Source organism: Leuciscus leuciscus (genome assembly GCF_965113295.1).
Source record: "Leuciscus leuciscus genome assembly, chromosome: 5".
In the NCBI taxonomy this organism is placed as follows: domain Eukaryota; kingdom Metazoa; phylum Chordata; class Actinopteri; order Cypriniformes; family Leuciscidae; genus Leuciscus; species Leuciscus leuciscus.
The window spans coordinates 24,764,763-24,908,098 of NC_138729.1; the positions used below are offsets into that span (position 1 = coordinate 24,764,763).

The window sequence follows — 143,336 nt, forward strand, 5'->3', positions numbered from 1 at the left end:
CGTGTTAATTACATTTTCCATTAATGTACATCACACCAATTGAGGCCAAAGCAGGATGTTTTCCCCCTTCTTTTTTGACAGGAGACGTTAGTTGATATATGTAAATTGCTCACTGCAGGTGAGGTGACTGTGTGGATGAGTAAGGCCAGAAAACATATTCTACACACATATACAGTATGACCACAGGCGCAAGCTATATGTGCGGTCAGACATAGTGTATTGGACGCAAATACGCGAACAATGCCAAGATGACCTCTTGTAACATTATCTAATAATAACAGCAGTATAACATAAACTTGATTACATAATACATTACCAACTCACACTGTAAAAATTGTTGTTTCAACTTAAAAAAGTAAGTGGTGCCTTAAAATTTTAAGTTTAGTCAACTTGAAATGTGAAGTTGTACTATGTAACAACTTGGATATTTGAGTTGACTAAACCTAAAATTTGAAGGCAGCATGAACACTTACTTTTTTAAGTTGAAACAACATATTGTTTTTTTCAGTGCAGAAGGCGACAGAGGCATAAATATTAAAATAAGATTTGTAGAATCCCTACAAAGGCACATTGTTCATATTTTGACAATATTAATGGTCTGCGAAACAGTTTTAAAAAGTTGCAGCTCAATGGGCTACAGTACATACATATAATACATATATTATTTACCTTTATTACAACTGATTGTCTCACTGGTTTGATTTACACTGTGCAGTCCAGTAACTTCCTATTAAACAGTTCATTTATCTGTAACAGATAGCTGAATAATTGCATGCAAAGAAAGACTAAACGTACCCAGATATTACGTTTTTTGCTTTCAGAACCATTGCCATTCACCCTGTATTAAGACACAAGGACATCAGTTATATAGAGGAATTTGTTATAAGATGAGGGGGTGAGTGAGTTTAGACGTTTAGACATGCAGGTCCAGTCAGGAATGTCTGTGACTTTGCTTTGTTGATTTCATGTTTTGGATTAACACATTAATTAAATTATAATTTTGAGGAATTCCATTCTGGACAATAAAATCTAAAGAACAATGAGATGTAAACCATACAATCTATGATTGCATTACCTCTGAGACATTACATCAAACAAAACAGGACTTTAAAGGAAAGTTTAATGGAGAAAATTGAGCATACTGTGGTACCAGCCATCGGACATTGTTTGTGAGATGTTTGCTAGCCGCAAAAGATGAAAACATGTTTCAATGCCACTGGCCTTTTCAGACATTTACTCATGTTTTACAAGTTTTATAGGAATTTTTTTCTTCTTGATGGTATGAAGGGAAAAATGTTCAGCCCCCTGCTTAAAGTGGGATAAGACTATGCTGTAATGGAAGAGGAATGCAATGGCAAGGTCATGTATTTAGCTTATTATAACAATAATGTTTTTGCTATTGTATAAAAGCATAGAACTTTAAAAAAGGGGATAGACAAAAGCATTTTATTTAGTTCAGAAAGAACAAGCTTTCTAGATGTCCACCATGGCACTGAGTTTTTTGAGAATGTTACCACACTCTCGTACAGTGTTTCTGGCCGTCATGAATCAAACCGTGGCACCACCGAACACATTAGTCACAGATCTGATGACACAAGCACCAGGGCTGTAATCAGTGTTTCAAAAACACACACCAAGGAGACTTTCTGGTCTGTAAGCCACCCGTCTACACAGACACCCTCTCTTTTGGGGCTACAGCATATGTGTTGGCTTTGCCCCTTCAAAGTGTTACTGGAAATGTTGTAATGAGTGTGAGTGTGCGTGTGTGTTTGGAGATGACTTACTTCCTGTGATGTGTATTCCTTCAAACAATGCAGCACCATAGCCGCCAATAGAAATTATAGAAATCATTGTAACACTTTACAAAAAGGTCTCATTTGTTAACATTAGATAATGTTTTAACTAACTAACAATGATACAAATATTTGTACAGCATTAATGAACTTTTGTTAATGTTAGTTAATCCAAATATCAATCTTCATGTTAGTTCACAGTGCATTTTCAAATACAACTTTAGCCTCCGGTTTAGACAAGGTTTAAGCTAGTTCCAGACTAAAATGTACGTTTGAGCTGTTTTAACTGAAAGCAACTTGCACTGAAATATCTTAAAATATGTCAGTGCCATTGTTCTGTCACAAGATGCTTTAGTCACGTTTATAAAAGCTATGTCCTAACTGAACTAAAGCCTGGTTTAAAGGGTTAGTTCACTCAAAAATGAAAATTCTGTCATTAATTACTTACCCTCATGTCATTCCAAACCCGTAAGACATTCGTTCATATTCGGAACACAAAAGAAGATTATTTTTTGATGGAATTTGAGAGTTCTGGGATCTGAGACGCTGTTCACGTGAGCACTACGACACATATGCGTGTGACGCTGACGCAGGAGGCCTATAGCCTACTGGTTTGGCACAAAAAATATTATCATCGCGTCGTAACATTAAGGTTGATCTGTAGTCACATGGACTATTTTAACGATGTCTTTACTAGCTTTCTGGACCTTGAAAGTGGTTATGACGTTCCTGCCTGTGGCTGGTTCAGAAACCTCTCGGATTACATCAAAAAATATCTTAGTTTGTATTACGAAGATGAACGAAGGTCTTACGGGTTTGGAACGACATGAGGGTGAGGAATTAATGACAGAAATGTCATTTTTGGGTAAATTAACCCTTTAATCTAAACTCTGTCTGTGGAACCGAGCCTTGTTGTAGGCTATCTTGAAAATATAAGTAAATGTTCAGATTGACATTAACTAAGATGATTAAATCCTGTAGAATAATTGTTAAATGTCAATAACATAGTTAACTAATGTTAACAAATGAAACCTTATTTGTAAATGTTACTGAAATCATAAACATGACTGTTTGTATGACAACCAAAAACCTCATACTACAACGGTTTTATTAAATCTCCTCTAGAGACAGAGATTTTGATCTGATTCGGTCTAGGCATTTGAGGGACTTTGGGAAGGAAGGCAGTAACTTTTTGATGTCTCAGCTATTTAGTCAGCTACATTGTGAAGTAGTCAACTCAACCGTCAGATAGCCTAGCCTACTACTGTAACAAACCTGAGCAACTTGAAATATAAAAAGATTGTGAACGTGCGAATTACAATATAATTTATATTATTTAAAGGCTATATTTTATGCTAAAATATATTTAATATAGCGTTTAACAAGAGAAAGTGCTTCAAAACAGTTGTATGAAACCGTGTATGTCTCCCTCTGCAGGACATTTAACAGTAGTGACTTTCCACATAAGAAGCTTTAGATACAAATCTCACATAAAATTGCGTATACGTTTCCCATTTATATGCAAGCCAGAGAAGAGTAAATGTAAATATGATAATTATTTTTATATTAAAAAGATGCTAAAATGTTAATAAAACAAATTAATTAAGGCCAATAATTACAGTCAATGTACTAAAACATAAAAAACACACAAAGAAATAATGAGTTCAAAGAGTTCAGTTAAGTTTTATTAAAAGCCAAGCAAACATTATAATACTGAAACAGATAACCCTGTTTTCTCCATTTTGTACAAATCACAGTTGTTCAAAAATATTACAAACGATTCAGTAAAACGTTTTCTTTTTTCTTTTCTTTTTTTTTTTTTTGCAACAGCAGCAAAAACATTCTGATTTTGTATATTAAAAGCCCTTAGTAGTGTTTATGGTGTATGTGTGTGTGTGTGTGCTTTTCTGGTTCAGAACAAGGACAATAATTACAGAATCAGAAACTTTTTCGGTTTAGGACAGGAACAATAATTAATCAAACCAAGAAGTTAAAAATAAAACCACAAAGTGCAAAACAGCTTTAAATAGTCACAGATTTGAAAGAGGAAGAGAGGTCAAGGGAAGGGTCAGCCGAACACCTACACCTCACCTCAAGAAGACAGTTCACCTCACCACACAATTGGAAAGAGAGACAGCGTCTGCCAAAGGGAATGCAAGAGCTCCACTATAACTGACAGACGTTGTTCAGAGAAGTAATACGGCCCTTTTGTTGAAACCAAACACAGAAACTAACAAGGGCTTGAAGTGGTCTCTGCCTTTGACCTGAGGTCAGATTATTAATTTTACAAGCATTAAGATGTGGTTAACTGTTCCAGTTTAATACAAAATGTGAGAGTTTTCAGTAAAAAACAAAAACAAAAATCCGAGACAATCACTGCAGTTACTGCTGTCTGGTATTAGTATGTTACAAAAATACACTCAAACCAAAATCATATTCCAAAGAGCATATTGTGTAACATATCACATATCCCCCTGCCCTACATTAATTTATATTGTAAAAAACAAAAACAAAACCAAAACTTCTGCTGACTGTAGAGGGCGCAAGTGTGCCTCTGACTTTGTTAATGTGCAAGTGTTTACGTTCACTCTCATCCAAACCAGTATGATCACTGCTCACAAGCACGATTTCCATTCAGCTCAGCACAACCAAAGAGGGATAAAAAACACCCAAAATGTGTGTGTGTGGGGGGGGTATCAATATTGTATCAATATTTGATACAAATATTTCACAGCACTAGAAGAACAGAGGGTATTGCTACATGCTGGCCACAGGCATGCAGAAGGAGCAATACAGTGGTCTGCTGGCTGTCAGCTGAAATGTGTGTGTGTGTGTGTGTGTGTGTGTGTGTGTGTGTGTGTGTGTGTGTGTGTGTGTGTGTGTGTGTGTGTGTGTGTGTGTGTGTGTGTGTGTGTGTGTGTGTGTGTGTGTGTGTGTGTGTGTGTGTGTGTACTACAATTACCTTATTCAAAACTAAAGGCAGTGAACTCTCTTCAGAAAGATGTTTTTTTTTTCTTTTTTTTCAATTAAAGGCACAGTAACACAAGAATAGACCACAATTATCAAGCGCGCAAATTTTTCTTATAAACTACTGGGTTTCTTTGCTGTACTGCTAATAAATAAACAGAACTACTGTATAATGTGTTGTTAATAATGAACATGATAAACATTTAGTCTAAATGATCTGTGAGAGTTCTGGATAGACTTTTGCAATCAGGGCTAGTTTCTCTTTCATCAAGACAAAAGTGCATGATAATTCCTTAATAATGAAAGCTACAGTTATTTATAATTACATACAAGTTAGCGCTTAGACCATTCCCATGCACATCTTACCTGTAAACGTGCACCGATAAATACTGTACAGTGTCACTCAGTCAAGACTATTGTTAAATTGAAAGTAAATCGACAAAGAACATTGTCTGTATCAAATTTGAAGCTAAAGTGCATATTTAACAAGCAGTTTTACTGTTAGCAGGGATCTTTCATTTTGTTAGCCACTGTATAGGGCCTGAACCAGTCTCTCACTTTAAAGGCACAGTTCACCCAAAAAGCAACATTCTGTCATGTCGGTCCAAACTTTTTTCTTCTGTGGAACAGAAAATATGTTTAGTTTTGTCAATACAATGAAGTTGAGCTGTTCTGGATGTCACTGACTTTCATTATACAGACAAAACAACTGAAACAGGAGGGGTGAGTAAATGACAGAATTTGCATTTGGGCTGAACAATCCCTTAACAGGCAAATTGACCTTTTCTAATACTATTTATATGACATCAACTAAACCTCTTAATTATAAAAAAAAAAAACATATATCACATGTCCTCGAAGTCAAAGTTAACGAAGGCATATTTGATTAAAGCACAAGGTACAAAGACTTTGAGCAACCGACATAAAAATCTTATAGCAAGTATGAGGGATCAAAAAAGAACACAATAAGGAGCACCGTTTAATGGAAGAAACCGTTCTATGCTACAAAATGTTTTAAAAAGCAATAGTTTAGAAACAGTCAATGCCATGCACATCAAAGGCAGACCAAATAAAAAAATAAAAAGGTGCAAAAGCAAATAGTCAAAAGAACAAAAAAAGTGCTAAAAAGCCCGAAATCACCACCGCAACAATGCTTTCAATCCCACCAAACATGCCGATGTTTGTAGTGTTCTCGAAGCGCTCATCTGGGGTGATGTTTTTTAACTTCAAGGGGCAGACAGAAAAGCTGTGATCATAATTCATTGCAGAGCCAGTCTGCAAATACACAGTAAGGTCATACATTCATTGTTTTACTAATTATAAAGCCTTTAGGCATAGTGGAATCTCTAAACATTCATTTATTTGTCTGCCCCAATAAATACTGCACAAGTGGCGTTACTAGAAGGTAAAGGTAAAGTTTCTCGGGGTAACGCAAACATTTTGCGAGCGAACGCAATGTTTCCCAGGGGAACGCAAAACATTTGCGAGAGAACGCAAAAGCATTGCCATATTTTTTTTTTCTTCACCATGTCCCTTTAGGGGCTCTAGTAACGCCACTGGAACAACCTTCCAATCAACCAATCAGATTTGAGGGACAAGTTTACAGTTCACATCAGATTTAGACTTACAACCAGGGTTATGGGTAGACTTATGGGTAGGGTTAGGGATAGCGTTAGGACTATTTTTTTGGACAGGAATGTTGTTCCAGGATCAACAATAGATGTTGATCCAGGAACATGTCTGTCTTGGCAAAATCACGGTGACCTTACTGGGATGAACCTATAATAGTTCCCTTACAGGTGAATGTCAAAACGATAGCATATATATGGTAAGCGACTGCTCTCTGTTTTCCCCTCTTCTTTTGTAATTTATTTATTATTTGTGTGCAGATCGGCTGTCTGAGCGCATTGGCTCTGCATGTCTATTTTTGTAGCTGTTGATGATTTCAGCTCGTCTGGTGTGAAAAGCAGGGTGCAGCCTTGAGGAAGCAAACCCAGAAAGCCAGAAATAGAAAAAGGGTGGCATGGAAAACTTAAAATGTCTCTGATTTCTCATTCACTCCCAAAGTAGCTAATAACACTTTTGTTAAAAAGGCACGAAACAGGCAAAACAAACATGCTTCACCGAGAAATACTTGAATGTAGAAGGGAAAGTGTAACATGGTCATAGGCACTCATGTTTTCAGATGGAAGGGAGTCGAGAAAGATTCTAGCAAACGGATGCTAATGACGCTTCACGTTGCACATCCGAAAGCAGGAACCAAACTGGCAGTTTAACCACAAAACCGGTTTCCATGAAGAAAAAGCTTGACATTTCAAAAGCTTTTCGATCAAAAAAGGATGATACACTTTTGATTTACAGCTTATGTTGGGATATTTTGTTAAGATTGTCAAAACAGGTAAACTTGTGTAAAGGGACGGTCACACTACAATTTCCGTTCCGTTCACTTCCATTCATGCTGATGTGAATGCTGGAGACCAGAAATGCAAGGGAAAGCAAAGAAGTTTTGCGTTTCAATGCTTCCCAAAATTCAAATTTGGTGAACTCTGACCTGCCAAGTTGTATTGCGTGAATGCCTGTGAACAACAACGAATTAAAAGAACAAAAACTTTAAATCAGCAGGTTTGCTGAGTTGCTTGAAAGTGGAGTAGATTGTATATTTTTACATTTTAGATTTTCGATATAGAGATATACGTTGGTGACGTATCAAAACGGTTGTAGTGACAGAAGAAATGGTGCGTGCTCAAACTCAAGTATGACCGTCCCTTAAAGAGATAATGTGTTAGTGGTTGAAAGCTGTGACATTTAGCAGGATAATCCTAAGCACCGATTTTATCTGCATGTGTAAAGTGCAAAGTGAAGCGTCACATTGCAACGCATCAAACACTACAGGAAGTGGATCGATAGTTTCTCCCTCAGTTTGGCTAACTGCAGAGGTAGAGGAGCAGAGGAATAACAGAGGGGAGCGGCGAAGGAATAAGAAACAGCGCAACTTAAATAAAGGCTTTTTATACATTTTTTCTACATTCTCGAGTGCCTTGGCCTCATGTTTTTTGCAGCGCAACGTACTTTTTGGTTCGCCAATAGCCAAGAATGAATAAGTGCTACAAAAACTAGTGTATTTCACAAGGATGTGAAGATCTGACCCAGAATTGACAAACAAATGAGAAGCTAATACTTTCTAAAGCAGGGTAAACTTAGAAGGCATGGGCGCCCCCCAGTGGTGGAGGTGAAAGGCAAGCAAGTTGAAGAGCTTGCTAGTGGTCATATCACAAAACTCAATCGAACAGAATGTCATCTAACAGCTGTGACTGTTAATACTCTCCTGGCAGTGGTAAAAATAGCCCTAATTTCTTAGTTTACTTGCTGTCAAGTTTTCATTTCAGCAGATTTTGGTAAGGCGTTTGTGTTTGAATGACTTGCCTGTCTGTCTTTGGTGCTGTCCTAGAGCCTTTTTGTGAGCGACAGACCTGAACTACCCACACTTTCTGTTCTATTACATGAACAAAGTAAGTGACAGGACAAGTTATCTGAAAAATAGTTCTTCAGTAGGCAACACAATTGGTATTCAGAGCCAAAATGGGGCTATGGAAGATCCAAAATGATGAATTTTTTACTGATAATGTAGGCGGGGGCAATAACCACCCCTTTCTTTTAACAACCACAACAACAACAACAACAACAACAAAAATGTATATATCCCTGCCGCCATTTTAGTTGCTAGTTGTATTCAAAGCTAAGCTATGTTTCAGCTTGTAGGCATTGGACATGACGGTTTTCCCAGAAATAGGTCTCACAGAGAAAAGCTCAACACAGCAGCACCATGCAGCATCCGTGTGCCCAGGCGCCAGCGCTCAGACGGTGTGCTGGTGTGTGTGAGTGTGTGCGTGTGTGTGTGTGGTCTTGTATAATAATAACAGTCTTAAGAGGCGAAAGCAGGTCACTGCAATGATGCCGTTCCCTATGTGATGCTCCGACAAGACCTGTTGCATTCGCACAGCAGAACACGTAACATTGAGAGTGAGAAAGATTTAAGACTTTCTTCAAGCCTTCTCCCGTTTAATGAAACACGCTCTGAGCTCTTGTGGCCGGCATCCCGCTAAGGCCCAGCAGGGGGAGGGAAGACAAAAGCTCAGAGGCAAAGAGGCCCCCCAGCTTCCAGCAGTCGGGACGGACGCACTGAAGCAAAAACAGGGCTCCCCAGGCTTGGCTACATGCGTCTGGACTGAAATGAGGGTGAGGGGTATTGGGGTTTTGAATGGATGGATGGAGGCAGACCCTCAGGAAATGTGGGGTGCTGAAGAGGATGGATGTCTCCAGAAGCACCAGCCCCGTTTGGTGTGCTGCTTGCGTAGAATCTCTTCCTCGCGCTCTCGCTCTTTTTGAGAACGGAGATAGCGGTCTTCCTCCTTCAGGAACCAAACAGGGGGCCAGCGATGCTTCTCAAAGTGTTTCTGATTTTCTGGAAGAACAAATGAGAAGATGAAAATTATTTTCTTGTCCAGAATTTGTGTCTTGTTTTTGTTTTCAGTAAAAATATCTAAATATCCTTGCAACAAGATACATTTACTTGAGAAGCAACATAGCTAGATACTATGTGTTGTATAGCTAAGACATAATTTAGCTAGGTTTATGGTTTTTGGTTTATGGCCATACATTTTTTTTTTTTTTGTATAAATGTATTGTTTATTTGTAAGTTTCTTTTTCTTATCCCAGTGACAAATAGTTTTGTATTCATATACATCTTATGTAATAAATATTCTGATATTTTATTTTTGTTAACTCTGATACTGATAAATAAAATAATGTAGAATATAGTGCAGAGTACAGGACAAAAACTGACAGAATTATTTTTTGTATTTTTAAATACATACATGATACACTACAATACACTATACATAAAAACCATATATATTTGGGCAAAAGTGTGGGTTGGTATATTTTTTTAATGTTTCTAAAAAATAGTCTCTTATGCTTACCAATATATTTATAATATAACTTTATATATATATATATATATATATATATCTTAAAATAGAATAATCATTTACTGTAGTGATGGCAAAGCTGAATTTTCAGCATCATTACTATAGTCTTCACTGTCATTTTAATATACTGATCTGGTGCTCAAGAAACATTTCTTATTATTATCAACGTAGAAAACGGCAGTGCTGCTTAATAGTTTTGTAGAAACTTTTCAGGATTCTTTGATGAACAGAAGAATTTTTTCATTTTTTTTGCATTGCCATTATAAATGGCTTTATTGTCATTTTTGATCAATTTAATGTGTCCTTGCTGACTTTTTTTATTTATTTATACATAATATAAATCAAATAAAAAAATGTTAAAAAAAATTGCCGCTTACCAGGAGACATAACCTTCATGTCTTTAGGGAACTTGCGACAAACACTATTGTAGTTGGTGCAGATGTGATGCAGACACCAGGCAGAGAGCTGTTTGGCATTGTGGAACTACAGCAGACAGAAAACAGAGTTGGCAATTTGGCACAGTGGGATTTCTCTCATTGAAGCTCATTTGAAAAGCAAAGTGTGTTCATCCTTTGAACTAGAATAAAGTAGGCTGCTATGAATGAATGGTAATTCTGTAATGTGCTCCAATGGTTATATTGCCACTTCATTACTCAGTGTTCTTTACATTCTATTAAAGGCTTTGTTTGTTCATCTTTATTAATGTTACCTGAGCCATCTCCAGATAGGCCAGCACATGTCCATCAATGTCCACCCCTTTAACGGACAACAGCAACAGATCCTCAATGGCATGTTGCTCTGTAGACCATGGCAAAACACCACACAACAAGTGTTAATATGTCAGCCGTGAGGCTTAATGGTTAATAGTTTGACGGGGGGAAAAATACTCCATAACAACAAAATCGTCAACAGTGAAAAATGTTTCACCTTCACCTTGAACAAATAATACATGCTATCCCTAGTGAAAAATAAATATACCAAAATATATTTAAAATACATATACTAAGTATACTACAAATACATTTACATATTTATGTACTGAATATAAATACCCTGCAATTGTACTTTTAGTATACTAAATTGATATACTTAAAGGTGGGATCAGTAGTTTTTGAAATATGCTGTTTGGATGTTAGTCAGTCCGACACAACACAAACGTGTCAGCCAATCAGCATTAGAAGGCGTATGACGGTGGAGGAGAGGGAACAATCAAGAGGGAGATTTGAACTGAATACAAAAGAGAAAAGCTCAGAAGAAATCACTGGAAAATAAAGGGTTATGATCAGGAAAGAGCTTTAGGACCCACATTAATATTAGAAAAGCTTTCCAAGCACTGGAGAGAGCTAAATGGGAAGGCCTGGAAACAGACGCAGACGTTGCTTTGATTCGCTTCACACGTGAGTAACACTGGTTTTGAGTGTCATTGTGTGTCTGGAGCTGCTGTGCTGTTGGCAACTAACAACCAACTCTTGTTTGTAATTACTATTGTGTACTGTACGTACATTTTTTGTGCTTCCTTGTCATTCGTTCATTATATGCTCTATTTTTTATGAAGCATTATTCTGTTGCGCTTCTGTATAAACAGACATCCTCTCTTGGATTGCGTGCGTAACGGAGGACAGTTATGCTGGGTACACACCAAAAGATAATCGGGCTGATTTTGGGCCGATTTCCCCCCTTCCGACAATGTCCCGATTATCTTGATGGATCAACAGATTATCTTATCAGATTTTGGGACAAAGATTTTGAAACAAAACAATATCCAATCAGAAAGCGAGATGATGGAAGACATGGCCATTCTCACACACACACTTGCAGGAAGCTGAGTGTTAAGGGTTCAGTGAGGTTCTATAGAGGGATTAAATAACTTTTTCTAAAGAGACAATAAATCTAATAAAGAATGAATATACTTCTGTTTTGATTTTTTATCTGTTAATATTTAATAGAATCCACGATGCCATGTATCTGAACAAGATGTCCAGGACCTCCAGCAGAAAAATATGCCCACAACATTAAAGAGCCAACGATATATTAAATTGTACACATGGGGTACCCATCTAGCGTGTTTGCTGCCAAGAAGCTCTTTTTTTGGTTTCATCTGACCACAGAACCATGTGCCGTTTGAAGTTCCAGTCGTGTCTGACAACTGAATTTGCTGGAGTTTGTTTTTGGACGAGCGAGGAGGATTTTTCTTGAAACCCTCCCAAACAACATGTGGGGATGTAGGTTTTTTTTTTTTTTTTTTGTAGGCTTCTGACCCAAAGACACAACTAATCTCTGCAATTCTCCATCTGTGGTCCTTGGAGAGTCTTTGGCCACTTTCCTCCTCGCCGTGCATTAAGACAATATAGACACACGTCCTCTTCCTGGCACATTCGTAACATATTTAGTTGATTGGAACTTCTTAATTATTGCCCTGAAGGTCAAAATGGGGATTTTCAATTCTTTAGCTATTTTCTTACAGCCACTTTCTATTTTGTGATGCTCAACAATCTTTTGATGCACATCAGAACTATATTCTTTGGTTTTACTCATTGTGATGGATGATTAAGGGAATTTGGCCTTTGTGTTTCCTCATATTTAAACTCCTGTGAAACAAGAAGTTTAGTCACCCTGTTCATGTTCCTAGTCACACTGGTGTGCTAAAAAAATGTAAATATTAATGGGAATATACTTCAGAGATATTTTACTCATAAAAAATTATAGGGGTGCCAATAATTGTGGCCAATGTGTTTTGTAGAAAACCATTTATTTCATAATGTGATTTCCCCCTCACTTTCAATTATTTTACTTCAATGAAAGGCTCGATTTTTGCAAGTTTTTTTTGAAAGATCAAAAGGATAAACAATGCAGATTTATTTTTTACAGCCATTTTTGATCATATTTACCAAGAGGTGCCATTAATTCAGACCACAACTGTACCTAATATGAATTAAAAAAAATGTTAAATACATTTTGGTATAGGTTTTTTTCACTAGATATTGTTAAGCTGTAGATAATATTTATTCTATTTATTTATTCACTTTTTCAAGTTTAAATGCTATCATTTTTTATATTAACCAGCATTTTAGTGTTTGGCACATCCAAACATCAGAATCATGTCTTTGCAAATTCATGCTCAAAGAGTTGTGTGAAAGAAAAATCAAGATATCAGATTTTTTTTCCTCCCCAGGCCCATTAACCACAGCCATATACAGTGTTTTTTCAAGGTACACTGTCTGCCTTCAGGTAAACAGAGCCATTTCCAAACCTACCTGTTAGAGCTACAAGGCGGGGAAGACAGAGGCGGTTAGCTAGTATTATGAGGTCCATTGGCTCCAGTTCAGGGCATGGTGTCAATACACCACAGTAGAGAAACTCCAGAACAGCTCTCATGCAGGCACAACTGGTGTTGGGGATTGACACCTGAAAATAGAAACAAAGAAAGAAAAAGACGTGTGGGTTAGCAAAAAAAACACCCTAAATATTTCAAGTTCACGGTTATTAACAAAAGCCCACGTTGAGAAAAGTTTGTGGAAACAGATTTCATAACCCACGCTGAGGGATGTTTATTCATAGCTCATCTCCAGGACATGGAAACTCGGGAAGCAGATTGATCCAGGGATGAAACAATCTGCTCCACACCTCTCCCCTATTGAGACCTGCATGGTCCTGGCTGCTGACCATTAGAAGAGGCCTTCTTGTTGACATGGCAGGACCCGGAGTGGCCAAAAAAGCGGTTAGAAAGGGATGTATTTGTCCAGGAAGGCTAGTGGAGGAAAGGGCCTGGGAGAGCGATAGAAGGGCGAGGGCAGCGGCCTCCCTAAGGGGTCTTTCATCCTTCAGGAGATTAAAGCACTGTGTGAAACCGTTGACAGTCTCAGCTTAAAGCTGTGGAAAAATAACTCTGTGGGCTTGTCGCTACGGGAAACCTGGCCTCTGCATAAATGATAGCCAACAAACCAGCCTACAGGAGAGACTGTCATCATATACGTAAACTGTGAACACAGGATATGCTTCATAGAAATAATATGCAACATTCAGTAAGTTTCAGCTCCTGTATACTGATATGGCAAATTTTGTCATCATATTTAAAATAGCCACTTGGTGCACCAATTTAAATTTAATTTATGGTGTTTCATTACCTCTTAACTTTTTTTTATTACTGTATTATTCTGCTTTTAGTGAATGGATGTACATCATGTTAGTACAAGCCCACAATACCTTTCAAAAGTTTGGGGTTAGTGAGATTTTTCTTTGAACTTTTATTCAACAAAGACACATTAAATTGATCAAAAGTTTTCATTATATATATATATATATATATATATTTTTTTTTTTAATGCTGTTCTTTTTAACTTTCGATTTATAAAAGAACCCTGAAAAAAGTTTCACAAAAATATTAAGCAGCACAGCTGTCTTCAACAACTATTTTAATAATGATAAATGTTTCTTGAGCAGCAAATCAGCAAATTAGAATGATTTCTGAAGGATCATGTGACACTGAAGACTGGAGTAATGATGCTGAATATTCAGCTTTGTCCTCACAGGAATAAATAATATTTTAAAACATATTAAAATAGAAAACAGTTATTTTAAATGATAATTATATTTAATTATATTATTATAATATAACATTTCACAATATTACTGTTTTTACTGTATTGTTGTTAAAATTAAAGAGACTTCTTTCAAAAATTTCCTAAAAAAAATCTTACTGACCCAAACTTTTGAACAGCACTGCATTTAAAAAATGAATCTCTATTGTGGGACCACTTTGCTCATCCTTCATAGAAAGTTGTAATTTTGGCGCCATTGTACTATTATGGTAGATTTAGGCACATACATAACACTGGTGAGTTCCCTGGAGGCAACATGACATAATTTCCCACATCCAACACCATTCATAACCAAAATCACATACACTAAAAAGAGTAGAGAGCAAACAAAGCCATGCTTATTCTTTCAGCTCCAAGGAACAGGCAAGGAATTAAGGGAGAGCTTTCAGCAGGGACACAAAGAGAAAAGTCTGTGAATCAATCCATGGCAACCTTCTCCTAATGCTGTCGTCATGCTCAGACTAAGCAGTTGTTCCTCTGTGAATTAAGACAGGATGGAGTGGATTTAATTGCCTCTGCAGTTACCCTGTTTGAGAACTGAACACTTATATGGCGCAGATGTTTTTAGCAACCTGGAAACCACTGGCACTTGTGTAGGGTTTGTCGTCTAAAAATAGTGCTCAACATGAGTAACATCTTAATGCTTCAAATAACATGTACATCCAATTAAGAAATGACAAGATGTGTCCACCACTTACTCCACACTGCACTGAGTTGTGAATTAAACAAGAACAAGTGCAAGACTCAAAATGCATCAAACCACAACTGTCAAAAGAATATCTGTGCTGCTTCCGCCACATGAGTAGGAGTTGGAACGGCGGCTGTAACCTGACACAGATTCTATAGGTCAGAGATGGTACATTGGGGGGTAACAAGATGACACTCAGCGGTACTTCAGAAGCCTAGGGGTGCCCTTCACCTGTCTGTCTCAAAGCCAATTAACAGAATGTCAGTGTGAATATGACCTCATTATGGCTAAAGGGCAGACTTAAAAGACGCAGAGGAGACACAGTAAAACAACTTCCTGTTAAAACCCAAAGATAACAATGGTGCTATGAGTGAATGGAAACTTTGTTTGCCTCAATCCTCCAAGTACAATCAAACACAGGTGTAGGGGGGCACAGTATATAAATACCAATATTGGTTATCATATTATACGATTTTAACACTAGTATTATAATAAGACATTCAGTAGTTATTATATACCTACTTGATGTGCATTCAGTAGTTTGGGGCCAATTTAAAAGGTTTGACACATTAAGAAATAAATTGTGTTGTGTAATTGTGTACAAATAAATTGTGTACACTACACTCACATGAGACTATTCTCATAATAGTGTTCTATAAATGTGTTTTAATTATACATGGTGCGGGTCCCCCTCTTTATGTATTTCGCCATGTTAAAATGCCGTGATCTGCGATGTTTCACTAAACGGACACTCACTGGCTCATTGGCTGCCACCTCTGTAGACACGCTAGTAGCATAGCATAGTTTGGTGATGCGAAGAGTGAAAATTAGACAATGAAACACGCGCATGCTTTCTTTACCAGCGGAGACAATGGGAGAATCAGTACCTGTATGGCCAAAGATGCAGAAAAGGTCCAGATGATAGAAAGACAGACAAAGATTTTATGATGCTGAAAATGCCCAAGGAGTTGCTTCTTTTTTGTTGGACAGATAAGGGAATGAAAAATTCTGGACCTCTCTAAAACTCAGTGTAATTTACACAAAACATTGATGATCCATGTGGCAGTGCAGCATCTAACAGTGTGGTATCGGTACTTTAAGTAGAAGAACAGCAATGTTAATGTTTGCTAAAGAACTACTGAATGCACCCTTAAATGTAATGTTTAACAAATTGCTAAATGAACATCCATTTTTTCATACTGTACTTTATAATGTGATGCCTAAATTCACTCGTTTTTAGCGTTTTAATATTTTCAACTGATTTTAGCATGTAATTTAAATGAAATGGTGATATTAAAATGAATAGTCTGTGTTAAATTTGTTCTTTGGAAGAATAATAATAATTTTAAAAAATAATAACCTACATAGAAACTACCTTGAGAAGAAAAAGAGGTCAAGACCCAGGCAATGTGCGTTACAGAGGAAGTGGTCACCTATCAAAAACCACCAGACTCCTTCACATCAACAAACAAAGCAGTGCCCCAAACCACAGTCTCCGCCTTCATTGTCTATATTTTCACTTCGTCTTTTTCTCACGGGGACAGCTTCTCACATTTGAGCTTCCGCTCGGGCTTGTGCTAATCACACTCAGAAGTATGATATTGCTGAAAGGAATTCTGACACCTGAGCGTCTCCCATATGTTCAGACACTTCCTGCCTTAAAAAGCAGAGAAACAAAACAACAGAGAACAGTTCCTGAGACTCACATTGAGTTTCATGGGATGTAAACGTACAACAAAAAATACCTATAAATAACATTCAGATGCAGAAGCAGTGCAGAAATTGTATGGATTGTTAAAGTTGTCTTCAGTAATACGTATTCGCTGCCTAACCTCAAAAACCTTGAGACATATTTCTGAGCAGGGACTAGAATAGTGTCACCGTCATGTTCAGTTTGTTTTGGTTTTCACTCGCCACTCATCAGTCACCATGGTCAATGGTGCATTCAACACTCATCTTCACAGCTGTTCGTCTTTAAGTTAATCATCTCTGTGTATTTAAGTTCCTGCTTGTGTTCAGTTCTTTGGTCGTGTTATGCTTGCACGCTGTTTCGCAAGTTGGCTATTATCTTTGTATGTATCTAATAAACCTTGTATTACCTCCATCATCGTCTTTCTTGAACTCAGGGTTACAAATAGTAAAGCTTACATGTGGTAGATCATTCAAGGACAACTCTTGACTCCGTGCGTCACAAACTGAGGTGCAACAATAATGTGCAACTATACACAAGAAACATTTGAGCACAGACTCTTGAAAAATCCACTTACGGGTGAACGATCAGGCTTTACTCAACTGAATGACACTTTCTAAATATTTGCCACCCTGAGGTCTTGCAAGGGCTTTAAATTTGGTTATACAACATCTTCTGTACCGGCTGCCGTGCAGACAGTGACAACGGCTCGCTCTATTCAAAACCTCATTCTAAAAATAGTACAGTGTTCACTACAGCCAATGTGCCAGACCAGAGGAGATGAGGAACAAGCCATTTGGTTGCTCTTTGCCTCACATCATTACTGTAATGTAAGGAACAGGCTTAATTTTCTTTAACATTTTGGAGCATTTCCAAAGCCCTGTGAACATTTCCAAAGCAATTGTTGCTTAAAGCCAAGAAAGAGGCACCAGAGGAGGGACACTTTCAAGTGGAATGGTATGTATACAAAGAATTTTAAGGAAACTTGGAAACTTGGTTGCTTAAGTCGACGACCAAACAACCCATCTCCTTGTGAACTCCAGGTAAAATTTGCTCCTAATGAGATCTCTAATCAAAACACATCAAAACTGCTTTAATTAAATGTGCACTGTGCACAAATAAGAGACAAAATAGAAATAACACTACCTCGAAGTTAGTTACTGTACTAACTAATGGAACATATAGATGCTATTTCAGTGTCAACCAAAATAGACATAAAAGAGATACATTAATCATTCATTCACCCTTGTGCCGTCCCAGATGTCACATCTCTGTGAGTCCATATAATGCAAGCGAATGAAACCCTCAAAGTTGACACTTCAAAAACCACGCAAAACGAACACAAAGGTAAACTACTGTATACAGCTCCAGTTAATGAATCAATGTCTTCTGAATCGAAACGTGCTTGAGAAAAACGTATTAAACTATAAACTATCGCTTTCGACCAACTATCATACATGCTTGATGTAAGCGCTTTGTGAAACTCGCGTGAGAAGTGGTGTTTCTCTGTGCTTTCATATCACTTAGTATTTATTAGTATTTTGCTCAAACAAACCTATCGTTTTGCTAAAGAAGACATTGATTCACCAACTCGAGTTGTTTGGATTACCATTGTGTTCGTTTTGCATGTTTTTGAAGTGTCAAGGAATCTACCCACTTGCATGGACTCACAGAGATGGATTATTTTTCAAAAAATCTTTTTGCGTTCATCTGAAGAAAGAAAATCATAAACATCTGGGACGTCATGAGGATGAGTAAATGATGAGATAATTTTCATTTTTGGGGGAAGTAACTCTATTATATTCCTTAAAATGCAACGATTGACCAATGAGCATGTCGAGCTTGTCAAAGCAGAACCAAGTTTACTTGTCTCTGGCCACCTTGTGTTGCTCTCTATGTGACATACTCTCAGCCAATGCTGTCAGAATAGAAAAGCAGACAGCATCCTATTTCCCACATCAGTTTGTACTTGTGCTGTAAATCTAGCTCCCTGTAATGCTTGTAATGTTATACAGGGCGATCCTGTTCACCGGCAGGCCTGGACAATTATAACCCAGCCTGTTGTCTCTCTACCTCAGGTGTTGGTCAGCTTGGTTCTGAGTTCCTGCCCTCAGAGAGCTTGTCTTTCTAGAACTTGAGCTGACAGACGGTAGCCCAAAGAAATCAGAGAGCGTGCACGGGATAGACCTGGAAAGAGTGTGCGGGTGAGATCGGCCTCAGAAAGGAATACAGCGAAACCTTACCTTTGACACCCGACTTAATAGTTTTGGATGAAAAATACATGAGCTAAATTTATGCCAAGCAGAAACTGTGTCAGATTAATTCCATAGAAAACAAGTGTAACTTTATCAAAAACTGTGTGGAATGGTTATCATGTGCTAATTTAACATGAAATGAATTTAAACATTGCTGACAAATACACCTTAGAGTCCAATTAACTATGAAACATAGCCTAAAACTTCCTTTACATGATGGTGCTGAGGAAGTGACTCTGCCTTTATTTCAGGAAGTGCCCAGTTTAACAGAGTTCCTGTTACTGCAAACTATGCAATACACCGAAACACACACAAAGATATGAGCTTGTTTTGGCAAGAGATTTTGCATAATCTAAAGAGACAGTATCTCATGGATCATATCTTGATGGAGCCCCGCACGTAACGTGGACAAAAATATATATTGTGACGACAAATTAAGAATTGTTCTCTAATTTTAGTAAATCATGGCCATGAATTAAGAATTTGTTCCCTCTTTTAGTAAATCATGGCCACATTGAACTAATTAGTTCCTTCGTTTTGATTTAACTAAAACAAAGGAACGACTTATTACAGCGTGGCCATGATTTAGTAAAACGAGGGAACGAATTAGTATATTGTGCACAAGATTTACTTAAAGCTACACTGTGTAATATTTTAAGTTGATTTTTAGCAAAAAACACTTTGTTCTTTCAAAATTATACGTTCTCATTAATGTGTAATCACTTCAACCAACTAATTAAGTATTCTCGTAAGTGTATAATCTGCTATTTAGAATACATACGAGCGAGTCGTTCGAATAGAGGAAGCCATGTTGCGCATCCATCTTGAAAATATATTAGGCAAAGAGGGACATACCTGGCAATTCAAGCTTTGCCTTTCGCGTTTTTACACTCAGTGGCACTGTGACGAATGCGAGGGGGAGTTTACTCGCGACTGCCAGCAGATTTGAAATAATACGGCCACCGTAGGAGTTAAAACACCCTCGGAATGGGAGGGGCTAGAAAGAAATATTCAGTTGGTATTCATATACAATTTCACCGCTAGATGGGAGTAAATCCTACACAGTATAGCTTTAAAATGAGGAAACGAATTAATAAAACTGTAATTCGTGGGAATTAATTGTCAATTCGTGGCCATGATATACTTATTTTTTTCAACATATCATGTGCAGGGCTCCGTACATAACACATGGAAATGAAATAAGCAAAATACAGATGGAAAAAAAAGTACCTGATCTACCTTGTCTAGGGAAACATGTCTACCATTTACTCTCTAAACCTTTTGATTTGGAAACTTATCTTCACTACCGATCAATAGCAATATTTTTTTTTTATTTTTTTTTTTAAGGAATTAATACTTTTATAGCAAGGACACATTAAATTGGAGAGTAAAGACATTTAATGTTACAAAAGATTTCTATGTCATATAAATTCTGTTCTTTTCAACTTTCGATTCATCAAAGAATCCAGAAAAAAAAGAATCACGTTTCCACAAAAATATAAAGCAGTTATATAAGTTCAAGATATGTTTCTTGAGCACCAAATCAGCATATTACAATGATTTCTGACACTGCAGACTGGTGAAATGGCTGCTGAAAATTCAGCTTTGCCATCAGAGAAGTAAATTACATTTTAAAATATATTAAAATAGAAAGAAGCTATTTTAAATGGCAAAAATATTCCATAATATTACTGTTTTTACTCTATTTTTTTTTTTTTTTTTCATTCTTTCTCAAAAGGAAACTCATATAGCGACTTAATTTTTATTTTATTTTTTAAGTAAAACAATTACACCTGATTCCAACCTATAATAATATGACTCTACTATAATGTCAAAACTATACCAACTCCTAAAGTTGGTCTACAACCTCAATCACAGCAAATAAATCTTTCTAGACCCCTTCTAGTGTCCCTCTTTTGAATACAAGAGAGCAGACAGAAAGCAGATATATCTCAGCGTGTGTTCCCGCTGGCACAGGACCTCCTCTCAGTCTCGGCATCAGTCTGCCTGAAGCACTTTCCTCAGAGGCCTGTTTAGTTCTGCGGGGCTATTAATTCCTCCACATGGATGAGACGGTCTCCAGTCGCAGCTGCATCAATGTGGGTCAGGCTGTCATAGAAGTGGCCTAGTTTTAACTACCTGTGCCACTTTTTTAGTGGGATCTGTCAGAGCTCCAGGGTACGAAAAGGATCAATGTGTGAGTCTAATCATTACTTTGTGGGTCCATAAATAAATTTAGGTGAAACTCTAAAAATGTGAAATAGTTGTAGCCAATTTTCTGTTGAAAATCAAATCAAACCCATATGGCAGACTACTGATGTCAAAAATACCGGTAACTACCACAGTGTCTACACTGGACATGACAGTTGTCACAGACAAAGCGACCGTCGCAAATCTATTTGTTCTTCGTATCAGAAGTATCACGAGCATTTGGAGTAAGTCAGAAATAGGGACATCAGTTTCGGGGATTTGTTGTGTCGTGTTGCATCCAGTGTAGACAGCATCACTAATTATAATGGGTTCTATTTGCTTTTGTCGTATCGCGTCGCTCGCATCTGGTGTAGACACGGTGTGAGAGTAACATTTAACAATACCTACCACAAGTGTATTTGTCTTACTGCACTGGTAGATTTAATTTGAACCCAAGTATAAAAGTCAAAAACAAGTGAAAAATCTGTCAGTGCCAGTGTCACAAAAAGTGAAAGACAAAATACACTTCTTACAGCCCAATCACATTTTAGCACGAAATTTCAGCAAAATTTTGTTTAAAAAAACAAACAATTATTCAATAGTGAAGCAATGCAGAAAAAAATGGTCAATAGTGTAGAGATGCATAAAGGTCACTTTCAAAACAAGCAGCTTCCTATTGGTCACGTGCCAAAGTTCAATAAAATTTGTGTGGGGAAATTTCCACCAGAAGTCCATCAGGCAAAATAATAATTCCCCACAAAATTTCACCAAGCAACAGTAAATGAGACCATATCTTTAATACTTATGCAGTTTTGCTTCTCAGATAAATCTTCTTTTAAGCATATCAGTATTTGTCTATGACCTTAGCATAGACAGCGCCATCCTTTAATGAAATATGAATCACTAAAATCTCTGCTCACCTCCTCAATATAGCTCTCCATGAAGGATCCACGAAACATGGCTGCCATCCAATCACAGCTTGAGATGAGCAGTGGCTTGTGGGCTGGCAGATATCCGTCATCTAATCGAAACACCACATCTAAAACCAGGAGGAAAAGAGCACACATCTCGGCGTGTGTCACAGAGTCGAGGCTACAGAGGGGGAGACAGGTGGACGGACGAACACAAAGAGACAGACGAGAAGACAAATAGACACACAGACCGATAATAAATAGACAGATTGACAAGGCTAAGGATAAGAAGACAGAAAAAAGTGAAGGGAGGGCCAGACCATATAGGGGGCAAATTTATTTTAGCAGCGAATCTTTTAGAGACTGTCATGGATGACTCCACATGTTCACTGTTGCTCACTAAATACGTTAAACAACAGATGATGTTGGAAGGTTGCTTAGCATTATGCTTCGGGTATCAGGAGGGCATGATGGGAAAACTGCACCTAATTAAATTAAATCCTGATTTTGACTCTGACGGGGAAAGCAAATAAATCTCTAATGATTTGGTTTCTAATCTTCAGCATACCCTTATGCTGTGGACACACTTAAAGACTAGCTGAAACATTCTAAGACTGAACTGAACACACTTACAGACTGTTTCCACCGACTGTAGCACATTTTAAACCGCGACTGTGAACACAGACTGAACGCAACTGTCTCTGACTCTGCGCGTTTGGGTATGATCAGTCATAAGTATCAAATTACATTCAGAATCGGCCTTACAGTCGTTAAGTGTGTCCCCGGCTTTAGGAAATGTACAAGTAGTCCTCTGGCCAAAATGGAGATGAAAAACATTCAGGTTTTCAAACATGAGAGAAGCACCTTCATGGTTGAGTAATTAGATTGTGACAATTGCAGAGGATGCAATGAAATAAACAGGTGTAAGTGGAGAGTACAGGAGTGTTGAGGTTAATTATTAAAAGGTTAAATATGACAAACATGCACACAACACACAAGACATGACAATAACAGAGATTAAGCGACACAGAACACCACAAAGCAGAAATGCAAACATGTTCACAATATGCTAATATTAATTGACAGCAAATGAAAGGATATTTTAAAGCACTCCACTGGGTATTTACTCAAAACAACAACAACAACAACAAAAAACAGAGACTGAATGAAGGAAAGGAAAGACAAATTGTGCAAATTGACTGCTCTAGAGTATAAACTATTCTATTCCAATTCCACAGGATTCTGGATTTGAAAATAGAACTCATGAGGCTCGAGTCAATGGTGTCACTACGAAAACCTTTTGAATGCGAGATTAGATATAGTCAATAACACTAGAACCTCCAGAAGAATCAGAATTATCCAAATTAGGACAGTTAATTAGTCAAAAAAATCAATTAGAACTCCATTAATCCCTCAGCAACATCAAAAGTTGTCAAAAGTCATTAAAGTTGAAGATTGAAAACTCGAGAAAAGACTTGATTCAGTTTCTCAGTGTAAAACGATAAAACAGATAGATAGATAGATAGATAGCAGGGTATTTTCACAATACTATAGTTAAAATTTGTCAGGATGTCACAAAATGATATGACCTGATTTTCCTTATGAGTTTAATCTAACATCGACAATATAGACCTTATTCAGAACAGCGCCATGACAGGTATGAAAGTGGGGCTGTAAGTGATAGACTTACTGTGTTTTCAATGGCATCTGCTCCCAAAACACATAAAATAACAGTACAACCCACTGAAGAGTTGCATGTCTATCCCTCACAGCCTCGCTTTCATTCCCATTGAAAATCAAAGATGGCGCTGCTTTGAATAAGATAGATAGATCGATAGATACTATATTAATGCGTCCTCAGAGAAATACGTAATGCATGTTTGACCCTGATTTCAGATTGCCTACCAGCAAAGGCACCCTTGCTCAGGCACTCTTTGATGCGGTTGGCACGACGCACATGGAAGGCTTTGGTGATCTCCTGGTTCATGAAGCTCTCACGGTTCAGCACGTTGGCCACCATCATACGCAGGTCGAAGACCTCTAGAAGCTCGGCGATGGTGGCAACCTGCATCAGATCCCCACGTTTCTCATCCAGGTGACCCGTGTAAAGGTACTGCAGCACTGCCTAAAAGAGCCGAGACAAGGGAAAACAGATAATGTGACACCGCCGCAGAGATTTCATAGAGATTCTTAAAAAACATGCAATGGCATCATGGTCATCGCTATAATACTGTATGTCATCTAAAGGCCAATTCACACTGCACCAACAAACGCAGACCAATGGCGACAGTCACCTGATTACAGTACGTCACTTCTCAGACATTCACAGACGAGACAAACAGCGATTTAATGTTTAATTGGCCTAAACAAGAGCCGACTGACGCCGACTCTGATCCGACAAAACCCGAAAAAGTATCTGTTGCTGTCTGTCGGCATCTGTTGGTGCAGTGTGAATTGGCCTTAAGTTTGTTCTTACCTGGAAAGGCCCTTTTTGAATGAGTTCATCCATGGACACTACTGTCATAAGTCTCGGCCGACCTGTCACAGGGTCATCCACCATCTCCAGATACACCCCCAGGAAACCACGCCCCCATCCCAAAAGAGCACGGCCTGTTCCCAGGGGTCCCAAAGAGCACTGGCCCCTGGCAGGCAGAGCGTTATCGCTCTGTGAAGTCCTCAGTGAGCCCTGCTGCAACATGAGCAGCCTATTTGAACCCCTAGTGCCACCTTCACCCTCCTTATCAATGTCCAGGCTCTTGGTACGCCCAGCCTGTTCTTTGGCTCCTCTTCGGCTCTGCTCCTCTTCCTCACTCCCCTCTGAGCTCTCCTCATCCTCCTTCTCCAGCCCTGCCGCTCCAAGGTCCATAGTGAAAAGGTCATAGAACTTTGAGCAGGAAGTGGCCAGGTACATCTTGTGGGCAAAGACACGAGTGGCCCCGGCCTGGAGGAGGAACAGGACGTCTGCACACAACAGCTGGCAGAAAAGAGAGTCCGGACCTTCTCCATCCATGGGAGGAGGATCGGGGATGCCCACCACAGGTCGTGGTGGTCTGGGGGGGAGGAAGGGGGCCTGGAGGAGGGGACGCTGAACCTTCTTTAAATGGGACTTCCAGAACTGAAGGTGGCGTCGAGAGATGAGCGCAGCACGGATAGCATTGTCAAACACATCCTTTACACCGAACTGAGCAACAATGCTTGTTTCATAGTATGGAATGCCAAGTTCCTTAGCGACCTCATGGCCTCGTTCTGGGGGCAGGATATCTGTAGGTTTGATGGGTCTAGGAAAAAACAGTTAAAGAAAAAACAGAAGCATTATTAAAGCCAGACAGTATGATTGTAATGTTATCAAAAGACTCAAAAAACAGTAAAACCGTAATATTGTTGAATAATATTACAATTTTAAAGAACTGTGTTCTATTTGAATATTTGAATAAAATGTAATTTATTCCTGTAATGGCAAAGCTGAATTTTCAGCATCATTACTCCAGTCTTCAGTGTCACATGATCCTTCAGAAATCGTGGTCAAAACTTTTTTTCTTGTTATCACTAAAATATTATATAATTTTGATGTTGACAAAAGTTATTTGGCTTAATATTTTTGTGGAAACCATGATACATTTTTTTTCAGGATTTTTGGATGAACAGAAAGTTTTTCATTTGAAATAGAAATCTTTTGAAACACTATCAATGTCTTTACAGTCTTTTTTTTATTTTTATCAATTGAATGTGTCCTTACTGAATTTATTTTTTTCTTAAATCGTACCAACCATTTTTAAAATTGTATTTACAATATATGGGGGTATATTACCCATCTTACCCTACAAGGCATCAAAGGCAAGTGATGCAAATGCATAACTGACCACAAACATTCAAAAAAGCACAAGAATCCTCTCAAAACGGAAGCTCAAAAAAATTATGAAAAACTCTTCATACTGAAGTTTAACAACATAATATGTGCTACGAGTGGGTGTAGGATGTGGTCATACTTGGCCAGAGGCCGGCGAGCCCGGTTAACAGCGTCCAGATCAGCATAGCGCAGGTCCAGCTGGCAGCCCACCAGGATGATCGGGGTGCGGGGACAGAAGTGCTTAATCTCAGGGAACCACATCGTGCGGACATGGCGCAGGGAGTTCGGATTGGCCAAAGAGAAGCACAGCACTACCACATCTGATCTAAACACACACAGAGAAAGAAAGATATTTATTTAAAGAGAATACATCCGAAGGAATCATGTAATAGGCAGGAAATTGGCAAACCCTGGACACTAATCATCCTACACAGAGGCTTTAAAATGGACAGTGAATCACTGTTATTGGAATAAAAACTGTGAAATGCAACAAACAAAACTACTGTGAGCTACAAAGAGATTTCCTTGGTTTCCAAATGTCATAAGTCCAGACTTATTATATATTTTTATATTATATTATAGAGAATGATTTGACAAGTGTATTGTTGTGGCACAATTATATGCAAAGTGATATTTATTTACCATTATATTAGTTATGGCTTTAACATTCATTCATAAATGAGATTTTTGCATAAATGCAAATCCAAAGATCACCAGCTCACTAATCATAATCAGTCTTTTATATAATGCAAGTCACGGTATGACCATTTCCCCTGCGGCATAAATGAACTTCATAAAGAAACAGTGAGAGAGTGAGCAGCCAAATAGAGTAATGATTGTGTGATTGCGTGTGTATTAATGCAGGTGTGCTCTTCCAGTGAATGTGTCTGCATGCAAGGTGTTGCGCACGTCATTAAAGCATCTCATCTGACTCAATAAGCAGCGCTGGTCTAATAATAGCGAGTCGTCCGACCATGTCATATTTCACAGCTGCACTCACAAGCTCATCATGTGAGACCAGCATACACAAGAATGACTAATGGAGCACTGCATTGCTGGTGTAATGTAAACAAACTTGGTCTAGCGGATCTCATCACAGTTATGCATTTACACTGGAAAGTGCTCATGTGCATGTTTATAGATATAATATGACAGAGAGTGTTTCTCAGACAACATTTCTAAGAGATTTTCTTTCTTTCATTGATGTAATCTTTCTGGGAAATACTTATTGACAACAAAGTGAAAATCTAGAACTATTACTTTTTTGAAACAATATGGCTTCTCCAAAATTTTGCTTTATTATTGGCGAACACCTCATGTGTGATGATTAAACAATGGAATTTCCCTGAAAACATACAATTAGCAAAGTGGACAATTATAACATGTTGACTTCCTTTAGAAAATATATGGTAATGTTGACATTGCAACGGGATTGCCCATATACAGTCTGAACAAGATCAGCTAAGCCTCATTACTAAACTCACCAAATGCGGGTAAAAATCTACTGTTGTGGGTAACGCTGTCAAATCACTAGCCAATTTGGCGGGTTACTTATAATGTTTACTAACTTCTGCTGGGGAAGTTCGTATAAGCCAAATCTGCGAATTTAGCGCGAATAATCAACTCGTGAGTCATCATGGTATATTAAATACAGCGTATTGTACAGAATCTGCACATATCTGGCTTACTTGAACATGCACATCACTACACAACATATAACGATTGCATTTAATCAATAGCCAAGATTAAAATGCATTTGGTTAACAGAAAAGTTATTGTTATTTTCCAACATCCAACTTTTTATTGATGTTCTTTGTACTGTATTGATCTGTCCACGTCACATTTTTGGTGAAAAGGATGAGGACGAAAGAAGAAGGGAGGAGATGGCTGGATGACAGGATTTTTGTTAAATAAGAAATCAATGTATGAAATAAAAAAATTATTATATATAGGCCTATGTGTCTCATTCAGAACTTTTACTATAAATTACAAGATATAATTTTATATTTATATACTGCATATATATGTATATACTGCATATATATATATATATATATATATATATATATATATATATATATATATAAGCTGTGACGTAGTTAATCTGGTTCATTTATTTATTTTTTCGACTAGTAGAAGTTCTGAATGGCTGGTAACTTAAAATTTTAGTTGCCAAATTAGCCGGTGAGTGAAAAAGTTAATTTCAAACCCTGCATACAAGATATATGTGCAAATAGACTTACAGCCTCCAGGGGTCAAAGTCGATGATTGTCTGTGTCTCTGTCAGTGTATGTTCATGAACATGGGAACGTTTGCAAGAATATGTGGAAATGGGTCAGTGAAAAGACAAATAAAAAACAGACTGACACACCACAACCACAGATGTGTCCACAATCATTCACCATTTCTCAGTGAATAATAACTGCTGTAAAAACGAGTGCTGAGGGTCATACAGGACTGTGTTATGTAATCAGTGTGTGTGGTGTTCTCTAGCGCTATGTAGAGCATGTCTAAGTTCAAACTCCTGACTACAGGTCTGCTTGACTACACTGTAAACAGAGTCTCGATCACAGAGACACATCTAAACATACAATATGTCTAAATATTCTAAGAAAAACAAACAAACAAACAAACAAAAATCAACATTAAAAAGCAAAGAATATAACTTGTGGCAGTACCATAGCACGAGGATGGTATCAGTTTGTGTGTGTGTGTGGCCTGGTAAACTCTACATTATTGGGAAAAAATGTCCCCACTATGATGGCAATATCCCAAATCCTTGTAGGAAAATGTTTTGGTCCCCATGAGGAAAACTTACAAAGCTTATAAATCAAATTAAGTGGTTTTTTGAAAATGTAAAAATGCAGAAAGTCGAGTGTGTTGGGTTTAGGGGTAGAGTTAGTGTAAGGGGATAGAATATACAGTTTGTACAGTATAAAATTATTATGTCTATGGAAAGTCTCCATTAAACATGAAAACACAACGCGTGTGTAATGATATGCACGTATAAATATGTCAGCTCGTGAAAGAGAACTTACCCACTGAGTCACGGTTCCTCCAGAGGTTATTTCCTTATCTACCTAAACATCTAAATAAGTTAGGATCGTTTCACTTGCGTTTCACAATGTGTTTTGTCAGTTTATGTTCACAAATAATTAATGGACTCAGCTAGGCTTTGATAAACATTTTCAAGAAATGTTAAATGTGTCTGTGTGGGTGTGTATTTAGCTTGAGTAACAGACACTGGGGGTGAAGGTCACCTGATTCTGTTTCCATAACAGGGCACCAGCATTAATAATGTTTTATCAGCTGACTGCATCTGCCTCAGTACTCTGCACACACATAGGACGTGTCTGATCTCACAGACACACATCCTGTTGATTCATTCACACAGATCTCTCTCTCTCTCTCTCTCTCACACACACACACACACACACACACACACACACACACACACACACACACACACACAAGTAATACTAAAACACATTTACAATGCTATAGCATTATTGATGAATAACATAACATAATCAAAACCTCACTTGCCATGACCTCTTAGGCCCAATCCCAATTCTATTTTATACCCCTTCGCCTACCCCTAACCCTTGCCCCTTGAAACAGAGTGTCAAGGCGTAGGGGTGAAAATATTCCCCTAAGAAATGGGACACCACTACTACACCGTTACATGTCATTATACATCGTCGCTAGCGCCTACGTCACAGGAGATGCGCCAATGTTTATCACAAACTTCCAAGATGCCGTCGTCAGCTGTAGTCTTGCGTGAGTTACAGCTATTTTTTGTATTTTTGATGACGATATCTTCAACGGCTAAAAGCTGCGTTCACACCAAACGCGAATAGAGCGTCTGGCGCGAGTGATTTCAATGTTAAGACGCGTTTACGCGCGTCTGGAGGTCTTGCGGCGCGAATGAGGCGTTTAGTGCGGCGCGGTGGACGCGAATTCGTCTCATTTCGCGCGGCCACTTCGCTTCAAACTTTTGCTTTTTACACGCGTCATATTGTTAACGAACTTTAACGATTTTTTTGCAACCGTTTCTTTGAAGAACATGACCGTAAATATGAACACAAGATTGAATGTGACAAAGAAAATGATTATTGGCAGTCATGTTGCCTCTGTAGTCGGTGTATGCAGGTACATTTCTCATAGCCCTTCGTTTGAAGTGTGGTCCCGAAAAATCTTCGTTTCAAGGGCTATCTGGACCTTCCCCCTACCCCTACCCCTCCCCCACGGTTGTGCGTATGGTTAAAGATCTGGGCTGGAAAAGGTTCAGTCCTAGTTTTTTTTTCTCAGGAAATGAGTATTTACTAAAAAACATAGGCCTAAATATTAAGAAAAAATTATATGTGGGCAAAATGCATCCACTAAATATATGTATTGATTGATAGTTTGTATTTAATGCAGTGAAATTGTTTTATGGCAGGTTTGGTTTGAATGAAACAAATTGCCTGTGATTGCCTGATTGCCAAATTGCCAAATGAATGCAGTTGTAGTGTGAACATTGCCATCAGAACCTTGTAGGGGTGTAACGATATTCGAACCGACCCGAAAAACCGCGATACACCACCCACGATACGAATCGCGATACTCTCATGGCGTACCGAACACGCCCGCCCCGCCCCCTGCTGCCCCGCCCCCTGCTGTCCCGGCTCATTGGACCTCATGTCTTATGTGTACACAACGAATACAGCGTTGCCTAACCACCATTAACCACATTTAATCGCAATAAGCTCAGTGTTTTGTTACATTCGATAATAAGCAAGGTGTAATCTTTCAAATTCTGTCTATTTGATGACGAAATTCAAACATTAAATGTCGTTTTGGCGCTCTTTGATGTGGCGTGACAGGTCACCGTAGGCTACTAGGCTCCTCATTTCAAGCGGCAGCGCGGAGCGCGAGTAAACGCGATTCTCTTCCTCAGTTACAGAATAAACATGAATGGACACCTGAAGGTATGTTGAAAGATACAGTATACTTACTGAAAGGCATCATAACTCGTGTAATCGCTCAGTCAGTGTTTCAACAGCGGAAATATGTCAATAAAACGCTTCTTTTTTCACATAGCTTTATTTACCTCAGGCAAGTCATTCAGTGTCCACAGCTTGTTGGTTTGCTAAGGAAATGAACTCTTTCACTAAATAAATGCACTATATTAGCCTATATATTATATTTTACTTAACCTGTTAATGACATCTTGATTATTTTATGTATGTTTAAAATATCTGTCATGAAAATGACAGCAACTGTGTAAATGATTATATTTCAATAATAAATTAGAGTAAAAACATATGTTAATGTAAAAACTGCCTTATGTGCAGTTTACATGTTTTCATACAATTTGTTACTTGAGTGTTGATTATTATTATATCTAAAAATAAATAGCAACTGAATTTAGGCTAAAAGTCTTGGCTCTGTTGTTAAGCTTTAATGTTATAGTAATGTGCAAGTAAGGGCTCCTATATAGTTTACAGCATTAGCAGATAATTAGTTTTATCCTTGCGAAACGTTTACTTGTAATTGAATTAATTTAAAGACAAGGACACAATTTGTTAATTAAATTATCTGTTTAAAAACAAAAACAATTTTAGCTTTCTAAACCCCCCACTCCACCTAAATGAACCGAACCGAACCGAGACGTCAAAACCGTGGGACGTACCGAACCGTCAGTTTTGTGTATCGTTACACCCCTAGAACCTTGGTGCTCATCAAACAAGCGGATTCAAACCGCTGAAAAGTTGGGTCTCTCGATCTGTTCCTGGCGCTGTTTTGACTCTTTTATAATTCATTTCATTTTATGAGCTCTTCATGAGTTCTCAGCTGGTAATAATGCTATCATATGGATGTGTTTAGCCCAGCACACAGCATTGTTTTGGATGTTCGATAAGTTCTGTCACAAAATGTACGTCATAAAAGCCGTTTATTTTGTTTTTGTATCTTTAAGTTTGGTCTTAAAAATGACAGTGTGCATGTTAAGCGAACCAGGACTAAATGCATCATTTAAATTTTTGGTCCAGACCAAAACAAGGGAACCGAACTACAAGTGTGAACACACCCTTAGATGTAAACACTGTAAGCATTTAGGAACAGTGTCAATCTCCCTCATTCTCTGACCCATCTCTCTGCTTGGTTTAGCAGCTACTGTGATCTGCTGCACTGCCCTGAGCCAAAGCACCACTGCTGATCCATTGATCCTCCGCTGCCCTGCACTGCGCTGAGAATAAGAGCCTCCACGCAGTGCTCTTTGGCTAGGCTTACAGCACATTACCTTCCCAGCTGGGAGGATTAGGGCAATAACCAAAGCTTGGCAGGGCAACACATGCCACAGCCAAGAGTGGAGAGATATCAGAAAAAACAACAATTGGAAGATTGATCTGAGCAACAGTATTGTGAGACATGAATTGTGTGTGTGTATCAAGGCAAGGGTTCAGTGACATGGTTTATTGGTAACTCATAGTGCAATGACAACACACTGAGCACTATGAGTTCATATCCAGTTCCATGTTGTGTAACTGACCTGCCATAAGCAAAGCGTCTGTCTTTGTGATGATCTCCAAATGTGTCCCACAGCCTGAGAGAGACACTGACCTCGTCCACCACGTCTCGTGACCTCTCCAGCACCTAGTTAAGTAAGGTTTAATTATACCAGCACACCAATGCAAGCACATTATATTTATTATATTGAGCTTTATTAAACTGGCAAGTTTATACATATATTTATATATATTTGAAATTGCCTGGCTAGGATTATGACAGTTAACAAAAAGTAAAAAGTAAAACTAAATGAGCGTAATATAAATATTACAAATAAATGAACAAATATTACAAGTAAACATATCGGATATATATGTATACCATTTATAACTAATTTATATAAACTAAAGAATATATTGATATACTAAAGTGTATACAGTAAATACACTGGTTAAACAGGTTGTACTCAATTGCCATGTATGTACAGTTATAGTACACTATTTATGTCAACACTTAATGCTCTTCAACGTGTACACAATATGCCAAAGGTCTGCCCACCTCCTGGCACACACGGTATTGGTCGATGGCCCAGACAGTTGGCACGTGGGTGGCAAGCAGCTGGTACTGAGTAAGGGTGGCATTGCAAGCACGGGCACAGATCAGCCGAGTCTTGCCCACCGCGTTATCACCCACCACCACACACTTTATGGTCTCCACATTGGGTCGCTCATAATCTGTGTCTATATCCATGGAGAGGGCCCTGAAAGACAGCAAAATAGATATAATTAGTTTAAGTACTGCTAATTATTATTATATTGAATAATATTCTAATTTGGACAAAAAGTCCAAACAAAACATAAGTTATAACAAACAAATGATGGTAGGAAAACGATAATAATTCACTCCAATTATTGTGGTTACTCAAAACAACACCTACATCAATACTGACTACTCATTCACCAAATGTTCAAAGTTTAAACAAAAATCTGGGTCAGGTGCTATTTCTGTCTGAGGAAGGAACAACAAAGACAGCCAACACAGTTCTGCACTTGGCTGTACAGCGTCACTCGACGTGAACAAGTGCATCTAGCACTTTTTCCTTCTTTCGGAAGAATCCACCTGAAGCTAACTAAGGTCAAAGCCCAGTGGTAATGCTGATTTGTATGAGAGAACACAGCTAAACCAGACACGCTTTGCCCGGGTTCCTGAACATAAACATTGACTTAAACCTCCTAAGTATCAAGACTGCAGAGAAAAGGAAAAAAAAAAAAACCTGCTGAGGGATGCATCTGAAACAAATCATTAGGAGAACTGCGTGCCAACACATACGACTGTAACTTAAAGGGATAGTTCAGGATTTTAGACATGAATCTCTATAGCTTCCCCATAAGCAGTGTGGTGCATTGACCATGACTTACCCCCGACAGCGTCCTGTGAGCCGAGCTCCGGTCCAGTTTTGGTCAAGATGAAATTAGTCCGGCAAGTTTGCTGGGGTCACGGCAATAAAGTTTTTTTCTTCTCAAATCAATATGTGTTCAAAAGAGTGATATATTTGCAGCACAAAACCGCTGTCTATGGAGAGGTCAGACCTCGTAATGGCTTGGCACTATTTTCTTCCCCGTCATATCACTGCGCGCTGCCGCTACCTACAGCCAGCTGGGAGCCGCGCACGTGTCACTTTGTTTACAGCTCGTAAAGAGAACGATAACATGTCTGATTACAGCAGCGACGATGACAACATTGACTTCGACACACAGCCAAAAGGATATCTTCTTTATCTTCGCCAGTTTGGTGTTCACATTGAAGCCCAGAGCAATGAGCCAAAGTCGCCTCAGAGCAACATCTGCCACAGGAAATCTTTGAAATGTGTGAGGAGAAAGCGCCACATCTTTGTTTGTACAGTCCGGATAGTCACAAGTCCGCACCATTTTCTACAAAGCTTGTACAAACTGATCGCTCTTGGTGAGTAGCTATGTTAGCTCGTTCGTGTAGCTGTTCTGAGCACGTAAACACTGCTGTAAACACTGCCGAACAACTGAAAAAGTGGTGTGCGCCTGCGCAGCTCGCAGCTGGCTGTAGGTAGCGGCAGCGCGCAGTGATATGACAGGGGAGAAAATAGTGCCAAGCCATTACGAGGTCTGACCTCTCCATAGACAACGTTTTAGTGACGCAAATATATCACTCTTTTGAACACATATTGATTTGAGAAGAAAAAAGTTTTATTGCCGTGACCCCAGCAATCTTGCCGGACTAATTTCATCTTGACCAAAACTGGACCGGAGCTCGGCTCACAGGACGCTGTCGGGGGTAAGTCATGGTCAATGCACCACACTGCTTATGGGGAAGCTATAGAGATTCATGTCTAAAATCCTGAACTATCCCTTTAATATCCATGACAACTAGCAAGTTCTCATTTAGGTTCAAACAAAACCAAGCAACGTGAGATGTGCTTTTTTTCCCTAAAACGATGAGAGATTTTTGTTTTGAAATGAATGCAGACATTTGTTCAATAAGCTGTAAAATGAGCTGTAAATTAAAAAAAATCTATATTAATACACCACTATGATAAAAGAAGCTGTATAAAAATAAGTACAAATGATTTTGGGAACCATAACTCCTCTGTGGCTTTAAAAGTGCACCCGCTATGGCTTGAATTACCCTTGATAAATGCACTAAAAGTGTCCTGAGCTGCACAAATCAATTAACTTTCCGGGAAACAATAAAGCATTTCCATGAATAAACACACAGGCAACACTCTTGGCCGACTAAAGCCGCTTGTCCACCAGCATCCGATCAATTTTTGTTCCGACGCGACGCCTGTGACGTTTTCGCTGCTTTTCGCGCCGGGAAAAATGTACTTTAAATATGAAACCATAGCAACGCCCATACACAAATTCTCGCCGCCGAGTTTCCATTGGCTGCTGCCCCGCGTTTTGATGCTCTCATTTGCATAAAGTATCCACCGAGATACTTTTTTGCAGCGCCGCTGTTGACCAAATCGACGCGACGCGACCCATCATGCTTTGCGGGGGCGTTTTTGCTGCCTGACGTAGTTCCATAGGAAATGAATGGGCTTTGAAAATCGAGACGCTGGTGGACAAGCGGCTTAAGAGCCAGGCATTCTTTTGATACCGCTAAAGTGATACAGCCATATACATTACAACCCGTTCTGAGCTCCGCTGTCCAAGACAGCTAACATTCCATAAAAAGAACTCATGAAAGATTAATACGCCACTGTTTATTGTTCCACTGACAAAGACGTCACAGTTCTGGCCTCCGGTGACATACTGGGGACTAAAAATGATTCTCATTCACTCAATTCATTCTCAGTAGCAAGGTGGCAATCAGACAAAGATTAGTAATGTGTCAAAATAGCCTACAATAGGTCAAGAGACGTTTTAACTAGAGCAGCAGTGCTCAGTTAATTCCTCATGAGGGGAATGTTACAGCCAGTTTTGAGGTTTTGGATCAGCAAAGAAGGTTTCAGAGACATCTCTGTGAAATGTTGTCAGTGTTAAGGGTGCTCTGGAGGAAGCTTCTTTAACAGGTTACATAACGGTGGCACTACGGGCTGATGAAGCTGAGCTGTAAATGTGACTAGATCTTTCTGTTATCTAACAGCAATCTTTATAGCTGTTGAGTGAGAGTCACCAACATTTATAGAGGATGCTATTAAGGTGAAGATTATCATGACTGCATATTTAAAAATGTAATAATTGGGAGATCTTTACCAAATTTTCAAAGAAACAGACTTGAGTATGTTTTCTCGGCGTGCAAAACGTGGGGCGGTGGTACAGAGGTATGAGTGCAAGCTTATGCACTTTGAACAATCAACCACAATGTTTCCACTATTTAACTCTCTACACATTGTCAATTCCTATAGGCCTACATGTTTGAAATTACATTCAGGGATATGACATTCTGTCATCATTTACTCACCCTTGTGTCTTTCCAAACCTGGATGACTTTCCATCTTCTTTGGAATATAAAAGGTGATTTTTTTATAATACACTACTGTTCGAAAGTTTAGGGTCAGTAAGATTTTTTGTTCCCACAAAAATACACAGCAGCACAAATGTTTTCAACAAATGATAATAATTGTTTCTTGAGCAGCAGAACACTGACGGCTGGAGTCATTTTAAATTGTAAAAGTATTTCTCAGTTATATTGTTTTGACCATATTTTTGATTAAATAAACGCATCCTTGTTGATCATAAGAAAATGGAAATGGAAACTTTATGATAGCTTTCTATGAGAAACACCTCAAATTTAAGTCACTATTCAATGAAAATCTTCACTTCCTTTGAAAAATGGCACTGAGAAACATTATTGGTGAATAATACCTTAAATTTCAGCCTGTTTCTCACACCCTACACTGGGTTACTGTACAGCCTCAGAAGATTTGAGATATCCTGCACAACTTATTTGGATTAATAAAACATTGTGTGTGTGTCATTTTAAAGCTTGACAGCCTAATTCATTTTCATTAAATAGTTCCATAGAAGAAAGACATTTTTACAGAATTGAATCAACATGTGGGTGATTAAAGGGTTAGATGGGTTTTTTTGCACACAACAAGTATTCTCGTCACTTGATAAACTTAAGGTTGAACCACAGTAGTCACTTGGACTATTTTTAACGATGTCTTTACTAACTTTTCTGGGCCGGCAGTTGTAATTACCTAGCAGCCTATGAAGCAGTGATCCAGCTCTCAGATTTCATAAAAAATATCTTAATTTGTGTTCCGAAGATGAACGAAAGTCTTACGGGGTTGGAACAACATGAGGGTGAGTAATTACTGACAGAATTTTCATTTTTGGGTGAACTAACCCTTTAAATGATGACAATTTATAGTGTTGTGTTTTTGTCACTTGGTCAGAATATCTACGAACTGAGTATAGTTTCCGTTTGTGACACACAAACACAACAAACAAATGTGTATAATAAAAGCAATGATACCAGAGACATGGATGTCTCATGAAGCTTTTAGCAGAGTCAGTTGAGTGAGTCAGTGTTTTGTCATGGGGAATGAGACGAGCAGTGTGCCACACTAGCGCTTGTTTTAGTGACAGGCAGTGATAGAAACAGTGGGAGGTGAGGTCTAAGAATGAGCGAGAGATAGAGAAAGAGAGAGATGAGACGCGTGGCAGACGCCCACTCCATTCACAAACACTGTACGGCCCACACAACACTTCGTCTGCTTGTATTCAGTCCTGCCAGCCTCAGTGTGTGTGTGTGTGTGTGTGTGTGTGTGTGTATGTGTGTTTGTGTATCTAAATATGTAGGTAGGTAGAAAGAAGAATATCACAGTATTGTGGACCAACTACAACCCACAAGCAAATATGGCAGTTAATGGACAATAAACTCTTTTGGTAGGCTATAATAACTTAGTAGAGCGCCCTCCACATATTTCTAGTGGCAACCACTAAAATTAAATTACGGATTCAAATGGAACATTTTCAGGATCTCCTCATGAGATAAATCTCAAACAAGAGTATTCTTCTGTAAGTTTGACTGTCCTTTCCCTCTCTGTACAGCTGTCTTTCTAGACAGCTGGGCAGCAGAGACTTGCTTACCCCTCCTGCACTGTGTGTGTGTTACATAACAACTCCAGTGGCAAAGGCTGCTCTCTCTGCCGTCACATAACCAGAATCCACGATTAAGCCTCGCTCTTAGAGAGCACCTGCAAGCCCCAGTCCTTTACACGGAAACCAGACTTCCCTTTTTTATAAAAAGAAAATCCAACAAACTAAATCAACCCAAATCATATTAACACATACACTGGCTTAACCCCTGCCTATCATAATGAACTAGCCTAATTTCTGTATTTTCCATCAATGCATCATGCCAAGTGTTTCGCCCTGAGTGTGTCCGCATTGGTGTTTATATACGCATATTTTAAGTGTGTATAGAGGGGACATGTGAAGACAGGGTATGCCATGAGCAAAGACAACTTATGTAACGTGGTGGTCTCCTGCTTGCCAGTAAACAGGTTAAAGTGGAGCAGCGTTTTGCTGCACACCAGATTTGACATTGTTTCCAAATACTAGACTGCTTCAAAATAGCAAGCATTGAGCAAACTGTACCACTGCAGCATAGAACCTTGGAGTGTCTTACACCACATGCCTTTGTACTGCGAGGAGTCAATGTCTCTTAGTGGATCAATTACATTTTATAGCCAGGCCACAAAGTCGTTCAGAGTGCTGAGTCCTTCAGATCAGAGAATGAGTTAGATATTTCCCCTTAATGCCATCAGTCACAGGGGGGTAATGGAGGAATTAACCACTGAATCACTGAGATCTACTGTCAGTGTGATAGCAACAGGGACATGTTATTTACTTCACATGCAGTAGCCACAAAAAGTGTCTGGATGCTTAAGTCCCATTTCATGTATTAATGTCTTTGCACTTTATAAAAAATCTAAAATAAATGATTTTTAATAAACGATAACTGGTTTTAAAAGAACTATAGCACATAGATACAACATTTTCAAGTAAAACATTGGACAAAATGAATCTGTTAGGTTGCACCTGGGAAATTCATACCTCCGATTTTGGCCTTTTTTATGACATGTGTGGAGTACTTGTATTTAACGTTACTGTCGTAAATACCAAACACACAGAGCCGTCGTTTTCTTTTCCTTGACTCTTCCGAGTCCGACCGCGCTTTCTTCGTCGACTCTGCCATGATTCACGTCTGAAATGCGTGCTAAGTGTCTTCCATAGAGGCTGCTTCATATGTTGTTGATGTATGTGACGTCGTGCCATCATCAGAAAATACTAGCAAATATATGTAGGCTATATACATATATTTGCTAGTATTTTCTGATGATCCTTAAACTGATCGCAACTGCAGCCAACTGACACTCATGTCCTCCATGCTATACTCAAACAAGTTCACATCAGCAAGAACAAAGTAGTAATTACAGCAAGATGTGCACAAGTTAAGCTGATACATAACAGTGAACCACCAATTAAGTCTTCAAAAAGAGTTTAACTATTTAGCACAGTGGCCCACATGGACTACAAGCGTCATGAGTCCTATGGACCTAAGCTGTCATGTGCACTATAAATACAACTGTACCTTTACCCTTGAGAGCAAACTCAGCAATGAGAGACTCATTAAAGTCAGCCCATGAAAAAAAAAAAGGAAAGGTAGAGTCCCCAGACTTCAGCTCTCAATGGACCAGCTAAAGCGAATGTATTCAAATAGCGCTGATAGGATTGGCTTATCTGAGAGCATTTTTGGTATGGATGATCGCACAACAATTTGCATTTGTTTTATGATTATCAGCACTTGTCATTCTGATAAAATATTGTCAGATAAGGTGAGCATACAAAAAGCGAAAGAACACACTTGTGCTATCAATTTCTGAACAGCATGACAGAGCATGATGTTAACTGCAGTTTGTAATGAGTGTGAAGCAGCAGTTTATTGCTGACAAGCATTGCTTGAATAATATAGCCTAACAATCACATCATAAAATAATGATTGCTGAATCAGCAAAGGACTAAAACACTTCACTTTGTCCCTGGATTATAATGGACAAAGAGTCAGTAAGATCTCACAATAGCATTAGCGGGAGAACTTGGCTCATGCATGCAAAGCCACAAAAAAAAAAACAAAAAAAAAAACATCATGGTGGATTTTCAGAGAATTCAAATGCTCAACATATTTTCTTGTGATTAGATCAGGTGTAAAAGTATAGTGTAAAAGTATGTAGGGGCGGCCATTGACAAACCCCCATTCATAATTGTATGAAGCCCTAATTCAGCACCCCATTCAGAATGTGCTTCATTGAGAAATATAAACCAGTAGTGAATTCTCTCAGTAAGAGGATTTCTCGCTTCAAGATGAAACAGAATTCTAGTGAATTAAATGTGATTTCATTTAAGACAGAGAAAGAAAAAGATAGGTGAGAAAAGGTGAGCCAAGCCCATGCTCGCCACCGAATCAGAGTGTGCTGTGGAAAATGAATACATACACACATAAAACACGGTACTATGAAGACTGAGAAGATGCATAGCAACTGGCCAAAGTGAAAAAGGTGGAGAGTGTTTCAGCTGCCGCAACGCGATACAAAGACACACTTCCTATGGCAAGCCATTTATTCTTTAAGACTAGCCTAACTATTGTTATGCTACTGGTACTTAATCGAGCAGAAAGAAAAAAAATTACATTTTATTAGTAACTGTTTATTATATAGTTGTACTTATTCACTATATACTAATAATTATACCAACAAGCATATATTTAATTAGTACGTATTCCTTTGCTACTAGTCACTGCCAATATTGACAAATGATGACAAATCCAAAGCAGTAAACTGATGCCCCATTCTATTTCATTCCGATTGATGAATCTGAACGTAGTGTTTAAACGAACGATAAATAAAGTGATCGGGTTGATGTGCGCGTTTCTATGTCACAAGCTTCCAATCAGAATATATTATTTGACATGCGCACACTGCATGAAACAGTTTTCCACTGTTTATTTTTCAATTTCAGGTCCTGATTTGGAGACCAGTAGTACATGAACCGGTCTGCCATGCTGCTTATAGTTATCAAACAGTTAAAAACACCCTTCCTGAGCCCAAAATAAAGTGTCTGTGGATGAGAGTATGTAGTGAGGATTGATGGGATGTTGTTCTACTCCACTTAACGGAAGATGAGTGGTAGGAGAATTTTAGAATAACACAAGTAATTTATGACATTTTATTTCACAACAACTGCAGCTAGTTTCGTGCGTCACATGTCATTGCACATGCGCAATACTTTCCAGTTTCAGTTTTCAATCCAATCAAGTGTTTACGTTCTCTCGGATCTGATTAGAAAAGGAAAAAACCGACCCTTTCAATCCGATCGAAATTTCATTCAGATTGAGCTCAATCGGGTCGATTAAGTTGTTTACATGATGGCTTTTCAGTCCGAATCCGATTACTATTGGATCATTTAAGGACAAATGGATTTACATTGGTCACGCGGCACGTCATGTGGTCACGGTGTAAGAATTTTCATTGAACTATAAAGTAGCAATTCTATTAATTATAAAACAGCAACTGTATCTAGTGATATAGAGAATGTTACTGATAAAAATGGGATATCTATCATAAACCTGGTGAATACATAATAAAATGGTAACTAGTAAACAGTGAACAGCTGATGTGAACCACAGAGTGGAAATGGTAATGTAAGAGTGACAAACTAAATAGATCCTAGTCAGTAATAAAATACGCAGGTTGAATGAATGAATGAATGAATGACTTATTTGTTAAAACAGCTTGCCATAAGTTTCCAACATCAAGCGTTAAGGATGGGCGGTGGTGTTTTTACTAGTCAGTTTTGATGCATCGTTCAGTGCAAAAATGTAACAGTAACTAAGAATCCGCAAATGCTGCATGATTGTCGCGAGGTGTAACAAAGTTGAATTTCTTCACCTTACCTTCCGACGCTTCCAGAATTGACCCACATGCCAGTCCTCGCGTGGTTCCCCCCTAGCTCCCGTTAAACCGGGTGCAGGAGATCAAATCAAACCTTTAAATGACTGAGACGTCTCTGAAAAACTCTCGACTGTCTGTGTTCAACTCGCTGGCGTGTCACGGCTGACACAAAGGCAGCATCTTCACACTCGCTTTCTCTGCTGAACTGAAAGAGATCCCTTGAAACAAGTTTGCAGAATGCAGTGGAAAACCTCAACCATGAAGTGCGCTACATCTACCCCCACTCTCTCAAAGATGCCTCTTTCTCCTGAAATTACTGACATTTATAGATAAGCTCTCATTTTGGGGCGTCGTTGGTGTGTTATTGTTTCTACAGCTGATTTCGCCAATGACACGCCCCTACTCGAGCGTCACGTAAACTGAACTCACCCCGAATCCATGGCACTGTGACTGGCAGCCAATCAAATCCATCGTGGCCGATGGCCCCGCCCCGTCTGGAACTCTCGGCCCGTTAACCCACAATCTACCAGTCATTTGTTTAGACTCAAACACGCCCTGACAGGCGGAGCGGTTTATGTTTTTACATAGCAAGTCCCGGAACACATTGTAGTTGCGTTTGAAAACTAGTGTCATACATACATTACTTAATCATTGGACTTAAGAGGCGCATATTCAATCGATACAGACGTTATTTTATTGCGATACCACGCGTAGAGTAACTTCAGGTTTCAGTCATACTGACAGATGAAGGAAGGACAGTCAGGAACACTGCAGTGTTTATACACTCTTCTTTTTCGTAAATGATAACTGTTTACGTGGTAAAACAAGATTACGATCTGTATTCAGATGTGTATTAATTATTAAAATAGTCATTTCCACATAAGTGTGACAGCTGCACTGTAAATAAATGACTATTTATTCTGTGCAGGAAATAATCCTGCACAGGCCCCTGTTGTCTGGAAAGCTTCTGCTGTGTATCTGATGAATGTCTTTAAAAGGTCAGTTTTAGCCTACATAGAGTATAAGCATCTTAAAGACATTTTCTAAAAGTCTATTTAACATTTACATGAAACATCTCATAGACGTTGCAGGTGAGCAGTAAGCCTACGTCTTTCAGATGAAAACACGCACATCAAATCTCTGCTATGTACGTTTGATATCTGGGATAGTGTAGGGGGTCTCAGCAAATGTAAAATATTTTTTATTAATCTGCAGTAACGATTCATCATAGGCTATTCATCAATTCACTTTTGATTCCTTAAAAAAGACAGAAGTACAACAACATGAACTATTGTTGGGGGAGGGGGCATTAAAAAAATAAAAATTTCTTGAAAATAACATTTTAATATGGTGACAGGGAAACTCGTTGATATTTGTTCCTGTGATACTTAAACAGACACAGCAAGTAATACTGACCTCTAGTGATAAATACTGGTATAAAACACAACACAGACCTCTAGTAAGTGCTGAGAAAGACCCATCACCCAGAAAATATCACCCATCACCATGGTGTTCCCATTTTTATAGTATTTAAATTTTGAAACAATGAGCACTTAAAAAACTCTTTTCTCAAACATCTAGACTGCGGATGGGGTCTGACCATGATGTCATTGCACAAAGCCTGCCAGAGTGATGTCAGTCACAGATTTTAGTGAAGCACATACAGCCCCTGTTCCCACACTTCAGTCAATACAGCCTTTTCTGCCATCCATCTTAGACCCAGCTGGACTCTAGCAGGCATGCCAGTGCCAGTGCCTCAGTGGGCCCTGAGAAAATGATGCCCCTGTGGCCTCTCTGGAGCACCCAGAATGAGAGTGAGAGACTGAGAGATGTGCAGCTCGGAGCTATATGAACATGTGGGAATTGTGGGATTTGTCTATGAAAGGGTTTACATGGAATGATGTATAATGAGGTGAGGTTAGTGAAAGTGTCTGAGCCTATAATGTACAGTCAGGCTTCTTATACTGACATTATGACAGTGCAAAGCAAAGGAAATGGAGGGCAGAAACCTAAATTAGGCTGGGTGGATGAAGGGTGAGCCTGGGAAACATTATGAAGTGTCTCCTGCAGAGTCGAGCTAGGTTTGTTATTGTGGATTTTGGATGTGAACCGCAGGTCATGAGCACGCACATTTAGACTCACTGTACATGCACATTAAAAAAAACATCTTTCACATTCATATCAGACAAACTCACATGTACTCTCACTTGGCATAAAGTTGCTAACATGATGCATCCTCGGATCATGCAAGTGGCAAACTTACAAACTGTGTTTTACACAGCTATCATAATTTTACTGCAAAGTGCAAACATATTCATCTTCAGACTAGGCAAAGTAGGTCAGACCTGTTATACAATGGGGAATCTTTTTAAGAAGCATAAATGCAATGAAGTTGAGCTACACACACACAAAAAAAAAGCATAAACAGGAAGTCATAGGACTACATCAGTACATCAATTGCAGCGGACAAACTGTTAACTTGACTAGGAACAGTGAACTGAATGAGGCACACCCCGTCATGGGTACTAATAGTTTGTGTTAAAGAAGGGATACGATTTAGCGCCATGGACACAAAGTCACCAAACAAGTCCTTAAGTGCATAACGTGAAGGAAAAAGATGAGATTTACATTCTGAGAACAGAGGGAGGTTTTCTGGTATCAGTACACAAACAGTGGCATGGTGTTGCCCATGTGAGAAGCTTGTGAGGCTGTGTGCAGAACATCCAAACAAAGATAACCCTTAGGAAAACAATGAAGATAAAATGAAAGAAAATGGCAATTAGTGTAGATACACAGAAAATAAAATAATTTCTGGGTTTCTATATTGATCTTTTCTAATAGCCATTAATAGCCATTAATTATAAAATTGTGAGTCTGTAGCTACAAACATGATCATCATGATCTTATGCACATAAGGAGGGGAGTCACATTTATATTCAAATTAATTATAATATACACATAACCAAAACCCCAAAGTGTATAAATGACTGAAATCAATCAGAAATTGATCCAGTAAGATTTAGAAAATGTTTGTGCCAACGTATTTTCTGCTGAGTTCATCATTCAAACTTTACTTTCACTGCTGATTCATGACTATATCATCCGGTGAAAATGACAGGCTTCTCTCTGGTGACATATACAGGACTTCTCCACCCACCGCAGGCTCATGTTTATCTGCATCCATGTTTGTATCTGTGTGTGTATGTTTGTGAACTATTTATTAATTCTTTGGCAACATCCACTCTTGTTTATCATGTCAAAAAGCTGCATGGAATCTCTCCATAGACAAAAGACAGGCAAGGGACAAGGGTATGACTGAGGGGGGTAAAGAGGGGAGAATGTGAGACAGACTTTATCTCCACAACATTGAGACAGGCCACACTGTCTTATCAACCCACAATTTTAAGCTCTCCAAGTATGTTAACACTGTGAGTTCAGGCCAGCTGTCAGTGTGCTACATGTGACCTACTTACTGTTCTGATTTATGTACAGCACACTAGGTGTCAACTTTCTTCCAAAGTATTTAAAAAATGCATTCTCATACATAATGGGGGGGGGACAAAATGTATATTAATATTTGCTTGTAACATGGGCACATTGTTTGTTAATAAAGTAGTGTTTGTTAATAAAGCAATATCCAGTGATATTCAGTCTGTGTTACAGATATTTGAGTGATTCAGTTATAGGTTTCAAGTATATTGTGTTTATTTCAGAAACCTTGCACAGGTCCACTAATGTGATGTGTACTGCAAAATAACTGCACAAAATATCTACTGAGCTTGCTGCAAAAACGTAGTCTGATTGACAAATTACTCTTATGAGCTGGTTGTTTTTAGTAAATCAAAAACATACAGGGTGACCAATGTGACCCGATTCATTACCAAACGTCTCTCACTAGCTAGTTCTTTTTAGTGAATCAAAAACATAAAGGGTGACCAGTGTGGCCCGATACATTAACAAACAACTCTTATGAGCTGGTTCTTTTAGTGAATCAAAAACATACAGCGTGACCCAATCAACTCTCATGAACTAGTTGTCAATGAACAGTTCAACATACAAATTGCCACTTAAATCATTCTGAAACACTGTAAAATGTTCAGCTTTATCAAAGAGAGAATTTATTTCATATGTAAGCAGAATGAAATTATAAATCAAATGTACCCTAATGAATTGAATTGAGACATCTGTATGGATACCCAGCCATATTACAAACACAATCCCCAAGTCAGCGAGTCTCAAGTGGAGGCAGACACTCATCTGACACGTCCAATGGCAAAACCACCTGCCAAACACAACTCTTCCACCCAGCGCTCAAGAGAATGCAGTGCTGTTGTTTGCGTGACGTCAGCTAAACTCCTCCATCCTATTCCAATCAACAGGCTTGAAGAGATGACAGTGGAGAGAGTAAGATAGCTTTAAGGTGGTTCCCCTGCATTGTTCGGTGACATGAAGATGAAGTGAGCTTAGCCATGCTCTAGACTTCAGTCAAGACTAACTCTCCAGGCCTCATTAGGAAGGGTATTTCAGACGCTTCAAGCCATTGACAGACACTTCTGCTCTCCTGCAATCAATTAATATCTACCCACATGATAAATGCTTTAACAAGCACTCTGAGCAACTATAGGCCTTATCTGCTTATAGGCCCATAATGGGTGAGACATCTTGAGTCAGATGTGATTCTGATTCCCCCACCCCTGCTGCGTATAGTTCATATCTTTACTATTAGCAAGACATCTAATCTTATAGTAGAATAGGAAACAGAAGCGTTGCCACTCTTAGCAGGATGTGCCATGTATTAAATGTGAACATCTTTAAGCAGAACCGGCTCAAATGAAGAGGCTAACCAAATTAAGCCTTTACTCAGCTGTTTAATCACAGAGCTACATCGGGGCCAAGTGCAGTACGGCACAAGTTCCTTTCAAGATTACCAAACTTCGGCTTAAATTAACTGAGTAATATAATTTTGCATATATAGCTTGGAATTTGGGACTATAATGACCGTTATGACTCAGATATGACCCAGACGTCCCATTTTTGAAAAATGACACTTAACCTGTCACAAAAGATAATGAAAGGAATATCAAGTCTAGTTTTCAGGACCTTTTTTCCCTTTAGCCTCATATCATGTCTGTCAATGACATCATTACCAGTTGAACTCAAAGAACTGTGTGATTAGCCTGAAGTCAAAGTACTGCTTCTCTGGAATTACATTCATTTGAAGACAAAAGCAGCATTCATAGACAGACAAACCATTTTATTTAGTTTCTACCCACAGGGTTAAGGGGATGAACACTTGCTGTATAGGAAAAGACATTAAAATGAACTTTTTTGTGTGTGCAAATAATCAACCACATGAATTATTCGTTTAGCCCATCAATCTTTGTTCTGATCTGCGGAATGAAGTTACTCAGTGCTGCTATTTTATCTATTATGCTGCAATGTTCTTATCCTCTGGACGAGACTATACTGACCATCACACCTGGGTGTGGATACACTCCAGGGCTGTGTTTGCCAAGAATATTTATTTTACTACTTTAAATGAATAGAGACAGAGGAACATCTAATGGTAAAACTTTCCTTTGAATCCTTTGGAGTAAATATCTAGCTTAAAGGTACAATATGTATTTTTCCGCCGTTAGGGGTAGCTAACCTCTTCAAAACAATAACAAAGGCTTAGATTGATGAGCGTGAAATCATGGAACTTGTCGTCATGCCGATTGATCTAATAATGTTTATGGGGAAATAATATTTATGGATAAGTGAAAACATTCATGTTTTTTTAACATGACTTTGGAATGAAGCAGGGCGCGATTGCTAATGACAGACAGATATCAGCGCCACACATGAATCCCGGGGGATATAAAGGAATGAGGACATTTCATTCTACCGAACTACCCACAAGAGCGGAATTACTACTGTATGAATTGAAATGGGAAGGTATAAATAAAGTTAGATTTTACGCAAGATATCACGAGCGTAAGGGAAAACGGGAAGGGGGAGAGACAAAGAGAGATGGGGAGAAGGAAATGCACGATGTAATTGGGTGGAACGAGGAAGAGTCACAGTTAAAGGAATGTCGAAATAAACACTGAGTTCTGAGCACAGAAGTCTTGGTCTGACTCCTCTATCCAGTGGCCACAACAGATACAGAAAATATCCAGGAACCCACGCGTAATACTCGGCAAGCACGGATTCCTCAAGACCCACAAATCCGAGTATTACACTGATGGCAGCGCTGGTTGGCTATTTATCTTTATGTTTTCTGTATGGACATTTTCTGCTTGACTCTGAACAACGTAAAATAGCCACATCAACCTGCAGGCACGTTTATATTGTCCATAATATTTTACGTGCTATAGTTTTGCAAGTTCGGATTACGTGCCAGTCAGTTTGACAAATTAAAATTGTGAGGTAACACAGCACTGTTTCACTTGGTCTACACTAAACTGCATTGTTTTGAAAGTTATAATGTTATTCTATGTGTTAGTTTGTTGGCTGTATGAGACTAGCAGTAAGCTAGATCAATATTAGAATATCATACTGTTGATATTCTAATATTTCATCATGTTGAACTATATAACATTGATTCATTATGTACATTGGCTCACCTGTCTAATAGCACATGCAAGAGCGGCGTCTCGAAAATGCCACGCTGATATTGATCCTCATTTTATTTCTCCTTTTGTCCCAAAGTCTGCTTGCCATGGTCCATAATGTTTGAACGAAACAACAACAGCGTGTCGCTAGACGTTACACATTTGTCCACGTCTGTTGCCATGGTTACTATGGCAGTACAAGTGGAAACGCAGATATTACGTCATTGACAGGCGACAAGAGACAGGCACTATTTAAAATTGTGAATTTCTCTGAATTTACAAATTCTTGGAAACATTTAGGATAATGTAAGTACACAATTAGGCCTACACTAAATATATAACCCTGTGAAAGTGGGTTTTGGATATTTTAATTAAAAAATCTTACATATTGTTCCTTTAACCAGCAAGTCAACCTTGGGTAACCAGTTTCCATTACAGATTTGAGCTAAACTTTTGCGATATTTTCTAAATGTCGATAAAAAAAACGATTGCGAAATGACGGCATTTCCATTAACCGATGTTATGAGACTAAAACGTCATTTTTTTCTCTTGCGATAAGTCATTCCAAAAATGTTGCCAATGGATGTTGGTAGGTTTACGTATATCTCAGCCACCGCACCAGCCATTATTTTTAATCGAAGGGAGACATAGGCGTATTATCCAAGCATTAATGGCAAGGAAAGACCCTTATATTTGGGAGCAGCACATATGAGGTGTTTCTCCCTCTCCATCTGCTTCAAGTGATTGATATATTGTGGCATTTCTTTGTTGTTTAGAATCCAGTATTCCCATACTACTTTTGAGTTTAATGAAGAACTCTGTCTTGTCTTCTGTCCAAACATACTGCGCCATCTACGTCAGGTGACCTGTAAATGCGCAAAAACCATTGCAGGTTTGGTAAATATACCTTTTTCGAATTGCCTGAAAAACCACCCTATGCGAGTGTAAAACCTTTTTTTTTGCGATATATATGGGAGTTTTCGCGAAATTGACGTGTTTCCATTGGGTGTATTTTCAATTCGCATTTTCAGTTTGCGCAATTTGAAGGGTAATGGAAACGCTGCTACTCATCAGCTGTGTCAGTCCACCAGCTAGATCAGTTCGAAACCAGCAATAACCAGCATGGAAATTCATGCAGTTAAGAAATAAAATTAAAAATTAAAAATAATAATAATTAAATTGGCACATGGTGTTTACAGGTGCATGCCAGTGTACATAAAATATGAATTCACAAAAAGTAATTATAAAGCACACCTAGTGGAAAGTATCTTGTATTCCAAGCAAATGGAAAAATAGTAGCTATAACGTGACATTAAAAAATGTCACAGGGTCCAGGAGAAAAAAAGCAGGCTAATTTAATGTTAACATGCCAAAACAAACATCTCTGAAGCACCACAGGCCAAATCGGAACCTGCTGTCCACCGCCGGGGGAATGAGGAAGTACACTGCACTGCTGTTCTGCTATAGGAGCTGAACCTGCTGGAAACAAACCGAAGGCCAATATGCTGCTGTGATTTTGTTTCATAGTCTCACATTTTCTCAGTCACTCCTCATTTCTCTCTCTCTCTGTTTTGGGCGAAGGGTTTTCAGAGAAAACAGGTCAATGTAATCACTTTGGAATGTATTTCCATAGACTGTTTAGAACTGGGATTGGAAGGGTAAAAAGTTCAAATTAGGCCCACAAATAGAATTTTTTTTACCAAATAAAGAGGAACTGCTATGCACACAGAACACAATCAAAGACAAACACTCATTGAATATGGACACAAACACATGCACACACAACAAATTGACTGTCTGGCACCCTGCTGAACACTTAAAACAACGTCTCCAAAAAGCACTGGAAAAATATATATTGGTGTTATTTCTGTGCCTGTCACATCAGCACTTGCCAGGGGTCAAAAGAGTGCAGACAAACTGTACCTGCTTTATTGGTACTGTGTAAAAATGTTTAATTCATAATGTATTATGAGTGTTCAAAAGTATCCACATTTATTAAGTATTAAAAATACATATTAAGGTTTGTCTTTAGAAATTTACTCATGCGTTCAAGGAACAGAGGAGACTGTCTCATTAAAGTAACTTTGATGCACATTGTATTTAACCTTGAATAGACTTTTTAGTCATAAAAAAAACCCTGGCAGAATATGTCTAAAAAAATAAAATTTCAAGGAGTAAAGGGTATATTTTCACCCCCCTGGAAATGCAATTGAGTAAAAGTTCAAATATGTAATGTCTGTGCCACTAGAAACATGGAATTGCACACAAAAAAAACTGTTGATAGTAAACAGGATTCCTGAACACTCCCTATTACAATTACAGAACAATTACTCAAGTACTGTCCACTCTTGCAAATATACAGTGGCCTCAAAACACTATTTGGAACCTAAAGTCAAGTCACACTTAAAAAAATATATTGTTTTATCATTTAAAACAGCCTTCTTTTTGTTAAATGTATTGCATGAAAAGCTTGTGCATTATGCCACAAGGTTTGATATTGTTAGATCATGCAATGACTTTCATACATTTGTACATGTGAGATACAGAAAACTTCATTTGAAACAAATAAAGCAATCTATTATGTGTTGGATGACGGTCATACAGTGAGCTGCATTGTCAGCCCTTATGTTTTGTGCTTCTAGAGAGGAACTACAGCAGAAGCTGTTGTGGGTGTTCAGCATAGAATGCCACACCAGCCACTCCCTGCTCAACAGGGTTTTCCTCATGATTCATTGTGTGTGTTGGCTTACTACTACTGTATATGTGCTTTTTATGGGATCACAGATCAAGTTGGGTGTGCTATTTTGGAATGTGGTTTTCAGGCACTGCCGGGACATCGGGTCAGGTTGCTTTGCATCTACTCTACAAAGAGCAAATGATTTTAAAGTTAATGTGTTTCTATATTTTACACTGTGTGCATGTGTGTGTCTTCCTGCACTCTGTAAATCAGAAACTGCATTGTAATCTCATCACAAAATGAGGTATGTCCGCTGTAAAATAAAGAATGTCAAACAAGATGGAGATGTCATGATAACTGGGTTTTTAGATTTCAGATTTGCACTCTCACACACAAACATACACGTCGATATAGTACAGTACACACACAGCGCACAGTGCAAAAAGGGTGGCTTCATTCTCATTTAATTAATCCCACCCCTATTCAAGAGAGCCTTATGAAAACTTTTTTAAATGAGTAACAACATTTTTGCACTGCTGTAACTTTTGGGCTCAGGTAGTTATGCGAGATATGTAAACTCAAACAGTCAAGGAAACATGGTCATTTACTGAAGCCACAGTGTCTTGATCCAAAAGCAAATGTTATGTGATTTGATGAATATAAAACTATGGTGCACTGACTGGATCAGACTGGTGTTTACTCTGGGTCTGGAAAGTCAAAAATGTTTAAAACTGTGTGTCTGTTAACATGCAAGCAGTCTGTAACAAACACACACACGTTGTGTTTTCCTGTTTTTTGGGGGACTTTCTATAGACATAATGAATTTTTTACTGTACGAACTGTACTAACCCTACCCCTAAACCTACCCATCACACAAAACTTTCTGCATAAAAAAAAAAAAAAAAGAAACATTACTTAGTATGATTTATAAACTGTTTTCCTCATGGGGACCAAACAATTTTCCCACAAGGACAAGGATTTCGGATACTGCCATCTTTGTGCAATGTAGGGTTTACCAGGCCACACACATACACACATACACACAATTACCACATGCAGAGGGCCTCATTTAAATATGGGTGCATCAAATCTATGCTCACATGTTACTTTTGTGCAATTATTCTTGCAAAACACATGGATTACACTCAGAATTTGTGCATACAATCTGTCAGATTGCATGTAAATCAGAGCACAAAGGTCCAAAACCACATATAGAACACAGGCTGCACTAAAAGGATCATACTGATTGTGCAAAACTATGACAAAAATTTAGCTGACAGGGTTTTTAAATTTTATACATTTCTGGAAATACAACACTGTCATTAGCAACTGTTACAACAACTACATGGAAGTACTTCTGTGGAAGAGCAAGACGTGGCCTATCTACCCATCAAACAAAACAAAACTTAATTGAATGTACTATATTATATAAAATGTACTCCACTGTTAATATACAATTTTTTTAAAATCATTCATTTGATCAAGAATTAAACTTCAAAATAATATTTTTATTGTATAATTCAATTAATCTATGGTTTGTCGATAACAAATAATGGTTATATATCTGAACAGTTATATACACCAATAGGTGGCGACAAGTGACTTTTTTTATGAGTGAGTCACTGAGTCATTCATTTAACCAATTCAATCAAAAGTACTGATTCATTCAGAAACTAAACATGCGTAAGACACTGCTGCTAGTATGTGTTTCTCAGAGACAATATATAATATAATCACCTGGATACTCTCAATGCCAGGATCTGCACTGTGGATATGTTGCTTTTATTTTGACAGCAGAACATTTTGATGATTAGGTTTTTAAATGTTAAACTAGCATTCTTTCAAGTATTCATTGACATTTGAAATGTCTGGAGCTTCGGAAAAAAAATTAAAACAAAACATGACATATAATCAACAGCTATCAAATGTTTTGTCAGAGCAGCAAAACCTGAAGTACATTACCCAGAGATTACATAAACCGGTAAATTAACTGGAGAAAATATTTAACATCATTTGACTTAAAAATAAAACATACTGCAAACAAAACAGACCTTGATATCTAGTATTAAAAAAGAAAAGAGGTGGAGGAATTATGCACCCAAAGGTTTTTCTTTTACATACCATCACAAGAAAGAAGTTTATTCAAGTGTGCTATTAGTATACTTCTTTTAAATTAAAAATAAGAAAGTATACTTTCAGTCTACTTTTTAAGTACTTCTCAGAAATATACTTAAATTACATTCAAGTATACTTCTACTGACAGAAAAGTCTATGTATATATTTGTCTTATATTTGGCCTATACTTGTAGGCAACTCAATCTTTTGATCAAGATATAACTAAAAGTATAATCAAGTATTCTATACTTGGCTTTTAGTTGTGTTTACTCTTTTTGATTGAGTAGCCTAATAAATACTTTTTCACATATAGGGCCCTATCTTGCACCTAGCGCAATTGACTTTGTACTCCGACGCATGTATCATTCCTATTTTGCACCCGACGCACATTGGACTTTTCCCTCCACAGACGCACGTCTGTAAATTAGAGAATGAACTTGCGCTCCCGGGGGGAGGTTCAGGGAAAAGAGGAGGCGTGTTCCGGCGCAAACGTTCCCTGGTGCTATTTTGCAGTTTCAGAAAACAATTCCGCCACAGACCAGGAAAAACCTAGTCTAAAGTCAGTGGCGCGTTATTCAGATGCTATTTTAAGGGCGCATGCTTGGCCATAATGTAGCGTGTGCACAACGCGCATACACTTTGCTTCTCTCATCTACACAAATGCAGCAGTTCCACACAAACTATACATAATTACAAGGAACAATATTACCACACAAGGGAAATCATTGTGGTGTCCATGAAGATGTGAAAAAATAGGCATAAATCTAGCTTACCCATTTACCCAAATTATTATACGCCTTAATTATTATTATATAACCGAAGCTAATACTTACTACATGAAGTATACATAAATATACTTGACCTTTACTTAAGTATACAGTACTTAGTAAAATGAACTTGAAGTTTACTTTTTATATGTGAAAGGGTAAAAAAATACAAACTTAGTCAAATTTAAACTAATGCTGTCGTGAATAACTTATAACTTCAGGAGGCAATGACTCCTGTAGAGACAAGCAGTCTTGGGTGACTGAGTTCATGCTCCCCGAAAGTGTGTCAATAGTTGTGCAATGTGCAACCCTATCTGCAGTCTCCATTGAACTCGAAGCATACACACATGAACAAACTGACGGAGAGTAGGAGAGGGAATCTGGACTAGGACAGGGAGGAGACCGGGTGAGGACCTTATCACTGAGCAATTCCTGCATAACACCTGCCTGTCCTCACGTCTCTCAGCACTGTCACATGGACTGCGTGTGTCTGTGTGCACAAAACATGCTTACGCCACTGAAGGTTTCACAAACAAAGCAGAGAGATATCTGAGCCGAGTTTTTGGCCAAAGCAGAGAGAAATGGTTCTGGAGATAAATAAATATTTTTTTTATTTTTTTATTTATATTTAAAATCATTATAATTATACTTTTTTAAATAAATATATAAACTGTCAGGAGTGCATCTCTTATTAGGAGTGCTTCCAGGATTGTAATGAATGGATAATAGGCTTCTGTATCAATCCATTTGAAACAAAAGTAAAAAGAAGTTTTAAAAAAGACTAAGACACTGCCTAAAATAACATGTCACAATGGCTGGCACTACCTTCATCAAGTATCAGTTGTACACATCAAGTACACAGCATGTATCAGTTAAGTTTTACTTAACACTTGCCCTCATCCACATGCATCAAAAATGCATGTTTGGGCTGTTTTGACTGAAAGCAACTTGCACTGACATATCTTAAAATATGTCACTGCCACTTCAGTAATGTTTTTCTTTCTAAGGCACGTTTATAAAGCTACTAAAATGCTCTAATTGAACTTAAGGCCTAACCCTGCTCTGTCTGTGAAACCGGGACTTAGGCCCCGTCCACACTACTGCGTTTTAGTTTAGAAACGGAGAATTAAAACGAATACGTTCTCCGTCCACACCAGCGTTTTAGCTGCGTATTAGAATTGATCTCCGTCCACAAAACGACTGAAAACGCGGATCACGTGACCATTCACCAACACTGGGCATGCGCGTGCCGGTGTAAACACAACTTCATTGATAAAATTATCCCACCATGCGCTGGTTCTTCCCGGGTTAACCCAAAACCGACGCTCCATGTACGGTCGATACCGCCGCTGCACACGGGAATTGTCACAGATCGCTCGAATAATAACTTGCCTCCGGCGCATGTAGGCAGTTATAGCAGTGTAAAATGCAGAATTTACTTGCACAACAGCTGCTAGCAAAGATATACGCCATGACTGATGACACCCAATCATAGAGCCGAGCGAGAGCCTCTTCTACGTCATCGTTTCTAAAGTCCTCCGTTTGGTGACCCGTCCACACTAAAGACGCCCTCCGGAGATTCAAAACGAAAAACGGGTCGGCAGCGTTTCTAAACTTCTCCGTTTTGGGTCTCCGTTTTTGCCGTTTTAGTGTGGACGGGAGGTGCAAACGTAGCAAAAGGTCTCCGTTTTTAAACGAAAACGCAGTAGTGTGGACGGGGCCTTAGTAACAAGTAAACTTGATACATGAGCAAAGCTAATATTTGTCTATGACATAATCAGTACTTCACGAGTAAACACTTACATCAATTAAACAGAGTAAAGATTATGCGTATTTGGCGTGCTGTCCGGGGGAGGGCTCCGAGCTCTGAATTTTTGCCCGAACCCAGAGTACTCCCCCGTTGTTGTAAGAGTATTTAGGACTAGAAGTGAGGCGCTGGGGTGGTGGAGGGATGCTGTTAAACTGTCAACGAACGCAGGCAAGTTTGCTGTATACACCTCTTAACTCGTTGATTGTGTTGGTTAACAGAGTGTGCTCCACTCGTGTCTGATTAGGTTTGATTCTCTGAATGTGCTCCACATGTGTTTAATTAGGTTTAATTATCTAAACGTGCTCCTCCCGAACTTTGTTAATAAAACATAATTTAGTTTAGATGTGGAAAAAAAAAACTTTGATAGAACAATTTTGATGACAGTGTCTGTCTATACTCATATTTCTGCTATTCTGCTATATACAGTATTTTCTGTGTAAGTTGTAAGTTGCTTTGGATAAAATTGTCAGCCAAATGCATAAATATAGATAACCCTGCACATAAAATGTAAATATTGGTCAGATGGTCTCTTCCTGTCTAAAGCCCTTTTCAAACAACGCGTTGATCCCGGGAAATTGCCGTAAAATTGCTAGAGAGCCTTCTGTGTGAACGCAAACACGTCCCGGGATTGATGCCGGGATGGGGACCTAGTAACATTGCCGGGATCAGTCCCGGAACGCACCCTGTGTGAACAAAAGCCAGGACCAATGCCGTAAGGGGTGTGTCGTAGTGATGCATGCGCGTGCCTTTCTACAACCTATGTTACAGCATATGGGGAACGAGCCACTCGGCAAAGCCAGTGGCGCTACTGGGGAGTATGGACTCGTCTTCGCCTTGAAATGAGGAAGAGGAGTTATCAGCAGAACTGACATCTGACAGGAGTTATCACATCCTGACGTCACGATTCTTTACAGGATCTTTACGGGATGTGTGTGAACGCACTCACAGATTCCTGAAAATCACTGGCAGGGTGAATGAACCAAAATCAAACGATCCCGGGACAAATCCCGGGACACATTATCCCTGTATTTTCCGGAATCTCTGTGTGAAAGGGGCTTAAGTGTGTTCTTGGCCAGAATAGGGTGCAATAAGGACCAGACTACCGCAAGTCAAAAGTCTATTCGAAACTATTCAAAAAGTCCACTTACTCTCCACTCATTCTCACTGCATTACTAAAGCTTACAGTTTGTTTTTCTAATATTCCTCCTCTTCCTACCTCCCATACTGTCTCGTAATTGCTGTTATAAGACATAAAAGGAGCTGTTTTGCTGTAACTATCTTTCATTCTCGCTCTCCTTTTCAAATGTTCTTTTTGTCTTTTAGTATGCAGCTGTGCCTTATTCAGTCACGATCCTTTCCCCCGCAACCCCTTGCAAAGTCTTTCCAAGGATCTACTCTCTTCTTTCTCCTCCAGTTCCCTCTCCCACTCTTTTCTCTTGCTATCGGCCCGCTGTCCTGGCCTCAACTTTCTTTGCACACGGACTCTCCCCTTTCAAAAAACAACTGCGAGAGCAGCCAAAAACGCAGAGGGAGACAGAACACTGTATTGACCGTCTCTCTAAACTGCATTGGTCCAGCACAGACGGACATCATGTGCTTTGGGGAAATGATGCATGTTTGTTTACCCCCATGTTTGTATATGCATGTGTGCAGAGTTCAGGAATGAACAGCACTTGTCTGTGTAATGTCATTTGTGCATTCAGCATTCAGAATCCCATGTATGCCGTGTGCATGCTTTACTCATCCTGTGAAGTGTTGTGACATATCCATCTATCTGCACACTGGAATTTATACCTTTCTATGTATTCCTGGGATCTGGATGGTGCTTTGCCCCAGTACAGAAAGTGGAATGTGGAACGCCCCCCTCCCCCTTCTTGTATCAGGCCATAGGGAGTGCAAGACCAAGTTAAAGATGTTGCTCAATACACTGGCCCCGGGTCTTATATAGTTCCCAGCTGTGTGGAGCTGGCCAGCTCCTCGGTGCTCGAGAGGCCTGGAATGTTTGGAGTGCAAGCTTGCTGGAAAGCTCAAGTCACCAACAACAATCTCTTGGAGATGAAGTAGATAAAGAAAGAAAGAAAGAAAGAAAGAAAGAAAGAAAGAAAGAAAGAAAGAAAGAAAGAAAGAAAGAAAGAAAGAAAGAAAGAAAGAAAGAAAGAAAGAAAGAAAGAAAGAAAGAAAGAAAGAAAGGGCGGTAACATATTCCACAATCTGCCTCACCCAAAAAACAATGGTTTTAGTTCCATGACAGATAACAAACGGTTGGGAAAATATGCAATTGTACCCTTAACGGTCTTTAACTGCCAGTAATCATGTAGTTACTGTTTTCAATGTGTGTCAAGTTTGTATTGTCCAAACAACATGATCAGCCTCAAACCTACAGATATGAATCTGAGCTTAAACATTTGCCATGGCAAGTTAACTTTAAATATTTACATTAACTCAATCTTAGATATGCATAGTAGCATAACAAGTTATTAATTCACAAATCAAAGTGCAATGACATAGAATTTCCTTCTGTAGCTGGTCTTGTATCATTTGAAATGTAAATATATTTAATGAATGTTTCCCACAATAAATATCATTATTAGTTATTATCATGCATTCATTATTAATACAGAAGTGAGGATGCGGTGTGGTTTATGACCGGACAGTCAGTGTTTACTCAGCTGTGCGAAATCTTCAAAATCTATGTGGAGAAATGTGGAAGTAATATAAATATAAAAGTGCCACGTACATCCATTCGGAAGAGAAGGACTGAGATTTCTGTAATTGTAAATGTCCATTACGTGTTCCTCTAGCTGAGGAGTTTTCAACCTTTACAGTGCCAATGGCTTCTATAGCCGGACTCTTATCTAACTCATGGACTTTTTACATTAACTGTGATTTAAAAAACATTAACTACTTTATAATGTTCAACAGATTGTTAAACAATCTAAATTAGATATAGTTGGGCTGTCACTATATGTCACGACCCACTTACCCCCTTGAATATTAGGGACCCCTACTTGAATCCTGAACCCATATTACAGGAGTGACTCACAGACCTGGTGTCTGTTTACAAAGCACTGGCTGTATCTCAAAACTTATTGAGCTGCCTATTTAGCAGCATTCATTGCAATGCTTTTTGACCAGAACGCGCCTAGGGAAAATGGTCAGTCATCTGAGCAGTTTTAAGACACAGCCCTAGTATCACAACCTCAGATTAACAACCTCACACTCACAGTAAACTCGCGAAGAAATCACACATAAAATATATATATATATATATATATATATATATATATATATATATATATATAAAACACAAATGTAGGTCTACTTCACTTATGGTCGTGCTTTTAAAACTGTAAAAGGGATTTCATCGTTATATGTACAGCTTCTTTGCTTCCGATCATTAACTTGTCATAATTTGTCAATAACATTTTTCTGTGTTTTTTGGAATTCAACTCAATTTTCTTTATCGTTGTTTCAAGTGGTTGAAAAAGTGCTATGAACACCACTGCAGGTTGTCACTTGTTGGCACCACTTTGATTTTTCATTTGAAAATTGAAGGCAACAATTTAAGTTAATTTTAGAACAATTGTAATAGGTTGCAATGTTTCAAAGCGAACTAATGTGAGTCTTGTCAGTTGTCATCTTCATATTGGCATCAATCACGACAAGATGAAATTACATTTTAAAACCTGAGGAAAAAAATAAAAAATCTGTCCTGCAAAATAATGCACATATGGGCTAAAAATGTGGATCACACTAAACAGTACAGGCGACAAAACACTAGGCTAAATGTCATATTAATCAAAAAAGTTTTGTGTTTGTAACAAAATTAAAAACCAACTTACCTTTAATGTGATTTCGCCTCGTGAATCTTTCGGGTACGCGCGTCAGTAAAGTGCTCACTGCCTTCTACTAAACCATACAGTTTTGTGTCCTTCTTCCAAGATAAAAGAAAAGGGAGTTAGTCATTGAGCTGGAACAGCCCAAAAACTCTTGGGAGGGACAGTAAATGCAGACCAACAGTTCTGAGATCCTGTAACGAAGGTTCTTCGGTTCGGAGTCTCTCCCAGACAGACAGGCGAAGTGTGCTCGCGTGGTGCTGATGCGAGTTTTTTCTGTCTCGCCCTTTTTATTATGTCACGCCTTTGAAAAGAGATTCGTACAATTATATCTCTACTTTGCCACAACTCTGTAGGAATGCATTTCGGGATATCCAGTCATACCAAAGTATACCATAAACACACACACACAAACACAAAAAATGACGGAAAAAAGCAGCACTCTCAGGTGGTTTTGGAGTAAAAAATGGATCCCGCGAATCAAGAAGTCGAAGTGAATCGTGTGAGAGGCAATCAGCGTGATAACAAAGAATGAAACTTTTTATTATTCAGTCCGTAAACGTGTCCAAGTAGCCTAGTCTACGAGCGGCCAATTAAACTACGTGCCTGCTATTCCTTTGTCTACCCTATCCCATCCTCCCACCCTGTAGCATGTGTGAACTGCCCCTCTGTCACAGTCGCGCGCTCACCGTTTCGCCTCCAGTCGCCTTTTGCCCCTAATGCCCCTAATGTCTCGCTCTGGCTGCTGTCATATGTTGTCCACTTGCTGTCCTGTGAAGTCCACTGACGAACGCCAGCGCCTATTAACAGCGTGACGACACTGACACTGACACTACAGCGCCACTCCCATCCATTCATAAAGTGGAGCGCGAGAGCTTCTGCTTACAGCTCGCGCTAGAGCGCGTGGACAGTCTACGGCGCGTGTTGTGTCGCCACTCAAAGGCTGAAATTGTGCAAGTGATGGAATGGGACGTGTGCTAAACATAGATGTCAATTGTTATATTTAGCTAAAAGCTAATTTGGGCTCACGTTATAGTGATTAAGTAAATGCTCTTAATAATACTACGGTAAACATTACTGTCAATGAATTTGTTTTCATATAATCATTGACTTCCTCTCAAGGAATGCATGAAGGTAAATATTTTCAGTACAAGATCAAAATAAATCAATGGAATGTCAATATTTAAAATATAAATATAATTGTTATGATCAAAATATGAAAAAGAGGGTAAACAAAACATTGCAAAGGATTTTATTTCACTCGAACTCTAAATTTATTTCATTTTAGTGGTGGGTTTCTTCTTGAATATTGATGGTTTAACTTAATGTCATACACAGAAAGTATTACAGTGGATTGCCACACTTCCCAATTTAGTCTGCTGACTAGTCACAATGCCTCCTATCCATCAGCAAAGGAGATGCCGATGTTCTATTAGTATAAGGAAATCATTGTGCAACAAATCAGATTTTTACAGAAAATAGAGACTACACTACCTGCTTTTGTGCGAAATGACAGGGATATTTATGAGCAATACTTTTTGTTTCCTTGTTATCTTTTACAAAAAGTTGCATTTTACAAAACAGTACTGACATAGCACAGACCCACAGGGTGAGCACTGAGCATTAAAGCATGTTAAACTGTGCCGTATTAAGTAAGTCTGTGTGGATGGCTCTGCTGGACCTGCATGTCAGGACGCTTCACATATGGCCTACATCAGTGACACGCATGCAGCTCCATCTCATTACAAACACACCTGCGGCACATTCAGGGTTTGTTATTCTAGAACATTACAGCAACTTTCAGCGAACACATGACATTTTACTCCCACATGAGCCTGAGACTGATCCATTCTTAAGCAAAAACTAAACTTCAATGAACACTATCAAAATAATACAAAATGTTAAACTGCGGAATAAATGAAATAAAAAGGTGAACCTAAAATTTAAATTGGGAAATACAGACACAAAGTATTCTCATCAAAAATATAAAAAAGCAATAATTCCATAATCTGTACTTAAAGATGCTTTAAAGATGTTAAAATGAAATAAAATCATGCTAATCATGCTAATAACATGCTAAAGTCACAAAATATTTCCAAACTTTGCAAGCAGTTTTTTTTTCTATGTCATGGCACTGACAAAGCAAGATTTTCCCTTCTGTTTGCAAAACAGTAGCCTACACTGTTCTAATGAATGAGAATCATTAGGTGATGCTGTTTACTGTTCATTGATCTTAGAACTTTCTGAGAAGTGACCTGATAGTCCTTCTTCTTCTTAAGTAACATCCTTTGAGTTTTTCTGAATAATTATGTCACACACTGGTTTTGCTGAGCCCGAATGACAGATGAACAGGGTGGCAGAAACATATCAATTCAACAGTAAGATTTGTGTATTATCAGTTAGGATAGTTATTTGCCATTTGCAAACTGCAGTTATGGATTCTAGATGAACTTCCCTTAAAGGGACAGTTCACCCAAAAATGTAAATTCCACCATCATCAAAATTACCCTCATGTCTTTCCAGATCTGTATGACTTTATTTCTTCTGCACACAAAAGAAGGTGTTCTGAAGAATTCCGTTGATGACCAAACCGCTTTAATTTCCATTGACTTCCATTGTATGGTGAATGTTCTAAATATTTTCTTTTATGATCCAGAATAAAGAAAGACAGAGGAACAACATGAGGGTGAGTAAATTATGACAGAATTTTCATTTTTGGGTAAACTATGCCTTTAATGTTTTTAACCCTAATTTTTAAAACAGGTCTATGTTACAGCTTTTTTGTATACCACAAAAATGTTGTACCAAATATTTTTGATAATGCAAGTATTTTTGATGTATGATCTGTTATGTCTCAGATTGTTATGATATCATATAGGGCTGTATATTGGTTTTAATTTAATTATTTAAAAACAGTAGCTTAGCTCTAAAATACTGTCTACTTCAGCTGTTTGGAATACATATATGCTCGATGACACCATTAAATAATATTTATGTAAAGTTTGGTAATCAGTATACATTTTCCAAATGTGAAATTAAGGATATTTTCACCCACTATACACTTTTAAAAATAAAGGCTCTTTAATGCTAGAAGAAACACTGGCGTCCATGGAACTTTCCATTCCACAAAAGTTTTTTTTGTGGGGGGATTTTTATCATGTTTTTTTTTAAGCACTGTTCTTTAGGGAACCAAAAATGGTTCCCTTTCAAGGGAACTCCCGTTGCGTCGAAAAGCTGACGCTATGGGAACGCTTTGCGTGATGACGTCTTGAAGCACATGTAAAATCAGTCCAATGGTGTGGCGGAACGTCAGAGGCGGGTGACGTCACGTACCAGGAAGCTATAAAAGCCGGCCCGAAACAGAAAACGAAAGCTTTCTGAGTCTTCAGTTGCGCTCTGTGTTGAATCTGTCCTTGTTATTTGGTGTTGTCTGTCTATATTATATATATATATTCAGTATGGCGAGCAAGCAGCAGTTTAGAGTGTGTGTCCATCCCTGCCCGCGTTATTTAACGGGAGGTGATACTCACACTCTTTGTGTTGTTTGTTTGGGTGAGGAGCATGCCCAGTCAGCACTCGAGGGTGGTGACTGTGTGCATTGCGACGCGCTTCCATTGCGCACGCTCCGATCCCGCTTGGCTCGGTTCAATCCCGATCGCGTTCCCGAGGGCTCGGGTCCCGCCGCGGCTGAGGCTCGGCGGCGATCTCAGACCTGGGGTTCGCAAATGGATCTGTCAGTGGATGTTGAGACGGGCTCTGCCTTATCTCAGCATCAATCTGACAGATCCAGTGCCTCTCATCAGGGTGTGGAAGCACGCATTGCGGTTTCTTCCCCCCCGATAGAGGCACCAATACTGCAACTGTCCAGCTCTGAGGAGTTGGATGTTGTGAGTATTGAAGCTGAGTCTGAGGATTCGCCACCTCAGTCTCATGCGTTTGAGGAACTGCTCGATGTTATTACTAGAGCAGTTGACAGACTATCTATTGAGTGGCCAGAGGATAGGCAGGACGTTCGTTCGAAAAGTAAGCTCGACGAACGCTTCCTGCCATCTCGTACACAGCCTCAGCGAAGAAGCCTTCCGTTTTTCCCCGATCTCCACACCGAGGTGTCGAAATCGTGGGGAAAACCGGTTTCATACAGAGTGTATGCACCACAAACATCCCACTATTCTTCCATTCACAAATATAAAGAATATGGTTATGGGGAGATGCCGAAGGTGGAGGAGACGCTTGCGAGCTATCTCTCTCCAGCAACGGCATCTTCCCTGAAAGCTCCTTCACTTCCCTCTAAGCCAGTAAAATTCACATCATCTCTGGTTCATAAATCGTATGCAGCCGCTGGTCAAGCTGCAGCGTGTCTGCATACGATGTCTATTATGCAAGCCTATCAGGCAGAATTATTGGGGGATTTAGAGGAGGGCGGGGGAATTGGTCCTGACACAGTGGCTGAACTACGCAGAGCCACAGATCTGTCTCTCAGGGCCACCAAGGAGACCGCTAAATCAATCGGGCGGTCTATGGCAGCCCTGGTGGCCACTGAGAGGCATCTGTGGCTCAATTTGAGCGATATAAAAGAGAAAGAAAAGCACGTTCTCTTAGATGCTCCGGTTTCCACTGTTGGTTTATTTGGTGATGCAGTAAACAGTGCGGTAGCTAAATCTCAGGAAGCTGCTAAACAGGCAGCTGCATTACAAAAACTTCTCCCCCGCCGTTCTTTCATTGAGGCTGCTGAGCGGGAGCAGCCTCACTCCTCTAAAAAGAGCGCTGAACATCGTGCCACTCAAAAACAGAGTGTGTCCTCTCGTGCTCCCCCACAAAAATCTCGGGGACACGGAGGGCGCTCTCAAACCCAGCAGTCTTCGAGGGGTAAAACGGATCTGCGGACCGTTATTACCGCCAAGAAGGCTGCTGGGAAAAAGTCCTGATGTCTGAGGGCTCAGGACAAATGAGGGTAGTCCCCCCGAAGCAGAGCGGTTAACACCTCTTTTCACGGTGCCCGTCTCTCTTCGGTGCCCTCAGGGGACCGTTCTGCCAACCCTGCCACCTCTGGTGTTACAGGGCGCAGCGGTCTCCGGCGAGCACATATCTCAAGGTCCACCCGGAAACGTAGTGGCCTCGGGATGCCCGCCCCCTCTGAGGAGGGTGCTAGAGCAGTCTGTTTGGTCGTTCCCTGCCGGTGCGCCGTTACAGGGCGACGAACCGACTACTCAACAGCAGGAGAAAAATACGGTGCCGTCTCTCTTCGGTGCCCTCAGGGGACCGTTCTGCCAACCCTGCCGCCTCCGGTGTTACAGGGCGCAGCGGTCTCCGGCGAGCACATATCTCAAGGTCCACCCGGAAACGTAGTGGCCTCGGGATGCCCGCCCCCTCTGAGGAGGGTGCTGGAGCAGTCTGTTTGGTCGTTCCCTGCCGGTGCGCCGTTACAGGGCGACGAACCGACTACTCAACAGCAACAAAATCCAGAAACCAGTCTCGAGAGACTGGTACCTCTAGTAGAATCTTTGACAGCGTGGAAGCTACTGTCAAATGTTTCTCGTTGGGTCCTGCAGACCGTGGAAAAAGGGTATTAGATACAATTCTATTAACGCCCACCGCGGTTTATGGGGGTCCTGCCCACAGTGGTGGGCCCCGAGCAGGTTCTGGTTATGGAACAGGAAGTAAACACTCTGTTAGAGAAAGGGGCCATAGAATATGTACCCCCCTCCAACAGGGAAACCGGGTTTTACAACCGGTACTTCATAGTTCCAAAAAAGGACGGGGGATTGCGTCCCATTTTAGATCTTCGAGTTCTGTACGAGTACATGCAGCTCAAGTTCAAAATGTTAACCTTGAGACAAATCGTGCCACAGATCAGGTCCGAGGACTGGTTTGTCACGATAGACCTCAAGGACGCATATTTCCATCCGTCCGTGTCATTGGAAGTTCCTGAGGTTTGCTTTCGGGGGCAAAGCATACCAATATCGAGTTCTTCCATTCGGCCTAGCTTTATCACCCCGCACTTTCACCAAATGCGTGGATGCAGCTCTGGCGCCTCTGCGCCTCCGGGGTATTCGCATCACGAACTACATCGACGATTGGTTGATTTTAGCTCAGTCGCATTAGATGGCGGTTCAACATCGAGATGTTGTTCTCGCCCATATGAAAGAGTTGGGGTTACGGCTGAACGCCAAGAAGAGTGTGCTTTCTCCATTTTAGAGGACCACTTTTTTAGGCGTGGTTTGGGATTCAGTGTCGATGCAGGCGCGCCTGTCATCGCCACGCTTCGATTCCATCCTGGCAGCTGTGAGAAGTGTAAAGCTAGGCCAGCTACTCACTGTCAAACAGTTCCAGAGACTGTTGGGTCTCATGGCAGCAGCTTCCAACGGGATACCTTTTTGGACTGCTGCACATGAGGCCCCTGCAGTGGTGGCTCAGGACCAGAGGGTTTTTCCCCGAGGGGCAACCCATTTCGCACAATCAAGGTCACGCGGTGATGCCTACGTGCCTTGGTTATGTGGAAGAAACCTTGGTTCCTGTCCCAGGGCCCAGTGCTGGGAGCTCCTTGTCGTCGCAAACTGCTAACGACGGATGCTTCCCTCACGGGTTGGGGAGCGATCCTGAGGGTCGCTCATCTCAAGGTCTGTGGGAAGAACATCATCGTTCCTGGCATTCTATAGCCTAGAGATGTTAGCTGTCTTCCGGGCTCTGAGGAGCTTTATCACAGGTCTCAGGGGACACCATGTGTAGTACATACGGACAACACGTCGGTAGTCGCCTATATCAAGGGGGTTTGCGCTGGCATGCCATATCCTCTTGTGGTCCCAGGGGAAGTTGCTGTCACTCAAGGCAGCCTACATCCCCGGGGTCCAGAATATAGGAGCAGACACTCTGTCGAGACAGGGGCCGAGGCCCAGGGAATGGTGGCTCCACCCCCGAGGTGGTGGAGCTGATATGGAAATTATAAGTGGATCTGTTTGCGTCTCGAGAGACGTCTCACTGTCCACTTTGGTTCTCCTTCACGCATCCAGCTCCTCTGGGACTGGATGCTATGGTACAGACGTGGCCGAGGCTACGTCTGTACGCCTTTCCCCCAGTTGCTCTGCTCCCGGGAGTTCTGGAAAGAGTTCGCAGGGACCGGGTTTGCCTGCTTTTTATAGCCCCGCGCTGGCCGGGCAGAGTATGGTTTCCCGATCTTGTGTCCCTCCTCGACGGGCATCCTCTGGAGTTACCCGTCAGGAGGGACCTTCTGTCCCAGGCAGAGGGCTCGATATTTCACCCTCGGCCAGAACTGTGGAACCTGTGGGCTTGGCCTCTGAGGGGGCCCAGCTCATAGAGTCAGGTCTCTCAACCGAGGTTGTTGAGACCATTCTACAGTCCAGAGCTCCCTCCACGAGGAAACTTTATGCCCTGAAGTGGAGAGTATTCACTTCTTGGTGTAGTGACCGTCGGTTGGACCCAGTCCACTGCCCAATTGGTACAGTGCTGGAGTTCCTGCAGGAACGGTTCACTGCAGGTCTGACCCCGTCCACTTTAAAGGTCTATGTGGCGGCCATAGGTGCTTACCACAGTCCTTTGGGTGGAATGTCTGTGGGGAAAGACCCCTTGGTATCTCGTTTCCTTCGTGGCACTTGGAGGTCCTCCTCCCTTTCGAAATCGGACCAGGAGGTGAATAATTTGCTTTGCCCTGTTCGGGCGTTAGACGCGTATGTCCACAGAGCTGCCCTGTGGCGTAAAAGTGACTTTGCTCCCCTAACAAGGGAGGTCCAGTGTCTAAGCAAAGGATGAGCAAGTGGGTGGTTGAGACTATCTCACTGGCTTATGAGGCGGCTGGACAGCCTTCTCCTTTGGCTGTCCGGTCGCTCTCTACTAGGAGTATGGCGGCCTCTAAGGCCCTTATATCAGGAGTATCGTTACAGGACGTCTGTGATGCGGCAGGCTGGTCCTCACCGCACACCTTCGTCAGGTTCTACTCTCTGGATTTAGACTCTACTCTAGGGTCTCATGTTTTGTCTTCTTAGTGCTGCTCACATGATTACACACAGGACAGACATTTGTAGCTATGGAGGCGTTGGTATAGACGTTCCCATAGCGTCAGCTTTTCGACGCAACGGGAGTTCCCTTGAAAGGGAACGCCTCGGTTACGACTGTAACCTCGGTTCCCTGAAGAGGGAACGAGCGTTGCGTCGCCTTGCCATATCTCCTTCATGCCTGTCAGCGCGACTTCAGACTTTACGAAGCTTTCGTTTTCTGTTTCGGGCCGGCTTTTATAGCTTCCTGGTACGTGACGTCACCCGCCTCTGACGTTCCGCCACACCATTGGACTGATTTTACATGTGCTTCAAGACGTCATCACGCAAAGCGTTCCCATAGCGTCAGCTTTTCGACGCAACGCTCGTTCCCTCTTCAGGGAACCGAGGTTACAGTCGTAACCGAGGCGTTTTTCTATGGCATCGCTGTGAAAACCCCCAGTTGAAACCGTTGTTTTTAAGAGCGTAGTTTGAGTTAGGACAAACGTATATAGATCAGGAGGTATTTTCAGGTGGGGTTATTTAAAATACCACTCGCTGTACAAACTAAATGACCCAGTTTATTTAACCTTGTGGCAATTGGCGATTTCACTAGGGTTTTCAGACATCCTGGGATCTGTTCCCAGAAAAAAAGCTCCCTCATACTTGCCACTGTGTTCCACAAAGTGCCGTCTGAAGTAGGCCATAGTAGGATGTGTCCAGACTCGTCCCTCTCAGTTAAAATATGAAGTGTCCCTGGAGCATTGGAGAAATCTGTCTTCATCTTATTATCTAGAAATAATTAAGTATTGCACCGACTCATGGGTTCCACAAAATCAAATGACACTTTTAGTGCTTTCTAAATCAATATATCATAAATAACAATGGAAACACTGTTCAATCTACTCATTAAACTGGTAAAATAGTTTTTATTGGGTGTTGTCTATGTATAGGCAGCCTACAACAACAAGCTGTTGTTGATTCCCCTGGGTTTTTATTCCAAAGTGTCTTTCCCAGCAGTTTTTTTTTTTTTTTCTCAGGCTTCTACCCAACACTATTGATGTACCCGTGCATGGGCACAATGGGGAATAAAGGTGGCTTCAGTGCAGTCCACTGCCTCTCTCCCTTCTCCCAGGGGGGTAAAGTGCTGATCATTGGGTCGGAAAGACCTTGCGTAGGCTGATTCTAACAAAGCCAATTCTGGCCAAAGCCATAGACACATGAAAGACTAGGGGTTAAGCCCGGCCAGATCAATTTCTCTCAGCAACTCTCTGTGTCCCTGGCACTGAACAGGCAGAGCCCACAATGGCTTGTTTTCTGTGGCATAGAGCCGTGCCATTCTCCTCACTGATCCACTTTACAAAAGCCCATTACAGAGGTGCCAATTGAGCTTGAACAATCACCCACAAAAGCTGTTATTTACATAGATTCTGTCCCCAGGCCCATCCACTCTGCTAAAAAAAAACACATATCCAGTGACAGATCTAGTAGAGCTCCCCTCACTGACTTTTGGTTCCAGTCGCATGACAGAGTCGAGATCACTGAGCCGTGAATGCATGAAAGCTTTTGAAGGATATGACAGCTAATAAATAATTGTAGGAATAATTATATTTTCTACATTTCATGGTAGCTATACATAATTCAAATATTTTTTTTTTATTAAAAATAATACACATTTTTGGTATTATTACAATAATAATACAAAATCAGGGCACACTGAAAAATAATGGTGTAGGATTTACATCGAAACAATTTTCATTCATAAAAGACAAGTAACACATTGATTAAACGTGAATCTTTGAAGACTGATCTATTTTTTCATGAGCAAAATTAATGTTCCTATTCCAAAATGATCCTACAAATTTTTATGTGCATGGGGAAATCTGTGTCACTAAAGCCCATCACTGTTAGATAGCAGGTGTTACTTAGACTTGAACAGAACTACTGAGAATTGAGGTTTTGCAGGCAGTCCATTCACACACCTGCGCTCTGCCAACCCCCCTCGCGTTCTACCCTTCGTTTCTCTAAAATCAGCATGGTACGGTCTGATCTGGGCTGGGCTGCATAGCCCAACTGTACCCACCACATGCCCATCCTCAGCATGGCTCACCATTGAGCACTATGAATAGAAACTTAGCGAACGAGAGATAAGCAGTAGGCTTTGGCACATGCCACACTTCGAGCAGCGTCACACCTCCAAGCAGCACTTTGGGGTTGCCATGGAAACAGGGACAAAATACAGCTAACACTGCCCTGACACCATCATATCATGCCCAATCAAGATTAGCATTGCACGTTTATTTCCAAATCTCCCTCACAGGCGAGAGTCTTCCTCTGGAATTTGAGGGTCAAAGGAGTTTACCTATACTTTTTGTAGTCCAACCCAGAAGTTAGCATCACCCTGGTTTGCACAAAACCCAATAGGATTTTTCCATTGGCTTTTGGATTATTGCAAAACGTTAGTTCACTGATAGAATCTACGGCTTGTAGTGCCAGCAGCATATGCCAGAGATATATGATATAAGACAAATGTTTATCATTAAAGTCCTACACTTTTTAATTTAAGGCTAAATTGTGATATTTGCACTTCATTTGACCACTTTCATTTAGTGTCCATCCTCATTAACTGTCTGGAAAGACTAAATGAACAGACTGGCGTGTTTGTCTTTCTGCTCCATTTAGATTTCTGCTTTTGTTCACCTCTGATCACGCTGTCCAGGCCTGAGTGCCCATCTGGAGGCCACACGGTCCATCAACCCAGTCTCCTATATAAACCCAGTCAAGAGGAGAATTCCCTGTATATGTGTTCTATTTACAGGGCATGCCGATGTCACGGCCTCTAGGATCTTGTGACAGTGATGTCTGGAATAGAGAGCACTGACTGGTAATGTGCCTCAAATTTAAATCTGACTTCATGTGTATCAATTCTGACATTGTGTTTTGTATTTTATATTGGATGGAAAAACAGACTAAAGAGTTCAAGCAGTCTTTAGGGGGGCTGAGAGGATTGGGGTTCAGGTTAATGTTTTAGTTTGCATGTAATTATGACTAGGTTAAATTTCTGCTGAGCACAGCAAATTTAGATCCTCTCGGAGGGCAAAGGCGAGTGTGTGTTACAAGTGTAGTGGGTTTCCTTGAGTGACAGCACAGCTGGAGCACACATACACACACACACATTTAGAAGAAAATAACCCACAGTACTCCCATGTTTGCTCATGGTAATATAAATTATGTAATTGATATGTCTTTGTTGTGGCCTGCAGCCAGTTCACTGGGGCCGTCATTGTTTTTTTAATTTTTTATGTTAAAACATTGGCCAAATCTACATCCTTTGAGGCAATATCTCTTCAACGTTCTATTATTTTTAGCCAATGAGTGAATGTTTGCACAAGCACACTGATAAGAAAAAATAACAAACATCTTTGCACGCAATATTGAGACAGGAAAATATTGCTTACACTGCTATGTCAAAGTCCTGTTCCTGATTCAATAAGTACTAGCGCTGCTTTTTGGATAATTCAGAAATTTTACTTGTCACAAGTCTGTTATGGATGATTACATGTAACTGCTCCATGAAGTCACCGGTTCCCCATGTGATGCAGATCAAAATATATTGACTTTAAAACTTGACACATGAAACCAGATCTCACCACTCTGTGAAAAACATACCAGGAACTCCCTGGAAAGACCTTGCTGCTCTGCAAACATTATTAGTTGACATAATCATGAAGTGGCTATCTAACTAAATATCTAACTAAAACATTAAGTTCAAAAGGGTGGAGTGCATTCAAGCCTGAGAACATACTTTGTCTTTGTTGTTTGAACTGAAATTGTGAATAGGTATGGGAATAATAAATAATTTATTGATTCCAAATCTGGTTCAAATTCCTCTCGATTCCATTTTCTTAACAGTTGCATGAATGACTCTTTTTGTAATACTTAAGTATTTTGGGGGGTGAAATACAATTCCATTGCCAAATGATGAGGTAATTTCAATAAGAATTATATTTAAAACAAGTCTCGCAAAAGGTGTTGTAAGGCCCGCTATATTGGCCCAATCTGCCGGTTCGCCAATACACGGGGAAGGTTGTCACGCGTTCTGTCCTCACTCATGCAAAGTATTTGGTTGGTTAAATTTGCAATACATTAATCATATGTATTTACTCGTTAATTCATCTGACTCCATAAATGAAAGGTTTTTATAATATCTGTGCCTCACTAAAAGTGAGCGAATGTTTGACTATTCCTTTTAACCATTAAATAAACAATGTCAAACCCAGTTGGAATAATCACATTGTAGCAATTTAATATTTCAGATATCAGAGATCAATTCCACAATCTAGAACATGGTTATACATTGGTTACACCAAAGAATCTTACCCAGCTTGTACCTGAGATAGAGAGAGAGAAAGGGAAAGAGAGAGAGAGAGAGACAGAGAGAGGGAGAGAGACAGAGAGAAACCACCTATCCAATTCCACGTCCAGCCAAGAAGAAGAGACAGAGAGAGCCAGAACACCTTCCTTTATCCTCTGGCCAGGTGAGAAGGGGGATGGGGTGAGATCACCCTCAAATGGCTTCTATCCCACAGAAGGGGGGTTGCCTTATCTGGCATTATCTCTAAACCAGTTTCCTATGAACTTCTATAAACCTTATTTCCTTTTATTTTATCTATCTGGATATGAGATATCTGTACCACTCACTTTGAGACATTTCAAATGACACCAAAAGCATAACAGTCAATGATAAACATTCACATTAAACCATGCTCTTGTGTGGGTTCTTTGTTGTTAGTTCATGTGCTTCTGAGAGTTCCAATGTTAATTAGCCAGCCGGGCCCTTTTGTCCCATAAATCAGGCCTCAACCAGTATTTTCAGTCTTACAGTTTCCCTCCTTGATCCCGTGGGTCACATTCCGATGAACACTTACGGGGTCACAGTAAGACGTTTGTTATAGTCCTTGAAGATGTAGCACAAAAATTGTCTTTGCAATGTTGGCATCTGTAGAAGCTCAGTGGGCGGTGTTCACCTGCAGAACACCTGTTCCCACCAGGTGTATAGCTTGAGTCCAGCGTGTGGATGAATGCGTTCAGGTTCTCTTCCTGTAATCCTGTGACGTGAGCAAAGTTCATAGAGTCAATCTGGACCTTTTGTGACTTGTTCAGTTGACGTGTCATTCCTTCATGGAGAAACTTCCGCTTCCCTGGCACCTTCTCCACGATGATGATCTGACCCTTCTTGACCAACCCTGTCACCTCCAGCGGTAACGTGGTCTGGGCAGACCTCAGTGGATGAAGGGCTTCTCCTTTGGTCCTCACGGCTTTGTGTGAGACACCTGAAAAGCATCTTAAATGTCCGCTTCACGATTGAGCACATATGAACTTACAGTCGTAAGGAAATGCATAGGAACGCATAATGCAATAAGGAAAAATCATGTCATGTTCAATGTAAAATACCATGTTCATGTCAGCAATTGTGAGTGGTACGTTTGGTCTCATTAATTACCTGATTTTTAATTACCACGCCAATAGTACTCCTATAGAGGGTCAAGGAAGGACAAAGGAAGATCTTACAAGCTCTTACCCTGTTTCTAGAAACATTTAAATAAATGGCATTCTAACAAAACAACCAGTGCTATTTTGGTGTAACCAAACATAGAGATTCAATTGAATTGATGTCCAAATACATTGTTGCAAGTAAAATGGACAATATACAAATATGCAGATAAGTTTCAGAAATGTTTTTCTGAATTACTCAAAGGAAATCAAAATAAGTTTCAGAAATTAAAATCAAAATAAGTTTCAGAAATGTTTTTCTGAATTACTCAAAGGAAAAAATGCAGAAATCAAAATAATTTTCAGAAATGCAGCAAGAGGTCGGTGTAAACCAATCAATGGTTTTGTGTGTTTGTGTGAGAATTTTTTAGAATGTCAGAGTGTGTTTTTGTCTGTGAGTGTGTTTTTGTGTGTGTGTGTGTGTGTGTGTGTGTGTGTGTGTGTGTGTGTGTGTGTGTGTGTGTGTGTGTGTGTGTGTGTTGGTGTGTGTTGGTGTGTGTGTGTGTCTGTGAGAGAGTGTGTTTGAGAGTGTGTGTATTGATCTGGCTAAGTCACAGTCGATGACAGAGTTGAATTGTAAATTTTTGTACTTGATTGAATTGGTCTCACTTCAGATTTATCTATTTTAATTATGTTTCTGTTATTACTGGTAAGTTGAGAAATCAGGGGCCCTCTGATCTTCCAACTCCCACCAACAATCATAGAGTTTGAAATTTAATGGCAGGTCTGCCTTAGAATTTGTCTTGATTTGTGACTGTAGCCATTCAGTTGTTCATGTGTGTTACATTAGTTAGCAGTTTGTTGTGAATAGCGTATGCTATTCTCTGTGTCTCTGTTAGACCATGATCATGAGATCAGCTCCACCCTGTGTGTGTGAAGCTATCTGGATCTGTTAGTGTGAAGATGACACATCTTCGTCTGATGTGCAGTGTTCAGCCTGGATAGACCATCTAACCCAGGTGATGTTGCTGTGAGGGTATAGTGATGGAGGGGTGTGTTCAGTGTTCATGTCTAGGAGATGGGTGGAATCTAATCTATAACAATTGTGTTGCAAATTTCGATCCAGTTCTAAACTGGGAGGCCATATTTATGCAGTAATGTGATAGTGTGACGTGTGAAAAGGCCTTTTATAATGTCTTTTCACCCATCTCCCGAGTCTCAGGTTATGTTCGAACAATTCCGCTGTCCTGGATTTGCTCCAGGTGGGCTCCACCATTTTGCAGAAGTAGCCTAAGCCTGAGACAGAAAACACAGAAGAGCGAACCACAGATAATTCCAATATTTCAAAAGCATTAAATTCAGACGTGTAGAATTCTTTTACTTGTTAGCAATTTTAATTCCAGATGTCACATGAAACCGAGTTTCATTGACCACGTCTGAATTGTTGCTGTTGTCTCAGTGTGTTGTGACACCTGAAGCTGCTTTTTCAGTTCAGCCTTCAGTCTGCTGCATGTGCAATGCATTCACACATTTTAATTTGTGCAGATATTTTTTGACCTGCAAAAAACTGTGGTACTTCTGTCTGCTGTTTAGCATTTCACACCCTCCTCGTAAATTTACTTATCTTATCAGATTCAATTCAGTTGGTGCACCCCAGTCAAGGATTATTTAGCGTGCTATTACCTGTGCCACACTCCTAGCCGTGTTTTCTAACGGTGAAAAATAAAGGCATACTCCGGCCCTTTTTGGCACTGGGTAGCACACAAATGAAATTCTGTTTCAGAAATTCAATTTTAATGACGAAAGTCACACTTCTCCAATTATTGTCCTGCTCGGCGAGTGTAATATAATGTTTATTATAATTCAAGTTATAATATAATTATATTCTTTAACAATACAAGTCAAATTATATTGTTTTCGGTCTCTGGACCAACTTAACGCATGGTCAAATCTCTACTTGTTCTCATGTCAATACATTTGAATATTAAAAGGCCTTTTGGCTCAGGGCTGATAAGATGTACATTCGCTGTTTTTCTTTTTCCCTTTGCTAGGTTTCAAATACCTTTTCTTCTCATTTAGTCTTTTTAAATGGCCATTATAACGTTTGATTCTTCTATTTACTCTTACTTTATATTTTTCCGTTTATAGATAAGGAAACTATATCGCTTTGCAGTCCTTCTCCTAAAGATGCACGACACAAGTGGTCAGTCCCGAAGATCAGAAGCTGAGGCAATGGCTAAATATCTAGGACGTTGCCGTAATCCCAACGCGCAACAATCAAAGATATATTCAGTAGCCCTCTTGGATGCCCTTCAGGAACTCAATTCAACCGTTTTTCAAAACTATTAAATTAGAACAGAAGTCATCGGAAGCGTCCAAGCTAGGTTAATCAACCAGCGTAAAGCTGATCCTAGTCGGACTAACCCATCCTCTCATCCAAGTCCCCCGCACACTTCCTGATATCAGCTATTAGCCGTCCCGTCGCCAATCTCTGACACAATCTTGTGGAAACATACGAATCCGTTAATCTATTTTGGAAAAAACAAACCTCAGAGTAATTCAGAATGCATTCAAACATAAAAAATATTTAGTTCTCTGAAGCCTTAAATATGAGATGTGTTCGCTGTTTCTGATTTTCAAATTCATTGTGAATCACATTATAGCCATCAAATTCAGCACAGACACACGCGTTCACTTCAGTTAACACAGGACACATGGCCTAGAATACAACATCTACAACCCTTTTACCTAAGTGTTCCAAATACACCCACAGCAAAACAATAGAATACAACATCTATATCACCTTTGCCTAAGTGTTTCAACTACACTTACAGTAAAGTAATCCTGTGTTTAAAGAATAAACTTTAAATTAGCCTATGTGCATGTTGTAGCACAAACAACCAAATTGTGTTCTATGTGCACAATGTGTTAAGCACAATTTCAAATTTGAAAATGCAGAATTTAGATGTTAAACTATTAAGCTATTTGCTATTGGGCTGCTACCCGACTAGCAAATGACGCTAATAGCTGAAGGCCTTGAGCATCCAAAGTTGTTAGGTCAGTAAGAGTTTTAGATGCATTTGAGCTTTGGTTACTTGCAGAGTGCTGGTTTTTGTCATTAGATTGTGATTGTCTGCGTTTTATGAAATAGGGTGGAGGTCTGCCTCTGCCCAGTGACCAACACTTTTCCTCTGTATGGCCTGTTTTGTGACAGGAATTACAGAATCTGTTCAGTTTGCCACAGTGTGGCTTTCTGAATTCTCCTGCAGATGGAGGATCTTCATGACATTCTAACACAGCTACCTCATCATGCATTTGTTTCCGTGACTCAATTCTTGTTGCCCAGCTAACTATACCTTCGAATGTGTTTTGTGCTGGAGAAGCACCACACATGAGTGATTGCTGTACACGCGGCCCTGCATTTGTAAGCAGGAATTCAAGGAGAATTACATTGTTGTGGTTAATACCTTCAATTCCAGAATACTCCTCAAAAAGTTCAAACATATTTTCTGCATATGTCTCAAACGATTCTTCAGTACTCTGTTTCCGATTGAAAATCAATTCCCATCCAACAGGACTACAACCACGCAGCTCGCGAAGGCATTGTTTTAGTCTATTCAAGATTTCGCTCTCAGGCTCATTTTGATGCATTGACTGCACAATGGTGCCTGTCATCAAAACCTGTGGTATCTTATAGTTCAGAACATCTGGAATTGAGCTGATAACAATTTGCCAAATATCTTTTGGTTCGAGCTGAAATGCATGTTTTAGACTAACAATGTGTCTCCACCATGGTTCGAATGGCCCTTTCAAAGGGAACGGTCCGATCTCTGCTTTAAACAAGCTACATTCAGTTACTGTTAAAGGACGCCGAATGGTTGATTCTGTGCCGTTTGGGTGCCGTATCACCTTAAGGGCAGAAACAGGCACTCTTTTCATAACTTTATCACATGCTTCATCTGCCTGTAAAGATACAAGATTATTAGAGCAGGCTGCCTCATCTAAGAAGTGTACATTTTTAGCCCAATCACTGTTAAGCTTGTTGGGAGACTTGCTTTTAGCATTTAGCTTAGCCTTAAGATCTGCAATGGTGTCTTTGTGATTTTTACACTTTTTAGTCAGGGCTAACAGCTCAGCTAGTAATTTATCTAGCTGTGTTTGAAGATCTTGAATCTTTTCCTCAGACTTTTGTGCCTCTGCATTTTTAGAATGCACTTCTTCACATTTAGCATCCATAAGCGAAGATAGAAATTTTGTTAACTCATTTAGCCGTTTATAACTTATGAAGTTTAGAGCCTCAATTATTTCACCATGTTTTGATTTCTTCTGTTTACTACCCACTGTTTTCCACCAAGTGAAAATTTCATTGTCAATAGCATCCATGTTAAGACCTTTTCTACTGAGTTTGTACAGTGTAGGCTGAACCTTTTCGGCCCATAATGTAAACAAGACATGATCAGTACACATGATTTCACAATAATGGGCTTACAGTTAATTTTCCCAGATTTTTGACTAGATAGTCTTCTTTCTAAAAAAGATCTATCTCCATCCCAGCATATCAAATACTTTAGGGGTTTACTTCTCAGAGGAACTTAAATAAGCCAAATTAAATTGAATTACTTAATTTAATTCCATCTGTGTCAAAGTTTAAGATTTTAATGGAATATAGAGTTTGTCAAGATTAGTTTAGGTTTAGTATAGGATATTAATGTTTTCAATGTGGCTTTTGGGCCTACCAGTCAGTCAGTGAGACAAAACATGGTTTAAGCGTTTGGACGCAGCATGGCTTTAGCCTTTAGCATTAGCCTTGGGCACAGCATGGCTTAGCATTGACAATAGCACTTAGCATTAGCCTTGATATTTGAGTTTTAGCTTGTAAATCATATCATCCTGTTTTCCCCAAATTTTCTTTTCATAAACAATGCATCGATCTGCCTTTTTATTTATAAAATCATGTGTTTTCCGATCTTTTACAAACTTAGATTTTTCTTTCTCTGTTTTCTGTTAGTTTGCTCATTCTTTTCACGTGTTGCTGGTTTCAACAATGGCCGGAAAACATGCGCCTGATTTTAAAACTTTTAGGCTTTACTTTTTTAGCTCTTCATCGATTATTCATTATTTGGAAGATGCTATTCTCACTTTAGGTTTCGTTTCTTGTTGCTTAGGGAAAACAAGGAGATCTTTAAAATCTAATGTACAAGGGTTTTCATTCTTCATCTGGCTACCGCATCACGTTCTAAACAAAGGGCTTTAATTCCGACCCGTAAACAATGCAAACATTTCTTCAACACTTCTATAAAGGGCAGAAAAAGTTTACTTACCATCGCGGCGGAAGAAAGAGAAGATGTTCAAACCTCTTGCTGATTTTAAAATCCCAAATACTTGCTGAAAAGGACATTTCTCGTGAAACTGTTTTGATCTGTTTTGAGATCACGTCGAGGTCACCATTTTGTAAGGCCCGCTATATTGGCCCAATCTGCCGGTTCGCCAATACACGGGGAAGGTTGTCACGCGTTCTGTCCTCACTCATGCAAAGTATTTGGTTGGTTAAATTTGCAATACATTAATCATATGTATTTACTCGTTAATTCATCTGACTCCATAAATGAAAGGTTTTTATAATATCTGTGCCTCACTAAAAGTGAGCGAATGTTTGACTATTCCTTTTAACCATTAAATAAACAATGTCAAACCCAGTTGGAATAATCACATTGTAGCAATTTAATATTTCAGATATCAGAGATCAATTCCACAATCTAGAACATGGTTATACATTGGTTACACCAAAGAATCTTACCCAGCTTGTACCTGAGATAGAGAGAGAGAAAGGGAAAGAGAGAGAGAGAGAGACAGAGAGAGGGAGAGAGACAGAGAGAAACCACCTATCCAATTCCACGTCCAGCCAAGAAGAAGAGACAGAGAGAGCCAGAACACCTTCCTTTATCCTCTGGCCAGGTGAGAAGGGGGATGGGGTGAGATCACCCTCAAATGGCTTCTATCCCACAGAAGGGGGGTTGCCTTATCTGGCATTATCTCTAAACCAGTTTCCTATGAACTTCTATAAACCTTATTTCCTTTTATTTTATCTATCTGGATATGAGATATCTGTACCACTCACTTTGAGACATTTCAAATGACACCAAAAGCATAACAGTCAATGATAAACATTCACATTAAACCATGCTCTTGTGTGGGTTCTTTGTTGTTAGTTCATGTGCTTCTGAGAGTTCCAATGTTAATTAGCCAGCCGGGCCCTTTTGTCCCATAAATCAGGCCTCAACCAGTATTTTCAGTCTTACAGTGTGTTTACAGAGACATTTAATGACTTTTTACAGTAGCATATATAGAGATGTCAAATTCAATCCAATAATTAACCTTAACCAACAGTATTAAACAAACAATGTGGTAACATCTTTCATTCAGTAATGTGTATAAAATACTTAAGACAACATACATAATGTGTATCTTTACCCAGCAGGGAATTTTGCGTTTAAAAGACGTCTAATAGCCATCCAAACACAGGCCAGAAGGCAAAATTTGGGCTGTCATTGAACATTTAAGACATCTAGACCATAGCCCAAGAATAGACTAGTCATCAATTAGATAACAAAGAAATGAAATGAGTGAATAAATGAAACCGAACACCTTGTAATCACTGTTTGTACACTGACATGTAACCAAATTCAAGGTAATTTTGGCTAGAAGTGGGAACAACCAGTCAGTACCTAGTTGTCAACAGTTTGATTAATTAAAGAACCGACTCATTCGAATGATTCCTTTGGAAATCAGACTAGTTGAACTGCATGTTTTCGATTGACACAAGAGTAATTTGTTCAGGAATCGGACTGCTATGTCCCGCTGTACATTTCTGGCTCACTGAAAAGAGTCGGCTTGTTGGTTTAGTAATTGGATTATTGCACAATCAGTAGGTATAATTAGCAGTCTCGTGGCATCACCAAATAGTAGTACATGGGTGTTTCTCAAACGGAAGGTTTCCTCCTAGTGAGGTTGCGTCCTTCCTAGTCCAGTCCTTAGGAGGCTTGTAGGCTAGAGTCCTCCTCAGCATTAACACTACAGTGAGTCTATTATAAGTGCGCATGGTTACGTCATAAATGTTTCTGGTGTGAAAATACTATTAAAATGAAAATTTTTAATGACTTTGTATGAAACATCTTTTTCTATTAATGCAGTACAGGTAATCACAACCGTCTGTGGTTTCCCAGTGGTTTACATTATATGGTTTAGCATTATATGATTAATTAAAAAAATTTCATCTCCAAAATAATTGTTTTGTATAGCATTATTAAGTAGTGACATTTTGTGAATTGGAATGTGTACAAAAGATTGTGGGTGACTGAAGGATGCATCCTTCAAAACAAGCTGAATGAAGGATACAAAATTGCTGTCATTATAAAGGTTAATGTCTACAGAAAGTCTTTTGAAAAGGTGTTTCATCAACCGACTGAGCATGGGAACTGATTATTCACCATTTTTTTAGAACCAGTTTCCAAACTTTATTGTGAAACATTTTGAATGAAATTTCACACAAACATATACATGTCTATAGTCTAGATCATATTTGAACTCTCTCTCACACACACACAAACACACTTACGCATGCCACTGGAGTGTTATCTCACATTTCAGGGCCAAAGCGTGAGGTCACGGTCGAGTCCCACCAACACAACCCCAGCACTCAAACACACAGCACTGCACCGTCAAGTGCTCTGCCCCTGCTAACGTGTTGATCTCTGATGCCGGCCTGCTAGTGACAAGCCTTCAGGCTGTCTGTTCACTTCTCTGTGCCAAACTCACGCCCTTGTGCCCTATCCTGCTGTGCTTGATTACACCTGCCTCAGGATGTCCGTGTCTGATAATTGAGGTGCAAATTCAGCCCGATGACAATGAACACTTTGATCTTTATACACAATTACCACTTTAATGAAGCTTTGAGAAACCGGCAGGCATTGTTCCATGCTTTTCTCTAGCTACGCTTAAGGATGACCAGATTAAACATAGACATTGGAATATTTTTATATTTATATTTTAATATCTAATATGCCTGGCAATGCTACCATTTCACTACACCTTGCATGTTGATTTAACAGTAAAACACTTGGATGTTTCTTGAGCCAGCCAATTAATATTAGCAACAATGGGAAAGAGGTGAGGTTTATAATTGTAGAGTATTCACTGTGTGCACTGACTTCTCAGGTAAGATACTGACTGTGTGTTTGTATTTAATTCAATTATAATGAAAGGCAAAATGAGGAGTTATTCTACTATAATCTTTCTTTATATTTCTCTTTCCAGGGATCTCCACTGAGATTTGTAATCCCCCTCTTAAGTCTGGTTCTTAACCTTTTTTACTCCCATTGTCCAACAAAGTTAGATTATGACTAAGAAATTTCCTCTGGCATTTCTCCTGTAATTATGACAATGTTACTTGTTTTCAAACCTTTTTAATTAACAGAAACTGTGAGTGTTAATGTATTAAATTAATTAAGTGAAGTTCACTACATAATTTCGGGAGGAGTGAACCCATCTAATCTTTCAATCAACTGCCGGAGCACATAAGCAGCCGCTCATCTTGATCTGGCATCAGCTTTTTTGGCATCCCTCCACCTCCCCAAATCCACCAACATGATTTAGACATCTTGCTACCATATACTCATCATCCAAGCATTAGCAGTCACTGGTCAGTATATCTAAGCTTGACTTGAAGCTACTTCATCGAGCCCATCCACTGCGGACAGCAAGCCAAATAAACTTGACCTTATTAGCTTAAAGATTATATGGGCAAAGGTACTCATGAATCATGATTCATTTTGTGATTCCAGAATACATACAGATTTTAATTCTGTATGCTCTTTGATGAAAACCACTGCTACAAGTGGTTTACGGTTACTCTAATATACCTGTGCAAAAATCACATTGGCTAAAGATAAATCAATAAATAAAAATAGCAGATGCTACTTGGTTTGACATTTTGTATAATGGAATTAAATTCATAAAAAGGGAATTACCAAAGGTGTTCGAATACTTTTTGAGGTCACTGCCTGGACGGCTCATTTTGGAACAAGAAGTTCTTTTGAATTTCCTGACATTACATCCACAGGTAATGACAGTTACTGACTAATTCATGAGGAATTCACATGACATGTTTCTGATCATTTATTTCTTGCTACGTGTCTTGGTTGATGTTTGTGACAATGCTGAGAACAATATAAAGAAAAGAAAAAGGATATTTTCCAGTCCTATTTCGTTGATTTGATTGTTTTATTTCAAGTACAGGTTTTAAGACCTGACTGATCAGTGATCATAACCAGCTTCGGCACTGTCTGTCTGATTCATAAATGAAATAGGCCTACTTGATAAATGAAAGTCAGATTCGAGGTGTGACCATGAAACTGCATGACTAAGATGCTTTTTGTTTTTGTGCAGTGCTCCAAAGGTAGGACATATCTTTAAAACAGCTCACTCTCTCTGTTTTCTTTTCTCACACACAGCACCCAGCAGAAGAGACGGAGGCAGCTGTTGGAGCGGGTGGAGTGTGCAAACATCTCAATCTCCAGATGACCAGATGAATCATAACCTCTTTCTCACTCCACTTTCTATCCAGTCATTCTGTCTCATCCGGCATTTGTCTGTGTGTCTGATCCCCCTTCTCCCTCCTGCTGATTCCAGTCTATTTATATGAACTATTTTCAGGAGACACTTTTCCCCAATTTCCTCCTTGCGTCTGTTTTCTCCTCAGCTCCAGACTGGTGAGGAATTACTTTGTCAATCCCTGTGAGGCAATGCTTTCCCAGCAGGCTTTGCGCTAAGGCCGATAGGTTTTGTAAAGTTTTGGAAGGGAGAGCGGGTGCTGCGTGTTCCACCCAGACATCTCCAAATTAATCATTCACGTTAATGGGATTCGTCCAGCGGCTTTTGTTTGCTGAACATTAAAGCCTGGTCACTGGGTTCAGCTACTGCTAAAAATATGATGACAAACAGGCAGGACAGAAAGTGAATAAACTGTCATGTTTTATATGGACAGATTATTCTCCACAATACAAAGCCAGTTCAATCTCCTCTTCATGAATAAAAAGACATGCGTCTGCAGAGTATTATGATTGTAGTCACTTGCGTCTGTACTGTCCTCGAAACCCTCTCTCCATCTCATTTACATGAATAAACATGTACCATCTTGTATTAAAACATATTCCATTCAGACTAATGAGCCTCTCGTTTGGCTAATATCAAGTACGGAAGCCAGCAAACAACTAATGCATGTTTATTTAAATCCCAAGGGCTAATTAAAGATAAAACGATGTGTCCATGTGTAGCTGTCAAGTTGAAAAAGAGTGCAACAGGCCCTCATTTATGTGTTTCTTCAACTAATGCATGGGCACTTCTTACCCTGTGGGATTTTAGAAAATATAAAACACATTTTAAGTCAAGATGAAACTGAAGTAGCAACAGATATTTTATTCTGTATTGTTAGGCACATCCAAGTGAAACGGATTAAAGAAAAGAAAAAAGTAAGGACTTGCTTCCATCAATTGGTTGATGATTGAATGGAGGCAGATCTGAAAGTGAGCTTGCTGTCGGTTGTAAGAAAGGACAGGGTTTAAGCAGACTAAATGATTGGAGAAGTCCAGCATACGTCACAGAAGATCAAGGTATGACATTTTGATTAAAAATGAAAAGGTCCTAAAAACCATTAAAAAAAAATTGTTACTTGAAATGAATTAAAAGCTAACTGAAATCAAATCAAAATTAAAATATTAATCAATATAAATATTATATATTATATACATTTTATTTCAGCTAGTTGCCTATAGGCAAAATTTTCATTTCCATTTAGTTTAACTTGAAACTTAAATCAAATTAATCCTGTAAAAAATAAGTTATGACAACTTTTTTACATTTCTTGAACTCGTCAAAATAAGCAATTTTCAAGTTTTTTTATAAGTTATACAAGATTCAACTCACTTTTTAAGTCAGTTTTACGTCATTTAAGATTTCAACATCCAAGTAAGACTTAAAGGGGTGGTTGATTATGATTTCACTTTTCTAACTTTAGTTAGTGTGTAATGTTGCTATTCGAGCATAAACAACATCTGCAAAGTTACAACACTCAAAGTTCAAAGCAAAGGAAGATATTTGCTTTTAAAGAAATAGTTTTTTAAGGACTACAGCAAACGGCTGGTAGGGACTACACGAGCTTCCTCCCGGGTTAGTGACATCACTAACCCTATAATTTACATAAACCCCGCCCCCGGAAACAAGATTTATAGATTATCATTACAGAATATGCTAATCAATGACTAGAAGATAACTACACATAAGCTACATAAATTCATCAACTAACCATTCAGAAACGTCCTGTTGCATTCTACATGTCGTCACTTCTTCTTGAGTCACTCCATCATTGTCTGACTCTAGTTTGAACATAAACATTGACATTTCCAGTGCATGTCTGTGTGAGGTAAAAGGACAGAGCTCTTGAAGCTCCGCCCCCTGTGCTGAGAGCAGCAGCTCATTTGCATTTAAAGGGACACACACATGCTATATAACAATATCTGTAGGGAATTTTGAGCTAAAACTTAACATACACACTCTGGGGACATCAGATACTTATTTTACATCTTGTGAAAAGGGCATTATACCACCCCTTTAAACATCCATGTTAAAAAATTTAAATTAAAATAAAATCATTCAAAATATTAATAAAACTATAATAGTATCTAAATTATACTAAAATAACACTGACAATCGTTCACAATAAGATCAATAATATGCATTTAGAAAATAGATACATTTTCATCTCCATACTGACTTTACATTTTTTTTACGTTTTTAACATTTTATTTTCCTAACTGTACATTTGCATTTATTACAGTAGGATTCTGTCATTTCCAGCACATTGATGTATTGTGTCATATAAATGATATTTAAACATTTTGTTGATAAACTAGCTGACTCCTAAATCTAAAGCTAAAAGTCATAGTTTTTATGTGTCAGTATCACAATATAATACTGTACACAATATAACTGCCATGTTTTGCTGGTCAGTAAACACTATGACAGAGAATTCAATATACTGTATATTCTGTAATTAACTGACACTCAGGAGAATAAAGGAACAGGAATAATAATCACTAAACAAACATGACAAACAAGTCATTAACGCAAGACAAAACACTGTGGAGAACTAAGGGCTTAAATACACAAGTAGTGGTAGTCAGCTGAACAGAAACAGGTGCGTGGAACTAATTAACAACCATGGAAACTTGACAAGCAAAGTGAACAATGAACACAGGCAAACAAGAACAGAAATAGTGAAAACCAAAACAGAACATACATGTTACAATAACATACTTTTGACAATATTACCGCTTGAGTGGAAATGACGCACAGCAAAATTCTTGTGATGATTTTTCTGGGTCTGGATCAAGTGTACAATGTAAATCTATACATAAATACATCTGAAAAGTCAAAAAGAAAACTTTAAATTTTATAATTAAAAATCAATTTCTTGGACATAAAAGTACCCATAGTTGAAGACTTGTTGAATGCATAGAAAGCACAGAATATAATATTTCTTACTTCCACTTAAAGGGATTGTTCACTTTGAAATTAATTTTTGGTATGTTTTAGCTTACCTCAAAGGCATCCAAGATGTAGGTGTCTTTTTTTTCACAGTAGTTTCAATTTTGATATTTTTAGGTCAAACCGTTCTTGTCTGTCAGTCATATAATGCAGGTCTATGGTCACTGTCTCAAAGAGCAAGCACAGAGTCCAAATTAAAACAATTCCCAGTCGTCCAAATTAAACAATTCCCCATCGTAAGTACACATTGATGGCCTAAGACACGAAACAAGCGGTTTGTGTGAGAAAACGAACAGTATTTATATCGTTTTTACCTCTTATACGCAGACATGTCCGAGTGATCTGATCTGACGTGTGCGCAGACTGGTGCATAGATATATACACACTAGATATCGCCTTGTCTACGGCAGTTCATTGGAACGAATGTCTTTAAGGCGACATCTAGTGTATATATCTATGCACCAGTCTGCGCACACGTCAGATCAGATCACTCGGACATGGCTGTGTATAAGAGGTAAAAACGATATAAATACTGTTCGTTTTCTCACACAAACCGCTTGTTTCGTGTCTTAGGCCATCAATGTGTACTTACGATGGGGAATTGTTTAATTTGGACTCTGTGCTTGCTCTTTGAGGTGATGACCATAGACCTGCATTATATGACTGACAGACAAGAACGGTTTGACCTAAAAATATCAAAATTGAAACTACTGTGGAAAAAAAGACACCTACATCTTGGATGCCCTTGAGGTAAGCTAAAACATACCAAAAATTCATTTCAAAGTGAACTATCCCTTTAAGTGCAATAAATCCACCTAAGTGTAAAAAATGAGCATCTAAGTTTTTTCCACTGGAATTGCATTGTGCCATGCAGACTGGCAGTTCCCATATGAAAACACTGCGACCCCCTGGAGGCCACAGATCTGATGTGTCTGGAAAGCACTATTGAATTTCACACAGCCTGTAAACCAGCCATAGTGTTTATAACCACAGATCCCACTAAACACAATGACCTTAAACACATCTCACTGTGCTCCAATGCCACACGGCAGCGTTACATAATTCCATTAAACCCACAGCTAATGGAGGTCTCATCGACACTCTCTGGACTCTCTTCTTCTCCGTCCACCATCAAATATGATGGTCAGCGCTCTTTTCTCAGTCTATTAGGTCTGTCCCTATATGTGTCATTGATATTCACTCTCTCTTAATAACAGATATAGGGCACACACAGTGTCATCCATAGGACAAAGTTAAAAGTCTTACATAAGAGAGCATGGGGTGTTTTATCAATAACAAGCTGGCAAGGGAGGTCATGTGTGGATAATACATGAGGGAACAACAGACTAACAGTACGGGCACAAATATTATGGTGGAAATAAAGTCAAATGAGCATAAAATATTTCAACAGATTACTGATAAAATAGCTTGGCGTGATAATGCGCATTCCTCTGGTGTTCTGCTTTTACCTAAAAAAGAGAAACCTACACAAATGACTGATGTAATGACAACAAAACATTACAGTGTGATAACGGTGTAAATCAAGAACAAGGACTCATCAGGGCCTCATGGATTGAATTTAACAGTGATGAATATATTAGTCAAGGATTTAAAAAAATGCTGCTTAAATAAAAAAATGATCTTGTTAGAAAACTACAAAACATCAAATGTGTTGAAGTTGATCAAAAATGTACGAGTTCACAGAGATGACACTGAAGACAATTAAACCATTGCACACAGGACTCTTACCCTAATTTATGCTGGATATGTTCTATGATACGTCTTTATATATGTTTTAATAATGATCTCAAATGTTGCAAATGTTCACAAAACATTAAAGATATAAGATCTATTGCCATCTACTGGTACACATTTCTAATTGCAATAAAGGCCACAGTCAATGAGTGAAACCTATTTCTTTATTTTTTTAAAGTTTGCTGAACTGTCACTGACAAATGCTTACAATGAAACAGAGAATAACAAAAACTAAGACAACGACACAAAATATAAAATATTTGCTTTTACGTCAAGTTGAAATAATTATCTAGATACAATGTGATTATTTCAAAGGCTATCAGACAAATATAAAGAACATTATAATTCCCTTTGGAAAAAAATAGCCTCTGCAATTTTTATAATATTACACATTAAATAAAATATATTTTGATCATTTCTGTGTTCAGAATCACAAATATGATTACATTCCATTTGATTCAATTGCAGACCTAAAATGTTTCATTGAGGTAAAATACATTTTTCAGTAACACTTTAGTAAATATATTTACTAAACAAATTATATAAGGAGCAAAAAAAAAAACAGAACTACCTCTTCTAACATTTGTTTACATTGATACTTCTCTACCCAGATTATAAGGCAATCTATATGTTCTCTTGTTATGCATTTTACCTCAATATCAGAGCACAAAAGTGTATTTTTGTATGCATTACAACTGTCAGTCATGTAGACAAACTTAGCACAGCCTCCTAGTGTTCAAGTGGGCCTTTTTAGGCAATTTCAGGTAGTGTCTTTCGGTTTTAAGAAAACATTCTCTGCCCCCTGACACTGCCTATCATGCACACCAATTTATTCACAAATATTTAGTCAAGACATGACCTTGCATGATGTAATGCTGATTAGGCTTGCGTGTAGCGAATGATCTCACTCAAGTCATAGCCGGTCACTGCAAATGCGTAGCCGTCCCCATCACAGAACTTGGCTCCACAGATCTGTGTGTCAGTCACACACTCATTGTACATGTGCTCGATCTAGAAAGGGCAGAGAAATGCAGAGTCTATCTGAAATCAGCTGAACACACATAAAGTGCTTTGCAACACTGAATACTCCAGAACAAAATATCAAGTCTAATGTTTTTATTTAATGTAACTACTAATGCAGTTCTAGTGCATGTACACTACCGTTCAAAAGCTTGGGGTTGGTTACGATTTTTTTTTTCATGTTTTTTAAATTCTCTTTGCTCACCAAGGCTGCATTTATTTAATCAAAAATACAGTAAAACAGTAATATTGTGAAGTATAATTACAATTTAAAATAACTGTGTTCTATTTGAATATATTTTAAAATGTACTTCATTCTTGTGATGGCAAAGCTGAATTTTTAAGTCATTACTCCAGTCTTCAGTGTCACATGATCCTTCAGAAATCATTCGAATATGCTGATTTACTGCTCAAGAAACACTTATTATTATTATTATCAATGTTAAAAACAGTTGTGCTGCTTAATATTTTTGTGGAAACCATTATTCTTTTCAAGATTCTTTGAAGAACAGAAAGATCAAAAGAACAGCATTTATTTGAAATAGAAATAATATTAACATTATAAATGTATTTACTGTAACTTTTGATCAATTAAATGCATCTTGCTGAAGAAGAAAAAAATAACCCAAACTGACCCCAAAATCTGAAATGCAGTGTATGTCTGTGAAGGGTTTTACCTCTACACTGTTAGTCTCTGGGGTCAAGCTCAGATGCCACACTCTAACCCAAGAGTCTTCTGCAGCAGAGAGCAGCTTTTTCATTAAACAAAGGAAAACAATATCAGTATATGAGAGTTTACCATTTTAAGAATACATCTGAATATGAAAAACTTCATTTAATTAAGCCTATTTGTGCTCAAAATGTATTTAAATAATACGATTACTAGACTCAAAGTGCACATATGTACTGATCCATACATTAATTGTAAGACACACAGACTGTACTGTATACATCTTTTCTCACCAGGCCAGTGAATGGAGCGATGTCCAGTGTGTAGATCCAGCGTGCATGAGCATTGACCTCTGCATGCAGTATACCCGTGACCGCCTCATACAGACGGATCTGTCCTGTCCCATAGCCGGCGATGACTGTGCCCTTCCACAGTTTTACTGAAGAACAACTTGTGCTGAGAGAAGAAGAAGATACACATTTGAATATTATGTACTATAATGATGTATTGGTATACTTCATGAAACACAGGCAGAATACGTTTTTGTGTAAACCGTTTGTAAAGTCGTTCTGATGTAAATTTTCAGATTCATGAAGCGGTGCGTTTTATGTTCTTTTAGGCAAACTGACACTGCATTTTGATAACACTTACCATAACAATATATAATCACAAAGTTAATTAATTATCCAATTAGTTATATGTAACTATAAATTTCACTGATAAACAAAAATCAGTGAGTTTTTACTATAGAACACGATCATTCGGAGCACCAGCATTTGTCAGCAAACTTAACACATTAATCAAATATTTTTTGTTAAAAATATGGCCAATTATTATTTTGCATCTATGCAATATACTGGTGCCAAACCTAAGAAGGGAATCCAAAAGATCCCACAGGATTCTTGTACACATAATTCACATATTGTCGTAATTCATGGGTGGGAAGAATGCCAATTAAAAATCAGCGTGCATGCCATGCCGTGCATGCTCCCTATTTATAAATTATTAGAATTCACTTGTTTGACTATCAAATCTCAGGTTTACAAAGTGTTTCCAAATCCGTAGGAGAATTTTTGGTTAGGACCACTTTACGTTCAAAGTATATAGAATACACTCCTAAATAATGAAACCCATGGTCTCTTGTATGGTGAGTGTAACTTCCTAACATACTCAAAACCAGGGATCTTGTTGAGCAGCTGAAAATCCTCTCCTGATTTCCACACACACAGGAGACCAGAGTCATCAGCGCTTACTAAATCAGCAATGCCCTCCTGAAAAAAGAGGCCAATTTAATATTAAAACATTTGAGCCACCAGTAATTTAAATCAACTGAACCAAACATGACAAATAAAACAAATGAAATGGTTTACAAATGAAAGTTATTAGAAATTAATACCAGACTTCCTGAGCACTCAGAGGCCATGTCTGTAATGGCCTCTTTGTGTTCCTCCAAAACCTCAGACAGGGTGATGTTACTGCCTTTACTGGGAACGTCAAACACCAGCACTGAGCCAGATGAGACCCCTGAAAAAAGTGTGAGGAATGGAAAGCGGCACTTTTAGTATACACACTAAGGAAATATATAAATGGCTTGCTTAGAACAGACAGATATTTACTATATATCCACTGCTGACAGATGAAGCTACTTACCTACACAAATGTATTTTTCCCGCACCGCTGCAATCCCTCGGGCAAACACTGCCTTAGCTGGGAAATTACAACAGATAATGTCAGTTTTATTAGGTACGCAATTAGTCACAACCAATTTCACACAGTTCTTTCTTCAAATTAGGTGAAAATGAATAAACACGTTTACGTTATTTACGGAGACAGGGGTGTGTACTGACCTGTGGGGGTCTCTGGTGTGTCCAGGGCATGCCAATAGACCATAATCGATCCATCTGATTCATACATCTGATGAATAAACATAGGCCTAGTTTAAGTCATGTTTCCCGTGCATGTAAAGAGCATGGCAACACTTGACCAACCTGAATTCCTTTCTGAGAAGTGAGAACTAGAAGATCTCTTGAGGGCAGGACACACCAGGCTGCCTGTCAGACAAAAATCAGAGTTAATTATGATCTAGGGTTAAATGTTAAAACAATGAAAAAGTACAAATACTATCAGAATACCAATTTAGAGTGTTAAAATAGTGACAGCATTCAAACAAAACTGCACTAAAAAACAAGATAATCAACAGTGGACTCAAATCCTCTTACCTGCATGATGAGTGAGGAGCTGGTGGTCACGTTGGCCTCTTTAGATTGCAGCTGTCGGTGGGAATAGTTCAGGCCGTCCCAGGACGCACTGACCATGTTTACCACGTTGGCGTGGACCACCGTGAAATAGGTGAGGCAGCGCGGCGCGATGCGCAGGACGCTCAGGTTGTTGTAGAGCGCGGACGCGCTGCTCTTTATCGGAATGCTTTTCTCTTTGTGGTACATTTTCGCCATTTTTGAAGAGTAGGGATGTTGTTTCCGAAATGCGAAGCGTTACTTGGAAATCAGTTCCAAACAAAATGGACAATTGCAAATCCTGAGAGTTTCTTGAGACTAGAGAATTAGGGCGGTGCTGTTCAAACCAACACTAAATCGGATTTTAGAGGTAACGTTATGTCCAGCCTGGTTCAACGCGGCAAGATGTAAAGTATAAAATACTGCTTCTTTTCAGTAACAACACACTGACATTTAATTAATCCCAGACATTATTATTTACCATGTAATCGCGCGTGAGACATAAATAACGGTAATTATAGCCAAGCCTGAATGAAGGCAGTTGGGTTCTCCTGTTAATCCTCTTCGTTTCAGTGCAACTAGTTGATAGAATGGCGCCTCATATGGAAATAACATACGCAGTTTCGCATGTTATTAGACCAGTCAACGTCGGAGAAGAGGTATAATGGATATTTTTTTGTGTAATTGTATTCAAGCAAGGTCTCATCACCATCTCGCGTCTCTTGCAGCCATAGTGACGGAGCAGACATGTGTACCTGTGTAGAACGTCACAATTATCTGCGGTTCACGGAGTGACGCACGCTTCTGAGCGTCTTAAAGACATAGGCTACAGCTTTTTTAATTATTATTTGCTCTATCTATCTATCTATCTATCTATCTATCTATCTATCTATCTATCTATCTATCTATCTATCTATCTATCTATCTATCTATCTATCTATCTATCTATCTATCTATCTATCTATCTATCTATCTATCTATCTATGGTTATATCACTGTATGTTCATTTTCAAAAAACAATTTAAAAAAATCCATATATTGTTTCAAACAGATGCTATAATATGAATAGTTTCATAGGTTGTATTGTTTAGGGAAAATATTGGATTTATAATCAATATCTAATTACCATGCTAAACAATATTTTGTACAATATAATGAACCTGAACCTTTTTGTAAAATATGTTCTGAAACAGCAGTGCTAAAATGGTTCATCATAATAATGTTTCTATAAAGCTCAAATGATGGTTGACATGACAAATTTGTGTTTGCTGTATTTCTAATGGATTGATTTTAGAGTGGACTAATATACAAGCATTTATTTGTCTTCTCATGTTTGCTGGTGTCTACAAATCTCACAATGAAGCCACAACTATGGCATGCTGAATCAGGGAGGGTGATTTTTTTCGGGCCATCATGCCACTGTGCAATTTTCAAAAATTATTAAGGGTCATCCGATTTGATGACAAAGAAATGATGTGCCAGGAGAGAACACAACAAACTGTTAGTGACAGATGGGAAAAATGGCTTTAATGGATTTAATACAAGTAAAGCTGTCAAATATTGCATTAAAATCTTGGCAGTCTGTAATGCCAGTACAAGCTATGCCTGGAATTTGCCAGTCTACACAGGAAAATTGGTGGGGCACAGCCTGAAAGAAATCAGGGCAGATGCATTGTACTCCAAGTGACAGCTGCTCTCCAGGGACACACAACGTGCGACTATTTCTTCACATTGCATGCCTTTTGCACAGAGCTTCTTCAGAGAAAATTGACCATGGTTGGAACTGTGTACAGGAACAAGCCAGAGCTCCCACAGAAGACAAATTGCTGGCCTATGGCACTGTTTTTCAACATGCTGGATGTTTCCATTGGTTTCTTTGTGCTGTGGAAGAAAAGAAATCATTCCCAGAATTGAGGGTAGAGCTACCAAAAGAAGAAGAAGAAAAAAAACCCCAGCTCTAACTGGTAGAGCTAGAGAACACTGGTGCACAAATATACCCCTCATAAGAAGATGACACATTCCTTGACACTCTGAGTCTGATGAGGAGAGCACACAAAAAATAGCCTTCTGATGAAGAGGATTATGATGCAGATCATCACCTTCTCAACAGCTTGGGAAAATATACAGCCTTCTAGTGGTTAAACCATGTCATTACATTTTATTCAGTTTTCCCCCCTCCACCAGATGGCACTAATCTGCCTCGTATGAATAAGATACTTTTGCTTGATTTTTTACTAAAATAATGCATTAAGTGAAGATAGAACAAAATGTATTTTTATTTTATAATATTGTACAAAAATGAATTGTGTATAAAAAAAAATCCCCAGCCCAAAATACAAAACAAGTGCTTTAACTTTATTAAAGTTACATTATTAAAATATATATATATATTATGATTATTGTTTCTGGTGATTTAAAAAAAAAAAAATTTTTACCTTAACCCTTAAATGCATGAATTATGATAACCACAGTCAGGATGTTTCCTTATGTGTTTTTGCTGCTTCTAGGACATGAAAAACAAGATTTGAAATTTTTTTTTAATTCTTTTTTTACACATATTTAGCATTTTACATAAATTGTACACATATGTTATCAATTTAACAATGACACAATTCCTTGAATGTTACTTGATGTTACAACAACAAAGACATTAAAAAAAAAAAAAAATTTAATTGCAAGTCTCCTAGGATAGAAGGAATGGATGGATATTCCAAAGGCCATCTTGGTTTGGAGAAGAAAAAATCCACAAAGGATTGCCACTTGTATAGGATCATGCACTATGTGCAACTATGCCATAATGCATACACAAAATGGCTTTTTAAAAGCTGTCCACTGTAGTGACCTCTGTGTAAAAGGGTTAATAGCCTATACAGATTTAGTTTTTCAAACAAACAAAACCACATATTATTTGTTTTGGGGTTTTTTTTGCCACTAAAAAAATAAAGATTATCCTAATTACACTTTTTGCAGCACATTGACAAACAAGAGGCTGCCTGTAACCCTCCTACATACAGATATCAAAATCTCTTTTGATATTCAGTTGTGAAAGATCTAATTGTTAGCACTCTGTGGGAGGTACAAATGTTCCTCCTTCTGAAAGACCTGAGCAGAATGTTTTTCTTTAGGCCTCTCAATGAAAATCAAAGCATTTTCCCTAAACAAAATACCAAATTCAAAATCAGAAATTTCCATTAAAAAAAAATAATAGAAAATGTTAGCAGTAAAACAGTTACAGTAGGCTATGCAACAAAACACACAATAACCTCAGTTGCTTACCACAAAAGTAGCATATACTGTATGTGTGCATTTGAAGACAGCAAGGGGGAGGAACAAATGAATGACTTTGTGTATAAGAGACCTGCCAGAGAGGTTGTGGGTATGGGGCTTGTGAAGGTGAGCATGGGCCCCATCATGTAATGGGCATCAGAGAGAGGGAAGGCAGAGTCCAGGCAATCTTTTGACCATGTGATGAAGACAGAAAACTGCCCAATTACAGTCACTGATCTCAATCAGAAATAGTAGGCCAATTATGCAATTCAGATTCTGTAAGAACATTCTTTGAGAAAACTCTGCAGGATATGTTGTAGGGCTACAGCATTGTGTAGCTAAATGACATTACTGATAACACAATTCTTAATTTAAAGTTTTGTTCCACGCTCAGAATAGACAAATATCCTGACTTTGATGTGATATTTTCATGGATCACATCTTTGACTGAATTTTGGCTGGTATGACAGTTGCATGTCTTCTTGACTGAGACCTATGGTGTGGATGTAGTATCATGCTCTAGTCTACTCGCTTGTCAGCCAAAGGCTAATTTAGGCTATTTGGTTAGCAAAATAGTAATAGAAGTACAAAGATAAATTATCTCCATAGAGCATAATATCGTAAAAGTGTTTATTTCCTTTTCAAAAGTGGCATTTCGGAGTGATTTTGTAGCATTATTTTACTCTGTCTGCACCATAGAAACACAAATAGGTGGAACAATTCTGAAGTGTTTTTTGCTCACACTCCCATTCTTTTTAAATACCGTGTGACTCTGTCGACGCCAACTTAGCAACAACACAGCAACGGGAACAGAAGCTCTGTCATCTCAGCCTGAATGGAATGCCATTCAAATGGCTGAGCCTCATAAAATGAGCATTCTCTTTGTAAATCTTCTGTAGATTACAGTTAAGTTTCCCCTCACTATTATTGTTTGGTGATGTTGAAAATACACGTATTTTACATTAATATGCAAACTCGAGTTTCATGTAGGCTAATGTGCACAAACAATGGTTGTTGTCGTGATTCCCTTAGTTTTACTGTCTTTCCCTCAACTTAGCAGAGCACTTAATTGCCTTTCATCGTCTTTTGTTAATTAGTATTCTGTACTCACTCTTTGAACATTTTTGCGCTTCATGCGCCATAAATTTCCAGTCTTCTTTCAAGTGAAAATCTGTAGCGCTACAGTGTCAACTATCGGGTGGATCAACATCGTCACTCTTCACTTTCTGCTTTGCTTTAGGGGGATATCAGGCGCGGTGAGAATTATTACTTTACTCTGTATTTGTATCAGAACAGCTAACTGTAATATGAAAGTCTAATATTAGTGTTGTTATTGCGCCGTTATAGCCGGGGTGATGGATGTTGTTTGGAGAGGATTGTGCACTTTTGTTCTCACAACGCTTGTTTTTGAAGGTAAAGAGCATCTTTATTTCGATGTTTAAACGGAAATAAAATGTGTTTTTATTGTATTGTTTGAAAAGAACAAATCTCATTTGTTGTTAAAATTTTTTGTCATTATATTAGTAGCCTACCATTTGTCAGTAGAAGTCGCTAAAGAAGTCGTATTACAGAAACTTCCTGTCTTAATAGGCAACTTGACTTAAGATTTAAAAAAGTGCAATTTCCTAAAGGAAATTACAGTTTTTCTCAGTCGCTTTGGTGCATTTCTCACATCACTATTTACATTTGCACAACAGTTAGTTCAAACTCCACAACATTTAGTCATTTGTGCACATCAATAGTAGCAGTTTCTCATTCCTTTCAACAAATTGCAAATGCTTTTGGACATGCATCAATTGCTTTCATACAACTCTCTGCTGTTTTATAACATTATCATTTGCTTATGTCATGTCAGTCAAAATTAACTGTACTTGTAAATGCTGTATAGTCATTCCATATAACACTAATAGTCCTCATTTCATTGCTTGAGTCATTACATACAAAAATGTTGAACTAGTTGTCAAAATCTTAATTTACAGTTTTTCTCAGTTGCTTTGGTGCATTTCTCACATCACTATTTACATTTGCACAACAGTTAATGCAGTTCTCAAAACAATTAGTACAAACTGCAAAACCTAGTTGATAACCTGCAAAAGCGTGTCACTTGCTCAAAATGGATAACTCATTCCTCAAAAGCAAGTATTTATGTCAATGAAAGTGTCAGTGTCATCAAGATGAAAAGTCCTGACACCATTGTTTATGAACAAGATAGTCAAATGGCTTTGTCATGTTTTCATTGTGACAGTTTACTCTGTAAATGTTTTCCAATGCAAAAAAGTCAGATCTTGGTGACACTACCTGAACATGCTCAAGACAGCACTGTATACTATTTGCACAGCCATTTGAAAAATACAGTAAAGTTACACATTACTGTATTTAGTGAGGTAACTGAATACAAGACACTGAATATGTATGTTTCACATTTTTACTGCATATGCTCTTTGCAATTCTAATTTGTTCACAGCATTGTGCAAAAGAAAAAATACACCCTTATTTCCAACAAACATAAACTCCCTTTGGGTAGAGCTGTGCACAACTGGAAACAATATTGCAGTACATATTGGAACAGAACATACAACATACATAGTACTGTAATCATTCATGCACATCCAGACGTTCCTCTCTGTCTGAAAGCTGAAATTCACCTGAGAGAAATTGTTCAGTTTAGGAGACATTTTCAGAAAAGAAAAAAAAAAGTTTTTTTTTTGCTTTTTTTTTTTTTTGCTTGACACATTTTGACAACTAGTTCAACATTTTTGTATGTAATGACTCAAGCAATGAAATGAAGACTATTAGTTTTATATGGAATGACTATTCAGCATTCACAAGTACAGTTAATTTTGACTGACATGACATAAGCAAATGATAATGTTATAAAACAGCAGAGAGTTGTATGAAAGCAATTGATGCATGTCCAAAAGCATTTGCAATTTGTTGGGAGGAATGAGAAACTGCTACTATGATGTGCACAAATGACTAAATGTTGTGGAGGTTGAACTAACTGTTGTGCAAATGTAAATAGTGATGTGAGAAATGCACCAAAGCGACTGAGAAAAACTGTAAAATCTTAAGTCTCCTAAACTGAACAATTTCTCTCAGGTGAATTTCAGCTTTCAGACAGAGAGGAACGTCTGATGTGCATGAATGATTACAGTACTATGTATGTTGTATGTTCAGTTCCAATATGTACTGCAATATTGTTTCCAGTTGTGCACAGCTCTACCCAAAGGGAGTTTATGTTTGTTGTAAATAAGGGTGTATTTTTTCTTTTGCACAATGCTGTGAACAAATTAGAATTGCAAAGAGCATATGCAGTAAAAATGTGAAACATACATATTCAGTGTCTTGTTCTCAGTTACCTCACTAAATACAGTAATGTGTAACTTTACTGTATTTTTCAAATGGCTGTGCAAATAGTATATAGTGCTGTCTTGAGCATTCGTGTCACCAAGATCTGACTTTTTTGCATTGGAAAACATTTACAGAGTAAACTGTCATAAGGAAAACATGACAAAGCCATTTGACTATCTTGTTCATAAACAATGGTGTCAGGACTTTTCATCTTGATGACACTGACACTTTCATTGACATAAATACTTGCTTTTGAGGAATGAGCTATCCATTTTGAGCAAGTGACATGCTTTTGCAGGTTATCAACTATGTTTTGCAGTTTGTACTAATTGTTTTGAGAACTGCATTAACTGTTGTGCAAATGTAAATAGTGATGTGAGAAATGCACCAAAGTGAATGAGAAAAAGTGTAAGCTGGTTAGGCTACTAAACACATAGGATTTTGAGGATGTTTCTGTAAAAAAGCCCAGACTGTTCACACTTAGTAGGCTACAGCTCCACGTATATGAAAGTTGGCAAATATGTTATTTGCTATAGCTAGTGTTCAAAGGGAAGGATGTCAAGTTGTTTGTTGTGCTGTTAGCAGCAGATACTGTATATGTGAGGTTTAGATGCATGATTAAAGATGTATTTTACCACATAGCCTACTGTCCATATTTGCAATATGAATTTGCCAATGTTACCTAACGTAAGTATTATAAGCTACAATACTGTAATATCTATTTTCCCTTGTAGAAGTTACAGGACTCATGATCAGGAATGAAGAGCTGAGGAAGTGTGTACAGGTAAATGAAGGTCAAGTCAGCAGCAGGTTAACCCTGCAAGAGTGCAGGGCAGATTCAGCTCTGCAAGAGTGGCACTGGAACACAGAGACACGTTCTCTCAGCAACCCGAAGACACAAGGGTGTCTAACTGCACCCCAGATCCAGGAGCATGAGAGTGTTTGGCTGCAAGCTTGCAGCTCTGAGGAGGAGGATCGTGAGGGCCAGACCTGGAGCTGCTCTAAAAAGGGTCTCCTGACATTACACAGCAAGGGTCTACACCTGAGCGTACGTCACGATTCCTCCAAGGTCTTCCTTTCCAAAGATCGTGGGAAAGGCAGCAAGTGGAGGACAATGGCTAATCATACGGTATGCGAGGATACAGACAGCACACATCACGGCCAGAATGTGTTGCAAGAGTCTCAGCAGACACTTTCAACTGGACCCCGAATCCTCACTCATATTCGATATTGGCATTGTAAGAGAGTTAGATTATTAGTTTGTGTTGCATTCCGTCATCCCATCATTTTGATTAATTACATCTCATCCACTTCTTCAGTTAAAACTCCACAGAATTCAGCTGAGTGTCTCTTGAAGGTCACTCCTTTCATACCAGACCATATCATCCTCTGTCATGTGGTTTTTTTTTTTTTACTTTCTCATCTTGTCCTACTAAATTTGATCCAGGGTCCCCACAGTATTGGAAAATCTGGCAATATCAGAGAAGATTGAGTGATATTTAAGTGTAATAAAATGTCACTGACTATTTTTGGTTAGAAGGGTCAGAAAGCCATATTCTCAATTGAGCCACATTCAAATCTCAGGCTGACACAAATAAGTTATCATCAATTATTAATTGTACATAATTATTTACATATCTTAATTCCAAGGATTTTGGTACCTGACATACAGAATGGAATTCCTTCCCAAAAATCTCTGATCATGAACAACTGAAATTGATTGGTCAAAAATGACAGGGTTCCTGTGTGTACATTGACTGTTTTGTTTCTAATAATCACTATGCTGTATAACATAATTGTATAATCTTTTTTTTTACTTTACTTAAGCTGGGAGTAATGGCCAGACCTCACAAATAAAGTCAACTGAAGCGACACAGACTGCAGAGGCGTCGGTTGAACCTAAAAGTAGCGTAGAGCCTGGGGGACCTTCTGTTAATGTTTTTACAACAGACTATGGTAAGTTCTCATCTGTTTCAGAAAGTTTGATTCGTTTTAACAGTTAAATGCTTATCAGTCAGGACACAGGCTATAAACAATCAAACATTCAAAACATTACATTCCCCCCCGGAATAGTTAATTTGCCTTATGTCCACATGAGGGCAGTAGAGGAGAGGAAACCTAAAAACGGTGCCACATCTGTGGTCACAAGCCAACGAAAGATTACTGCATTTTAATGACAGAAAATTAGTAAAAATACAGAAAATGGTGTGGGTAAAAAAAAGAGAATGTTAGTTGGTGATGTATAACGTTTTTAATAACAGGAACAGGCTGGAAAATGACAATGTTGCTTCTAAGCAGTTTGGCCCTGTTACTTGGGTTTGTGATCATCATTCTTAACATTTACCAGAACAGGTAAGATTCTTCTCATTTTTGGTAAATAAACCTTCAAGACATTGTTACCCTGAATGGCAGCTTTTAATTTTACACAGAGAGGAAATTGATCTGTTTTTCATTGTTACGTCACTGATTGTAACTGATCTATGCTGGTTGAAAACGGTTTCATAACAAGGAAATACTCTGTAACAAGTTTTCCTCCTTTATGAGTGGCTGATCTACTTCTTTTCTTCACGCACAGGAGGAAGAAGACTGTGGTGGTGCTGAAATCCTACACTCCGACAGGAGAGGTCAGTCAGCCAGGGTCTCCGGTGCCTAGTGAGAGAGCCCCTCTAACCCGACACCCTATGAAACCTGCTCAGTCCCCCTCCATCCAGCGAGGCGAGATCCTTGTTGAATGGAAAGATGGAACAGTCACGCCACTGTTTGAAACGTATCTAACCGACTAAACAGCATTATGTATAGAAGAAATAAATGTGAGAGTGACCTGTGTATCATAAGAAAACTGACAGAACTGAATTGGTGGCTTTATTAACTTATTACATGGAATGCTTGATTCTGATTCTTATTATTATTTCTTGATACTGACCGCTGTCCAGGGAATCACTGCCAATTGCATGCTCATGCCCAATTTCCATGTATTTATTTATTTGTTGTGTAGCCGTGGAATAAGTGGGATAAAGTTATTGCAAGAAATTATCACAACTTTAACACCAAGGGGCCAGTTGCATAGCCTTAGTTTAAGACAATGTCTTAAGAACTTATACAACCCACTAGCAGTTAGTCAAGAGTCTTGCTTTTCTGTATCAAATTAGACCAATCTACAACTTTATGTAACTGACTAAGAAAAGGTATGAAAAAAAATTGATGACTAACTTGTAAAACTAGTCTTAGCGTTTTATGCAACCGGAATCCAACGCAAAGGCTTCTCACTTGAAATAATTCAAATTCAAATCAATATTTCATGTGCCTTTTTAAAAGAAAAATTACGATTCATTGTGCTATAATGACCGTCTGACTATACGTTCTCCCTTTCATATCCAACATCTTGAAAACAGTCACATCTGTTGGGTGTACTGTGCTCTTGCAAGCAGAATGCCATCACTCTGGTGAATTTTGAAAAACTGAGGTTGGGTTCTGATCAAAGACAATAGTCTGTACCTTGCCAAAAAAGATATAAGGTAACTTCAGGTCAAATACAGATCAAACTTAAAAGATATTCTGTGTAGTTAACAGTGAATGGTTATATAAGCTGCATTCTATATATGTGCATAGGAATGTTCTTTCTTGGAAAACAATAATAACATTCAAAACATGCTTCTAAAATACTGATTTGCCATTGAAGAAACCTGAATGCTTTTATAACAAGTGATGTTTTTTTAGCAGTAATGTAGATTATTTTTGAATTGCATAAGCCTAACTGAAGAAAGTTGTTGTTAGTGTGATTAGGAATTAATGTCAAATTACCTTTTGTATAAAAATAATAATATTATTAAATATCACATGTAATAGTTACATTTAACATTTCCAATAAAGTACTGTTGACTTACACTTAAACTTGCTGTAACTTGTACTGAAGGGGTGGAGGAGCACCACCTTAACTGTTTTTTTCAGATTTATTATCAGAGTAACTTTTCCTGTTTCTTTTGACTCACTGCTTTGTACAGTTCTTCTGCTGAGGACACGAGCTAAGAAATGAAAAACATGTCTGTGCAAGCTTGTTGTTAGGGTGTAAAGCATACATATTTTGAGGGGAGAGAGGTAAATGTGAGGTTGACATGCAAGCATGAAAATCAAAGCCAGAAACACATGGTGTTGCACATTCTCACTTCTTTGAAAAGTATGTGATATTTTGATCACACTTTTAGACTAGTCATATACATGTCACATATAGGACATGTACTTGATTACATTTATAAATCAGTGTTAATTTGATAACTAAACTAAGTATTTGATATACAGTAGTGATCAGTCTGGAGGGGAATTTTGCATAATATTTGCTTTTAATGACACTTCAGGTTCTATTAAACAATCATAATATGAGGAGTATGTTACATTGGGAAAAAGTACACTAAACTTGGTTAAGGTAATTAAGTTGTTTGGCAAGAAAGGCAAACTCCAGCATATAATTAAATATGACTTTTATTGTATTATGCAAAAAAGGTTAATAGTTTGTTGGTTCTCCCTTGTTTTTGATTACAGCAGCCATTCTCCTGGGCATTGACTCACTAACCTTTGTGAATTTGTCATGCAACTTCTTTCCAATCCTCCTTAAGTTCTTTCCAAAGTTAAGCTTTATTGCAGACCTGCATGACTCATCACAATTCAGGTTTATAATTTCCCAAAGGGTTTCAATGGCTTTAAGGTCAGAGGACTGAGGAGGCCATGCACTTAAAGTCTTCAAAATGCTGAGCACACGAACACTTTCATTGCTTGCAACTTTGTTGCATTCGTGGTGTGTTTGGGATCATTATCATGTTGGAAAAGACACATTTGATCTCCGAACAGATCCTCCACTCTTGGCTTCATTGTGTTCAGAAGGATTCTCAAGTATTGGTCCATTTTCAAAGAGCCAGCAACATTGTACATCCTTCCAACACCTGCTGCAAACACGCATCCCCAACCTCTCAATCCAGCCCTTTTGTAGCCCTTGGTTTACAGTTCAAGATGAAATTGGAGGTTGAAAAGAAGAATATCTTTAGAAGCTGAGTTGAGGTGGTCCCACATTCAGGTGATTTCCATCCTGTCAAAATGCTCATAGTCTTTCTTGACCTGCCACAGCACTTTACATTCTGTATTGGTCTCACTGTGCTTTAAAATAATTCTACACATGAGCAATATCCAAAAATGATTGACCAGCCATTTCAACAATATTCTCCTTTCATCTGGTCATTTCCACTAAAACCCACAAAATGGGTGTAATAATGTAATAATATAGTTAATACTTGTTACATAGTGATTTGTTGAATTCTAATGAGAGCAAGATTGGTGTGACCAATTGCCCGATAATGATGTCCACACAAATGATACAACTGAAACGTGGAACACATACAATTAGTTTTACACTCCAGGCACAACTTCACAACATGCATACAAAATATTGAGTAAATATTTATTATGGTTTCGAGGAGGCTTATGAAAGGAAGAAGTTGCGGTTATTGGCAGCTGAAGCAGAGAAGCAGGGCTGGAAGGTGAGGGTGCGTCCAGGTGGGCCGGTTCCATCATAAGGCTGCTGAAGGAAGTGGGTATCAGAGGCCAGGCCCAGCCGAAAGTAATTAAGGAACTTGCCACTGTCGCCGAAGGAAGAAGTCACTGGCTGTGGTTGAAACGAAAGGATAAGGTGTGGGCCACCAAATTACCAGCCATGCAGATCAGACACCCAGATCTGATCAGCTTGTGGAGGGCCTGCCTCTGCTGAGGGTGTCCTGTGATAAAAGGCCGAAACATCCAATGAGACGGTGGTACACAACTGATGATGTGTTGTTTTGGTGCGAAGATCCACCTAATAAGATTTCTTAAACATGTACTGTGGTAGTGCTGAATCGTTCAAGGCCAGTGCTGTGCTGAATCGTTAGGGATTGTAATGTGTGTGTGTGTGTGTGTGTGTGTGTGTGTGTGTGTGTGTGTGTGTGTGTGTGTGTGTGTGTGTGTGTGTGTGTGTGTGTGTGTGTGTGTGTGTGTGTGTGTGTGTGTGTGTGTGTGTGTGTGTGTGTGTGTGTGTGTGTGTGTGTGTGTGTGTGTGTGTGTGTGTGTGTGTGTAAATTTGAAGCATATACATACAAAACAACAACAACAAAAAATCTACAAAACATACAATAAAAACTATTTTCCCCATGTTTTTCTAAATAAATGCCTCTAAAAGGATTTTAAACCTTTGCAGCACAATAAGACAGCCTACAGAGATACGGCCTATAGAGTGTGAAAGCTGCATTCCACCGCAATGCCGTGGTACTCTGGCACTGTGGTTGTAATTGTATGTTATGCATTTAAGCATATTGGCAACAATCACAGTCATAACAATTTTTTGTTGAGTTGTATTAAAACTTTATAAGATAAGACTTGACTGGGCAAGTGATAAGGTGTGATAGCTTTTTGAAAGCAGGCGTGTATTTGAGCAGGTTGCATAAATAAATGTAAAAAAAAAAAAAAAAAAATGTGTGTGTGTGTGTTTGTGTTTGTTGGTTTTGTTTTATTATCATTATCATTTTGTTACAACAAATACTATAGATATATTTGGATTGTGGCCAGGTCATTGTTGAACCATGACAGATGCAGACACCTTCCAGAGAAAATATATCTTAAAATGGCCATCTTAATGCATTATACCATTGAATGTATATCTTACATCTCCATTGTTCTGTTATCATTGCTTTAGATTTCAATTTAGTGTGCTGCTATGCAAATAAACTAAAAACGCAACCGCTACAATCTTGAGTGTTTTAGTCCCTGTGACAACTGTCCCTGAAATACCAGTATTTATAAATAATCTTACATATGTTTCCCAACAAATGTGTTGCAGAATTCAAAAAGTGCAACATACTGTAGAGCACAAGCTCTCTGCTCTCAAATATAGGTATCATATAATATATGTTACACACGTGAGACAGGGCCATAGAAAATGCATGTAATTGTCTTTGTATAAGCAGAGGCTCTCCCATAGGATATCTATCAGGATAAAAGAGGATGTCCGCACCCGATTCACTGATTGAGCATGATTGAGCTCCTATCTCTTTCTGTCATCCTCTTTCCATTGGCGGTGCATTTGTATCTCCGATCACAACCTTTTCTGTCCTCCAAGAAGCATGCAGTTATGGAAATTAGTCATAATTGTCATGTGCACCAACTGCACGTTTGCTTCATTAAAATGCACCAGGGAGCTGAAATAATGAGGGATGATCAGATAGTTCCTTACAAAAGATTTGTTTAATTTGGCTAAAGTCCCTTAACGAAGTCAAATAGACAAAACACTATGTGCAGAGCATCTAAATGATGCTCTGTTTTGTAAGGAATGTACAGTAAAAGTGCATCTTAATTATCATGTAGGAAAGTTTTGATTTGTGGTCATCTTTTTCCCCCCCCTTTTTTCTAAGGAACTCTGAAACAACAATAGGTCATTGTTTGAGGATGAACACAAAAGGTCATAAATGAAAAAGAGGCATTGTTCACATTAGAACACAGTTAAAGCCACAAAATCTGAAAAGCCAATGTAAGGCCAACATACAATATGATAGTCAGATCAACATTGCTGACGACAGTTGTCTTGTAGATCATTTAAACTATGAAAAGGTGGTCATATTTGTAACAGATAAACCATGTCTTGTGGAGGAAAAAAAACTGAACTGTTACCCTTACACCAAAGGACCTTGTTTGTATAAAATAATTGTCATGTTACCAGCGGATAGGAAAATACTTTAAAGGCATTCTGACAAGTTATTTTGATGTATCGGAGAAGAAAAGGAGATTGATTTCTACCTTTTGGTTGTTGTAAGGTAATCAGTGGTTGTGCACACTGAAAATTTGAGTCATTTAGACATGTTTTAAATCATCTTGTGCGGGATACAATTCACATAATTTTGATTATTATTTGCTAAAATATGCTATATTATTTATTATTATTATTATTGTATCAATGCTTTAATCAGCTATAGGCCTACTGAAAAATGACAGAGCGCTCCTGCTAAAAAATAAAATACCAGAGATTTCAAATCAGGTACAGGTGTTACGATCTAATCGCAGTTTTTTTTTGGAAAACATCTGAAAAAAGTGTTATCAGTATGGATTCCTCTCAGCTTGTTTTTCCACATGTGGGCAGCATATGGGTTGGCAGCATTTTAAAGGTATCTGGGAGCTGTGATGTTTTAGCTCCCAGCTAAAGAAGCATTGACCCTTTACAAAGCATTTCTTCAGGCACTTTTGGTGCATCACAACAGGAAACAACATAGTAAACTTGGGAATGTGCTTTACAAGTACTTGTGGACCTCAAAGAGTGCGACTAAATCATGACCTGTACATTTTGCATTGAAAGCTCATGTTTGTTTGAGAATATTGTAGAGGTACACTCTAAAACATAGCCTACTGTTTCACTAAGGTAAAAAATAAAATAAATGTAATCCCTCACAAACTACGCACATACTGTAAAGATGAAAAGACATAATGTTCTTTTGGACATCACATGTGGTACTGAGGCCAGTGATTATAACTCCAGCTGTTAAGTCTTTCAAGAGGATTTTCACATAAATTACAAGTTTCTGTGAAGAAAAAGAAAAAGAAAAAAAGACGAGGCATCCTCCCATTGGGCGTTTTATTAGAACCACTCACGATCTTAGTTGAGGTCTACGCTGTCTCAGGTTACAAAACAGTCTTAAGCTGCAGAAAGAAGATAATTTATTGTTTAGATAATTTTACCAAACTGGAAACCAAAAAACAAATTCTTTCTGCATTTTCCATGCCCGCCATTGTGGGAAATGTTTGGCTATTGTACACAGGAAATGTATTCGGACTAGGGCATCGGCCTACACTGTAATTGCTAAGTAGATTCCTGTTTACGTAAGAACCCCACACCCAAGGACAATACTTTGTGTTATCAAGCAAAATGTTCATAAAACAATCCAAACATCGCGAAAGCCCTGATATAACTGCAGATTTCACGCCACATTAAAGTTGGCATGCATTCCCTAAACGCAAGTTTACCTGTGCCGTACCCAACATGAAACTCGTGTTCGGAGACCTCCATGCAGGTGTGTGGGCTCTAAGCCAGCGCTGGATGCCAGTACAATAAGATAAGCTTTATGGAGTCTAAACAGGGCGCATGTTTTGTCATGGTACTTGTTCAACTTGTTTCCATCATCTTGTATCCAAACTTGTTTGTTTCCCACATCTTGTTTCCAAACTTGTTTGTTTCCCACATCTTGTTTCCAAACTTGTTTGAGTGGAAACTAAGACAGGAGCTGTCGCAGGGAAGTGGTCTTTTTCGCTGAAAAATGAAACCAGTATCTGAAAGTGCCTCAGGCACAAAGAAGCAATCTGTGCTAATGTACCCAAAGGAGAAAAAGGACGCAATGGTAAGGGAGTCACATTTATTCAAAAGAGAGGGTTTTGTAAAGGTGCAATATGAGCTGGCTGAGAAGATTTCCTGATTTATATCTGACTTGAATGTATGTATATCAAAAAAACATGTAGCCTATGTGGATGATTAATAAAGTTCAGGTTTACATACCGTTCATTTAAAAAAAGAATAAAAAAAAAGAAATGGATACTATCTTGAAAAACATACCATGGTTTCCACAATAATATTACATAGCACAACTGTTTTCAACATTGATAATAATAAGAAATGTTGGAATAAATTCTGAAGAATGACACTGAAGACTGGAGTAATGACCGCTGAAAATTCAGCTTTTCCATCACAGGAATTAATAAAAATACATTATAAAATATATTACAATAGAAAACAGTCATTTTAAATTGTAATAATGTATCAAATTAATACAGTTTTTACTGAAATGCAGCCTTGGTGAGAATAAGGCACTTCTTTCAAAAAAGAAAGCCATAAACTTTCGAACGGTAGTAATCACATTCAGGAGAAAGGAAAATGAAATCTCTTGAGTTCCTGACAATCTTGTATCGTCTTGTCCTTCTGATTCCAGCAACTCCTGCCTAGTTAGGTTTCGGTTCAGGGTCGAGCTCCAGACATTCATGCTCCATGTTTTGTCTTCTGTTGTGAGCACACGGCTTGAGTGTTTGTTCCCTCAGCATGTGCTATGGTCGTGTATGTTTTTGTTGGGCACCCGGCTTGTGAGTTTTCATTGGACGTGCTCCTGTATTGTCATGATGTTTGGTGTGAGGCACATGGCTTCCCTTACATTTGTTTCTATGTGCCATGTGCTTCCCTGTCTAATGTGACTCCACCTGTTATTTTGTTATTAGTTCATTTGCCACGTTACCCTTCTCATTTGCTTTCCCATTTATTCTCTCTGCATTATCTGTGTTGTGCCAGTTTGTCGTCTAACGTTCCAGTGTGTAGTGTTACCCATGTTTTCAGTCCTTCCCTGCCTTGCCTTACTGTGCGAGTTTTTATTTTGTTTTTAAAATGAAATAAAAAGCCCATAGAACTCTGTGCATGAATCCTCCTCATTCCCTCAACCACAATGTGACACATCAATCCACAAGCTTGGATAAATGCACCAATTTAAAGTGTAGAGAAGGCTGGTCTTCCTTTGTTTTGAAATTGCTTTTAGAAATGTAACTAAAGTGAGTTATTGCTCTGTCAACAACCCTGTGTTGTTAGCAACAATTTGTTTTTGTAGGGTTCTGGGAAAAAAAGCAGGGATAATAAATAATATAATTGAGGTCTGAGAACTTTAACCTGGCGTGTTGTGGCTTGGTTGAAGCTATTGTAGTCTTCTAGTTCACTTTTAAAGATTGTTTTCTTTCTTGAAGGTGGAATGTATTATATTATAACTTGCACACACCCAGATGTTCTCCCAATAAACTTAACCCATCCCACTGGTCACAATTGTGACCACAATTTTTCCTTGCATATTTTAGTGTGAAATTGAAAAGTAACTCATATTATGAAGCACATGTTCATATATAATGAAAATGTAAGATGTCTATATGAGTTTACGGCAGATCTAACATGATTGGTTGGTTTGGTTATGTGACCACACACATTTATTTCCTGGTGCTGCCATCTTAACGGATGGATAACATCAAAGCTCAGAAAGGACAGATAAGAAAACGAAGTTCCTTTTTGAATAGCTCATACATTTTTTGCACATATCATCATTAAAGGGTTATCTATACATACACATTGAAATTAAATGAATACATGCTTTATTCTGTTGTCAAACTGCAGATAAATGAAGACGGTTACAATTGTGACCAGTGGTATAACACAGGGAGTCTATGTTCCCCATGTGTAATTCTGTGTTATTTTTATGAACTCTCTTTCAGACTGACTTTAAGTCAAGTTTTGGATTTACTTTACACTGATGATCCAGAGCCTGCAATTTGTAATATAGCAGTGGTCCCTAAGATAGAGAAGGATGCAATAGAAAGCGACTGTGATAGCGATGCATCTGACATGGATTTTACTGGTGACTCAGCTCACATACCATCAAGAATTTTGAATTCTACTGCAGAACTGTTTGGATCTGATCATTTTGAGGAAATTGAACCTGAATGCGAGGACCAACCAAAACTCACAATTCAAACAAGAAATAGACAAAACAACTTGAAGCTGCTTCATTATCTGTTTTGCCATCTCCAGATGCTTCTACTACCACCATACCAGTGCCCTTGGCAGAAAACACCCCTGCTCAGCTGATTAAAAGTAAAAAAAAAATTGTTTGCAATAATTCCACTGTTGTCTTTAGGAAGGTGATATCTAATCTATGAGTTACATGAGTTCCACACAAGCACACTGTTGTGACTGTTGATTGATAATTTTTGTGATGATTTCTTGTTTTTAATGAATTGTTACATGTTCCTTGGCATTGTTACATGTTTTCTACCATATGCTCATATTTAATCATTTGTTTTAATTTATTATTTTATTTCTGTAAGGTTTTTTCATTTTCATTTTGTTTCATTTTGAAAAATGAATGTAAAGTATTTTGTGTCATTTATAATGATTACATTCTAAGCAATTTCCTATAATTTGTTATTTTATTATAATTTTATTAAAATATTTGTGCCATGCTGCTGCATATTGCTATTTTGTCATTTTTGAAACTGAGGCAGACAATGGTTACCTATTTGTTCATCGAATAAAACACTTCAACAGTTTAATCCAGTCTTTAAACTAATTTCTGGAGATTTTTTATTTATTTATATACACCATAGACTTAGTGTAACAATTGTGACCAGAGATAAAACTCATTTTTTCATAGACTTTTCAAATATTTATTTTACATTATTGACATTGATTGTTTAATATACTTACAAATACCACACAAACTCATATATGTCATCTCTGGGAACATTTTGGGATTAAATGGGTTAATATGAATGTGAACCTGAGAGACTGGTAATGTTCTTACTCTTTTGTATACTTTAAGACTCCAGTGGTCCATACCTATTGTGTCATAAGGCCTTAACTAGGCTTGTTTAATTCATCTTGCGATGTTTTTGATAATGACTGGCTTTGGCATTTTTTGAACTAATATAGAATAACACCAACAACCCCTGGAGGAGTACATGAATGAGCACATCCCTAAAGACAAAGGAACGACAAAGGGCGGTTTCAACTAAACATAAAAATGACAAAACTTCACAGTGTGAGACTTCTTTTAAAACAAAAACCTTTATTAATATAACAATAAATTGCTTTAAAATATTCAATCACAATTACATTGGTTAGGAAACTAACAGATACAGAAGAGGATGATGATACTAGTCTAAAGACTGTAATGTCATGATGCAATTGTCAGGATTACTACACGACTGTAACATGTTTCCTAAAATGCATACGTTAAGTTGCAATCCCTAAAATGTAATAGGAAAAAGCTTTAAATGAAGATGAGAATAAAAAATATTTACACTGGAAAAAAAAGAAAAAAAGAAAAAAAAAAGAAAGAAAGCTAAGTATTGTACCTGTTTTTAGTAGAACTACTACTAGATGAACTACACAACATTGTTACTAACTTTTCAAATACAGTGAATTAATATAATTCGTGTTGCTGAAGAAACACCTTTTTCCCTTCTGGAGGATGTGTGAAAAAAAAGAAGAAAAAAAGAATCATTGTTATAAAAAAAAAAGAATAACAACAATGTTTGATGGAACAATTAACAAAAGTTTGAAATCTAGAAATGTTCAGCATTTAAAGTCCATTTGATGGCCTGCAAGACAATCAGAATCCGCTCTGAAACAGAAGAGGAAGTCTTGTGTGGTACAAGACATATTCACTGAACCCAGAGACTCATAAGCAGAAAGCTTATGGTACGGAGGACTGATGGAATTCACGCAGATCAATCCTTGCTGGTGACGTCATTAAGTTTCAAAGACTCTTCCCTAGCTTTATCCTTCTTGTCCCGTGCCTCTCCCTCCACGTGCCACCCCACCATTAGCTGGTACACAATCACACCAATAATGGATCCCAGGAAGGGGGCGAAGATGGGCACCAAAAACCAACACTGTCTGGTACTTTTGCAAAACAAAATAGAAAGTTTCATTAGTTTTTAATGACAGAAGCAAAAACTTGAAAAGCGTTGCACAGTACATAATATGTTCATGTTATGGGAATTAAATGTATACACTTACGTAAAGACTTCACCACCCCAACCAGCCATGGCGGTGAAAAGACGAGGCCCGAAATCCCTAGCTGGGTTAACTGCATAACCAGAATTGAAGCCCATGGAGAGTCCAATGACAAGAATGCTGAACCCCACCGTGAAGGCCTCAAGACCTTGGGGGATCGGGTTGTTGTAGGGGTCCACAATGGCCAGGATGCAGACAATAAGAGATGCAGTGCCTATCACCTGTGAAGATGGTTATATTTATGGTTTATGTACAAAAATATATAAGATAATAAAAATAATATATTCATTATACTTTACGGAACCCCCTAAGGCAGGGGTGTCAATCCTGCTCCTGGAGGGCCAGTGTCCTGCAAAGTTTAGCTCCAACCCCTATTAAACACACCTGAACCAGCTAATCAAGGTCTCACTAGGCATCCTACAAACTTCCAAGCAGGAGTGTTGAGACAAGTTGGAGCTAAACTCTGCAAGACAGTGGCCCTCCAGGACCGAGTTTGGATACCCCTGTCCTACTGAAACATGGGGATGGTAAAAAAAATGTTTTGCTTGAAAAACTTTTCCTTGCATTTGTTTATTTTTACCTTCACTATGTGCCCTTAGGTGATGGACTAATTTACATCTAATATTCTATTTTCATTATTTTTAAAGGCATGTAATTTCATAGTCGTGCCCTGTAATTATATAAAGACTATATAATTGAAATATTTACAAATAAAAATGTAGTCATTACAGAGGGTGTCTTTGATGGTTTAATGAGAGATTTTATAATTCGTTTAAGTTAGTTACAAGCTGCAGTTACTGACCTGGTCAAAGAATCCATTTAAGATGGTGAGATGAGGGTTGGGGTATGTAGCAAAAATCCCAGCAGTGGCTTTTGGCCCAGTTACAAGCAACAGATTTGATTCTCCAGCAAACTCATACATTGCATCTAAAAAAAATAAAAAATTATAAAGTGTCAGAAAAGATAAACATGATTTACACTTTTGACAAGAAAGAACATTGATATTGCGTAACATGTACCATGGTATTCAGCAAAGATAATTGCGGCACCCAAGAAGGATCCAATTGTTTGAAACAGAAAGTACACAGGGAACTTTCTCCATTTTTCACGTCCCAAGAGGCAGAGAGCAAATGTAACTGCTGGATTTAAATGTCCGCCTAAAGGTAAAAAAGAAAAGAAAAGTTCTCTCATCCAAAAAGTTAATCCACAAAGAATCTTTTATAAAAACTCAGTCCTGTTTTTATAGCCATGCACAACAACAGCTTAAGATGCAATTTTAGAGGAGTTTGCCTACCTGACACCTGGCCGCAAACCAAGATTCCAAGGGTAGCGGCAAACCCAAAAGCAAGGTTTATAGTGAGAAAGCGTCCGTGAGATCCTTCACTTAGTATCACTTGAGCCACTGCACCACAGCCAAACATCTGTGAATGATGTGAAATAAGAACATGCGTTAATTACGGTTTGAAAAACCACACATTGTTTCAAGCGTGCCATTTCTTTCAGCACTATGAATAATCATTTTACCATCTAAGAGTAGGCCTTTCAAAGCATTCAAATTGTGAGCCACAACATATACTTTAAACTGGTGATGAGAATAGCAGGTTGCAGTTTCAAACTCTGCTAAAAATAAAATAAGTATTCCCTTTCGTTGAAACACTACAAATCTATAGTGACTTTGGTCTGCACATTTTCACATAGAACATTTCAGACAGGTCATTACAAGTCCTTTCTGACAGAGAGCAATTACAAGTTGCTGTTCAGACTTGTGGCTGAAGTTTCCATTTGACAGGTCACCTCAGTGTGAATAAATACCTGTGGCATTATATCATATTATCAGAATCAAGCTAAGGCTATACTAAAGTCATGTAATTGCCAGGAAGCATTGAAGAGCTTTCATAAGTTTAAATCTCCGCAACAATGTCAACACAGGCATAAAAATGGCATCTCACAAAACCAATTTATCACTTAAGCGTGGCCACAAAAGTATTTCCTTTTGTTTTCAGTTATGACAGTTCAATGCTAATACATTTCCTTGTGTTATTCATTTTTATTTAACCTTTTTTTCTTCACAGTAAGCCTATTGTGTAACCAAAGAGAAATGGTTCCTGTTTCTGCTCTGGGAAGAACGTTTGCAGATAAAGTCAATATTACAATTCTGACCTTCACAGACAAAGACCGTGTTCACAGTAACTTGAACATCGAATACCTTTTGCCACACAGCAAACATCACACCTGTTGAGTGTTCCAGTTATCGCATGACCTCTCTATTCAAGTATTATCTCTCATATAACCCCGGGCCACCTTAAAAGCAAACTACGAGTGTAATTCTTGAAATAAGTTTTTACTAAAGTGCTTGTTAAATCACATAATTGCCTTGAGAGCATTTTGTAGCAGCAGTTTGGTGTCAATGTGCTCTTTAACAAGAGTCATATTTCATACCCCTCATGTGACTGTCATTCACAAACAGCCCTGATCTCTTACAGCGGCGGTTTCTTATAGTCTCCCACGTGTGGTGCATTTACCAGACATCCTGTTTATCACAATGTTTGAGAACATTTCTGTGACTGTAAAAAACTGGTGGTGAATTGTGGGTCTGTCAAGTTAATAATATATATTTTTTTTTTTTATCCTGGTGAATATCTAAATATCTAGACACTAAATATGGTTTCATTAATGTCAAACCTTTCCAAAATATAGATTTTACATGTTTAGGATAAGAACAAATTAATCCTTGTTATTGGTGTGGCAAATGCACTCTGATGATATTGGCTTGAAGCCTTGAGATGATTCATTAAACCTCAACATAGGTTGTTTCTCACGCGCGGATTGTGGTATTATAATGAAAGTGATGAAACAAGTGCTATTCATCGAAAGCTTTGGTATGCGCTTCTTTCCTGATACAAGCTGCATTACTTAGTTCTTATGTGCGCCGTTTGTCACAGAGAAAATTGCCTGAAAATATATATTGAAAATACTTTTTTTTTGCTGTTTATCATGCATGTTAAGAGCATTTGTTTTTCTCACGAACAGGACTAAGATTATATCTACCCTTCTTTCTTGTCTATTTGCAAATGACTTCCTTTAAGTATAGTTCCTCAGGGCATATTTATCATTCATATGTACTTTCAATAAAATACAATGCAGTACACTTCCTTTATTGGTTCACCGTGTATGCTTCAATTGTTAAAAAAATTTGAACAGAATTTTAATTTTTTAGTACATTTTGAACTGTCTTTTGGACTGAAGACCAGTTGCAGTAAACTAAAACATGCTAATATAAGATTTGTGTAAGACTCCACACCACTGTGTGCACAATAGTACAGATTTAAATGCTAATTTGCATTAATCTATCATTCAGTTAATTGCTTAAGGAAAATTTGAGTTCTTGCATGTGCTAAAGTGCCCATTAGACCCTGACTTTTTCATCAATCTGAGTGAGAAGAGCAAGAGTGTGCAATTCCACAGCTGATGCTCTACATGTAACATTGCACTAAAAAATAAATCTTATATTACAGATTATGTGAGACATAAACATGCTGTTTCAGACCATTTGACTAACTGCATTTCTATTAACTTCTACCGACCTCACCTTTGATACTATTACTACTGATGTTGTGATTAAGTGACTAAATTATGATTAAGGAGAAATACCCACCACCAGGATGAGAGTTCCCAAGCACTCAGCCAATCCCTGGCGCAGCAGCTTGTTGCGGATATGGAAAGTATGTGCAAGCTTATCCAGCATGGCCTTCTGCCAACCCATCTTTCAGCCGGGTGTTGATGTCTTCCTCTGACTGTGTGAAAAAAAACTGTATGTCCTCAAAGACGTATACTCATGTGAAGGCCAGGGCTCTGCTCTTATAGCCACGATGGACCAGGACCAGCCCTTCATGGCCTGCCCCCTTACACACTTCTTTATCTCACACACACACACACACTCACCTATACACCATATTAACTCCCTCGATCCCTCCCTGTATTATTCATATATGCTCACACCCCTTCACACGGCATTCCTGTGCTGTTCCTTTCTATTATAGAACAGGTTCTTCTTTCTTCTTTTTTTTCTTCCCTTTCTCTCACATTGATGTATTTTTTAAACTTCATCACCCACTATTAAGGCTTTTGGTTTAAAAGTGAGCCTGTGTGTAACATTTTAGAAGTATTTTTGTCTAATCTCTAAAGTGATATGGCCAGTGGTAGGAGAGGAGTTTCATTTTGAGTTAACATAAAGCATGACTAAGGCTCTGGCTCCAGGAACGGGCAGGGTCACTTGCTAAGTAGTATGATTCATAAAATAAATCTGTTACCAATGATGCTGATTAGGCACTAATTAATCTAAAAACAATCATTATATTGAAAGATTGTTTTATATATATATTTCCAATTAGGCCATACATATTCTGATATTACTTAAACAGCAGAACATGAGAATTCTTTTGACTTAATTTCTAGATTTTTCCATTAATTGTGACAGAATGTTTACTTATACTAACTAACAATTTTATAGACTGTGCCAAATTTCTGAATAAATGGGGGGAAAATCAAACAAATAGAAAGTGTAGTTTACCTCAAAATTACGTGTTCAGCAGATGGCAGTAATATCTTCAATACAGCTGTTGAGAAAAAAAGAAAAAAAAACGAATTAATAAAAAATAAATCTAGCCTACATAATATTAACTTTTATGTGTGCAATCTTACACATCTAATAATGAATTAGTCACACTGTGGATCAAATAGCCAAGGCTATTTTCTAAATGTCAAATAATGTTCATTATATACACCTTTTATGCATTAAAATGTATTCAATTGCCTGTCTGTAATTATCAAGCGTAGCGTTAGTTCTGGCAGGTCATGTAAGTCAAGCTCACATCAGCTGACTCTCTGCTGATGCACATCTACCTATAGGAATAAGATGCCTATCACAGCAATCATAAGCTCCTTCAGTATAATCAGCAGCTATCGTGTTTGTCAGGAGCTAATAACCCTCCTCCATGCCCAGCTCCTCCTCTCGTCCAGTCAGGATTTGGCATTCTGATTCCCCTTTGAATCAGACTAAATTCTGGAATTATGTTGTCCATTAAAATATTGACATTAATGATATCTGCAATACATTCATGTTGGTTCTGTTCTGTTTACCCTAAGGGGGGTTATCGCTGCTCTCCCTGCTCTTATCCACGCTACTGCATGGATGCACAGGGAGTTCTCGCCCAGAACGGAACCATACCGCCAATCCTAACTGTCTGCTAACTGTCAATCGTATTTGACGATAGTGGTCCTGACAGAAATGACGCATACTAACCATGTTGCACAGGAGCCCTACTAAACTCCCTGATATCAGTTTTTTTTAGTTGTATCACTCTTTAGTTGTTTCATTTAAAAAGAAAGTAACTATAGATTTAAAGAAACTCGTTATCAAGGCATTTGCTATAAGGTTGTAATTTGAAAGGATTTTGTAGCTTGCCCAACTTAATATCTGCAATCGGTCTGTACCCATTCATTCTGTTTTGATTCTGTTGGCTATAGCACATTTTCCTACACAGAATTCTGAAAGATAAAAAGTGTCAAAGCTACTGCAGTCCTAGACAAGTCAATCTGGTTAGACTGTGCTATATATACACTTGAATTAGGGATGTGATGTGATGGTGAGGAAATTTTCCAACTGCTTAATCGAAGTGTGACGACACCGGTAATACTGGTATTACCAGGGGGTGGGTTTCGGGCAGCAATTGCTTGAATGATGGGTTCATTATTATTATTAATGAAAAGCACAATAGCAAAAACAGTACAATGACAAAATTGCTTATTATTACCAAAACTCAACCTGTTACCAGGGCTCAACCTGTGCAGAGCACATGTATGCCCTTTTTTGCCAGTGGCGTAAGTTTGTTTTAAAAAGTGTGTGGGGGGTGTATTCTTGAAAGAGCATTGTCATAAATCAGATGTACAATAACATTACGATGTCCAGCAATCGTAATAATATTTAATTATTAATATTTAAATAGTACATTGGGTTTGACTTTTCGTTTACTGAGGTCTAATATTTGTTGTTAGTGGCGAGACTTTTCACGTGAATAAATAGATAGATCCGACTATTTCAGATGTGTATTTAAATGGTCCAGTGGCAGAACTTTTACCAAGCGTGTCAGAGGTTCTGGGTTCTAAACCACACTCGTATAGACCTTATGTGCCAGAGAAACGAGGACGCCGCCATCTTTAGAATATTGTCTTTTAACTTCCGTTTTTTCGGTCGCTCTGTATATTTCTATGGCATTTGAACAGCAACATTGGATTTCACTGCTGTATTTTCACTGAATAGTTTAAGCAGTTAGTGTTTTCTTGTGAGATAACTGGTGAATAAGTGTAGCAAAAAGGCTAACTTAGTTGCTGATTTTGAACTGAGTGAAATTTATAAAATGTCTACATTTGTACCTTTACAATATATGTGACTAATGATCATTGAATGATCATTGAATTTATGAACAGAAACTGATACAAGATATGCACCCCTGTAAAGGTACAAATTGCAAGTCCATGCAAGCCAGCATACGGAATCCTGTCCAAATGGGGGAAACTTCCGAAGTGATCAAGATTTACAGTATAAGAATAACACTTCAGCTCCTTATGAAATTGGGATGGAATAATGAGCTACATACCGTCCTGTTATTTTTTTTTTTTTACTTTGCTCATGTGCATAGATAGTGCTTCTAAGACTTTGCACTGTAGGGCAATGAGTGCAATCAGTGCATTGTAGAGCAATTTGGGAGACAGTTTGTTTACTGTCTAAAGGGAGGGCTGTGACAGGCTGGAACAAGCTAAAAAAAATTCAAACCGTAGTGTATCCAGACACAGCAGGTGTGGCCTGGGGCGCGGGAAGATTGCTGGAAGATAACGAAGCGAACGACACCGGAAACCAGACACGGTAAAATTACAAATGGCCACACTATTCTTACCTGAAAAATAAGTTGGATAAAACAAGTCAAACCTCCACGAAGCAAGCGTTTGAATTTTTGAATAGATAGATAAGAAATAGTAAGTTTAAAATATTCTGGTTGACCACTCAGCGGGAGTTTTTCAAGGCGACCAGAATGTTACTTTATGGTTTCCATGGTGACGAGTCATTGCTTGTCACGTGACTCACCGCAGCAACAACAGAGCTGAATGAATGATGATCTGCCTTTATGTCATTTTTCCTTTTTTATTCAAAATATTCACAAATTTGTTAGCTGTGGCGTGAAATATCTGATATTCCGATTGTCAAATATATGCAAGTGGAAGTCTTTTGTTGTTTAAACACCTTATAACGATCGCGTTAGTTGAGCTGCATGCGCGATGGGCGCCGCCATGTTAGTTTGTGCCGCAGTTCAGAGAATCGGATCTGTTGGATTTACAACACATGAATTCAACCACTTCTCCCGAAATACATAAAAGTAAGTGGCTGGTGAACTGGGAGAAGAATGGAGTACGTTAAACTTTAAAGTTACTTACACAATGTGTATCTGATATGAATAAAACGTGTCTAATTATAATGGAAATTATTATTATTGCCTCTTCCATAGACATCAGTGTGTATTTTACAAGCTCTTAATGTATTGGTACTTTTTAGTACTTATGTGAATTTATATGTCTGAAACCTAAAATAAACATTATGTGGTTGAAAACACTGAAAAGTTGTGATATATGACAGCTCTGAGTGCGCCTGTGACTGTCTCTGGCTCAGCGCCAGCCAACGCCCGAAAGCACATTTGAATTTAGCAGTTGATCACGTAATGCACTGACCGTTCTAATGTGATCGTATGCTCCAGGGACCAGCCTACGCCGCCTTCACACTGGCAATTGAAATCAGCTCCGATACGGCTTCGAAACGACCGGAAGTTATTCATTTCCTATGGAGATTCGCAGACCGCATGCGAATGGGTCCGAACAAGTGCGGTGCGAAAAAAATCGTGTCCGTTGGTAATTCGGATGCTTTAAAAAAATTGAACTCTTGCGAAAGGCTACCGAGTACCGACAATTCCAGCGGAAGTTAGCGTTGCTATGGTACTGATAAACAAACCTGAATTCTTAAAGGGTTAGTTCACCCAAAAATGAAAATTCTGTCAGTAATTACTCACCCTCATGTTGTTCCAATCATGTAAGACTTTCGTTCATCTTCGGATCACAAATTAAGATATTTTTGATTAAATCTGAGAGCTATCTCACTCCTCCATAGGCTTCCAGAGGGACCGAAACTCGCCGGCCCAGAAAGTCAGTGAAGAAAATGTTGAAATAGTCCAAGTGACTACAGTGGCTCTACATTAAGTTTATCATGCGACGACAATACTTTTTGTGCGAAAAAACAACAAAAATAACGACTTTATTCAACTATTAGTGTTCTTCAATGTGGGCCTCTGACGAGAGTTCACGGGAGCGCCACGACGCATGCGCGAGAACTGAGATTACGGCGTTCTTCTTCTACTACTACTTGTTACTGGCTGCTCACTCCTTAGGAGTATTATCGCCATCTACTGTACAAGATGACGTCCCGACAGCGATATTTTTTTTCACAGGATGGTAGGGGAAGACTCATGAATATTCATTAGGGAAGTCATCCCTGATTGGTCTTAACCCCAGTGACGGGTAGGTTTAGGGCGGGGTTAGGGGTAGGTCATCAGACCCCCAGTGGCGGGTAGGTTTAGGGGTGGGGTTAGGGGTAGGTCATCAGACCAATCAGGGATGACTTCCCTAATGAAAATTCATGAGTCTTCCCCTACCATCCTGTGAAAAACAATATCGCGTCCCGACATTGCCGGGAGCGCAAAACGGTCTGTTTTTACAAGCAGCTGAAGACGCGCGCTGTATGTAAAACTGTATTCGTAAATATGTCCGCAGATTTCGATGTAGATGAAGATTTTTTTTTTTTTTTAACCAACCATACTTATTTGAACCAGAATACACAGACATTGAACTACAAGAGATGGAAGATGCTGCAACACAACCGCAGTCTGCTTCTGAAAGACAGAGAGCATTGGACAGCTGATGGTGTAAATGTAATCAGTGCCAAGCGATGCCTACTGAGGCCATCCTTAAAAATATTTTGGTTTGCCGTAACAGCCAAAAAAAAAAAAAAAAAAAAGGGGTCCGTTGGTCGGTCTTGTAGAAAGCCTTTCTTTAAAGTGAATTTCGTTTTGTATTAATTGTAGCATGCAGGCAATATAATCAGGACATGGAGGCGCCCGCGCGCTCGTCTCTTAAATGAACCAAAACTCTACATTGAATCTTTAAAAAAAAAGAAGAAAGAATAGACCGACCAACCGACCCCTTTTTTTTTTTTTTTTTTTTTTTTTTTTTTGGCTGTTACGGCAAACCAAAATATTTTTAAGGATGGCCTCAGTAGGCATCGCTTGGCACTGATTACATTTACACCATCAGCTGTCCAATGCTCTCTGTCTTTCAGAAGCAGACTGCGGTTGTGTTGCAGCATCTTCCATCTCTTGTAGTTCAATGTCTGTGTATTCTGGTTCAAATAAGTATGGTTGGTAAAAAAAAAAATCAAATCTTCATCTACATCGAAATCTGCGGATATATTTACGAATACAGTTTTACATACAGCGCGCGTCTACATACAGCTGCTTGTAAACAGACCGTTTTGCGCTCCCGGCAATGTCGGGACGTCATCTTGTACAGTAGATGGCGATAATACTCCTAAGGAGTGAGCAGCCAGTAACAAGTAGTAGTAGAAGAAGAACGCCGTAATCTCAGTTCTCGCGCATGCGTCGTGGCGCTCCCGTGAACTCTCGTCAGAGGCCCACATTGAAGAACACCAATAGTTGAATAAAGTCGTTATTTTTGTTGTTTTTTCGCACAAAAAGTATTGTCCTCGCATGATAAACTTAATGTAGAGCCACTGTAGTCACTTGGACTATTTCAACATTTTCTTCACTGACTTTCTGGGCCGGCGAGTTTCGGTCCCTCTGGAAGCCTATGGAGGAGTGAGATAGCTCTCAGATTTAATCAAAAATATCTTAATTTGTGATCCGAAGATGAACGAAAGTCTTACATGATTGGAACAACATGAGGGTGAGTAATTACTGACAGAATTTTCATTTTTGGGTGAACTAACCCTTTAACTTTTAATAAAATAATGATTTTATAACGATAAGTTGTCATATCATTTTTTTATTTTTTTTATGATTTTCCAACGTTATTAGGGCAGTTAAAGTCGGCATGAAATCAAAATTGACCCTATTTACTTTGTTAGCGCATATTACTAGTCTTGTGGTGAACAATTAATCCGTGCAAGTTAATACACAGAAAAAAATAGTTTGCCGTGGTAATCTTTAATCAAAGTCTGAAAAGTTACTTCCGGTCTGAAATGTCGTCCTTTTCTGATGACGTAAGCTTGACGGCTTGGGTTGAAAAACGCTTAACCACTCCCCTCAAACCGTTAGTCTGCTATGAGCGAGAGATGGAGAGGAGGAGCGCTAAAGTAAAACTCTGCCCTCTGTTCAATATTCCGTTTCACTTGGAAATACGTCACACTCACAACACTGGAGAAAAGTCATTTGTAACTTCCGGTTCACGCGGACTTTAATACAATTAAAAGCCCTATATACCACTATATCACATTTAGCCGACCTGACATATCAGCGTCCGGGGGAACTTTCCTTCACTCAGCCTTCCGATTAATGTCTCTATAACCCTCATCAGTGAGATCATACAGAATTGTGCATTCTGACCATAGTATATAAACGATTCTGACACTGACAAAATCAATCGTTAATCTCTCCTCCATTTTTGTTCTACTCGCTTCCGAAGCTTCCAACGCTTTTCAACGGTGTAGTACGACGTCCGCTGGGGGCGTATTACGGAGCTGATTTCAACTGCCAGTGTGAAGGCGGCGCAATGATCTCACCGGTGTGTGCAAAAGGGTTAAATAGAATGACAGCTTAAAGGGATACTTCAGGATTTAGCATTAAGCTTTGTATTAGTAGAAAACCTGTAGTATTTTCGAATTACCATGCTTTCCACCCTCATATCCCCCTGAGACAAGAGATTTATGTATTTTTTTGTCTGGAAAAAATCCTCAGATGACGCCAAAATCGTCATTTTGCGTCATCGGAGGATTTTCTGGCCAGAGGCAAAAGACTACAGCCAGTAGATGGCGTTGTTCCGCATGTTTTCAGCCCGCCCATAGGGGGTGGATCTCACTCACAGAATGTACACCGTGTCAGTCGTCTTTCTTTGGAAGCTAAGCTAGCAGGCTCTTGTTCTGTGGAGAAAGCTGAATAGTAGGAGAAAGCTGAGTAAGAAGGGGTTACCATCCTCCTTTTCCCGGACTTGTCCGGCGGGCAAGATCGTTCAAAATGTACAGGATTCAGCTTTTGCGTTCTGCGGTCGCCATTCATTGTTTACATGCACACCTTTTGTTTCAATCTAACTGAATTCATTCCGATTGGTGAGTCTGAATGTAGTGTTTAAATGAACGCTAAACAAGTAATCGGTTGATGTGCGTTTTACCATTGCTAAGAAAATTCCCGCTCCTCCGTGAGAGATGCAAGACCCGGCGCGTCTCAGTGATGACGCCACCGGCCTCGCGCCGTTCTCCCACGCCCCTCAGCCTCGTCCTGCTCGCCACAGTAAACATAATGAATGGCGACTGTAGAACGCAAAAGCCGAATCCCAGACATTTTGGGCGATCTCTAAATCCCTGGCAAACTCATCACGTCGGCTAGCCTAATAGCCTTGTTGTTTTCAACTGCGCTCTCTTACCGGTAGGCGTGGCCTCCTAGGGCAGCGAAGCAAGTGCATACTGGGAGTTGTTGTCTTTCATCCACATAAGCCAAAAATACATTTTCTGGCTTTTCTCAGTCTAGAAAGCTCCAACTTAAAAAATTCTTCACATTTCTTCTACTTAAATGACCTATTTTAAATACACATTCATCTTCCCACAGGTGAAGTATCCCTTTAATTGAGTCAATAGACCTTTTTCACATCCGAGTTTCTCAGAAGCTAAAGTCGTAATAGCTGATTAAACTTCTATAGCGGTGAATGAGAGACTACTATATTTTTACCGTCACTCACACAGCTGTTGTATTAGAAACACCCTCACACCAGCCTTAACTTAGCACAAAGACTGGAGGTAAATGGCTATGATAGGTCTAGTTAAAAAAAGCCATTGTCTCTAAATGCTTTTTTGGATGAAATTTCAAAGACGACCAGCTGTGCTCTCAAATAATATGCCATGCGCTATCTTGACAGACAAAAAAAAAACCTTTTAAGTTTATCGTTTTGAATAGAGGTTGATGATATTTACAATAATATCCGTTGGTGTAGCTATAGCCTATATTGAAAATGGGTAAAAATCAATCATTTTAGACATAATATACATAATTCAATAATTTAACCATATAGGGCCTTTAAAATGAAGATTATAGGCCAAAAGAAAAGTTTATTAAGATTGAGAATATAGAAGGATATTGAGATACTTTTACAGTTACAGGGACAAACTTTACAGGCCCAAAATAGCCTGGCCTACTATTTATGGCACTCAGGAATGTTTAATTGTTTATAGAAAAAAGAAAAGAAAAAAATACATTTCTAGTTTCAACATTATTTGTTCTTCAGAAAATGTGCAACCATTGAAAATGTGTACCAATGTGTTACTCATGGGCCTTTAAAATTAAGAAACCAAAAGAAAAGTTTGTTAAGAAGTAGAATCTAAAAGGATATTTAGATTTCTTTAATATGAGGTACAGGCATAGCCTACAAACTTTGGGCAAAAAACAAAAGTAGTCTAGTGCTTTTGCAATCTGACTCCAAATCTCAGGTGAAAATTGTCATTTTGATCCCCAAAATGTTCAGCATCATACTTGAGTCTCCAGTGTTATATGGCCCTACAGAAATTATTATGCTGATTCGGTCATCAAGAAACATTTCTTTTTTTAATTTTAATATTGTTAGTTAATATGGAAACTGTCAGGATTCTTTGATGAATATACGTACAAAAGAACAGCATTTGGCTATTTGAAATATATATCTTTTGTAACATTATAAATGCTGAAGAACAGTTGCTGAATAAAGATATTAATTTCTTTAAAAAAACCCAACAAAATCTTGAACAGTTAGCATAGGCTATATTTACCGATTAACCAGCAAGTACCCTTTTGCATAAATAACATGGAGTCATTGGTTACGGTTACGGTTACTGTGAACGTTTACCAAAGATCATTTATCAGATCATGTTTCAGCCTTCTAAAGAAAACTGTTTCCTATGGTTCAGTAAATACCAGCCAAAACCAGCCAAGGACAGTGATCTCATTATCTGAATTGCAGTTGTAATACTGAAACTAAAAAATCTTTCTGACTAACAGATCAAATATTGATGGGTTTCTGTCAGGACATTGTGAAATCTTGTGAAAACAACTTAACATATTACTTTCCATAAAAAGTAACTAACGCAATTAGTTACTTTTTTAGGGAGTAACGCAATATTGTAATGCATTACTTAAAAAAAAAAAAAAAAAAAAAACGTTCCCTAAAACATTAATTTCATGTATGTGATTATATAGTGTGACCTCATTAGTATTTATAGGCATTTTATGTCAAATGTGGTTTTACCACTCATACATTATGATTGCATATAGATACTAAAACATACAATAGTCACCTGAGTCATGACAACATGAAATGAAATAAACATGAATAAACTTCAGAAGGCATTGAAATAGGCAACTTGCTGAAACAACTTATACCCAAATCTTAAACTGTGGAAAGACGTGAATAAAACAGCTTGTGAACAAACTTTCATTACATGTATCTCAGGAAAGTCCTTCAGTGCCCATATCTTGTTATAGTTTATAAAAAAATAAAAACACTTTAAGAACATTGCACTAAAATGATAACATTGTTAAATATATACACTAAATGCATTATATTTTTTACTTTAGATGTTATTGGTGTCTTAATTATTATTTCATGTATTTGAATAGATCTCCCAATTCTGTCAACAAAAAAATAAATGTTGAATACATATCCACAACGCATTGGCTGATAGTCAAAATGGGTCATCACCAGTGTTGTGCAAGTTACTTCCAAACTGTAATACATTATACATTACTTGTTACTGTTAAAAGTAATTATTTACCTTACAATATTACTGTCTCAGAATTGTAATGCGTTACATTACTCCTGTATTACTTTTGAGTTACTTTCACCAAAATAATTACAGAAGTAGAATTTAACATTCTAAAATGACTAGGGCTGTAACGATTTGCGATATGAAACCGAAATCGCGACACTCAGATCCACGAACCTGTGTCGCGATGTGAGAAGGCAGAATCGCGACACGTCCCTTCCAACCTCCAGAGTTATCCTTCCCGTCCAGATCCAATGCTACCACATCTTAAATTACTATTAGTATTATTTGAAGTTAACATTATAAAATACGTAGACCTACACCACAAAACTAGTTGAGGATAAATTCTTTAAAATTGGGCAATTCCAGCATTATGGACGTGACATTTGCAGTAAAAACTTGAAATATAAATTCTCAGAAAATGCATTTAATACCAATATATTGAAACGTCTGTTTATATACCCATAGGCTACTCCCTTAATAAAGGAGTCCAGACATTAGAAAAATATCAGTCTACACATGCGTTTTATATTTAATATGAGGGAAACAGACATGCATGCATGCGTGACACAAAAAATCTTTAACTTTTAGGAAGCAAAATATTTTTTTGTAATTCTGTGAATTACACTAAGCAAACCAAAAGTAGGCTAATACTATCCACCGGATGAAGAAGGGTTGGCTCTCCACAGAACATATTCATTTTATTTTATTTTTCGTGTTCACATTTATGAGGAAAAAACAATGTTACGGACGTGTCAGTTTACGGATGTGACCGCTCTGAAAGCGACACTAAAAGACTGCTTTAAAACTTTCACAGAGACCTCAAACAGAAAGCACAAAGCCTTTCTTTAAAGTGAATTTCGTTTTGTATTAATTGTATCTTAATTTTAAGCAATGTTTCATCAACCAATTGCCTGGATTTAAATATAGTAGACAAGAGATAATCAGGACACAGAGGCGCCGGTGCGTGAACTGGAGCTTGTCTCATAAATGAACAGAAACTCAGCGCCTACTTGCCTCACAGACATGTCTACTTTTAAACAGAACAATTCAAAACGAAAGAAAACAGACTGTTCTCTGCTTATGTAATCCGTAAGAAATGTGCATTTCTCTCTGGCGCGTTCACTACTGCAAAGATCGTGAGTCAGCATCGTCAACTTCATCTTTGCAGCCGACACTGACACAGAAAACACTTGTTTATTAATAAACAATTAAAATGTCTCCTAATGCTGTAAACATATATTTGTTAATAACTCAAATATAATATGGTTTTTATAATAATAACGTTTTAATATTTTTAATGATATGAGTAAAATTATGATATGTAATATAGTACATATATTTAACAAAAATACTCCTCTCTATAGGCCAAGTTAATGTTTCTAGCTATATGCTGTGGTCATGGCTTTTCTGAGGTAAATGTTATGTTACGTGACATTATTGTTCTCCAGTTGTTTTATCGACCTATTTCTGTGTTTGAAGCACTGATTGAGTGATTACATGAGACATGATACATTTCAGCAAGTTGTAGGCTACTGTATCTTCCAACATAGTTCATTCAAATTTATTTACTAACTAAAGAAGAGCTTTAGATCAGTTCACGTGCCGCTTGAACCGAGGTGCTACAGAGATCTGTCACGTCATATTAAAGAGCGCCAAAACGGTATTTATTGTTTGAATTTCGCAATAAAATTGACATAATTTGAAAGCTGAGACTATGTTTCATATCAAAAGCAGTGGTGTTTCTAGGTTTTAAAAACATCAGGGGCTGAGCCCGAAACGTCAGGGGCTGGGGTTATAAGATAACATGATTCGATACAGAGAATAATATTGTAGGCCTATGCAGGGGGCAGACTGTTAGAAAATTCAGCCCTGGCACTGTAGCCACACCAGTCCACATTACCACACAAACACGCGCATTGAAATGTGAGGTATTAGGGGGGTTCTAAAATGTGGATTTCTCGGACCTACATATGTGCATTTTAAGGTGTTTGAAGGCCAAAAAAATTGGATAACAATAGCTTTAAAAGCATGTCAGTGGGCAGTAGCATAAATTATTTGTCAAGCAGATAACAGATTCGTAACCATGAGAGAATGAGGATAAATGTTGTAATGAATGATCCACAGTACAAAATGGAAATGCAGAATGTTTCTGCTTATTGTTGACAATACACAATCACATATTCCAAACAGGAATGGCCTTAAATGAGAAATCTTTCAAGGATTATTTTGCATAGATGTTACATTTCAATCAAACACCAGTGCAGGTGTTTTGGAATTGTGTGTCCAGAGGCAAATGAGCAATTTATATATTAGCATTAAAGATTGGTTTCAGCAACTTTTTTCTTTCTTGAAAGTTAGAAATTAGAAAAAGTTGGTTTTCATCTTTGATTAGTGCCGAAAACATTGATTCACTCAAGAACGAAAAAAGTTGCTGAAACCAACTTTGTGGGCTGGTGTGGCTACAGTGCCAGGGCTGAATTAATCATGTTATCTTAACTCCAGCCCCTGACGTTTCGGGCTCAGCCCCTGATGTTTTTAAAACCTAGAAACGCCCCTGCATATAGCCTGAAAACATCTCATCTGACAGAGGACTGTGCGGCGGTGCTGACTGCGTTATTTTTAATTTTTTTTAATTGCTGTGAGATTGTTTGCTGTTGCGCGCAAATCCTGGAGATATTCTAGGACAGGCTGAAATCACTCACGTGGTGCGTCTCTGTGTGAGAGATTTCAACAATCACCAGTCAGAGACAGCAACAAAGCCAAAGTACAATGAAATAAGGCAACTTTTTTTTTTTATGAACAATTACATTTTGGGGTAAAAGTGTGTTGTAACGCAACCGTTACTGAACATGTACCGAGTAAAATATTACTGAAAATTGACTAGTAATGTCTTACACTACTGCGTTACAGCAATAAGTAATATGTTACTGTAATGCATTACGTGCACGTTACTCCCAACACTGGTCATCACTGGATCTGAAAAATTTGAAAATCCCTAGATTAAAGTGTGACATAGACTGAGCAAGTCACACATTAGATTAATGTTAAACAACCTCGAATTATGACACAGAAGTTATCAGTTATTTTACCAACTGCAAATTGATTACAATATTGACACATGACGTGGGACTGGGACTACTGCTTGTTTACATACTGAGGAGGTGAGCTTACAGTCTCATAAATCTGTCTCCGGATTCTCTAATTACCTCATCCAAATTCCGCCTAAACAAGTTTTGCGCTGCTGTCGGGGCTGTCGTCCAAAAGTGCAATTGTCCCTGACAACTCAGTGAACAACAATAGATGTCAGCAAGGACACATACTGACTTTACGCTCAGTGAAACACAGGCCTGAATACAGTATAGCAGAGAACATTTATCTGTCTTTACATAATACATTAAACTTGTTTTCCTACCTTCTTTCAAACTATGTTTGCTCTCTTAACTAATTACCTTCTTTTTAAATATAGCTCATCTTTTAATGATTGACTAAGAAGACTTTCATATCAAAACAAGTGTCCGTACGTCTCAGAGAGGACAATTGTGTAAGCAATTGTATAAAACAAACAGTAGACAAAATGTCAGTGAACACAACATCCTTCAAAGGAATTTACTGACAGTTATGTTTACACTGACAGTTGTTTTGAGACACCAGGAACAAAACCTGAAATTCAAGTTTTTCTTTCTTGAAAAGTCAATGTATGCCCATCTGAGTTCATCCTCTGACAAGGCATTTTACTTACCACAGTGCAGATCACATCACAGATCTAGAACTCTCAACTTATGACAAATAAGTCACTCACTGGCCTATTGCAACTAAAACTGGTACAGTAACTTGGAATTTAATTAACTGGTTGATACTATTGTATTTATGATCACTGAGATTTTGTTTTAAATCACATTTATTTAACATCTCAATCTGTTTTGTGTGACTTATGGTGCCAACACATTTCAAGGGATTACTTGATGTTGAAAAATACTTTAATTTAAAACCTTAAATAAACAACATTTATTTTCTTTGCTGCCGGTGTTACGACTGTCTAGGGCCAGCCGCAACATAAATAAATGTGTGCTCACTCACAAAGATAATGTTCAAACAAATATTATTTTATTAACAAAAATATAGTGAAAACCAGAAACAAAGGAGTCAAGACCAAATTTCATTCAAGACCAAAATAATAAACAAAAATAACTAGTTTAGTACCCTCTAAATTCCCTAAAAAAATAAATCACATCAAAAGAAAAATATAACAACTTCCCTAACTCCCTAACCCAAAACATAGAATAAACATATGCAAAAGAAATGGCGTCACTAAATTGAAAATTGAGTATTTACAAATAATATTTACACAATATAACTGAAGGCCAAAGTAACTCAAAACAACCTAAGAGTTATAAATCGAATGAACAAAAGCAAGTTTCACAAAAGGCACACAATCACAGAGGAAATCAAGACAGAGCAAAACAAATGGCATGCATTCAGCCTCATAGTGTTTGGGGTGGTCCTTTTCAATGGAACCAAAATTAGACCAATCAAGACCAGACCAATCAGGATCTCTGCTGGCTTGAGTGCAGGCCACACCTTCTCCTGCAACAGAAACACTCAGAAACACATACTTCTAAAAGACATAGGGCCCTATTTTAACGATCTGAAATGCAAGTATCAAGCGCGAAACGCAAGTAACTTTGTGGTCTTGGGCGCTGTTGCTATTATACCGGCGAGATAAATGACTCTTGCGCCCAACGCAAATCTAAAATGGGTTGGTCTGAAGTAGGTTCATTATTCATAGGTGTGGTTTGGGCGTAACGTGAAATAAACCAATCAGAGCGACATCTCACATTCCCTTTAAGAGCAGGCGCGCTTGTTCCATGGCGGCTTGATATTATAACGGCGGATTTGCCAGGCGCGCGCCAGGAGCGGTTCACAGCCGAGGAGACCGACGTTCTCGTCAGGGCCGTAAAACACAGAGAAGTGACATTGGGGATGGAGAAACACACCCAAATTAGCTTCGGTTAAACAGGTGTATAATAATTTGGGTAAATGTGTAAGCTAGTTTTATGCCTATTTTTTCACATCTTCATGGACACAACAATGTTTTCCCTCATGTGTTAATATTTTTCCTTGTAATAATGTATGGTTTTCTAAAAATGTGAACTGCTGCGTCTGTGTGTAGATGAGATAAGCAAAGTGTATGCGCGTTGTGCACACGCTACATTGATTATGGCCAAGCATGCGCCCTTAAAATAGCATATGAATAACATGCGCAACGCGCCACTGACTTTAGACTAGGTTTTTCCTGGTCAGTGGTGGAATTGTTTTCTAAACCTGCAAAATACGATGAATTTGCTAGTTTACCGACGTGCGTCTGTGGAGGGAAAAGTTCACTGTGCGTGGGTGCAAAATAGGAATGATACATGCGTCGGTGTACAAAGTCAATTGCGCTGGGTGCAAGATAGGGCCCAGAATGGATACGTGAAAGAGTGTCAGCGATCACGTTTTCAGCTCCTTTTTTATGCTGGATATTCAAATTAAAACCTTGACAAATTACTGCCCAACGCATGAGCAAGTGATTTGCATTTGACATGCGTTGAAGAAAAACTAAAGGATTGTGGTCAGTATACACAGTAATTGGTTTTGCACTAGACCCTATGTACACTTCAAAATGTTGCATGGCAAGAAACAACCCTAAAGCTTCCTTTTCTATAGTGCTTTAATTCAGTTGGTATTTGAGAAATGTACTGGAAAAAAAACGAATCGGGTGTTCTATTCCAGTATCAACAGCCTTAATTAAAACTGCACTGGCACCTGTGCCACTAGCATCAACTTCCAACTTGAAAGCTTTGTCAAAATTAGGGGCAGAAAGTACAGGTGCACAGGTGTACAGTCTCGCCCTGAAACTGTGGGTGATAGGCACTAGACACTTGGTGTTTGACGTTTAATTGCTTCATTACTTTTGCAAACACCTTTGACATAAAATTACTACCCTGATCAGACTGAATATACCAGGGCAGACCAAACATAGTGCAGAATTTGACAATGACTTTAACAATAGATGGAGCTTTAAGAGTTCGCAATGGGATTGCTTCGGGAAATCTGGTTGTCCCACACACATTAAGGTTAAAAGATAAGTGTTTCCAGATTTTCATTTTGGCAGAGGGCCAACACTTTACTGGTTTACTGGCAAGCTGGCAGGAATGACATGACTTACAAAACTTTGCTACATCAGATTTTTTTAAAGATGGCCAAAAGAAATGTTTTAACAAATTATCATACATTTTCCTGATGCCAACATGGCCTGAGAGTTCATGTTCATGTGTGACGCTTAATACCTGTAGTCAATAAGGCTTTGGAACCACAGCTTGGTAAACGGCACTCCAGTCCTCTTCAGCTTTAGGCGGAGACCATTTACGCATCAACACCTCTTCATCGCAATATTTAGCAACCGAATGCTTTGGCAAGGCAGTTTGTTTCACTGCGGTTCTGAAGCAAGCGATCAGAGTGGGATCAGCATGCTGTGCTTTGATCAATTCCAGTTTACCTAAAGGCAGATTCAAATTAGGAATCGCACACACATTCAACTCATTCGCATTGTTTACATTTTGATCAGGTTGATCAGGAACATCAGTAGACAAAAAAGATTCGGAAAGATCCACAGTCTCCTCAAACTTACGAGATTGAGCACGAGTCACTGCACAAGCACTAAACACATCAGGAAATGTTTCATGTAACACATCGTTACCTTTATTTACATCAATGGGGTAATCCATCACTTCAGGTAAACAGAAAACTTTCCTAACCGCCAAATCATTGACAAGAATGAGCGATACTCCCTCAACAGGGTAACTCAGCACAAACAGCCAACCTGACAAGCCCGGAACTTATGCTTATGAAAATACATTGGGCAGGGGAACTTTAACAATAGCCAGATCAATTCCTTTTACTAGTACATCAGCCCCACAACTAGAATGGGTAGAAAAGGATAGTACACTCTCTAAGATAAACGACTGAGCCGACCCTGTGTCCCTCAGGATGCGGACAGGTTTGGCTTCAGACCTCGACTCATCAAATGACACTGTTCCATCAAAAATAAACAGTTTGAATGTGGACATATTGAACATATTCGACTATCAACTAGGACTACACTCTTTGAAGAGTGAGGCTTTCTGCTAGATTTCCGTTTCAAAGCAGGACAAGCTGAAAGGAGGTGCCCAGCCTCATGGCAATAAAAACATTTGCGGCTTTCCATATTGTCACTACCTGCATTCTTTTTACTCAGTCGCAACATCTTTAACATTTTGTGTACGAACATAAGAATTGCGCTTAGTAGGTGATGAAAAAACACAAAATCATCAGAGAAAACACAGAGTAGACACTTTTTGTTCATTCAAATAAACTACAATTTTCTCTGGCAAACAGTTTTTGAAATCTTTCAGCAAAACGAACTCCTTGAGTTGTTGTAGTGTTGTGACTTTATTCTCAGAACACCACTTTTCAAACAAAGTTTCCTTATCACGAGCGAACTCCACAAACGTTTGTCCTGAGAATTTTACATGATTCCTAATTTTTCAGTCAGGAACTAATTTGTAAGTGCATTCTTCATCGCATCATAATCTAAACACGGGACACTAAATATTTTGCTCTTATGCTGTGACCCAAGAAATAACCATAAAAAAAATTATTAAAAAAAATCATAAATGTATCCATTTTATTTATGCATTAAAACAAAGTCATTTGGACAACTTTTGTACTGCCTTTGACATTTTAGCAATACATTAGTCATGGTGATTACTGTCTGTTATGTTTTTATTTATAGTTTTTAAGAAATGGTTGGTGTTTAGATGTAGGAGTGGGATGAGCACAGGGGTGTCCAAACTCGGTCCTGGAAGGCAATTGTCCTGCAGAGTTTAGCTCCCAACTTGCTTCAACACTCCTGCCGTGAAGTTTCTGGTAGTTCCAGCTCAGATGTGTTTAATTGGGGTTGGAAATGAACGGAATCACATTTCACCTGTTGGATTGTTGCTTTTAATTCTGAGCGTTATCTGCTCGAATCAACTGTTGGAAATCAAGGTTTCTGTTGGTGTGGATTCCTCCTTCATGGATTTAAGTTACACCGCTCGCCAATTGCTGAACCTAAAGGGGAACTGTTATCTGGTGAATTACACCTATGCACTTTGCAGATATGTTGGAATACTGTGGCCTAAGTGCTACATACATCGCTCTTCAAGGCGCAGTTTTACACATTCATCATCCGATTTATCATTAAAGTCTGTTCTCTACCTAGCATGACAATAAAATTGATGACAATAAATGATATAATAAAACTGGGCTTGTTTCTGAAGCTGCAGTTGTTTATTTGTCTTGTGAGTACTGGCAACTCTGTTTTTAGGTCTTAGTTTAACGAAATACTACTGCTCATCAGCTATTTAGCATTAACTTTTTTCTAACTAAAATATTAATTAATTTAAAAACTGCTATTGTTTACGGCTCTGAATACATTGTAAAGTATTATATAGTTGGCTAGATTTTGGCCCCTTAACTTCAGCTACCTTTTGTTATAGCCTACCTATACATAACCTTTACATTACATTTTGAGTAGCTTGTATCTTGGCAAACTAGCCTACAATTTTAAAGTAGCTTCCCAAACACTGGTGCTCTCATTACCTCCCACCTTGTTCATTACAATTATATTATATTGTCTTATACAAAAGAAAACAATGCTAGATTACAATATATTTAAAACTATGAGGAGCTAGAGTTTTTATATATATCATGCTGTAGTGTCAGCTCAAATTATCCCTGTCTCAGATAATTCACAATGGTTAAATACTACTTTCAATCACCAGTTTTCCTGCTTGTCCTGCATTATGTCTGAGCTGTTGCATACACACCTCTGCACTTACTCTCTTCCATGGTCATTCTTTGTTATTAAACCCAAACTCTAGAATTGTCACACAATATGTCCACATTTAAATAATTTATATACAAGTTCTGTTCTGAACTTGTTCTGATTTGATCGTCTGAGCAGTCACTATAGCCTACTTTTTTACCCTACACTGTAAAATCCAACAGTGATTCTAACTAACACTTTTTAGTTAACTTTACTTAATGTCTTAACTTAATTGTAAAAATCTAGTAATCTGTACTATTTACATACTATGCTTTGTTTACTAAGAAAACCCAAGTAAAGATTAATTGATTGGTTTGAGTGTGGTTTTTGAGGCGGGGAAAATCTTAATGGACTTTTCACTCATTTCCTCCACTTCTGCAGTTATATTTCTCTGTTTGCATTCACTCATTTTCCAAAGTCATCTTGAATGTTGAAATTTTAATACAACTGAAAGAGAACATCACATAAGCTGACTTCATAAATTGATGATGATTTTCCTAAAATGTGTTTAGTCACCATTATGGCGATTAGTGATCCCTTTGGTTGGGCACTTGGAACTTCATTTGTACTATTGTATACTTCTTGACAGGCTGGAAAACTGGGTGGGGCTTTCTGGGACAGTCCTAAAATGGTTCAGGTCATACTTAGATGGGAGAGGTTATTATGTGAGTATAGGAGACCATAAGTCTGAGTGGACATCCATGACATGCGGAGTCCCTCAAGGCTCAATTCTTGCACCACTCCTGTTCAACCTGTATATGCTCCCAATGAGCCAAATAATGAGAAAGAACCAAATTGCTTACCACAGCTATGCAGACGACACACAGCTGTACTTAGCCCTATCGCCTAACGATTACAGCCCCATTGACTCCCTGTGCCGATGCATTGATGAAGTCAACAGTTGGATGTGTCAAAACTTTCTTCAGTTAAACAAAGACAAAACTGAAGTCATTACGTTTGGAAACAAAGATGAAGTTCTCAAGGCGAACGCATACCTTCACTCTAGGGGTCAAACAACTAAAAATCAAGTCAGGAATCTTGGTGTGACACTAGAGTCAGACCTTAGTTTCAGTAGTCATGTCAAAGCAATAACTAAATCAGCATACTATCATCTCAAAAATATTGTAAGAATTAGATGCTTTGTTTCCAGACAAGACTTAGAGAAACGTGTGCATGCTTTCATCACCAGCAGGGTGGATTATTCTAATGGACTCCTCACTGGCCTTCCCAAAAAGACCATAAGACAGTTGCAGCTCATACAGAACGCTGCCGCCAGGATTCTGAGCAGAACCAGGAAATATGAACACCAGTCCTCAGGTCTTTACACTGGCTCCCAGTTAGATTTAGGATTGATTTTAAAGTATTATTACTGGTATATAAATCATTCAATGGCCTAGGACCTCAATACATTGCAGATATGCTCACTGAATATAAACCCAACAGATCACTCAGATCATTAGGATCATATCAGCTAGAAATACCAAGGGTTCACTCTAAGCATGGCGAGTCCGCTTTTAGCTATTATGCCAGCCGCAGCTGGAACCAGCTTCCAGAAGAGATCAGATGTGCTCCTACAGTGGTCACATTCAAATCCAGACTCAAAACACTTCTGTTTAGCTATGCATTTACTGAATGATCACTGTGCCACTGTTCGTCCGACTGTTTGTACTTTATTTTATTTTTCTAAACTGTTTTAATTATTCTTATTTCTTTTTATTATTTTAATTTCTTCTATGTAAAGCACTTTGAATTGCCACTGTGTATGAAATGTGCTATATAAATAAACTTGCCTTGCCTTGCCTATTGTAATTCTCTTTCCATTGATACAGCGAATGCAACAAGAAATCAGTTATTCGGATTCAAAGGAAGAGAAGTAATATATATATATATATATATATATATATACATATACATATATATATATACGTATATGAATGAATAATGTATAACATAGCTTTTGTAATTATGTTGCTAACACTTATGTCCTAAACACCTTGTGAAACTTTTAATTGGGTTTATAAAATCCCTCTATATTTGTGACAAGCTTGCAATTGATCATACTTGAGTCACACAGACTTCAACATTCAGCCTGCAAAACACAATGGTAAGAATTATATTTCATTTAAAGTAAATGATCAAGTACTCTCTACAGTTCTTTTTTTGGTTACTAGAACTCTTGCGAAGTGAACTATACTAACTAAGCATTTGTCAGTACCACATACTATTCCTATTTCACTTTACTTGTTTTTTTTTAGGGCAATCGGTTTGCATGCTTTTTTTTAAGTAAGTCCAAATAATTCGATTTTAGTGTCTTTTTTTTTTTTCTTTTTTTTTTCTTTTTTTTTGGCACGCCAATGGAAAATGTTTGTTCATTAACAACATGTCCACATGCCTGGAGATGTCGTGATGAGTTTGTGTGAACTGTCCATGGATGGATCTGCACCGCATCTATCCATAAGATTATCCTTTCCTCCTCCTTAATCTAGATCCAACAACATTAAGTAAAATAATACTTTTGTGATTACAACTTTGAGAGTTTTTAAAATGAAAATATGAGATCAGCTCACTGTAGAATAGAGATTACATAAACTATATTACCACCTGAAACTCATCCAAGTTCTGATGAGTCTTCCAAAGTTCTGTGCTGACAGATGAATGGAATGAAGTGTTCTTGGAAAAGTGATGTTTTCAGAGAAGATGCCATACCTGAACCAACAGGCCAGCATACTGCTTTCCAACTCGAAGCAAAAAAAACAAGATTAAATCAATGTGTGGGTTGAACTACATATACTCGTTACTATTTTCAAAGTGAAAAGATGTTCAGATTTCAAAGAAATCATCCCCTCTTCTTAAAAAAAAAAAAAACCACCTGGGGCAATTTCATGTGATCAAATAAGAGGAGAGAGAAACCACTGACATGATGACATGGTTTAAGCATGTCTGAACATAGACCTGCATGAACAGAAACTCATTTGTAACAGCAGGGTTCTTACACTCCAAGAAAGAACATTTCCATACATCCATTTTTCAAACAGCTTGTCCTCTGAAGGGTTGTGTGGGAAAGGAAATTTAAAATAAAGCAATCCAAAGAAAAGAGTTTGACATTAAGCAAATCTTTCATTAATATAATACTGATCATTATTCCTTTCTTTAACCTCTTCAGTGCAGAGGGAAACTTTACAAACAATGTTTTGCCATAAAAGTGGTAACTGCTGCATATCAAATTTCACCATAAATGGTGCCGTGAGAAACTTCCAGTACATAGTTAGAGCTCAGTGCACAATCTAATATATCGGTGCAGCTAGTTTTACATGACAAAGTAAACACTGCACATTTCCTGTTTCTATATTGCATGTAAAATGTTAATAAGGTAATTCATACTGTATTTAATACATATTACATGTAATACATAATTAGTTTACATTTATAGTGTGAGTGAAGAATGAAAACTACTAATAAAAAAGTGTTGAATTATTTCTCAGAGCATACTTCAAATTATTTTACTATAGACAAATGTACAGAAATATTTCCGATAAGAATATGGGATCACTTAAAAAAAATCTGGTGTCATTCTTACAGCATGCCAGTTCTTATAAACTTGAATGTATAAGCTAGCAGACCCAAATAAATATTTCACATATACATCCAGTGAGTTGTGTGAAAACACCTGAGGTTCTGAAAACATAACTAAGACAAAAATACCTTCTTTTTTTCTCGAGCAAACATTTGGGAAGAGGATGTTAATATCTCCCTCACGCTCATTTCTTTTCACATTCCTTTCAGAACTCTTTGTTTGAGCCTTCATTAAGGTAAAGCTGGATTATAATGCAATAATGTCAGTTCAGGGCGCAGCACATCCACAAGTGGGCATGTTTTCAGACTCACAAGCTAATTAACATAATAATGTCCAGGTGTGAGAGTGTACGTGGACAGGCAACATTTTGAGTTCTCGTCATCACAAAGGTTGTTGCTCTACGGGCTCAGGAGTATCTCCTCGGCTTAGGAAGTAGTGGGCATCAGAAAATCTCTCAGATTCTTCTGAAATGATTATACAACATTTATTTGTTAAAGGCCACAGGGAATCCAAACCATCAGGTGTTCATTAATAAGATAAAGATCATCAGGCAGTATGTTTATTAAACATAGATAAAGCCAAGAATGTTTTCTTGTGCGTTCCTACTCATTGCCATGTTGTTTTCTATCACATTTCAGCATGTCAAACACTTTTATTTTATGCTCTCATTCTCCTCAGAGGCATCTGTGTGAGCCTGTACTTGTAAAGCTTGTGCATTCGATACCTTCATATGCCACCACATAATTATCTTGTCAAGTGGGGAGAGAGTTGACACAATTATGAAAGTATTTGATGTAGTCCTTCTTCTAAAAATACTGAGTGGACATTGAACTGAGTGGATCAAATATACTGTGTTGCACTAGAAAGTCGGTGGTTAAAAACTTGAATCAGGACATAAAAAAAAAAAAAAAAAAATGCAAATCATGTTGGAAATATGTGACCCTGGATCACAAAACCAGTCATAAGTCGCACGGGTATATTTGTGGCAATAGCCAACAATACATTATATGGGTCAAAATTATAGATCTTTCTTTTATGCCAAAAATCATTAGGATATTAAGTAAAGATCATGTTCCATGAAGATATTTTGTAAATTTCCGTAAATATATAAAACATTTATTTTTGTGAGTGAATGCAGAACAATAGCGAAGATAAATGAACAATTTAAAAGGCGATTTTCTCAATGTTTTTTTTTTTTTTGCACCCTCAGATTCCAGATTTCCAAATAGTTGTATCTCAGCCAAACAGTGTCATATCATAACAAACCATACATTAATGGAAAGCTTATTTATTCAGCTTCCAGATTCTCAATTTCAGAAAATTGACCCATGTGACTGGTTTTGTGGTCCAGGGTCACAATATGTGAAATATGCAAATATAAATTTTTGGATTAACTTAAGATACAGCACTGAGGCTCATGCTGGGGGTTCAAATTGAAGGAGCGCTTGAACACAGCCTCGGGTCACCAACATTCACTGAACACTGCATCCATTCAGTGCTTTTCCTGCTCATTACAATGAAGAAATGCCATGTAAGCATGTCCGTTATAGACACGATGGCAATGTCACAGCATTAAGGGCTGAAATTGATTTTATATTGCTTTGCCAGTCTTTTTATAAAGAATTTGTAAAGAATGTGAAAAAGGCTAGTTCTCTTAAAAGTGAGCCTCTGCGTAAAATACGCTACAGGGATGATAAAATAACTAAAAAGTCAATAACAAAAAAGAAAGCCCCATGCGGTATATACACGAAGACCAATCCTTGCTATAAGTTTTTTGATCTCGCTTATACTTTTATCCTCTGGCAGGCTCAGAGAAATCTGTTCATTGCTGTTTTGTGGAACCGAAATGATTTGTGGGGGATTTCAAACACAAAGGAGACATAAAAGCCTTCACCTATTGACTTTCCTATTGAAGAGAGGGGAAAAAAAATCAAAAACATCTTGGTTGAATTATTATGGAGATTCAGCAGTCAAACAATAACAGAGAAGGAATGATATGAGTTATTTGCCTGGTGTATCTCCTTTTGACAGAAAAGTTAGAAAGATTATATGTTCAGATTTAACCAATTTCCATATAATCTAACAGAAAACAGTGTTTAAAGGTGCTTTATGTAACTTTTTCACTCTACTAAAGCATACAAATACCATAATATGTTTGCAGATATTTAGGAAACATGCTAAGTTCACATAGGCCTACTCGTTTCTCTCAAAACACTTCTACAGCCAGTTATTTTACTTTGAAATGTGCGTTCCGTGTTGGAATTTCTGTTTTTTGTTTTGGTCTGTGTGATCTCGCCCACTGCCAGTTCACCCAATAGTATTTCGACACCCCGGGATGCCAGTTGGCAGGAAACACAGCGTATTACAGCCAGCAAACAAACTGGGTCAGAGATTGCAGATTCTACACAACCTAAAAAGCCTTGATATCCATATAAAAATCTCTTCGAACGAGAGCATATTAAAACGCGGATAAATCAACTCATCAACTTACTCCTCAGCTGTCATTGTCAATTGCGCTTGTTCCTGTTGCGTGCCCTCAAACTGGCAACCCGCGTGAGCGTCAAGTCTGAGGAGGAGCGGCGGGCAGGGGGATTATTTTCAACCTCTAGCTGTCATTCTTACAGACTGCACCTTTAATGTCCTTATTACTTAAAGGGTTAGTTCACCCAAAAATGTAAGTTCTGTCATTAATTACTCACTCTCATGTTGTTTCAAACCCGTTAGACATTCGTTCACCTTTGGAACACAAATGAAGATATTTTTGATAAAATCCGAGAGCTTTCCCCCCATAGACTGCAACGTGATTACCACTTTCAAGGCCCAGAAAGGTGTTAAAGACATCGTTAAAATAGTCCATGTGACTACAATGGTTCAACCTTAATGTTATTAAGCGATTAGCATACTTTTTGTGCAAAAAAAAAAAAAAAAAAAAAGTTTATATATATATATATATATATATATATATATATATATATATATATATATATATATATATACACACAACAATTTCTTCTCTTCCCTGTCAGTCTCTGACGCTGTTCACGTTGTAAACACAGTGCAGCGCTTCCAGGTTCTACGTCAGAACGCCGGCTCAGTATCGGCTGGATCCTGCGTCAGCATCACACGCATGTGTCGTGGTGCTCACATGAACAGTGTCGGAGACTGACATGGAAGAGAAGAAAGGGTTAAATAAAGTAGTTTTTTATTGCGATTAAGCGATGAAGCGAGTATTTTCATCGCTTCATAACAAAATTTGAAACACTGTAGTCACAAGGACTTTTTTAACGATGTATTTACTACCTTTCTGGGCCTTGAAAGTTGCAATGACATTGCAGACTATGGCTGGTCAGAAAGCTCTTGGATTACATCAAAAATATCTTCATTTGTGTTCCGAAGATGAACTTTCTTACGAGTTTGGAACGACATGAGGGTGAGTATTTAATGACAGAATTTCAAGACATTACAGATTATGACACTGTGTCAGACAGAATGTTTAAGCCACAGTATTATGTAATCATTTCAGAGTGACGACACTGGTTTTACATGCTTAATGTCACTCACTGAGACAATGAATTGCCGCCAGGCATGTTAAGACAAAGGGTTTGACCCTTAGTTCTCAGAAACTAAATGTATGTACTTATTCATAAAGTCAAATCTCAACAGACATTTCTAACCGCAATGACTACATACATTCAGAAGGATTGCCACACATGAACAGTCAACTCCTGAAATTCTTATGTTAAACTGATTTATGTGTCCACTTTTAGTTTACAGAAGCATTTAAAGCTTTATGTGATATAGTCATGGTCTAGTCATTTGAATGTGTCAAGTCATTCAGATGCATTGTCAATCTGTTGTCGCACCGCTGCATATCACCTCATAGTGTTTATGTGCTCTACCTGTTGATTACTTGCCAGCTTTTGGTTGCTGAAAGTTTACTTTAAATATGAATTATTAATGTTTAGAATATATCAGATGAATTATAAATGAGAATATTTTTTTTAAAGTGGAGGGCAAAATATATTAAGTATGAGTGTATTTACAAATAACTCCAATCTGTTGGTCGAAATAGCCCTATTTGCCACTCAAAGAACATCACTTCAGCTTTCTTCCATCCCATAATAACCCCTATCATGTTTTCATTATCACAGAGAGAACAAAAATGGGCCATCTTTGCTCAGCAGAGAGGACGACACACATTTTTATCATGATTTGCACTTGAACAGATCCGTTCCAGTCAAGCTTGACTCCTGAGAAAACACCAGAGGTATTAAGTTATGTCTGTGTGAAAGTCAGCAAACCCAGCTCAAGTACTTACAGTGCGTGGAAGACCTAGCTGCCACATTCAAGGATGTGGCAATAGTGGTATCATTTCTCATCACTCGCTGAGAACAAGAAAATGCTAACCAGTATTTCACAGAGCGAGGCCTAATAGGGACTAATGAACTTCTTTACTCGTGACAGTCATTGTGCTGCTGGCAAAAAGGAGGATCCATGTCTTGTTTTGTGCTTTTATTTTCAAACAGTATGACTGATCCAAATCTAAGTGTTTTATGTCTTGTGTGTGCTAAACTAAAACAACTATCGACACACTTTGACTAAGAAATAATATACACTACCACTCAAAAGCGAGGATGCATTACATTTATCAAACGTGACAATAAAGACATTTATAATGTTACGAAATATTTCCATACTAAATTAATTGTTATTTTGAATGTTCTATCCATCAAAGAATCCTGATTTTTTTAAGTATCATAGTGTCTACAAAATATTAAGTAGCAGAACTGTTTTGAACATTGATAATTATCACACAAAAAAATCTTGAGAAGCAAATCAGCATATCAGAATTATTATGAGTATCATGTGACACTGACGACTGGAGTAATGATGCTGAAAATTCAGCTTTAACGTCACATGAATAAATTACACAAATTACATTTTTATTTTAAGTAATATTTTACTTTTGAATAAGTACTTTTGATCAAATCAACGCAACCTTCTTTCAAAAAACATAACCAACTGCAAAATGACTGTAGTAATCATTCCCAGATAAAATTAATTTTGGTTTGTTGTTGTATTCACTTGTTCTTGATTATTGGTTAGAGACAGACATACAGGAGTCATGTGATAT

General features: G+C 38.4%; 4 protein-coding genes and 1 long non-coding RNA gene across 11 annotated transcripts; 2 read left to right on the top strand and 3 right to left on the bottom strand.

Moving 5' to 3' along the window:
- Positions 1 to 3,452: 3,452 nt before the first annotated feature.
- On the bottom strand, positions 3,453 to 60,470 carry rhobtb4 (Rho related BTB domain containing 4). Of its 5 annotated transcripts, none has more exons than XM_082169333.1 (12): positions 60,346 to 60,470; positions 59,663 to 59,960; positions 32,975 to 33,176; positions 32,460 to 32,563; positions 26,067 to 26,252; positions 24,557 to 25,358; positions 23,986 to 24,205; positions 22,090 to 22,208; positions 13,003 to 13,153; positions 10,458 to 10,546; positions 10,126 to 10,231; positions 3,453 to 9,222 (listed from the first exon to the last, which is right to left on the bottom strand). In XM_082169333.1, exons 3-12 carry the CDS (start codon positions 33,164 to 33,166, stop codon positions 9,041 to 9,043), a joined length of 2,151 nt encoding a protein of 716 aa, XP_082025459.1. In that variant the 5' UTR covers positions 33,167 to 33,176; positions 59,663 to 59,960; positions 60,346 to 60,470; the 3' UTR covers positions 3,453 to 9,040. The 5 variants fall into 5 exon arrangements, with proteins under 5 accessions (XP_082025459.1, XP_082025461.1, XP_082025460.1 ...); XM_082169335.1 differs by having other exon boundaries at positions 59,663 to 59,751; positions 59,839 to 60,420; XM_082169334.1 differs by having other exon boundaries at positions 59,663 to 59,754; positions 59,839 to 60,420.
- Positions 55,734 to 59,074, top strand: LOC309498574. The gene is made up of 2 exons (XR_014205990.1): positions 55,734 to 56,562; positions 56,703 to 59,074. It is a non-coding gene; the product is annotated as an uncharacterized lncRNA (long non-coding RNA).
- A 27,161-nt stretch (positions 60,471 to 87,631) lies between the features above and the next one.
- On the bottom strand, positions 87,632 to 92,182 carry wdr54 (WD repeat domain 54). Its single transcript, XM_082169350.1, has 9 exons — positions 91,399 to 92,182; positions 91,168 to 91,230; positions 91,027 to 91,093; positions 90,830 to 90,886; positions 90,576 to 90,703; positions 90,350 to 90,450; positions 89,473 to 89,635; positions 89,187 to 89,261; positions 87,632 to 88,500 (listed from the first exon to the last, which is right to left on the bottom strand). The coding sequence occupies exons 1-9, from the start codon at positions 91,630 to 91,632 to the stop codon at positions 88,369 to 88,371; spliced, it is 1,020 nt and encodes a 339-aa protein (XP_082025476.1). The 5' UTR covers positions 91,633 to 92,182; the 3' UTR covers positions 87,632 to 88,368.
- Positions 92,183 to 95,490: 3,308 nt separating this feature from the next.
- On the top strand, positions 95,491 to 101,916 carry LOC309498264 (uncharacterized protein). 3 transcript variants are annotated; one of them, XR_014205897.1, is made up of 6 exons: positions 95,491 to 95,936; positions 96,028 to 96,093; positions 98,766 to 99,269; positions 99,351 to 99,987; positions 100,293 to 100,383; positions 100,607 to 101,916. XR_014205897.1 is itself a non-coding variant. In XM_082168857.1 (6 exons), the coding sequence occupies exons 2-6, from the start codon at positions 96,036 to 96,038 to the stop codon at positions 100,812 to 100,814; spliced, it is 990 nt and encodes a 329-aa protein (XP_082024983.1). In that variant the 5' UTR covers positions 95,508 to 95,936; positions 96,028 to 96,035; the 3' UTR covers positions 100,815 to 101,916. The 3 variants fall into 3 exon arrangements, 2 of the variants coding, with proteins under 2 accessions (XP_082024983.1, XP_082024984.1); XM_082168857.1 differs by having other exon boundaries at positions 95,508 to 95,936; positions 99,859 to 99,987; XM_082168858.1 differs by lacking the exon at positions 95,491 to 95,936 and having other exon boundaries at positions 95,945 to 96,093; positions 99,859 to 99,987.
- An 8,736-nt stretch (positions 101,917 to 110,652) lies between these two features.
- aqp3a (aquaporin 3a) lies at positions 110,653 to 115,470 on the bottom strand. Its single transcript, XM_082169324.1, has 6 exons — positions 115,281 to 115,470; positions 112,920 to 113,046; positions 112,645 to 112,782; positions 112,428 to 112,552; positions 111,629 to 111,846; positions 110,653 to 111,511 (listed from the first exon to the last, which is right to left on the bottom strand). Exons 1-6 carry the CDS (start codon positions 115,386 to 115,388, stop codon positions 111,337 to 111,339), a joined length of 891 nt encoding a protein of 296 aa, XP_082025450.1. The 5' UTR covers positions 115,389 to 115,470; the 3' UTR covers positions 110,653 to 111,336.
- Between the last annotated feature and the right edge of the window lie 27,866 nt (positions 115,471 to 143,336).

Bases quoted from the DNA above. Each gene is read 5' to 3' on its own strand.
- rhobtb4 (XM_082169332.1), bottom strand. From the start codon at position 41,886: ATGTGGGTCAATTCTGGAAGCGTCGGAAG. The intron at 25,359-26,066 runs GTATGACCACAT...GTTTTTTCCTAG, and splicing joins GCTCGCCGGCCTCTGGCCAA to ACCCATCAAACCTACAGATA. The intron at 22,209-23,985 runs GTAGGCAATCTG...TCCTGGTTTTAG, and splicing joins GAGCAAGGGTGCCTTTGCTG to ATGTGGTGTTTCGATTAGAT.
- wdr54 (XM_082169350.1), bottom strand. From the start codon at position 91,632: ATGGCGAAAATGTACCACAAAGAGAAAAGCATTCCGATAAAGAGCAGC. The intron at 90,887-91,026 runs GTCAGTACACAC...GTAATTTCCCAG, and splicing joins CACACCAGAGACCCCCACAG to CTAAGGCAGTGTTTGCCCGA. The intron at 90,451-90,575 runs GTATTAATTTCT...CTCTTTTTTCAG, and splicing joins CTGAGTGCTCAGGAAGTCTG to GAGGGCATTGCTGATTTAGT.
- LOC309498264 (XM_082168857.1), top strand. From the start codon at position 96,036: ATGGATGTTGTTTGGAGAGGATTGTGCACTTTTGTTCTCACAACGCTT. The intron at 99,270-99,858 runs GTAAGAGAGTTA...ACTTTACTTAAG, and splicing joins TCATATTCGATATTGGCATT to CTGGGAGTAATGGCCAGACC. The intron at 99,988-100,292 runs GTAAGTTCTCAT...TTTTAATAACAG, and splicing joins TGTTTTTACAACAGACTATG to GAACAGGCTGGAAAATGACA.
- aqp3a (XM_082169324.1), bottom strand. From the start codon at position 115,388: ATGGGTTGGCAGAAGGCCATGCTGGATAAGCTTGCACATACTTTCCAT. The intron at 111,847-112,427 runs GTCAGTAACTGC...CCATCTTCACAG, and splicing joins TAAATGGATTCTTTGACCAG to GTGATAGGCACTGCATCTCT. The intron at 111,512-111,628 runs GTAAGTGTATAC...GTTTTGCAAAAG, and splicing joins TGGGGTGGTGAAGTCTTTAC to TACCAGACAGTGTTGGTTTT.